At 40.2% G+C, this 144,179-nt stretch overlaps 2 long non-coding RNA genes across 2 annotated transcripts; both read right to left on the bottom strand.

Moving 5' to 3' along the window:
- Window positions 1-72,387: 72,387 nt before the first annotated feature.
- LOC113923007 lies at window positions 72,388-83,435 on the bottom strand. Its single transcript, XR_003520137.1, has 3 exons — window positions 83,319-83,435; window positions 74,817-74,860; window positions 72,388-72,474 (listed from the first exon to the last, which is right to left on the bottom strand). It is a non-coding gene; the product is annotated as an uncharacterized LOC113923007 (long non-coding RNA).
- A 6,691-nt stretch (window positions 83,436-90,126) lies between these two features.
- Window positions 90,127-110,112, bottom strand: LOC113923006. The gene is made up of 3 exons (XR_003520136.2): window positions 109,975-110,112; window positions 92,247-92,322; window positions 90,127-90,195 (listed from the first exon to the last, which is right to left on the bottom strand). It is a non-coding gene; the product is annotated as an uncharacterized LOC113923006 (long non-coding RNA).
- Between the last annotated feature and the right edge of the window lie 34,067 nt (window positions 110,113-144,179).

Here is a 144,179-nt window from a genome sequence, read left to right as displayed (position 1 = left end):
GTAACTGCGCTGTCCCCTTGGATAACCATGAGCCACATGTAGCAACTGGCACTTGAATTGTAACTAGTGCAACTGAGGAACTGACTTGTTTATTTCATTTAATGTTAACAAAGTTAAATTTGAATAACACACTTCCGGACCTACCCATGTCCCCTTTTGTAATCCTGGGTCTCCTCTTCACATGCGTGCTCTGGTGGGTGGTTGTATTTGTTTCCTGAGACAGCTCTCACAAATTACTACAAACTAGGCAGCATAAAACAACAAAGATTTATTCTCCTACCGTTATAGAGGCCAGAAGTCCAAAATCAAGTTGTCAGGATTGGTTCCTTCTGGGGACTCAGAGAGAAAATCTGTTCCAGGCCTGTTTCCTAGCTTCTGGTGGCTGGCAGGAGTCCTTAATGTTCCTTGGCTTGTAGCTGCAACCCTCCAATCTCTGCTTCTGCTTCACATCACCACCTTCTCTGTGTTTCAAATCCCCCTCTCCTTTCTCTCCTAAGGGCTGGTGTTGGATTTCAGGCCCATCCTAAATCCACAACGATTTCAGCTCAAGATCTTTAATTATGTATGCAAAGACTATTTTCAAATAAGGTCATATTCACAGAAACCAAGGGTTAGAACTTAGACATGACTTTTGGGGGGTCACAATCCAAACCACAACAGCAGTATTCCAGCACTTTCTTCTGCAGGCAGGTCCTTGCGCAGCATGCTTTCACTGGGACACAAATCACCTTCCCAAACAGCAATTTGCATGCTTATTTTCATGACACCCAAAGCCACCTACATGCCTCTTTCCCCCAACCCAATCCCTCTTCTTGTCACAGCTTTTGTACCCTGAGCCATTTGACTCCTTTACATTCAGTCAGTTACTAACATTTTTAGGTGCTTTCCAATAATACAGATGATTCCTTTCTTGGAGCCAGACCAACCTTTGTTCTTTAAAAAGCAACAGAACAGAAATCTCAGGACATGATGAGAGCCTTCAAAGGATTTCTCTACTGCCCTTTTTGGATTTTTTTACAAAAAAAATTAATACACAGCTTTGTTTCAGCCATCTGCAGATGAGATTTCCTCTTTTCTCAGGTGTCTGAGGACATATGGATACTTCCTGCCACTTTTTGAGGGGAAGAACAGCTACAGAAACTGAGAAACTATCTGGCTCCAGGGAAGATGGTGCCCTGACCTCATTCCCACGTCCTTGGGGTAGGAGTGATTGGTGGGGGAAGATCCAGCATAACCCCATCATCTCATTTGAGGTGGGTTTAACAGGCCAATTGGCTCTGATCTCCATAACAACTCTGTATTTAGCAAGCTGGCACAATTTTTAGACAGCGATTTCTCACAAGAACTTGGCAAACATTCCATGTTTCCTTTGCTGCAATATGTAGAATTGATATTTCTGACAAAATTGCTCACATATCTTAGTGTAACCTGTTTAGCAGTTGTACGTTGTTAATTTTATTTTATTTTTTCCCTAAGGAAAAGAAAAAACTGATTTATGATATGGTATTGGAGGCTGGGGAAATTTGACCACAGAACTCCTGGAAAACCAACACCTGTCAGGTCTTCCTCCATGAGGCATCTCATGCCCACACCTTCCCCTCCAGCCTCCTATCCAGGTTTGAATCACAACCACATTACCTACCAGTAATACCGGCACTGAGATATCCTGATTAGCCTCCTGCCCAGAGGTTCCACCTTTTGATTCATTCTGCACCACCCTACCAACTTCATCTTCTCAAACACAAAAGCATTTAAATATTAGCTCTAGGTGAGAGGGAGGTCCTCAGTGAAAACTGTTATTTTTTCTGTACTTTGTGTTATACCTGAAATACTTAAGTATTTTTAAATTAAACTGATAAATATTACAATGAGTCTCAAATATAAATTTTAGAAACTAAAGCCACTCCCTCACACATAATTAAAAGATCAAATTGATTTTTTCAAACCTATTTATTGAAAATAATTTTTAAAAAACCATAGTTCCCCCAAATTCCAAACTTTTTACCCTGCATCACTTTCCTAGTCTGTGAAATATTGAATTGTGGATTTTTTCTAATGTCTCATATCAGATTAAGATGACTAACATGAAACTAAATTTAATACTTTAAACATGTAAATATAATTTAATAACTAAGAAAGAAGAGCTAAGAAAGAAAAAAATATATACCAACATAAAGGGGTCCCCTGGTAAAAAATAATAAACTATGTTGTAGTTTAAGAAAAAAAGATCCTGTAGTCTCATTTTCTGCTTCTGTTATGACTTCATCTTTCATTTCTGCCCTATACAAATCATATTATTCTGTGTTATTATCAAAACCAGCTACCATTTGTTGAGTGTCAATGGCTTTATATATATTATTTACTCTACAAAACCATTCTATGAGGTGAGTGGTATTTTTCCCATTTTACAGATAAGAAAACTGAGGCTCAGAAATGTAGAGAGGCTTTTTTCCCCCCAAATCACACAATTGCCAAGTAGCAGGGTAGGGTTGGTAATCCATATTTTTTTACCTCAAAATCCACATTCTTAACCAAAGCACAATGCCTGGCACAATCATAACAAAATCCAGTAGATATTATTAGGTGCAATCAGGTATAATCACTGTCTTCTCCTGTTTCCCTGCTTTGGAAGGTCCTCTCTTGAGAATTTTATGAACGTTGAATAAACTGTACTCCCTTGAAAGCCAATGGCCAGGGTTCCATTTGCTGTTACTCCAAAACAAATTACAGGCATCCCTCGCTTTCCCAAAATTTACATTATGCCACTTTGCTTTTACAAAAGACCTACATTAGTTTGGTAAAGTCTTTCTTTTTTTTTTGTAAAAGTGAAAATCCCCTTCAGATTTCTTTCAGTTAGCAAAAGCCAAGTACTAACGTAGGTCTTTCATGAAAGTGAAATGGCATAATGCAAACTTGACTTTGTGCCATTTTGGTTTACCAAAGTTTTCAGACGAATTCTCTACTTTGAGATAGCAGGGAAAACCTGTACTCCCAAAACCTACCAGCTTGAAACCACCATATTAATATGCTCAGAAATTCTATGTCAGAAATTCAGACAGGACACAAAAGGCATGGCTTATCTCTGCTCCATGGCTTGTCTCTACTCCAGGATATTTAGGTCTCAGCTGGAAAGACTCAAAAGCTGTGGGAATGACTCTATGGCTGGGGGATAGAATCATCTGAAAGTACAACTAGATTTTCAGAATGGCTTACTAACAAGGCTGCCCATGCTCTGTCAGTTGGGGATTTAGCTGGGACTATTGGCTGGAGTCCCTACTCATGGCTGTCTCTGAGTAGTGGAACTTCTTACGTGAAGACTGGCCTCCCCTAGAATGAACATCTCAAGAGAATCAGGCAGAACCTGCATGGTCTTCTCTAACCTAGCCTCTGATGTCACAGAGTGTCGCCTTCCACTGCATTCTGTTGGTTAATAGGTAGTCACCCAGGCCAGCTCAATTCAAGGAGAGAAAACATAGACACCCCCTCTTGATTGAAGGGGTGTCACAGAATTTCCTGGCATGTTTTGAAATCACTGCCTCAGTGTTATGCATAATGAAAGGACTATTTCAATGAGAGCTGAACACCTATTCCTGGAACTCAAGTATTGGAAAGGACATCTATATAGATGTTGAAGTCACCATGATGATGATAGTATTCGGAGAAAAAGGAAGCCTGTGAACCAGTTGCCAGAGGCTTCAGAAGAGGAACATGAATAAGTTCCTGGGTTGGGGGGTGGGGTAGGGGGAGTGTACATGGCAATGACATGCAGGGGTAGAGGATGTCTTAGCCAGATGGTAGTTATTATCAGGCATAATCAGGTAAAATCACAATCTGTTTCCTCCTGCCTCCTCAAAAGAGGAGGGTTTTTTCTCATTATAGCAGAGAATTAATGGCCTCCCAAGAAATGGGCACCTAAGATAATGGCATCCATACCACTGATCCCTGTGATATTTGGAGAATGGAGAATGACAGTTCTCTCAAAGAGCGGCAACAGACTCAGTGCCCTCTGGGGAGAGCCAGGGTTCCAATTAGGCAGACAGACAATGGAATCCAGGTTCCAGAGGTTCTAATAACATGAGTGAGGAGGAAAGACAGCAGCAGAAAAGTTACTGAAGATAAAATTTCACAATGTTTATGGTTGCAAATAAAAGCAAAACACACATAGAATTAAAACAAAGGGACATTTATTGCTATCTAACAAGAAGGTTAGACAGAGGTTGGTTCTGACTTTGATTCTACCAATCTGCCATCTACCATGTGTAGCAATGTCTCCCTCATGGTACAAATATGTCTGTCCCAACAGAGGTTGGTTCTGACTTTGATTCTACCAATCTGCCATCTACCATGTGTAGCAATGTCTCCCTCATGGTACAAATATGTCTGTCCCAACTCCAAGTGTCACATCCTTAGATATTAGCATTTACACTTGAAGCAAAGTAGAAAGGAGCAAAAAGAATCTTCTTCTCACCTGGCTATTTTTTTAATGAAAAAGAGAAGCTTTTTCAGAAGCCTTCAGCTGATTTCCCTTAAATCCCATTGTCACACTTTCATCCCTATATCAATCATTGGCATAGAGGAAGGAGAGTCATGACTGAAACCAATCATGATTCGTCCCTTAGACTGGGCACACTACTACCTAAACAACACAATCATGTCTGCAAGGAGAAGACAATGGCTGCTGAGAAGGCAAGCTATAAAAGTCATCATGTTAAGGGATAGAGCTTCAAGTAATGTGGACATAGGAGTGTCAGAACAGCAGGAAACTTGGGAAGACTTCAGTTTACCCAACTGTAAAAAGAAGAGTATGAATTCCCTAATCTCCAAGGTCCTCCCCAAAGCTGTGAGACTAATATTCTACCCACAACATTTATCACACTCATACCTTTTCTCTTATTAGGGCTATTTTCTCATATTTTATCCTCCCAATTAAATTACTGGCACATTGATATCAGGGATCCTATTTGCTTTGTCTTTATGTTCCACATGGTCAGTAAATATTTGAGAATGGAAGCAACGCCCAGCACTCCTCAAAGCTATGTGGCTTTCTTTGTGAGACCAATCTGGTTTCTCTCAGTAGTGCTCCAAAGTGAGAGATGAAAAGAAAAGGCAATCATCATTTCCCTATTTACTGAGCACCCACCATGTGTTTCCTGCTATTGTGGAATCTGAGAAAATTGTAAGAGCCATTGGCATAAATAACTCTTGAGGAGAACAGGCAAGCACATGGAAGCCCATGCTGCATCTTTAAACAGGAGCAGCTGTGCTTCCTTCACTGTATTCCAGAGAGATGTATCCAGACAATGGTCTGGACACTTTGGAACAGAGATTGTTCTCTCTGTGGATTGAGCTGTAAAGAGCTAGTGGAAAACTGAGAGAAGGTGATTGACAGAGGGAGCAACAATGGAAGAGGGTGGGAGACAGGGGAAGCTGGAATGCTTTTTTTTTTTCTTTTGAGGCAAAAAACAAATAACAAATTTAATTATCATTTGGACTTAGCTAAACTGTCATTATTCAAGAGATTTTTCAGTTATGGATTCATGATTTTAAAAATTGTTGGAGTTTTTTTCCACTTGGCTGGTTTCCTATGAGATTCAAGTAGTCAGAAGTGATCAGATAGAGTAGATGCTTGTTACAGGAAAGAATACATGTACTTTTAAATTTGACTCAGAGTATTTGAGGCTTAATATTACAGTTTCCACATAGTATGAGCACAGTAGGACAGAGAGATTATAGAACGCTATAGTCTCAAATTGAGAAAGGGCCTTAAAGATCATTGATTCCCACCACCCAGTGTCGTGCTCCTTCTTCAAGCAATCTTGCCACACTACCATCCAATGGAACTTGTGCATCTCCAACGACGCAAAGCTCCTATCTCTTAAGGCAACCCATCTATCTGTGGGAACCCATAGTACAAAAAAAGTCTTCTTCATCTTAAATATATGACTCTACAAACCTGCCACCCAGTTGATTTGGTAAGCCCCTGATCAAGTTTAACCTTTCTTCCTCATGATAGTCCTTCAGTACGGGAAAATAGGAACATGATCCTTCTGAATCCTTCTACTATCATGGTCACTTGATGTAAAGGGTTCCTTTCTGTGTCCCCTTAATGTACAGTGCCTGTAAAGGCTCAAAATTCTTCTGTGAGTAAATAAAACCAGATTTTATTCTCTTGCATCTGAAATACTCCGTGCTTGTAGTTGGTATATTGACAAGACACAATTTGTAGCATTATCAAATGAAACATTATTTTGTTTCCTACCTTCCCTTTAAAATGTAATCAGATATGGTAAAGAAAAGCATGATATTTTTCTTACTCTTAAGTAACAGACTCCTAAGACCACTTTAAGTAATAAACATAGACTCCATTCAGTAATTAAAATGCCCGCTTAACCAAAATCATCAGTTTGATCTAACCATTATATTTTTTCTACTTTTTTAGCTTGGGTCAGCTTCAGGCTGGAAGCCTGCATGCAGTGGGAAAAGGGAGGGGATTTCATATGCTTGTGATGGGTGGTGGGTGGTGGGTGGTGGGTGGTGGGTGGCTTCTTATCTGTTTCTGCACCCGCTAGCTAATGTCTGCCCTTTCCAGAGTTAGAGTGAGTAAGATGAAAGAAAAGGTCTTGAATCATAAACCTGGCTTTGCTCTCTCTAGGTCTGGCAGATGTTGAAAGCTTTCTCTTTTCTTTTGTGGGTGTTTTTTGGGTACTTTGGATGAGAATTCCATCCCCAGAAACCTCTGGACCTTCCTACAAATATTTCTACTTCAGCTTATTGTCTCAATGATGGTTGTTCGAGCCACCTCCTAGAAACCAGCATTCTCCTCCATGTTCTTCCTGCTGAGGTCCTTCCTCTCTTCCAGGCAGACAGATTAAACAGGATTCAAGAGAGCCTCACATCAGTTCTCTTTTCTGTATGGCCCACCTATGGTCCACTCCTCATCTCAACAAACTTTAGATGCATCAGCAAGTCTCAGGAGCCACCTCTAGCCTCAGGTATGAGTCGGTACCAACCTCCCCCCAACCCCCCACTAACAGTTGCAATGAGTGTACATTGAAGCTCTTCAAACAGCTTCGTGGAAGCTCCCCTCAGCAGGCTGCAGGTAAAGGTTACAGCTTTCGCCAAAAAATTTCCTGCCCACATTTACCCCCACTCCACATTCTGATCCAGTCTGTAGCTATTTCTTTTGCAATTGCCTGCATACATTGACTTGTCTAGCCCTCACTTCAGTCTCAAATATCTATTATTTTGAAATACAAAATGGAACTGAGGCAAGAAGAGTCTCGTTCTAACCTCCTATTTCAAATTCATAAACATGTAGCATGAGCTCTTCCTAGCCAGCTTACTCTTTCAAGGCACATTGAATATATTCTTCACTATCATCCCTGTGACAGACTGCCAGTGTTTTCTAAAAGCTGTTCTTCTTTCCTTCTTGGTAAAAGAGTTTCAGCTTGCCCATTACCTTAAGCTGGAGGATGCTTCTTCCTGCCACTCTTGACACCAGGTGGGTGTTGCCCTGGTATTAAGTTCTTACCAATAGAGTGTGAGTTGGAGTGAAGTGTGTCATGTCATTCCATGCATTTTAAGAGGAAATCAGAAGATTCAGTTCTGGTTAGGATGGAGTAAGCATACCCCACACCATCTCTCCACTTACTAAGTCTAAAAAGCTTGGGCAAAATACATAAAGCAACTGTTAGAGGACTCTAAAAAGTGAGTAAGAACAGGAGGACTGAATAGGAAGTTCAGGGCTCCAAAGCAACCCAGCAGTGTTGTTGTTGTTTTTGCTTTGTTTGTTTGTGACTCTAATATACGATGGCTTGACCTCTGGAGCATACCAAAAATGGAATCACGAAGAGGAAACACCAAGAGAAGCCCATGATCTCTACTCAGAGAACCAAAAGGGGTGGTTACAAAAATCTATCATCTATCTATCTATCTATCTATCTATCTATCTATCTATCTATCTATCTATCTATCTATCTATCTTAAAACTCATAGGATGACACACCCCCAAAAAGGAATTTTACTACATATAAATTAAAAATAACTTAAAAAAAGGGAATCACTTTCCCAAGATATCCTTCTTCCCACAATTTAGGACATTGACATAAAATGGAGCCATTTTGCTCATACAGGTAAGGACAACATCCTCTAAGGATGGCAGAGCCATGGCACATGGAGCAAGCTGCCCCAGTGGTCTGGACTACCCTCTGTGGTACCTACTTTTTTGTAGCAACTTCACTTCCACCCTTACCTCATCAAACCTCTAATGCTTTTCACATGGGCTACCACTAAGCTATGTCTGCTCCATACATCACAGGTGCAGGCAACTTGTTTAAGCTTGGCAGGACTCTCCATACTCAGTCTTGTTAGGGGCAGGTCAGTCTAGGCTGGATTGGATCCATGTTCTGTCATCCAATGTATTTGCCATTCCTTCCAAGTGAGTCAAATCTGAAAATTTAATATTGATAAAGGCACTGGTAAGTATGTTGATTAGGACGAGAGAGAGAGCCACAGGACACTGCTGATCTCTACTTCAAGGAGAAAAGGAGAGCTGGAGTATGCTTACCAAAATATGGAGAACTGATTAAAATTTTGGGGTGGAATTTCTATCCAGGCCGATAGCAATCACTTTAATTGTCAAACAAATTATTAATCTATCTACTTATGTCAGGTCTAGCTTATTTTTCCCCATTTTATCCACAAAAGAAAAAATGGGAGAATTTTCATTAGTGACTTGCTAAAATGCAAATATACTCTATCTCTTATACTTCTCTGGCCTTCTAGTTTTCAACAAGGCAAATAAGAAATTAATTTAGCCAACATGACTTGGTCTCAGTATACTCTCATTTGGTCTTGGTGGCAAACTTCCTCTGGTGGCTAGGCAAAGACTATAATGATCAATTCCAAAATCACGTTCAGGAGTAAGTGTACCAGTCTGAGGCCCGTTAAATCTATGCTTTACCCTCTTTGAAAATAAGAATACTTTTCTCTTATTGTCCATAGTTCTCTGGCACATTCTTTTTCTTCTTTATTCCTCAACAATAATCAAGAACAGTTCAGTGACCTGACTTGCAAATTCCCTACAGCCACGAGAAATAATTAATCTGAATTCATGTGCAAAAAAATATATATATTATTTGCAGTACCTGAGTTATCTGTCTTTCAAACTCTTTGTCCAACTGAGGTTTCAGTTCCTTCATATCAGAGTTCATTTATTCATACCTCATTCATCTATTCAACACATATCTACTGAGAGCCTCCTCTGTGCCTAGCATTAATGGAAATGCTGAAGATTCAGCAGAGAACCAAACAGACAAAATCCCTCAAGGAGTTTACATTTAATCAAATAAAGGTATAAAATTATAGAGTGTCAAATAGGGACCAGTTGTATGGAAATAAATATTTTAGGGAAGAGGTGGCTGTCATGAGTGTGAAATTAAAATTTTTAAAAGGATGGTCGAGAAAAAAGTTGCCGAGAAAGATTCATTTACGCAAAGGATTGGAGTAGGTAAAGGAGTAAGTCATGCAGATCTTCAGGGTGGAGAGTTCCACACAAAGGAAGCAACAAGTACTAAATCTCCAAGACAGGAACATACCCAACACATTTGAGAAACAGTATGAAGGACAGGGTTGCTGGAGAGGAATGAATGGGTGGGAGAGAAGTAGGAAACAGGACAGAAAGGTGATGGGCAAAAAGATCACAAAGGGGAGAATCAGTTGCCAAGAAATTCTACATGTACTTTACCCTTATGGGGAGTTTCTGAGCAAATTTAAGTTATTATTGCCATATAGTACTACTCTGCCTCCCTTTCTGAGGAGGTTATTTTTTAATTTATTGAATTATTAAATATTAATTAAGTACCTACTATGTGCCAGGTGCCACTGTATGAAGGCAATGTATGAAGCTTCAAGGACCCTTACAGTCTATTGGGAAGTTAGCTTTTACTCTGAGCAAGAAGGCAAACACTGCTCTGAGTAGAGTACTGACTTTGGATGACTTAGGTTTTAAAAGGATCTTTCAGACTGCCATGCTAAAAATAGATTCTAATAGGACAGAAAGGAAACAAGAAAAACAATTAGGAGGATATTGAAATAATTCAGGCAAAACATGATGCTTCAACCAGGATAGTAATGGAGAGATACTGTCAGATTCTGGGTTCATTTTAAAAGTAGCATCTCCAGGATGGAGGAAGGAGTTGTTCAGTATGGATCCAAGGCTGCAAGTCTTTCTGTTCCCCTCTGGGGACTCATAAAGAGTTACCATTTACTGAGCTGGAAACAACAGAGGAGGCGGAGATTTGAGTGAAAAAAGAATCAGGGGTTTTGTTTCGGGCATTTTAATATTGTAGGGTTTATTCTATTTGTAAGTGGAGATGATGAATAGGGAAGACTTGAGAAATGCTGGGTTGGAGATAGAAATCTGGGAGTCATAAGCATATAAATAGAAGTTGAAAATGTGAAGCTCTATGAAGTCACCAAGGAAGTGAGTAAAGATAAAAAAAAAGAAGCTGCCCAAGCTCAGAGTCCTGGGGCACTTGAATACTTAGAGTTGAGGGAGATGAGGAGGCACCAGCAAAGGAGACCGAGAGGAAGCTGTCAGGGAAGAAAAAAAGCAGCCAAGAGAATGAAGTGTATGGAAGTCAAGTGAAAGATCAAGGACGGAGTGAAAGTTACTGATAGGAAAATTCAGGCATGGACTAGAGCCTACTTATGTGGAGGTCATCTGTGGCCACACACATCCTGGTAGTATGCTGGCTGTGGAAGTCTGATTGGAGGGAGTTCCAAAAAGAATCAGAAGAGAAGGATTGGAGCAGGAAGAATAGGCATCCTTTTCTGTAAACTCTGTGCTAACAGGGAGCAGAGAAATAGGCAGAGGAAGATAAGGAGTCAGGTTGGGTTTTTGGTTTGTTTCTTTGCTTTTTATTTTTTTTTTTTTTAGGAAAGGAAAAATCACATCTTTGCATGATGATGGAAATGATCCAATAGAACACACACACACACACACACACAAAGAAAAAGACTGTGATTTTATATAGAAAAAGAGAAATGTCTGGAATGTTGTCCTTGCATAAGTAAGGAGAGGGATCTAGTGGGTACATGGAAAGCTTGACTTTAGACGGAGCTTCCAGCTCTCATTCTAAGTAAATCACGGGGTCCCTCCTCTTGTAGTTTTATTATTCTCACATATCAGACATGCTGCTGCTCTCCCTAAATAAGCTTCAGGTTTTAACTCCTCCCACTGATCAGAGGCCTGGATAATTTTGTATTTATTCATACTCTTTGAGCCTCTTCATTGTTCCAGGACCATCCTAAGCACCTGAGATGCAGCAAACAGTACAGAAAAGGCCCCTGCACTCCCAGAGCCTGTACTAACAGTAGGTGGAGGTGGCCAGTGTCCAGTAGGATACGCACATGAAGAAGATGAGTCCAGATAAGTGGTGAGTGCAGAGACAGAACCATCCTGGAGTAAAGGGGCTGAAAGCTTGTTTAGAATGATCTGAGCAGTCAGGGAAATCCTCCAACACAACATGTTAGCTGCATCCTGAATTCTGAGAAAAAAAAAACTATTGTTGGTGGGGGTTAGGGGTGGAAGTTGGGGGGAAAAATGCAGGGGAAACAAATGGAAAGAACAAAAGAAGGCTAGTGTAATTAGAGTATAGTGAGCAAGAGATAAGATGTGCAGAGGAGGTGGAGTGGGGAAAGCCTTGGGATTTGTACTTCATGGGAAGGTGACTTAGCCTGAATGTTTGTGTCTCCCCCCAAAAATGTATATGTTGAAATTTCAATTCCTGGTGTGATGGTATTAGGAAGTGGAGCTTTTGGGGGTGATTAGATCATGAATCCTCATGAATGGGATTAGTGCCCTGATAAAGAGACCTAGAGATCTTCCACACCCCTTCAGCCATATGAAGATACATTAAGAAGACAGCTACCTATGAACCAGGAAGTGGGCTCTCACCAGACACCGAATCTGCCAGTACCTTGATCTTGGACTTCCAAGCTCCAGAACTGTTTGTTCCTCATGCCACCTCGTCTACAGTAGTTTTGCTACAACAGCCCAAATGGACTAGAACAGAGGGAGACTGCATTTTGTGCTAAGTCATTGGTGAGTCATAAGCCTGACCCCTATACACGTTTTAAAGAGATCCTTCTGGATACTGTGTAGAGGATGGATCCTAATGGAAGACTGGAAGCAAAAAGACTAGGTAAAAGGTTTCTGCAGTCCTCTTGCCTCCAGGCAAGAGACAGGGGGAAGCTTGTCCAGGAAGAGTGGCAGTGAGATGGAAGGGGTGGACGGATTTGTTTTCTATTTCAGAGGTTTAACCGGAATGACTTGCTGATGAATTGGATGTGAAGAGTAAGAGAAAAAGTGGAATCCACAACGGTTCCTAAGGATTTGGCCTGAGTCACTGAGTCAAGCTGCTATTACAGAGTTGGAAAAACAACCCAGGGGAGATTGGTTTGGGGGAGCAGTAAAACCTGCAATTCCATTTTGGACTTAATTTAGAAATACCTATCAAACATCCAAGTGGAAATAGTTAGTAGGCAATTAGCTATAATAAATAAAGATAGCTGACACTTCTACAGGTGTTTACTATGAACTAGGCATGGCTCCTATCACTTTACAAACATTAAATCAGCATAACTTGCATTTACATAGCCGAGATTGGGTGAGTTCATCTAGGGAGCAAAGACAGATGAAGAAGGAAGCTCAGGAATAAGCCCTGAATACACCAGCATTTAGAGGTCAGTTAGATGCCTGTCTTCCCCAGATCCTCAGGTAAAAGTCGCTGGTTATAGACTTTTGCATAATAGATCAAAATTCCAAATCCAATTTGTTGACAACATCTGCCCAGACAGCTGCTTCCCTCCTATTTCTTGGTCTGTCTTCCAAAGTCCCAGGCATCAGTGGGAGGAATTCATGTAAACACCAGCTGTATACATAAGCCTTTCTGTTTTCTGTCTAAAAAATGATTGTCTCTAAGGATGCTTCCCTGGTCTTAGATTGCTGTTTATCTCTATTTGAACTTCCCCCCACCTCCCAAATGTACTTCAGTGGGGAAACGTATTAAGTTTCAGTAGGCTCTCCACCACATGTTGGCTACACACTTCAGGTTGTGCATCTAAATTGGCCTTTCAGGGGAAAAATTCAGCTGCCTTCATCACCAAATGTATAGCTAATTTCTTCTTCCCAGGATAAGTTTTCACCTCCATCAAAACTCTACTGTCTAGTAAGTAACCTGCTTAGCTGAGTACTAGCACTAATATATGTAATTCATTTTTCCTCCACTTGAAGAGTAAGGTTGTCAATTTCCCTTTAGAGGAAAAACCATAGCCAACAGGATCAGTCTCAAGGGAAACTGGGTTAGGGAGGGTTAGTGGTCAGCTCAGGGGATGCCAGCACCATTCTTGGGAAAGCAACCATAAAGAGTTTCCCTATTACTACTCCCTAATCAGCAGTTGCTTCCTTACAGAAAAACAGCTCCTACTACACAAATTCCAATGCATTGCATTCTTGGGACTAATTTAATGGCACTTACTTGAACCACACTTAATGATGTGGTCCAAATGCTTAAATGGTAGGGTGCATTATCTTTTTTTCCACTTTTATTATTTGAGAAGATCAGACTTGGCTTCTATTTATGATCAGCTCCAAGAGACTTAAAAGGGGCTTTGATTCCAAAGTATATACATAAATTGTGTAGGTTTTGTTTTTCTCTTGGAGATGATGAAAGGCCAACATTTTTCTTTTATGTTTCAACACTAAACAGAAGTCCTTCTGAAATTTTTTAAATAGCAGTTCTTATTAATTACAAGTGAAGGCCTTAAAGAGGGTTTAAAAAAGAGGAACCAAAATGATCATGTTAGTGGCAGTACTCCATGTATTATTTCTTACAATGTTCTTCCTTGCATGCAAATTCTCTCTCCATATAGAAATAGATATAGATGATATAGATATATAGCCCTCTCTCTTTTTCTCTCTCTCTCACTCCCTTCCTCCCTTTGTCATTGTTTCCAATTTTTAGTCCTTGTCCCATGACATTTCTCGTTCTGATAGCATCTTTCTGACCTCTTCCCTGGAGTTTTCCTGCTGGCTTCTCACCATGGCATCCAGGACGTATCCAACAGGGAAATCATACTGAAAATGAATCTGAAAGCAAGGCTTTGGTTCATCAAGGAGATAATACAAGTCAGAAAATGTCTCATCTAATTCTCTGGATTCTGCCTACAATCTGGTATAAAATATCGAACCCCTGATTTTAAATCAGAACCTGAAATGGATCCAGGATGTACATATTTAAATGGAAATCTCTAGGGTTTTCTTCTCCCATATAAATTAATATCTTGATTTTCTGCCAGTTTGGTATATGGATTTCAGATGTGCTGATGAATTGATTTTTTTTTTAAAAAAAAGGACTACAGAAATAATCTACTATGGTATGTCTTTATTTGGGGAAACAATGTCTAATTAGAAAACTGCTTCATTATTCAATAAAAAAATTTTAAAAAAGGGGGGGTAAATCGGAGGGGGAGATGAACCATGAGAGATGATGGACTCTGAAAAACAAACTGAGGGTTCTAGAGGGGAGGAGGGTGGGGGATGGGTTAGCCTGGTGATGGGTATTAAAGAGGGCACATTCTGTGTGGAGCACTGGGTGTTATGCACAAACAATGAATCATGGAACACTACATCAAAAACTAATGATGTCATGTATGGTGATTAACATAACAATAAAAAAGAAAAAAAAAGAAAACTGCTTCATTATTATTTACAGCATGTGATAAATTAGGTTTGTGCTATGTCTCTTAGCCTAAATATTTTACAAATCTTCTGTGTATTTTTAGGTGGAAATTTAATATGCAGAGCTACAACATTTTATGGGGAAACAACTGATCCTCTTGGGTTAAGTATTTTAACATCTTAAGTAAATATAAATTTTTTAAAACAGATCTAGGACGATAAACTGGCATAGTCGTATGTTGGAAGAAAGCCCTCAAGGGTATATAGCCTGTGTTTTGAAGGAACAATCTAGGATTTGGGAACAACTAGGGGCAAAAGGTCTCTAATGGATGTATACAAAGTATCTCTTCACCAATCCTCAAACTTATGAGGATAGGGCAGCTAGAGTAGACTGGATGAAATTTCACATGAACGGAGGGAGGATGGGTATTTCCAAAGCAGAAGGAAACTTCTGTGGAGAAAACTACTAAGAACCTTTATCATATGGGCCCCTGGGTGACTCAGTCAGTTAAGCTTCTGACTCTTGATTTCAGCTAAGGTCATGATCTCAGGGTCGTGAGATTGAGCCCTGTGTGCTGGGCATGGAACCTGCTTAAGATTCTCTTTTCTCCCTCTCCCTGTCTCTCTCCAAAAGAAAAAAAAAAAGAAAGAAAGAGACTTTATCGTATGTTCATACTTAACCTAGTTCATTAACTCAATTTTCCTAATGGTCTCTCATATGATTTTTAAAACCCATAAATTGTTTTGTTCTTTTTGTTTTTAATATAAAAGTTAGCATAAAAATAACTCTGATAGTCTGTTCTGGATCTTCTCAAAAAAATACTAACATCCCTCCCCTACAGGCTTCCAGGAAAGAGGCAGAGAATTCTTCTGACCCAAGAGGCCTTCCTGGCCCCCTACCACTGCCAAGGTTAGAGCTCCTCTGTTATCAACTTTACTAGCTCTCTTGACTTCCTCTTTATCACACTTGCAATTAATTCATCATTTGGCACATTTTGTACAATGTATCTTCCCCACTGAACTATTCCAGAAACTCAGGAACCATGTCTGTCGGGCTTACTTGTCTTAGGTGAGACTCTATATGGCACAGAACATCCTCTTGTATAGACATAGATCCCAAGGAAGTTGGAAAGTTGAGAAGGGAGCCACATAAGAAGGGTAAAACAATAACATCATCATCAAAGATGACAACACAGTCACCTCCTATTAACTGCTCACTCTTATTGGCTAATGATTAAGAACACAGGCTCTCAAGTTTATCTGCTTGGGTTTGAAACCTGTTGCTACTATCTCCTGGCTATGTGACAGCAAGCATGTTATTTAAGCACCCTCTCTCTCTCTCTCTCTCTGACCCACTTTTCCTATCTATAAAATGAGGACTTTAATGTTATTTTACCTCTTAGGGCCATTGTGAGTGTTAACTGGAGTAACCTTAGGAAAGGGTACAGCATCAAGTCCTCAGTAAGGAGTGTGCGTTAAGCACTGGGCTCGAGCTCAGTGAGCTCTTTACAGGAATATTGCAGCACAGGTGTTCCTATCCCCACTTTGCAGAGAACAGAACCCTGTCTCTTGCCCTAGGTCATCCAGTGGTAAATCATGGAACTAGGATTATACCAGAGCATGCCTGATATAAACCATGGTATGATCTTTGCCTTAGTTTCACTGACTCAGAGAAAGTTACTCACCAACTAACTACTAACTACTACCATAGCTCAGAAATGATACCCTGGCTGGTAAGAGTGAGATATGGCCAGCCACACAGCAAGAACTGAGTTTTATGTTGAAAGACAAAAATCTGTCAAGGAGCTCCAGCTTACTGGCCTATAGAGGGCAAGATGGTAGAAACCCTAGTCTGCTGCTGAGGGGGTCAGCAGGAGCATTCCCATCCAGCCACAGAGCACACTTCCAAAAGATTTCACCCATCTCACCCCAGTCTTTAGAACTGGCTAGGGACCAATGAACTATATACTACCAGCAAGGTGCCAATTAATTAATAAGTCACTTAAGGTATCAACCAACTTGGGTTGGATTAAATGAAACAGGAGCAGAAAATCTAAAAGGCAGATATCTCCCACTCAGTTAGGAAAAGGCTGGGGTAAATTAGTGAAGTATATGTGCAGTTGAATCGTTAAGCAAGATGGCTAATGGTTCAAACTAAGCTAGAGTGCCATTCCGTTCTTGTCGTCAGTGTGATATTTTTCTTCCATTTGAGTCACTGTCTCTTCTGATTGTGCTGGGCTGAAGATATAAGTGTTTGTTCTTAATGATTCCTCATTTGTAGGCCTAGCTCTGTGTTAATCAGGAAGAAGGTAATGTTTCTTGTGGAAATACAGATTTATGGACATAGCCAGCCAGGAATGGGTTTGCATTCTAATTCTGCATTCACTAGCTTAGAAAAGGCCCTCAATCTTTCTGAGCTTCAGTTCCCAATAAAATGAGTATGTTACTTCATGGTGATATGGTAGAGATTAAATAGATAGCATATATATTTGTTAGTACAAAGAAGCAAGCATCCCCTGACAATGTTCCCAGCATTTTCAATCACCTTGTCTGCCAGTTATTTTATGTAACCATTACAGTGATCCAGTATGGTCACAAGTAGCTTAGCATCATTCCTGACCTGTACCTGTGATATACCAATAGCATGCCCTTCTCAAGTTCTGATGATCCAAAATGTCTCCAGACAGCAGAAGGCATGAACAGACATTTCTCCAAAGAAGACATACAGAGAGCCGACAGACACATGAAAAGCTGCTCAGCATCACTCATCATCAGGGAAATGCAACTCAAAACTACAATGAGATATCACCTCACACCTGTCAGAATGGCTAAAATTAAAAACCAAAAAACAACAAATGTTGGCAAGGTTGTGGAGAAAGGGGAACTCTCTTGCACTGTTGGTGGGAAGGCAAACTGGTGCAGCCACTGTGAAAAACAGTATGGAGTTCCCTCAAAAAGTTAAGAAGAGAGATACCCTATGATCCAGTAATCACACTACTGGGTATTTACCCAAAGAATATGAAAACACCGATTCAAAAAAACATGTGTACCCCTATGTTTATTGCAGCATTATTTACAATAGCCAAGAAGCAGCCCAAGTGTCCCCTGATAGGTGAATGGATAAAGAAGTTGTGGTCTACATATACAATATTATTATTCAGCCATAAAAAGGAATGAAATCTTGCCATTTGCAACAACATGGACTGAGTCAGTCAGAGAAAGACAAATATCATATGATTTCACTCATATGTCGAATTTAACAAACAAAACATACAAAAAAGAGAAAAAGAGACAAACCAAAAAATAAACTCTTAACTGAAGAGAACAAATTGATGGTTACTAGAGGGGCAGTGGGGGGGTGGAATGGGTGAAATAGGTGAACGGGATTAGGAGTACATTTATCTTGAAGAGCACTGAATAATATATAGAATTGTTGAACAACTACATTGTACACCTGAAACTAATATAATGCTGTATGTTAACTATACTGGAACTAAAATTTAAAAACAAGTCTCCAGACATTGCAAGTATCCACTGAGGGAGTAAAATCAACCTTGGCTAAGAACCACTACTGTAGGGAAATAAGTGTTTAAGTAGATTAAGCAAATGTAGTAAGGACAATGAGTAGCATTAAGGATCTGCTTGATGCTTATGGATTTATATTATGATTGTGCGTTTTCTCCAGTCATATTCAACTATACAGGTGCAGGCATGGAGCAGAGAGTAGGATTTGGCCAGAATTGGGCATTTCCAGTTGAATGTGGTAGAGGAATATATGGGCTAAGAGCTAAACTATAAAAGGGAATGTGCTAAATGTCCTACAATGTTCAGGACAGCCACCCAAAATACATAATTATCTGGTCCAAAATGGCAAGAGTACCAAGATTAAGAAACCTTATCCGAGAGACTTGCTGTTCAAAGCGTGGTCCATGAACCACTGGCATCTGCATCACCTGAGATCTTATTTGAAATGCAGAATTTCAGGCCCCACTCTAGACTTACTGAATCAGAATCTGCATTTTAACCAGATCCCTGGGTGAGCTCCACGCACATTGAAGTTTGAGAAACCCCTTTCAAGCCATCTTGGCTCCTCTCATACACATAATACCTCCTCCCTTCCTTCACTGTCACCTGTGCCTTCTTTGCTACTGAGAACACTGAGGCATTCAGAAGATATCTAATACATGCTTCCACCAACAAAGTGCCCCACGCAACGATATCTGTCTATCTAGGAAAGATTTCAGGGAGGAGTATAGTGATGAACTGTGGTAAAGAGGAATGTTAGAACATGAGAGGGTGAGGGATACTGAGAATATGATGAGGTTAACCTAATATAGATCTTAGGGGGATTAAAGTAGTGTTGGAGTTGAGACACTAAAGGAGAGAGCTAGAGAGATGGTGGACAGCAATCGAAGATGAAAGATAGAAATGAAGATTATGGAGTACATGCAATTATTGATAATGAAAGATCTGTGCATGACCCTGGTGACTGAGATATGTTCAAAGACATAACCACCAGAGAAGAAGTCAAAGAGCTAAGAGGCCAGAATTTAGGAACTATCATCTATGTGAATTTTGAGGTTTCCAAGAATTTTGTCAGGAGGGCCATTAAGGAGCATGAAATGGAGTGATGAGTTAAAACCTTCAAGGAACGAAGTGAGAGTGTTCTGGGGGGTGTCCATTGATACAACAATAAGGGGGAGGAGAAAGTGGTATAGTGGGATGACATGAGTTGGGTCAAAAGTGGGTGTTCCTAGGAAGAAGAGAAGGGTAGCGGTCTGAAGGCTGCAATGTGGAGCAAGAAGGACACCACCCCACCCCACCCCCACCACCAGGCCCAATTGAGAAGCAAAATCCTCAGAAGAGAGTCAGATTTCAGTTAGAACAGGAGGTTGAAAAGAACATACAGGAAAAAAAAAAAAAAAATTAGATGCAGGGAGATCATGAGCTTCAGATAACACAAAGAACAGATTTTGGATGTTGAGAAAGGATGGAAAATGGGGTCAAATACAGAGTATATGAGAAAAAGAATCCATGGGAAAGGCAGTAACCTGGGAGTCTTAAGTTTCTTATAATGCCTGATATGTAAACATGGATAAATGAGGTGGTTATGCAAATTATCACCCAAACTGGGACATTCTGAGAAGTCAGGGAGAGTGGTCATACTAGGCAAACCAGGACATATTTATTCCCTCTTGGTTAAAGGTCATGATAGGATTATGACAATCTCTTTGGCAGATTGTGATGGTAAGAATGTGAGTGTTGACAGTTGAAATGGGGTGTTCCAGAAACACAAAGTTTCTGCAACCCTAAATGTACTTCTTCAAGTACAGAAGGAGGCTAGAAGAGGACTCAGTATTGCTGAGGGCCCCTGAGCTCCAAGCTGCCAGTTTCACCTACAAATTAGAAATGCCAACAGAATGGTTGAAAGACCTAAATGTGAGACAGGAGTCCATCAAAATCCTAAAGGAGAACACAGGTAGCAACCTCTTCGACCTCAGCCACAGCAACTTCTTCCTAGAAACATCGCCAAAGGCAAGGGAAGCCAGGGCAAAAATGAACTATTGGGATTTCATCAAGATAAAAAGCTTTTGCACAGCAAAAGAAACAGTCCACAAAACCAAAAGACAACCGACAGGATGGGAGAAGATATTTGCAAATGACATCTCAGATAAAGGGCTAGTATCCAAAATCTATAAAGACCTTATCCAACTCAACACCCAAAGGACAAATAATCCAATCAAGAAATGGGCAGAAGACATGAACAGACATTTTTCCAAAGAAGACATCCAAATGGCCAACAGACACATGAAAAAGTGCTCCACATCGCTCAGCGTCAGGGAAATCCAAATCAAAACCTCAACGAGATACCACCTCACACCAGTCAGAATGGCTAAAATTAACAAGTCAGGAAATGACAGATGTTGGCGGGGATGTGGAGAAAGGGGAACCCTCCTACACTGTTGGTGGGAATGCAAGCTGGTGCAACCCCTCTGGAAAACAGTATGGAGGTTCCTCAAACAGTTGAAAATAGAGCTACCATACGATCCAGCAATTGCACTACTGGGTATTTACCACAAAGATACAAATGTAGGGATCCGAAGGGGTACATGCACCCCAAGGTTTATAGCAGCAATGTCCACAATAGCCAAACTGTGGAAAGAGCCAAGATGTCCATCGACAGATGAATGGATAAAGAAGATGTGGTATATGTACACAATGGAATATTATGCAGCCATCAAAAGGAATGAGAGCTTGCCATTTGCAACGATGTGGATGGAACTGGAGGGTGTTATGCTGAGTGAAATAAGTCAATCAGAGCAAGACATGTATCATATGACCTCACTGATATGAGGAATTCTTAATCTCAGGAAACAAATTGAGTGTTGCTGGAGTGGTTGGGGGTGGGAGGGATGGGGTGGCTGGGTGATAGACATTGGGGAGGGTATGTGCTATGGTGAGTGCTGTGAATTGTGCAAGACTGTTGAATCACAGATGTGTACTTCTGAAGCAAATAATACAACATATGTTAAGAAAAAAGAAAAAGAAGAAGATAGCAGGAGGGGAAGAAGGAAGGGGAGTAAGTCGGAGGGGGAAACGAACCATAAGAGACGATGGACTCTGAAAAACAAACTGAGGGTTCTAGAGGGGAGAGGGGTGGGGGGATGGGTTAGCCTGGTGATGGGTATTAGAGGGCACATTCTGTGTGGAGCACTGGGTGTTATGCGCAAACAATGAATCATGGAACACGACATCAAAAACTAATGATGTAATGTACGGTGATTAACATGGCAATAAAAAAATTTAAAAAAAAAGAAATGCCAACAGAAGAGACTTTTATTTTTATATTGTTAACTGTTTTCAGTGTAAAACTACCCGATGATAATAAAAATATTTTCAAAACATTTTCAGCAAAGTAGTCAAAATGTTTTCACAGGTCACACACCCCAGAAGCAGCTAGGCCCACTGAATGTTTGTAGTTCTTATCTACTATTTGCATGCCTTTCAAGGGGAAAAAAAACAATGAGGCCCTCTAGTGGCCAGAATATTTCCAGGTAGTCGGTTAAAACATCACAGAAGGAGCTGAAAAAAATATGGGCCGTTATCTGGTCGAAGACACTTGCCTCTAGTTAAGTAAACGTGTGTACAAGGATCAGGACTATACATACCATAGGGGCTCTATGAAGGCTGGAATTAACTCTAAGCCTAGAGGTTGATTCTTACCCAACAGACACTCTCGCTGTGGACACTGCCGCTGGAGACCAGTCCACCACAAACACACACACACACACACTAGCACACATCCTCACCCCCAACCCCGGATACAGAGTTTGGAGAGGACTATCTAGGGGTCCGACCATTTAAAACCTTGTAGGCTAGATTTAAGGTCTCCATCTTTTTCTAAGAGCAATGGAAAGCCATTGAAATATTCCAAGCTGGGAGATGTTGCGGGTAGGGGTAGTGTCATGTTCAAATTTGCATTTCAGAAAGATTCCTCTGGCTTCAGGGTGGAGAACGGTCTGGAGAGTGGGGGTGCAGAGTAGATTCAGTGATCGCAGTAATGTGGTTTTTACAGTAGTAAAGGTGAGGGGTAGGATTGGAATGGGTTAGGCTAGTGAAGGTGAAGCGGTGGAAGGAAGTAAACAGGTTCAAGAGACGTTGAGGAGTAAACACAGCAGGACTTGGAGGTGTATTTCATATCAAGGATGAAAGAGTGGGAAGGGTAAGGATGACACCGGATTTGGAATATGCGGTGTTCACAGAGACGGGTGACGCTGAAAGAAGACACGGTCTGGATGTAGGGCTGGAGCAGAACATGAGTGATTCTGGATAGAATTTGTTGACATTGCTTTGGTTCAGACATAGTGTCAGTACCGAGTAGGCACATAACTATATTGGCTAGCCGCAACGAAGAGAGGTCTGGGCTGGAGACAGCATAGAGTGAGTCATCTGCCTATGACTCTATTCTTTTCATCTTTCCGTGGGGAATATTATGTTTATTTGCTTGCTTAATTGATGAATAATGGGTTGATTGATTGATTTTGATTGATTTTGGGCTGTCTATAATAAAAACCCCTTCCTAATTGCACCCTGATCCCTTTTTGAGACTGTGTGGAGGGTTCCACCATGGAGATCAAAGGGCTTGGCCAAAGTTCCCCTCAGCTCAACACTGCTGTGGGATGGGCTGTGACTTAGTCTCAGCCAGTGGGATACTCTTTGCCAGAGCTCGCCTAAGACCCAAGGCTGTGGGGCCAGGGGGAGGTCGCTCACTAGCCTGACAACAACACAAATGGCTTTGAGTCCAGTCTTTTTCTACTTCACAGCCCTCGCTCTGGCTCCTAATGTCCAGCCCTTGATTCCTGCCCATTATCCAAACCTCCCATTGGCTCTACAAGCCTCTCATATCTTCACATAATTGTTCTGTTTTTGTTTTTGCTTAAATTGAGCAGTTGCCTGAAATTAAGAACTCCAACTGATACCTCTCCTATTTTTGTTTCTTTCTTTCTCTTTCTCCAATTTTCCTAAATTGTTTTCTATACTGTGTCCTTGTTTCTGACTTGCGATCTCCCTACTCCCAACATCCTTTCTACACTCCATCATTCTCTTTACCTTTCCCTCTATGGACCTCTGCTCTTCTGCCCTATCTGGTCACCATATCAAACTAGGGATTCAAGGTTGAGAAGTAGAGTGAATACACTGACTACATAACATCAAGTTTTAAAACTTCTGACAAGTTGGAAAGAGAAGCTGAAATTAATGCGATGAAATTTAATTGAGATAAATGTAAATTCCTGAGCTTAGCTTCTAAAATAAAGTACAGAAGATGAACAAGCATTGGTTCCACAGCCAATTCTATTAAAAAATAAAAAACCAGTAAGTGGGATTATCAGATAAAATATGTGAGGCATACTTATACTAAATAATTACTCATTGTCTGTCTGAAATTTAAATTTAACCGGTGTTGTGTGTTTTACTAGTAAATCTGGAAGCCTTACTTTTGAGGTTTTAATTGATTGAAAGCTCAGTATAGTCCTTTGGACATGGGTGCCTTGGAAAGTAAATCAATTTTGCAGTATGACTGGAAGGATGATAACTAGATGAAAGAATCCCAGGATTCAGGTACCTGGGTGGCTCAGTCGGTTGGTATCTGCCTTTGGCTTGGGTCATGATCTCAGGGTCCTGGGACCAAGTCCCGCATCAGATTCCCTGATCAGCAGGGAGCCTGCTTTTCCCTCTCCCTCTGCTGCTCCCCCTGCTTGTGCTATCTCTCTTGACCAAATAAATAAATAAAATTAAAAAAAAAAAAAAGAATCCCAGGATTCCCTGAGCTCAGGAGAGTACATGCTGAGTGTGCTGGGCCTTTCCAGGCCCCACTGTTGGAGAGAGGCTGGTGAACTAATGGGCAGGGAGAATGGGAATCACATCTTTGGTGGGATAGCTGAAAGAATGTGGGAATGGAAGACCTAAGTGGGTCATGCCACCCACACCTCCAGAAAGACCTGGACTCCTGCCTTTTCTTCTGCGCCTGGTTCTCCAACTTCTCTTCAATTCTGTGAGCAGCCTAATGGCTCACCAAGAAATTTATCTTCTTTTTAGGTTTGCCAGAGTCAATTTCTCTTCTGGAAACTAAAGATCTCAAAGGACATAATAGTTTGGGGTTTTTTTTCCCCAATATCTAAAGGGATCTTTCCAGAAGAGAAGTTGACCATATTTAGAGAGCAAAACTAGAACCTGAGGGTGAAATCAAGTAAGTCAACATGGAAAAGAACTTTCTAGTCATCTGAACAATGCTGAATTGTAAAGGTCTATGGACTGATGAGAGCCCATTATCTGCAGAGATTCAAGAAGAGGCAGGATGACCGACAGGGACAAGATTCCTGAACTAACCAGGAAAACAGACCGGATCACAGATGCCTTCCAATGCATGTTTTGTTTTGTTTTAACTTAGAGGATTTTGCTCAGATAAAATGGCTAACAGAAATTAAAACAAAATATGCAAAAGCTGCGCAACTATAGTGATTGCAGATGGAAACCAAATTTTCCCTGCTTATCCTTCCCTTAAACTTATAGGTGTTCCAGAATGAGACTTGTAGAACCTTGGACTTGACGCATAGTTTGAAAATCACTGGGTTAAAATTGCTAATATTTAGGGAGCATTTTCCATATCTCCAGCACACTGTTAAGTACTTTTAATGTATTATCTCATTTAACCCTCCTCAAAATTATGTGAACTGAGTACTATAATTAGCCCATTTTACAGATGAGGCACTGGAAGCACAGAAAGGGTAACTAACTTCTCCGAGTTCACACGGCTAGAAGACAGGAGACCTAAAATTCAAACACAGGTGGTCTGACTACTGAGGCCGGACTCTGCACGGCTATACTATTTTGCTTTTAAGATCTTAGGATTGAACGAAGTTTGATTTTCAGTGCTTATCATTCCTTTTGAGTTCTGTGTTCCTTTCATTCATTTATCATCAGATTAATTTAAGCCTTTCTAGGCGTCTCCAAAATAGCACCAACCCAGATGAATTTAATTTGTTTTTCATGACCCTCAGTTCACAGTTTTCCCTGTGGCTGGTTTTCCTTAATTAGTAATTTTTTTAACGATTTCACATACCTCTCTAAATTAGGTGCTTTAAGGTAACAGCTCTTAGGGTCAGCTGGGAAAGACCGTGTTGCCTACCGGGGTCAGCCTTCATTCCATCAGTTTGGATGTTCCCCATGCCTCCTTTATCTTTTCACAGCAAAACAAAGTGGGGAGAGAGGCTTGGTTTGTTTGCCAGGCTTCGTTTGACCCAATGAAGATGGAGGTTTCTCTGGTGATCACAGCCCGGAGAGTAAGGCAGGCAGTGAAAAAAGCAACAGCACCCACTAATTGTCCTGGTGTCCGCCACGACCTCTGGTCCCCCTGTCACAGAGCATCAGACAGGTAGGTTTGAGGCATCAGGAGCACCCTGACCTCCTCAAACACTAGGAAAGCCGACAGCTGCAGCTCACAGGGGTCAGCGGCCAGTGTGAGCCGTGTGGCTGTCCCCCGTTCTCGACTCAGCAGAATCCTTGACTCTTTCATGCTCTCAACAGCACCCTCCCATGCTCTGTTCCCATGTGAGAAAGCACATGCCTAAAGGCACAGGCCACTAGGACCAGGCTGTAAGATGAAGGCCCGGGCTCAGGAGAAGGGACCTCCCCTCCCTCCTGCGTCTGTGTCCCCCTTCGCACAGGTGGGCGCCCTGTCACCCTGAAGCCCCCCCCCATCTCATTACTCACCACCACTAACAGGCTGTCAGGGGCTCGGGTTTCTTTTTGTGAGGTGCTCTCCAGTACTGTTTGCCTAACATCACCTGTGGACCCCTGAAGCATGGACCATTACTTCATATTTTATAAAGGATGGTGTAAGTTCAGCACTCCATAAATATAAAATGGTGAACAGCAAATTTCCCCCATACCGAAGCCATTTCATTTTCTCCAGCAAAACGGTTCCTTTTATTTCCATGCAGAAAGCCCAACGAGGGAAATTTCTTCATTGCTCAGACAGCTACAAAATGTGATCACATTTTTTCCCCACAGCTAATGTGCTCTTATGTATAAAATTTAAATTTGAAAGTCTGAGCAGATGGCCTATAAAGTTCTTGTTTTCCCTTTGAATTTAATTTCTTCCTGCTTATAGTGGGATTTTTAAAAATCCTTTGAAAAGGAACAATAAAATGTTTCTATAAGTTATAATAATCATTATCTTGTTGATTGTGCTCTCCCAAAGGTATCCCAGAGGAAAAACTGGATGCTTGACATTGGGTCTGGGATCTTACCTGCCCGGTCATGTGCTCAGACCCTAATCAGCACCCTAAAACTCTGCCAGTTGGGCCCTGCTCATCTTGGAATTTGGTCATCATTCTCACTCACACGAGGCACAAGTTCACCTTATCTTAGAAAACAAAAGGTCAGGGATGAAATGACCTAAGCGAATAAGCTATATACAAAAATACAGATGAAATGTTTAGTCTCTTTTAGAAAATACTGTTTTCAAGTGCTTTAAGAGCCATTTCATTTCATTCAGAGCCATTAATGAGCTAATTATCTTTTTACTAAAGGAGACCATAGGACTTCAACTTCGCAGTATTTAGTTGGTCATCAGTCTGGGTGATTATGTGTAACAAAGTTGTATTGTGTTTCCAGCTACTCTGTCATTCAGGTTCTTCCCTAACTTCCCAATATTGAAAGAAGTGGGATTGACTCGATATGGTTTCAGGTTCATATAAGGAAAGTATTCCTGGTAAAATGTGCATAGAGTGGGGGTCTTTTACCTTTGTTTCTCTGTTATTTGCTACATTCAAAGGTACCTATCTATAGGAAGGTTAAATAAGTTGATAAAATGTAGGGATTGACGTCACCTTTCCACCCGAATACTATTCCGTGAGTTGAATTCATTGACATGAGCCTGCGCTAAAAATTTGCAGGGCTCAGGAGTGAGAATACGAATGGAAGAATGGAAGCCTACAACTCTACGTTCATACATTTAAAAGTTATAAATCGGGCTAACACATGTGAAATAAAGTACATTCTATTTGTCTGCTTTGAAAAATATGCCTTGTCATACAGTCCTATCTTAGTATGAAAAATTGAAGGCCAGCTTCAGATTTAAACTCTTGAATCACCATGAGCTGTACCAGAGCATGGCAGCATGGGGAGCGTCAGCTCCCACCTCCTATTCGCCACCCTCGCCTCCAGGCCCCAACTCCACCTGCACTCGCCTCCTGGGGCACATTTCCAGGCTCCAGCTCTACCTTTTCCCTCCCCTCCCTGCAAACAGCTGCCCCTTTGGCTACCCTCCAGGCCTAAGGATACAAACACTAAGATAGTCTTCCCTTCGGAGAACTGGGAAGAGGGTCACCTTGGAAGAGGCCCATGCCGGTTCTGGAAGTGGGCTCAGAGCGTTGGCATAAGAAATTCAAGAGTCACGCGTATGAAGAATATGGTCTAGCAGGTGTGGAGAAGGGAGGCGTCCAGGTAGAATCTTACCTAACTATCACGTCATGTTCACAGTCATCTATTGAGATAATAAAACCTTGGGCTCTTTACCCCAATAGTAGGGTTATAGGCACAGGAGAGCCAGGGCAGGGGTCCCTCTAACTGCCTCTTGTCATAGCATTATGAACCAGCCAGAAGTACTTGTTTCATAAACATTTACTAGGCACTGAGAAGTACCATTGACAAGAGATCCTATTACATGCCACAAGGAAGACAGACATATATGAGATTTGGTCTCCGTCCTCAAAGAACTGATAGACTAGTTGGGAAGATCTCAAACACAGAAATAATTGTGCTACAGAGATGAAAATCCTAAGGGCCAAACAAGAGGTCCAAGCCAAGTCAATGGTTTGCTCTTCCCCAAAGGTAGTTAGGGTCAAAGAAGCATTCAGTAAATCTGTCTTCTTTAACCACTTAGATAAAATGTTCTACCTTCCTAAATCAGCCATCATGACACTTCTTGAAAGAAGCTCAGTATTATCCTATGGAACACTCTGGAAATGAACAGGTTAAGATTTGGCTTCCATTCCTGAGCAAATCTGATGCAGGCAGGATTAGAAGTAGAAAGATTTAGCTCCCAGTTCAGCACATTGTGTGCCAACCCATCTGCCCACATCAATGTCTATTTAAAAGTGAAGCCAATCAGACTAGCCCCATCTCACCTGTCCTACCGATCGCCCGTAGCAAGGGAGGAACAGAAAGCCCACAAGTTGGTCTGGAAAATTGAGTCTCTGTGCAATTTCCAGTCATGTCCCTGCTTAGAGGCACAGAGCCAACAAAGCCATCAATCTGGCAGTTTTTTAACACTGACCCAGTATATATTTGCTAGGCCATTTGCGCCATCTGCCATGCAAATGTCAGTTAAGGAAATAGCATAGCGTTGTGGGAATACCAGGGTTAAAATGCCATTTAGCAGGAATGTACCAGTTCCAGCAGCAATTGCCCACAGGAGAACAAAGAGCTGGGAGAGCCAAGGACAATAAAAAGAGAACAGAGGTGTAACAGACCAAGGCTCTCAGCCTTGCTTTCTCTCCGCTCCCAGCTCATGTCATTATGACACCTTCAGAAACATGGGCCTTCATTACTGATGAAGACACTCAGTGTGATTCCATTGAATTAAAATGCTCATATAGCAATTGCATGTGTGGGGGGGGCATATATATAATTTATAAAATGTATATATAGACGTGTATTATATATAAATATTTAAATATTTGTGTGTATATATACATATAAATATATATGTAACGGTTTATATTCTCTGCATATATAAAAATTTCTAAGGGGCACAAGAACACTCATGGTTTCAAGTCCCTAACATAGTTCCCCCACTCTCCTGAATATGGTCCACATGTTAGCAATACTTATAACCATCTATTGAGCCCTTACAATAATATGCAGTGTGCTCTATTAGCTGCCAATTATGTTTCTCTAATGTTTACACTATCACTAAAGAGTTGATCTTTCTTCAATTTTATAGATGTAACAAACAAGGCTCAGCAAAGTATTTTTTTTTAAAGTCCAAGGAACACTTCGTAAATGGAAGACCTAGACTTCAAACCAGTTCATCCTTCTCCAACACCCGTGTCCCTCGTCCTGTAGCCACTCCTGTGAGTAGGGTACTTGTTTGTATGTGATTAAAATCGGAGAATGTATACTATTTTGTGTTTAGCTCTTCAGTTAACAGGATGTCATAAATATGTTTCATGTTTTCCTAAAGCCTTCACGATTATCACTTTTAACAGGTGGATAGTAATCCATCTAGTGATTCATATTAATGTATGAAGCTCTGCATTTACACTGGCTGTCTTCTCTGTGGGTGTGTATCTTCTATCTTTCTCTCTTTTCAATAATACTACAACGAACATGTCGGTACACGCAGGTTTTTGCGTCTGTTATGTTATTTCCTTAGGATAAGTTTCCAGGGGTAGATTATTGGGTCAAACAGTATCGCCATTTTTCTGACACTTGGTACATATTGTCATATTGATTTTCAAACATGTTCCATCAAAAACATGTGAGAGTTTCGACTTATAACAACCACCAGCACTATGGATGTTTCATTAAACTTCCTTTCTGCTAATATATTAAATTTCAAATGGCACCTCCAGCTTGCTTTCGTTTTCACTTTTTATTCCAAAATAGTGATGGATATTTCCCCCAACTGCTTGCTTACTGCTCTTCGTTGTCTCGTGTAGCTGTTCTCTCTCCCTACCCCACCTATCTGAAGGTGCTTTGTACAAATCTGTAGGTACTTTTTATGTGGAGGGCCTATTACCCCTTTGCCTTATTTTCTTTATTCTTGAGGAAATGTCTGAAAAGGAAATGCTAACTTGACATATAAAATGCCAGTGACAAATTCTTCTCCAGAATGATGTCTAAAACTGAAATCATCAAGAGGTAGCAGTATGAGCAAGTTATTTGAAAATATGTAGGTAAATATCAAGAGAGACAGCTGAAAAAGACTTTAAAGAGATAGCCCGGTGAGGGGGGTGGAGGGGGCAGGGGTGGGAACAGGGCAGGGAGCTGATCTTTTTCATAAGTCTTCCAGAACTATTTGACTTTTTATGTGGCAATTACAACTGATGAAAAAAAATAAAATGAAATTTATAAATTCTTCTCAACAAATGAACTGGAGGCTCTCACATAATGCTCCATGCCCCTGCTTGAGAAAATCTTCCAATTAAGCTTTCTTCTCTCAAAAAATTAACTTACGTTTTGCATCTCCTTCCCATCGCTCACAGCCATAGGAAGCTAAAAGGAAGGGACAAAATCTGGCCAAATTGTGTGCAAGGTTGCTACCGGAGTCATGTCTTTCTGAATTGCAGATTCTCATTATTTCCCTTTTTTATGTACTTTGCATAGACTTAATTAGAGCTCCTACATGGCAGTGGGACTCTATAACAGGATGGGTCCTCTCTCCAGAGAAAAACTGATGCTCATTAACAAAAGAGAAATGGATCTCCAAATTAATTTTGCTTGGGAACCTAGGATTCCAATACATGTGAACAGTGCTCTGTCATTCTACTGTCTTACAGGAGCAAGTCAAAATTACCTGAGATGAATCATGTCCCCTAATCCAGGCTGATTACTAGACCCTGACCACCTGAGTTGAATCCTCGCTCTGCCACTTAAGCGGCATATGACCTTGGGAACTTAATTAACCTTTTCTTGTCTCAGTTTTCTTGTCTTAAAATGGGAAAGAGATGCAAAACAGAAGTTGATTTTTGAGGGAAGAAAGCTTAATTGGAAGATTTTCTCAAGCGGGAGCACAGAGCATTATGTGAGCCTCCAGTTCATTTGTTGAGAAGAATTCATAAACTTTTTATTTTATTTTTTCATCAGTTGTAATTGCCACATATCTTAAAATACCTACCTCATAGGTTTTGCAAAAAATTATGAGTAAACACATTTAAAGGGCTTAGAACAATTCCTGTTACAGAACAAGAACTCAATAACTGTTTTTAAATAGCATTATCTTTGTTATTATTCTCATTTTGCCAGTTTACCCTAGTGGGTAGGAAACTTTGTCCAGGATCATGCAGCATGGCGTAACTGTGAATAGAGATTTGTGTTGAATTAAAAATCAGACACAGTTAGATACTAAGCTTGACTCTGCTACTTAACAGCTGTGCAACTCTATACAAAACATTAATTTCCTCATTATATATTGGTTCCTGATACCTAGCTCATAGGATTGACTGGAAGATCAAAGACAATGTATCTCAAATCTGCTCTTCCCATTTTTGCCCCGATATGTTGCTCAAAGGGACAAAGGGAGCAGGGGCACAGGAAGAATTACAGCAGCTACCTGAGATGGCTGTTGCTGAACAATCTTCCCTTGCCCTAATGGCACCAATTCCAGGTGATTGGTGGGAGAGCAGTGGGAGCAGAGAGGGCTATTGAATATATGTTCATTACTTAACACACAATTATTGTTGAACCAGGTGCTGTGCTAGAAGATAAATCAGGTCACTGCCCTCAATGAGCTCGGTGCAGAGCAGGAAACAAAGACAAACATAATTAGAATACCGTGTTCTAAGTACAAGAATAGAGCTATACAGATGGCTGCTTAAAGGAGAGGTGCCTAGGGTGCTGGGAAGCTCCTTGGAAGGGAGGTGTTAATTTATTGCTGTGTAACAAATTACTCCAAAACTTAGTGGCTTAAAACAGCACACATATATAATCACATCACTTCAGTGGGTCAGAAATCTGGGCATGGTTTAGCTGGGTTCTCTGTTTCATGGTTTCTTGCAAGTCGCAATCAAGGTGTTAGTCCAGGTATGCAGTCTCATCTGAAAGCTCTACTGGGGGAGAGATCCACTTCTAAGCTCTGTGGTTGTTGGCAGAATTCATTTCTGTGTGCACTATTGGACCGAGGGCATTAATTCTTCACTGTTGGCTGAAAGCTGCCCTCAGTTCCTTGCCATGTGGACCTCTCCAGCATAGCAGCTTGCTTCATCAAAACATGCAAACCAAGAAGACAAAAGAGAGAGCCCACTTGCAAGATGGACATCGTAATTACCATGGAAGTGACACCCCATCATTTTTGCCATACTGATAATTCCATTACTTTTGCCAATGCTGGGCAAGTCACTAGGTTCAGCTCATTCTCAAGGGGAGGGGATTATGGAAGGGCAGGAATACTAGTAGGCATGGACCATGGAGGGCCTTCTTAGAAGTCAGTCTAACCTGAAAGAACTCCTGAACCAATTCTTTTTTTTTTTTAAGATTTTTATTTATTTGACAGAGAGAGAGACAGAGAGAAAGGGAACACAAGCAGGGGGAGTGGGAGAGGGAGAAGCAGGCTTCCTGCTGAGCAGGGAGCCCGATGCAGGGATCGATCCCAGGACCCTGGGATCATGACCTGAGCCGAAGGCAGACGCTTAATGACTGAGCCACCCAGGCGCCCCCTGAACCAATTCTTAAAGCAGAAGTTGATATCTTCCTATGTGGGAAGAGAGTAGAAGGTTGTGGAGGAGACAGAGCAAACAAACAAGAAAAAAGTTGGAAAAAGTTAAGTAAGTTACCTTATTTCTTAAGATGTTATCTCAGAGGAAAAGAATGGGGAAAAAAGATGCTCTTCGAATGATGGAAGGAAATTAGACAATTGATATAGATTAAGGAAAGAATAAGGGTGAATTCTGAAAGAAAAAACAGAGACTGTTAGTCTTACCTGTGGAGTAGTTTGAAAGCCCACACTGCTGATGAGGGTTATTTTCTTAAATTTACTTTGAATTAGTAAGTGGATAAGAGGTCAGAGTGACAGAAGTGGGCATATGCTGAAGCAAGGGTGGCAGTCCAGTCTGCTCCCTTGGCTTTTTATTTTTAATTTATTTATTCAATAAATAGACCTCTTCTTTAGACTGTACTCTGATGGCCATTTAATTAGTTAATTAATCACTTAATGCCAGTCGTGATACTTTCCTGTGTCCTTTTAGTTTTTAGCGTACCCCATGTTCTCATGTCCTTATTGATTCCCTGATGTACTTGTAAAAAGAAAAATTGCAAAGAATCACTACCATTATATTGAGTATTTCAGCTGAGAATTTGACATTCTCACTAGTCCCCATTATCCCAGCCAAGATTTAAGTTATAATGAAGAATTGAACTTTGGGGTTCCGTTTGGTCACTCTCCTCTGGCTTGATGTCCATGGCTATAAAATGCGAATAATAGGATCCACTGCTTCTATCTGCTCTAGTTGATGTCAGTATTGAATGAGATAATGTAGTAAATACATTTTAAAAATTATAAATGGTACATATACAAGAAAGCAATTCACTCCACAGATGATTATTGAGGGCCCTGCACAAGACACAGTGGAAATGTCTAGAATAGAACCCAGCCCATATGTGTGAGCAACTCAACAGTAGTAGAAGAAAAAGATATTTCAACATATCCTTAGAATACAATTTCCTAAGTGTGATAATGGAGACTTATACAAAGGCCATTTAGCCTGTCGACAAATTTATCACATCATATTTTAAATATTTGTTCTATGTTCATGAAGTCACAAAACAACATTTAACAAATACTACTGAGCATCTGTTTTGGATATGACATACTGCAGTGGTTAAGAGCATGGATTCTGGACAGGGCCTGCCTGAGTTCAAGTCCTGGCTATGATACTTACCAACTGTGTGAAATTGGCCAAGTTACTTAACCATGATATACCTCAGTTTCTCCTTTTGTAAAATGTGGATAATAGTAGTATATCTCATAGAGGTGTTATAAGGATTAAACAAGTTAGTATAAGCAAAGATCTCAGAACTTTGTAGTAAGCACCGTGCAAGTGTTTGTTTTCATAACCATAGGCAAAGACCTATGCTGGGCCCAAAGGATGTGACACTGAACAAGAAGAATATAGTCCCTGCCTTCCAGTAACTTTGAGCTTAATAGATGAGTCTCATGTTCCATCACATGCCAAATCATTCAGGCCAAGAACCTGGAAGTTACCTGAGGCACACTCCTCTTCTTCAATTCAGCCACTGCACACCCAGCCCTCACAATTGGTCACTGAGTCAGATCATGTGCATTTTACAAAGATCTCTTATCTGTTCCCTCCTCCCCAACCCTACTCCCCATTCATCCAGGGACTCATCCGGTAACTCATTTTCCCTCACCTGTACCAGCGCCCTCTCTGTGCTGTTGGCAGAGTGTCAGTCTGAACATCCATCCCCTTGATTCAAAACTTTACGGTGTTTCCTCACTGCTTCCTGGAACAAACTCACATTCCTTAACGAAACCCTTCGTAATCTTCTCCCTGCACACCTCAGTACTTGCCCAGAGACCAGGTTGTGTAGTAGGTAAAGACACAGACTCAGGAGCCAGACAATTAGAATCCAGTTCCACCATTTGCAAGCTGTATAATCTTAGATTACCTAACTTCACTGAGCTGAGTTTCTTTATCTCTTAATGGTGATAACATCTACCTCATGGGGTTTTTGTGAGATTAAGCAATTTAACATATACTCCTGGCATGGAGTAAGCATTACCTAAATGTTAGCAATGATTTTTACCTTGCCTTGAGTCTTACCTTGAGTCCCTCTTCCTTCACCCCTCCATCCCATTGTGGCTATACAGAACCATTGTTCATTCCCTACACACTCTCTTATCTAACTGTTTCTCCCACTCTTCTAATCCCTCCATGTGGGGGACACACCCTAAGGTGACCCCCAATGTGCCACTCCTTCTGTTCATGCCTTTGTATGGTCCCCTTTCCTTAGGTGCAGGTGAGACTTGTGATTTGCTTCTAACCAATAGAATATGTCAAAGGTGATGGGATGTCCTTTCATAGTTTTGTTACATTATATAGGACTCTCTTAGCAGACTAGACTAGGGACTGTTCTTGTTGGTTTACCGAAGTAAGAAGTCATGTAGAAGGAGACCACATAGCTAGGAACTTCTGGCAGCCTGTAAAAACTACAGGTAGCTTCTAGGACCTGAGGATAACCTCTGTCTAATAGCTGGCAAAACTATGGGGCCTTAGTCAGACAACCATGAGGAAATGAAAGCTGTCCACAACCTGAATGAGCTTAAAAATAGATTATTCTCCAGTCAAGACTCTAGATGAGAATGTAGCTCCCCCCCCACACACACAACATCCTCAATATAGCTTTGTGTGACCTTGAGCAGAGAAACAAATCCATGCCCTGACTCCTGATCCACAGCAACTATGAGGTAATAAATGTGTTTTGTTTCAAGCCACTACAAAGTGGTAATTTGCTACATAGAGCTAGAAAACTAATATACCCCTAATCCTGTTCACTTGGAGAATACCTACTCAAACCTCTGTTACCTCCTCTATGAAGCCTACCCTGATACTCCCATGCACAGATGGTCTCTCCCTCCTCACACCCCCGTTGTACCTCTTGTACCCTTCCATAATAGAACAGCTGCCCTGCATTGTTACTATGTATTAAGCTCTAAGTCTTTAAGAATGGAGTCTTCATTTTGTTTCTTTAAATTTCCAGTTTGGGAAATATGATACCAACTTTGAAGGAGAGAGGAAAGAAGAGAATGGGTGGAAAAAGGCAAAAAGAAATAAAGGAAGAGGGCTGCGGAAGGGGAGGTGGGTGGGGGGATGGGGTAACTGGGTGATGGGCATTAAGGAAGGCACATGATGTGATGAGCACTGAGTGTTATACACAGCTAATGAATCATTAAACACTACAACAAAAACTAATGATGTACTATATTTTGTTTAATTGAATTTAAATTAAAAAAAAAAGAAATAAAGGAAGGCTAGCAAGGTGACCAGATGCTCAATAAATGTTTGTTGATAAGTGAATAAATAATATTTTGATTATTTTCTTCTCAGGCCTATAGAATTCTACAGAGATGCTTTCCTTTCACTCTGATAGGCAGCCCCAAAACTGAGACTATCATCATAACAGAAGATTAAATTATCACTAACTCAGACTGTAAGCAAAATAGAAAAAGGAAACAGCATTGAGAAAAAGATGACACACCAAGAAAAATATTTTTATTTACTTTGATTGTTAAAAGAAAACCTTGTCAAAATGAGGTCCAAATATTAGATTAAGAAGTGATGGGGGTAATTTTTCCAGTAGGCCAAATACTGGAAATGCATGTTGAAATAGACCAATGGATAGGAAACATGGATACAACTCAACCAACTTGGAAAAGATGTCACTTAACTTCATTCAATAGAGATAAACAATAGAAGAATTGGCAGATTCTCAATTTCTTGAAATTTTTCTGAAAAAGCCAATTTAGAAGTATTTAATTTCCTTGAAGGAAAAGTAAAACAGTTAAATTACTACTTCTTCTCTTTGTAGGATCTTTGTTAGTTTGGAGTGCATGCCTTAGTCCATGAAAGAGCCCAAGTTGTTTACTTACTCTTATTGTATAGACATACTGTGTACTCTGTGTGTTATGTTGTATCCAAGAAGAAACAAAAGCAAAGTAGGCCCGCTGTGAGTTACAAAAATATATTAAATTTGGCCGAAGTATAATTTAGCCACAGGTAAAGTCTGAGTTTTTCCCAGTGTCTGCTTTCTACACGTCACGGCCACCGCAGGCAGGCAAATGATGAACAATCCAGCTGCTGAGATGGAATGATCTATGGGTATACGGACAGACACCTGCTGCTTACATTCAGTGACAGCAGGTACCCTACAGTGTTAGGTTAGTTGCTGAGAAGAATAAGTTACATATTAGCTTCTAACAATAATGGCTATTTCACAGTGCATGCATGCATGTCCAGTAACTGCAAAGTTAACCCACTGTGTTGCTTCGGGAGATATTCCAAATGTCAACATGTAAGTACCTGGCCCATAGTAGGGATATGATATTAGTCAAACATAAATCTAAATTGAGGCTCTAAAAGGGTTCTCAACCTTTGGGATCTGAATGCTTGTAATTAGGGGTGGCATTCCCTGTGCTTATGTTAATTTGAGCGGTATTTTTGCCTGGTAGGTCAAATGTTGTCAGTTTAAGACCTGATACAGAACTGTTTATTTCAACCTTAGGCTTGTGCAATGCCAATAAGGAAAAACAAAGACATTGGATTAGATTATGGTCTTTGTCTTCAAGAGGGTGAAAAAAAAAACGTCATTGAGTTGCAGGGAGAAACAACTAACTGAATTCGTTGGTTCTACCAGAGCAGCTGATTGGCTGTCTTGCTCTAAGCTTTGTGTGGCCTGGGGCCCTCCATCCTGGGCCACCCTGAGTCTGCTACCAGGGCTGGGGATTGCATTAGTGTCCTAATACTGTTGTAACAAGTTGCCACAAACAGTGGTTTAAAACAAAACACATTTATTCCCTTACAATTCTGGAGGAATTGTAAGCACTCCAAAATCAGTCTCGCTGGGCTAAAATCAAGGTGTGTACAGAGCTGGTTCCTTCTGGAAGTTCTGAGGAGAGAACTGGTTTCCCTGCCTTTTTTTTTTTTTTTTTAACATCTGATGGCTATGTGTATTCCTTGGCTTTGGGCCCCTTCTTTCATCTTCAAAACACATCACCCAATCTCTGCTGCCCTCATCACACTGCCTCCTGCTCAGATAAGGACCCTTGTGATTACATCAGACCCACTCAGATAATCCAGGATAATCTTCTACATTTCAAGATGCTTAACTTGATCACAACGGCTAGGTTCTTTTTGTCCTATCAGGTAACATATGACCAGGTTCTGGGGATTAGCACATGGACGTCTTGGAGGACCACTGTCAGCCTACCTCAAGATTTAGCCGCAAGTCTAACTGATAGACTTCCCAGTTAAATAAGATAATGCAAATTTAGGATCAAAATCAAATCTTGGACTAACAAATGCCCTTTTAAGTGTTAATAAGGCATGTTGCTTTGATTCTTTCAGCCAGCAGTTTCTCGACCTATTTTTCTTCCACAGGACAAGGTAGCATGCCTGAATTTCTCATCAATAAAGCTTGCTTACTCCCCATCTCCACAGTATTCTGTGACTGAGAACCACTGTATTTAGCCCTTTAGAGGTCCACAGAGTATGCTGGGATTAGTAACTTCCTAACTTTTGCTGTGAAGATTCTCCCCTGGTCCCCTCTGTGGTCCCCTGGTGACCTGAGTACTCCCTGCATTTATTTCCAATCGTGCTTAACAAACTCAAAGGGAATTTACTTACCTTTATCAGCATAAAAATGTCCCCACATCCTGCTTTCTCCTGACTGGCTTCATTTCCTCTCTCAAGCTCAGCCAACGCAAAATAAAATCAGCTCCTAGGTTTTTACAGCCTGTGAGTTCTGCTCATCAGGTCTATCATTGCCAGTGGGTGGGTGAAAATTGGGAGCGGAGAAAGGGAATAGTGGGCTGGGCTGAGCATGATTCATTCCCCTGGTTTGTTTGGTTCCTGATGTCCTCAAAGACCAGTGTTCTATTTTATTTCCTATATTAGATGGGGACAGAGTTGCCAGCTGGGAGCAGCTTGCCCTCTGCCCCTGTGATGGAGCCAAATAAAGTTTGACTTGCCAGTCTTGTGCCCCATCAGAATATCCACGGGCAGAGACTTTCTCTACTTAATTAGAATCTGTCTTAGTGCGTGTGCCAGGCCTGGGAGCCCAAAGATGTTCCTACACAGCAGTTTTCTTTCTCTCCCTCTTTTTTTAGTTTGGCACCACCTTGTCAACAGGTGTGATCAACAGTAAGGAAACACCCAGTGCCAGTGCTCCCATTCTAGTCCAGGATGAGAACCCACTACTAAAAAGATGGCACTCACAGCATCAGGCAATCTGCCATGAAATCGTCCTTCCTTGGCACCAGTGCCCATGGTGAGTGTCTAGGCAACTTTTGATTGGGCACCACGCCCTCCAAACAGATGGGCATGAATGTAGGCAGGCAAGAGACCATTTATTTATATCAACTGTATTTGCTGAGGGCAGGGTTCCCAGCTGGGAACATCAAAACAGCTCTTTGTCCTGGCCGTCTGCAGCTCTGATGGAGGTGAGGCAGCCTTGCAAATTCAGCTGGATTAATTTTGAAAAATAAGAACAATGTTTCTATGGACACCAGGGGACATTTTTGGCTCTCTTCAATGGTTCAGAGCACAGAGCAGGCTGGGCCCAAGTCATTTTAATAAAATCTCCCATCCCTGTTTGGATTGGATGGGAAAAAGCCAAGAAAGCTTTCCAAATCAGGCCAAATTTAGGGGAACAGAGTTAGCCCCACATGGAAGCCTGCTTTGTGAGTCCTTTCACACACAATGGCAGTGGCTTCCAAAGAAAATGAAGCTGAAGTCACCCAGACTCGGGTGCTAGGAAAGGCATTCTGGTTGAGCTCACCACTGCACTGTTTTCCTAGTTCATTAACCTTCCTGTTGTCCCTCCTGTAAATGATGAATGGGATCAACTGTAAGCTGAAAATGCAAGGATAGACATTAGGGCTGACTTTCATAAGAGCCCCCACTTGGCTTTAAGGGTAAAGAAATAAATCAAAAAGAATTATTATCTCCATTTAAACACCTGAGCAACTGCAGTCTCTGAAGAGTATAACTTTATTAATATTAGTATTAACCACTAAAATATATTGCTTGCTTACAACACACCTGGCATTGTCTTAAGCACTTTACATGAAATCTTTCAATTCATTTTCTCAATAACCCTATAAAGGTGGATACTGTTATGAGTATCGTGACATAGATAAGCGAACTTCACAATGGGTGAAGATATGATGCTGGAGGACACTCCCCATTCCAAGTCACTTCCTGATACTATTTGAAACAATGCTGGGAGGCAGGTGATGGGTAGACCTGTTACTGTAAGACCTGTTACTTACTACCTGTAAGAGAGACTCACGCTAGGTCACACAGCTAATAACTGGGATAAACCAGGGCTCAAACACAGAACTGCCTGACAACAGACCCCACGGTTACACCCCACTTCCTCCATAAACACTGAAATAGGCCAATCTGTTTGGTAGTTGGCTTGCTTAATTTAGGGATGTTTCTTACTATAACAGCAGTTTAGGTCAATTCTTCTCAAACTTCAATGTGCCTACAAATCACCGGGGAGATTTTGCTAATATGCAGATTCTGATTCAGTAGACCTGTTTCAGTGGGTCCAGCTGATTCAGCAGATTTCTGAGTTTCTAACAAGCCCATGAGGCCAGCACCCCACTACACCAAGTGGCAAGCTTTCAGGTGAGAGCATACTGAACCTCAACCTTGGTTACACATCGAAGTGACCTGGAGAGCTTTTAAAAACACCAAATGCCCACATTGCACCCCCAGAGATTCTGATTTAATTGCTTGACAACCGTTGGGTGAGCAATTCTCTGACTCACCAGCATTTCATCATTTATTTGAGAGCGGAATGCTGAATTTTAAAAGGCCCTTGGTTGCATTCCTTAAAGACGGAAAATAAGACAATGGGTGAAGATATGATGCTGGAGGACACTCCCCGTTCCAAGTCACTTCCTAATACTATTTATAACAATGCTGGGAGGCAGGTGATGGGTAGACCTGTTACTCATACCCTGGTCTTTAACGTGAACAGCTGGAGCCAGAGAGCCGCCTCAGTTCAGGAGCCCCATGCAATCATTTAAGAGCAGAGTGTGACAAAATGCACAGTGATGGTGGTGACAGGGAATTCTAATCAGGAACATCATCTTTCTATGGCATAGGTTTTGTTGACTGTCATTTTTTGGTTGAGAGGCTCTGAATAAGGAAACCTGCGGCCACTCAAATCTCAACTATGTCAAACCTCTAATCAATTACACATAACAAGCAATAGTATATGAATCAGGTGTTCAATGACCGCATGTATTAAGGAGGAGCAATTGATTCCACGTCGGTGGATATGTGGCCATGGCTCTTTTTGGGGTTTCCTGAGAAGTGTGATCAAACCAAAACGACTACAGATTATTAAATCCAAATCAATATTTTTGCTGGCAAAAGCAAAGCATTCAGTGAGGGGGGGAAGTATCCTCTTTTCAGAAGATCTCAGCTTCATGTATTATTGATGCAAAGATGATCAGATAAAAACTGGAACTTGGCAAGCTGTCAAATAAAAAATGCAGAGTGAATCAAAAATTTATAAAACAGTATTGAGTTATTACAATTCTATTATAGACACCAGTAATCATCTTTACTGAAACAAATGTCTTCTATGACTATACAGCTGGGATGTTAGGGTTCAAGGATTTAGGACTTGACCTCATTTGGGGTTGGGGGGAAGAATACCACAAAATTAAAAATTAAATATGAAGAGTAAATGATTTAGTCACAGTTCATAGTAGATTGAATAAAAACAATAGAGTTTAAATAAAATAATGGCAGTGTTTCCCTTCTTGGGCTACATTTTGCTGACTTCCTTGAAAAATTACTCGTATTAGATTCAGAGCAGGATGAATTGCTTTACAGAATCTGTAAACTTAATTTGTGCATGTGCCAAGTACACGCACAACACAAGACATTGGGGAGGAAAAATGACTTGGTGAGATATTTTGTCACTTATGGATTTTCTTTTATAGGAAAAAAAATCCCACCACTATAGTTTTATTAGCTATCTCATCTTGTACAGGAGCCTTCTCCCTCCCTTCCTGGGACGGAAGCCTTGACAATGCCAGAAATACATTCAAGAATGGAGAGATGGCTGTCACCATTCCTAAATATTCAGAAGATAATTGCCAACCAAAGTTAGAGCATCTTGACATAAAACATCCCTTTAGCTCCCAAACCAATTTTCCTACCCAAATCAAATAAACAGCTATAATTATAAAATCACACATACCGATACGTCGTCAGCATTAGGAAAATGACACCAAAAACGTTTGACAGTGAGGCTTGCTTTCTGTCCTTGGCTTTTTCTCCGTGCCTGGGCAGAGAACAAAGAGGAGCTCTTGGAACTGAAAATGACTCAGAAGCGAGGTAAGTGTAGAGCAATCAGAAGCATCAGCCCTGGGTTTTCCCGCTTTAGGGCTGAAACTTGACATTGTTATTATGATTTGAATATGAAATAACTTTGTCTTTAAGAAACAGAATTGACTCCATGTAAACGGACTTCAATCAAGAGGCAGAAAGGGGGAAATACTTTGCTTAATCAGACATAGAGCCAAACTACCCCATGACATGACCCACTTCAGTTCCACTGGGGACAGGAGAGTCTGGTCAACTTTCACTGGACTTTGAAAGGCGAAACCTTCCTGTGTAAGTTACGTATCTGCCAATTAGTCTTAATATTACATGCTGAACACCTTACCCAAAGCGTTGATGCCAAGAAAACCTGCGGGATTCATCTAGCCTTATGCATGAAAGAGCACAAAAAACTCAGATTCTCTGCTGTGACCTATGAATTATGTTGAATCATTATTTTTTGACTTGATGTTTCATTCATGTCACCGTGGCTGTTTCCAAGAGCGTAGGAAAAAAATGCAAATGGGAGGGGAATTTTCGTTTACCCACTGAGAACCAACTTTAAAAATGTTCCCGTGACACTTGCATTTGTTTTGGGTAACTGGTTACATGCTCTGTTGTGTTTATCTTCCCAAGATTAGGGGTTAATTATGCAGTGTTGTTCCTCCCCTTCAGGAGGCTAGGGAACTCGACACAAACCAGAGTCGGGCTGGGGAGCCAGTGGGCTATGACATCTCCAGTGAGAACGAACCCACTGTTTGAAATAGGCTGGTGTGTGTGGTATGTGGTGTGTGGTGTGTGGTGTGCCCTGCCTCAAACTCCAGACAGAACCCACACCAAGGATTTCACACAGAAGGGATTTAGTACAAGGAGTTGGGTACACGGGTATAAATAAGGGGCACAGGTTCTTGTGGACAAGGTATAAATAAAAATCTCCAGGGTAAAATGCTTTCAAACCGCACACAGGAGTTTGGTCAGCTTAGCCAAACACCCTGGTTCAAACTGCATTCCAGCCATTTGGAACGCCTGACTTGCTTCTTTTGGGAAGTATAAAATCTCTCCTCATTTCCTATTGTCAATTGCAGCATGGAGTAGCTGAAAAGTGTTCAAGCAATTACTGTGTTTCACCAACTGGGTGCTTCTGGCCATAAGGGGCCTTTGGGTTGGCAATAGCTCCGCTGTCATTTCCCTTCCTTGGCTGATCCTGGTACAAATTGCTGATGGCTCCAAGAGTGTGTCCTCTCACTCACTGGAGGGGAAATCAGGTTCCTGCAAAAATGCTCTTTGCTTTTAGATGCATGTGGTGCTGGTGGGAGTGGAAGTGTGGTGGTGGTAGGGGAGGATGGGGACAGAGGAGATCTCTCATCCCCAATGCTAATCAAACTGCCACTGATGAGTCCTGTTGCTTCTGCCTCCTAATTATCTCCTAAAGTTATCCCCTTCCCTAGTCCCATGAATGTTCCCACTATGTTCCTTCAGGCCATTTCATTGCTCAGCTCAAATTTCACAACAACCTTCTAACTGGTTCCCCTGCCTTCCACCCAGCCTTCTTCCTATCCATAATTCTCCACGGCAATGATTCTCAACCAGGGCTAAACCACTCCACCCCCACCCCTGTCCCCAGCAGCAGCAGGCATCGGGAAATGTGTGAGAGCAATTGGGGTTGTCACATAACTGGGGGAGGGGGGTGCATGCTGGCATGAAAGGAGTAGGAACCAGGGAGACCGTGATACCTAGTGTTCTCCTTTCCTATTGCAGTGGCAGGGAAGCACCACAAACTTAGCGGCTTAAAGCCACAGCCATTTATGATCTCACAGTTATACGGGTCAGAAGTCTGATGGAGGTCTAACTGGGCTAAAATCAAGGTTTCGGCAGGGCTGCACTCCTCGCTGGAAGCAAGCTCCTCTTCCAAGCTCAACAAGGTTGTTGGCAGAATTCCGTTCCATGGGACTGTAGAACTGAAATTCCAGTTCCCTTATCAACAGAGATCACTCCAGCTTCTAGGAATCTCCCACATTTGTTGGCTCATGACCCCCTTCATCTTCAAAGAAAGTGATGATGGATTGAATCCTCATGCCCTATGTCTCCTGCCACACCCTTTCTTCTGCCACATCTTTCCCTGATTCTTCTGTCTTCCTCTTCCTCTCTAACGGCCCACGTGATTCGATTGGGCTCACTCAATCTAGGTAACCCAGGATCGCCTCCCTCTTTTAAAGTCTATAACTTCAATCCTAGCTACAAAACCCCTTTTACCATGTAATGTAACATGTTCACAGGTTCTGGGAATTAGGATATAGGCATCTTTGGGGAGCCAATAATCTGCAACCTCAGCTGGAATGATCTCCACAATAGAGAATTGTTCCACCCAAAATGCCACAGTCTCTTTGAGAAATAGGGAGTGGGTGATCCTTCTAAAATGCAAATCTGATTGGTCTCTTTCTTGCTTTGAAATTCTTTAGGGAATCTTCATTGCCCTCAAGAAAAAAATTCAGGCCAAAGCCTTACCATGCCTACAAGAAAGTTCTTTATGATCGAGCATCTCTTCAATTCTAGCTCACAAATGGCTCCAGCCACAGTGAATGATTTTCTGACCATCCTGTGTTCTCTTACCTCTGATTCTTTAGGTAGGTTCTTTCTTCTATCTGGGCCGCTCTTCCCCCAAACTCTCACCCACCTCCCCTCACCTAACTAATCTCAACTCAACTTTCAGATGTTACTTTAGACTGTACTTCTTCATGAAAGCCTTCCATGACCCTCCAAGTCTGTTTTCAGCACCACTCATATATGCTCCCTTGGTACCCACACTCCCACCCATACCATTTATCACAGTGCTTTCTAACTTCTGGCCTGCTTGTCATTCCCCCATAAGCTCTGAACTCTAAGAAGACAGGCATAGCACTGTCTTATTTGTTGTATCCATAGTGCTCAGCTCACACCTGACATATACTTATCTTCAATACACATTTATTCATTAAATAAATTACTTAGCCATGTTGACTTGGATATAAAAGATACAGTAAATTTGGTTCCAACCCTTCTACAACAGAGACATATTCATAGCAACAGTTACATTCCAAACTTTGACCGTCAGACAGCATTTCATCTGAACTCTGTATCTGCATCAAGTGGGGATTATCATTAAATCAGCATTACATAGGAGGAGATTGAAACTCAGAGGGGATAAATAATTCCTTATAAAAGCATGTGGCCAACAAGTGGCTAAACTGGAACCCAAGTGTGGTTTCTGATTCCCAACCCGATACCAGGGTACCTTTCTGAAGCAACAAATAGCATCTCATTCTTATAAAGCATTATGTCGCAGTCCTCAGAACTTCACTATATGATAAAAATATTGATCCCTTTTTTAAAAATGGAGAAAGAGACTCACTGAGGTTTTGGTTGTTTTGAAAAATTACTTTCTTTTTTTTTTTCAAAAAAGATTTTACTTATTTGACAGAGAGAGAGAGAAAAACAGCCAGAGAGGGAACACAAGCAGGGGGAGCGGGAGAGGGAGAAGAAGGCTTCCTGCTGAGCAGGGAGCCCAACATGGGGCTCGATCCCAGGACGCTGAGATCATGACCTGAGCCGAAGGCAGACACTTAACTGATTGAGCCACCCAAGCACCCCGAATTTACTGTTTGTTTTTTTTTTAAGATTATTTATTTATTTATTTGACAGAGAGAGACACAGTGAGAGAGGGAACACAAGCAGGGCAGTGGAAGAGGAGAAGCAGACTTCCCATGGAGCAGGGAGCCTGATGCGGGGCTTAATCCCAAGACCCCGAGATCATGACCCGAGCCGAAGGCAGACGCTTAACGACTGAGCCACCCAGGTGCCCCAGAGACTCACTGGGTTAAGAGACCAAGGTCACATAGTTAATATGTGGCAAATTCAGAACGAGAAGCCAGATATTTTAATTCAATCCCTCTTATCCTAACTGTACCACCTATGGTACATGGGAACATGGCAGAACCTGGAGCTTGGCCATTTATTCTCAACTTCTTCGTGTCATCATCTCACACCTTCCTGCCCACACACAACCAGTAAGGAACTTACACCAATGAAAAATCTTAGATAAAAGGAATTCCTCTATTCATGAAGCATTTATATATTATATATGTGGTGAAAAGAGAGAGAAATATGTGAATTTAACCTCCAGAAAGATGATAGGTGATAAATAATGGTAATTACCTTAAGAATACATATTATCAGAGTAATCAGAATACCTATATGGTATAAAATCTAACCTTGAGGTAGAATCATCTGTCACCACAATGAACCAACAGGACTCCTTTGGTCCCCAAGACAGCCCCCAATAGTCTTTACCTCTTGCTATTCATGTTCCTATATATTCTGCCCCCATACTGATTCAGGGCTGACCTATATGAACATAGGTTCATATAGGTTCATATAGGTCATATAGAATACTGCAGAAGGGAAAGTGAGTGACTTCCAAAGCTGGGTCATAACAGACATTTTCCTCTTCCACCTTGGCTTCCTGGATTACTTTTCCTAGGGGAAGCCATCTGCCATGTCATAAGGGCATAAGCAGCCCTGGGGAGAGGTCCTTGTGAAGAGGAAGTGAAACTGGCCATCAACAACCGGTTCCAGTGTACCACCATGTGAATGAGCCACCGTGGAAACAGATCCTCCAGCTCTAGTCAACCTTCAGGCAACTGCCGCTCCAACCAACATCTGAATGAACAAATAAATCCCAAGTCAAGACTACCTAGCGAAGCTGCTCCTGGATTCCTGACTCTCAGAAACTGGGTAATAAGATAATAAATGTGCGTCATTGTCTTAAGCCACCAATTTTTGTGGTAATTTATTATTCAGCAATCGATAACAATACAGGTTGCAAGTGACAGAACCTCAATTTCAGCTAGCTTTAAATAGAATGTAACCTTTTAACCTATGTTCCCACAAGAAGGTCTGGGAGCACGTGGCTTCAAGGACAATAGAACCAGGGCCCCAAAAGATGCCAAAACACTTTTTCTTTATCTCTCACCTCTGCTTCTTTCTGCACATATATTTCATTCTCTCAGACAGGCTTCTTCCACAAAACAGAAAACATGGCCACCAACGTAATCAGGCATTACACCTCACCTTCTCCCATCCCAACTTCTAAAAGCTGGAAAGTGCTCCCATTGGCCTAGCACAGATCACATGTCTATCCTAAATCAGAGTGAAGGTCAAGTTGATGGGATCCATAAGAATATGTCCATCTCCATCCAAACCACATGATTAAGATGAGGGGAAAAATATTTCTTAGAAGCAGAATGGGATAAGCCGAGTTTCCTTGGGAAGAGAATAAGAGGCCCACTCACTACTCATTGTATGCTTGCATAGGAGCGTGAGGGGGCATATATAATCAACTAATGCTAATCCCCTGGCAACACTTGATATCATTGTTTTCATGTGTCGTTTTATCACCTGGCTGGTAAGGACAAGTTTCTCTCCCACCAGGAGATCGTATCAGCCAAATTTCTTTTTTTTTTTTTTTTAAGATTTTATTTATTTATGTGAGAGAGAGCATGAGAGGGGAGAGGATCAGAGGGAGAAGCAGACTCTCCACTGAGCAGGGAGCCCCATGTGAGACTTGATCCTGGGGCTCCGGGATCATGACCTGAGCCAAAGGCAGTCGCTCAACCAACTGAGCCACCCAGGGGACCTCAGCCAAAGTTCCAAAGAGAAGTATATCTTATTTTTCAAAGAGGGAAAGAGAGAAAAAAAGAAAAAAACAGCCCAAAGAAGCCTAGTATTACAAAATACTTCAAAAAATGCTTTCCCTAGAGACTAGGCCTGAATGATAAGAGAAAGAAAATTAATGATAATAGATCCCATCTAGCAAGCACATGTTAGGCACATTAGGCTTCTGGATATCACATAATTTGCCTCATCTCACACAGATGATAAATGCCAGAGCCAAGACCAAACCTGGGTCTGTCTGTCACCAAAGTCCAAGCTCTTAATCACTAGGCAAAATACCAGAGAAGGGATCACACAAACCCAAGACTTACCCAGGTTCATGTTTAGCACCTAAGCTAAAGAGATGCAGAGCAAGCTGGGCTCAGCTCAAGATCCATTCTCCTGCAGATTCTGTATCTAGCTAGACCTCACCTCAGCACTCCCCTAGGCTCCACCTGGGAGAAATGAACTCCAGCCCAGTCCTGCTGCTTTTGTCCATGAAGTAAAGCAAGACCCAAGGCAAAGGTTTTCAGAATTTTGTCATGGCAAAATCTCTGCTTTTCATTGTCCTCAGAAATAAACTTTGCTCAACCAGTTCCATCTTTGGGAGGCTCTCAGAGGCAGTTACATAAATAGAAAACTCATGTGACTCATTCTGGTTTGGAGTGGGCCACTTGGAACAAAAAAATTGAAGTGTTCAAAAGGCAGGCATGACATCATCTGTGACAAGTCAGGCCAACCTGCAATTGAAGACTGTGCCTATTGCATGTCATCTGTGTCTTGGGGCAACTGACATCTTCATAAATCACATATCTCACAGAGTGATTGTGAAGACCAAGTGAGGTGCCATTTGTGGAAACACCCAGCATGGTACTTGTAAATACTGGTAGAATTTTTCTTTCATCAACAGGGCTTTGTTTTGTTCTATGTGCCAGTGCATGAGACTTTTCTCCTCAAGATTATAAATTCCTTATGGCAGAGACACTCTCTTCTTGTTTTCCTGTACCCTACACATCACCTATGAGCAGGTAATGTTTGATGTGCTAATGCAGTGGGCTCCACAGGGGACAAATTAAACCAGCAGGTAGCATGCTTTCTGGCATGCTGCAATATGCCTTCATCTCAACCAGATAACAATAATATGGATGAACACTTCAAAGTTTGGACAGATAGATATCCAAGCTAACAGACTCAGTGATGATAAAAGGCAAGCCTATGGATACATGTAAATATTTTAATCCTACATGTCAAAAATAGTATTAATGGTTATAAAAGTTTAGTTAACAAGATCTACCTCTCCACACTTTATCTGGACAGTGATGCCCTCTCTAGAACCCCTTTGACAAGGAGACCCAATGTGGCCACATTGCAAGCCACATGATCCCCTTACCCTTACTTAGATGTATAGTTCACTGGACCAGAGACAGAAAATTATAATGCAACTAGGCACAGAATGAAGAACCGGATCAATTAGGTTCTTTCTCTTAGGAATTTGTCTTAGTCTGTTCAGACTGCTATAATAAAATATCATAGACTGAGTGGCTATTAGAAAACAAACATTTATTTCTCACAGTTCCAGAGACTGGAAAGTCCAAGATCGTGGCACTGTTCAGTGTCTAGGGAGAGCCCACTTCCTCATTGGCAACCATCTTTTCCTTGTAACCTCACATGGTGGAAGGGAAAAACTTTCTTTGGGGTGTCTAATAAGGGTGCTAATTCCATCATGAGGCCTCTACCTTCATGACCTAATCAAAAGGCCCCACCTCCTAAAACCATCACCATGGGAGTTGGGGAGTAAGATTCCAGAATATGAGTTTTGGGGCACATGAACATTCAGTCTATAGCAGAAAATGTATTTAGAAATATTGGGAGAATGGAGCCAAGCCAGATGGGATTTAAAACTGAAAGTATACCATTAGGAGGCAGATTATAGTAGGGAATAAAAACTGTGCAGATAGTCAGCCTGGATCCATGTACCAGTTCTGTCAGTTCTGTGTGATCTTGGGCAATGTACTTTATCTCTGGGCCTCTCAGTGTCTTCATCTGTAAAATGTAGATGATAATAGAACCTGCACCATGGGCTTAGTGTAAAAATTCAAAGATTAATGAATATGGAAAGCACGTGGAATGACGGCTAACATATAGGTAGCACCACTTAAGTGACAGCTAACATTATCAGGTAGACTCCAAGACCAAGGCAAGTCCAAGCCAGGTGAAGTCCATTATGAGAAAGCAGTGCCTATGAGGAAACATAGGAAGCTGGTCAATACCGAGGACCTGTGCAGGGAGAAGCCATGAATCACAAAGACACCCTAGCCCATGAGAGAGATACACAGAGCATAACCTGTCTTCCAGCTGATCCTGCTCCAATTTCCTTAAAATAAACTCCCTGAAGGATGGGTCAACGGCCTGGTTCTCTGAGCTAAGCAACATAAAGAACGTAAAATTTGGTACAAGAAGGATCCTGAGTAAGCAGAAGCATTGTGTCTTTACTGCTAACAAGTTTGCAAAGGCTTGATGGAAATGACATATCCCAATTTTTTTTCAGTAAAAGAGAAAAGAATGAGGCTCTGGAACAACCCCATCAACATACCTCTTCCCTTGCCATGAATTTCTGGTGAAAGCCCTAAGTTGGCACATATGAGCTCCCTACATCTAGCAAAGTGATAACCCTTATCAAGAGGCAGAGTCTGAAGCAAAGAATGTCTTGCAGCCCAGATAAGCTCCAAGGCACTAGGCCAGGGTAATGGACCATAGGAGATGGAGCAGGGGTCTGCCAAGCTCAATAATACAGCATTGTTGCTGCATTGGAAAATGTTTTAATTTACATTTTCAAGTGCAAAATATTTTCCCCTCATGCTTTGGCTAAATCAGGTAGTTAAAGTCTGTGAAGTGGCAGTAATTGGAAACAATGGATTTTATATTTGACATTTATTATTTTAGTGGAATCTGTTTTACATTTACATCAAACATCCAAGGACCCCTGCAGAAGTTTCTTTTGCTATTGCATTACCATTTAGTTCTAATAATGCACTTCGAATCCCCAATTCTTGATTATAATTATATCATTTCAGATAGAGTAAGAGGTGAGGTAAAGATAAACTTTCAATGGAAATTATACCCCCCCATGCTCTCCTCTCCTTTTGTTGAACTTTCATAAGCTGATAATTTTTTCAACATATTTTTACCCTAATTCTTTACAGTTTCATTTTGTTCTGTAATTACTTTATATATTTTGGTCTCACTTCACCAAAAGTCTACTTAAGGGCAAAAATCATGTCTTAAACTCCCATAGTACTTGCTTTGAATCCAAGCACATGAGACTCAAGAAATGTTTGGTTGACAATTCAGAACATATTCATGTTTATAGGAAATGGGGAGTAGATGCCAGGAGAGGCAGTTGGAAGGACAAAATTCCAGTTGGATATAAGGAAAACTTATAATCTGCTCAAGATGGATTAGGTTGATTCAGAAAGTGATGAGTCCTTTGTTCCTAACAGTGTTCAAACAGAAACTCAGCGAACACTTGATAATGAGGACGTAGGCCAGGGATTAAAAAGTTTGGAGTCAGAAAGAACTGGGTTTGACCCCTAGCTCTACACCTTAAAACTATGTAACGATGGGAAACTGACTTAACCTCCCTAAGCCTCAGTGTCCTCATTTTGCAATGGGGTTAATAGTCTATGAAAAGTGAGGAAACACATCCATGTAATAAATCGGATGTCCTGGGGGACCCCAAATATTCAGTGGTCCTTTCTTTCATGATGAGGGGAGGTCAAAAAATATCATTTCATTCTTGACTTTAATATTTAGAGAAATATGTACTGAGCAAAGTTTTAAAATAAAACTCAAAACTAGCCACTAGAAATAAAAATAGAATATGCAACTTCCAAATCACAAGAGAGACTGAAAGTGACAGAGACCAAAGGAAGAAAATCTAAGACGACAGAAACTGTATAACAAAATGGTGTAACAAAAATAACCTATATTTATTAATGCAAGTTAAAGTATTGGTGCCAGGAGCCATAGTAATGACTTTACATACTTTATCTCTTTTAGTTCTTTCAGTGTCCTAGAGGCCAGTGTTATTATTATGCCCATTTTACAGGTGAGAAAACTGAGGCTTGGGAAAGAAGAAGATTGCTAAATTTACCCAAGAATTAGTAAATTGCATTCAGGCAGTCTAACTGCAGAAGGCCTACCCCTAAACATTACACCGCCCTGCAGGAACAAAAAAAGGGTGCCTATGTTTATATGTCTAAATATGCTCACATATATACATTGATAAGAAAGAGTGAATCATAAATAAATGAACATGTTAAACAGTATCTATCTCTAAGTAGCAGGATTAGGAGAAATCTTAATTCCCTTTTTTATAGTTTTTCATATTTTTAAAATTCTCTGCAATTAGCATATATTTTTATAGTTAGGGGAAAGGCTGTAAAATTCCAATAGATTGTCCCTCTTCTTGATATACCAAGAAGCCTAAAGTCATGGTATAAAATTCTTGAGATTTTCATGGGATTTATGCTTCCTGAGGGAAAATGTTTCCAAAGTAGTCTCATTATTTCTTCCAGTGGAGCCAGAACTAAAATTAGTAGATGGAACTGTTTGTTTTGTTGTGTCTAGTATATCCTATATGGATTTAAAAACAAGAGAGAACGGGGTTTAAGTCAGAGAAAAATTTAAACAGTCCTGCCTACTGTGCTTACTTGTGTTTGTTTCAACATGTTTCCCTGACGTTCTGAACTCTCAATAAGTTAACCAGTGACCCAAAATTTTATTCAATCCCACCTGTACATTTAAAATTGATGTGGGTGCTAACAGAGAATAAAAGGAAGACACGTATGTCTTTCTGACCCCTAAGAAACAGAAAAGTTATTTGGGGAAGTAGACTTTGCACAGCTAACACCACTAGAGAAAAAAGGAAAAGCAGTTAACGATAGTAAATCTGGGCTGTGGAATATGGACTCTAAGTGCTAGAGAAATTCAGCCGAAGAAAGATGAGGAGGGGCTGCACGTGAAAGCTAGAAGTTGACCTGAAGCTCAAAGGAACAGAAGCAATTGGACTTGCAGAGAGGAGAGAGAAAAAACAATTGAAGTCATCATCTTCCAAAAAGAAATAATAATGCCTCAGGAAGTATCATCAATACATTTTGTAAAATATCAACTCAAATGGAGAGCAGTGCCAGATATGAGATTTTGAAGAAAATAAAAGCATAAAGTCTTTTCCAGATCCCACAGGGACTGGTGACAGACAAGTTATGAAAGCTTCAAGGACAGTACGAGTCTCAAGCCCTCTCAGAGCCTCCCTACTGCCCAGATGTCAACATGAAGAGGCAACGGTGACGTTAACTCTAAGCGCCTCTCTGGGCCATGCATCATGTAGGTGCTTTGTGTATGTTACCTCATTTAGTCTCCCCTAATCCTCCCCGCATTCCTGTGACAGTAGGTAGTGTTACCATTCTCATCATCCATGGGAGGAAACTGAGACTTTGGCAGAGTAAATAACCTGCCAAACAAGATGATATAGCTGGATTACACAGAGCCAGCCAACCCAAACTCTCTGACTTCGGAGCCTGAGCAAAAATAAAAACAACTCAGAAGTTTCCAACGCTGTTTTAAAAAACCTAAATAACAGCAGAGGGCATGAACTCAGAAGACTGTCCACACTACTTATTATGGATAAGCTTGAGGAATGTTATTGAGTTGTACAGGAATAGAAAGATGCAAAGGGGTCAGTTCTCACAACCTTAAGGTATTAAATTTTCATTAGTTTAGGCCATTACGTCATGACGAAGAGGGGAAAGAGCCTACAATCCATCTGAGTTGGTGACCCCTGAACTTCATGAATTCCTCTCCATTCTTCCCCCACCGCTGAATTTTTCCTCCTGATGTTAATAAAAGCATGTTAGCACATCCATTACAAGTCACATGGAGGACCTAAATTGTGGCATCAAAGGAAAGAAGGAAGAAGCGGAGGGAGGGAAGGACGAAGGAAGGGAGAAGGGAGAGATTCAGAACAATTATTTCCTGTTACTGTCACATGATGCCAGCCACTGCCTGGAAGCTTTCCTCCACGTCCGGTAATGTGTGTTGACAATAGTGACACCTCCTGGCGAAAACAAACTTGACCTCCGCAGGATTTCATTTTGCTCACTCACTGCAAATTACTCTTGACTCTTCTTGTTGCCTCCAGGTGCAATTTTCTTTTCCTTATCTGGAAAAGCATAAACTGACACAGCCCATCCTCAACCTTAGAAACTCAATAACCCAGCGCTGACCTGACCACAGAACTCTGCTATGCAAAGCCCCTGAGTTTCATCCCTGAACACGTCAGCACGATTAGCCCAGAGACCCAATTCACAGTCTTCCTACTTACAGCTACATTAAATATAAATAAAGCAAACTAAATACCAGCCATTGAAAAATAGTTCAATTAAATTCCACAATGAGAGTGCCTCTTGATTTTAATGTGTTTAATCCCCTAGGAAACATAGTCGGTGTATGCCCTTTTCTTGTAGTTTTTTTTTTTTTTTTTTTTTTGGTCTCAGACTTGTATAAATCATACAGCCACCAAAATGACAAAAACTGTTGATATTATTGTTCACCAAAAACAGTAAAAGATCTGTTTAATGAGTGTGGGAGGTTTTGTTTTATCTCTCTTACACAACTAGAGTGCAATCCTATGGCTACTCCCCTTGAGAATAGTATACTGGAAAATATAGTAAGGTGTTTTGTCCATAGTTTGAAAGCAGTCCAGCATTTTGTTTGCTAAACTAGATCACTGAACAAGCGCAATTAAGGGAGAAAGGAGTTGGCCAATCACAGCAGAGAATGGAGCCAATCTCAGACCTCATGGTATTTTCTCAAGTTTTTATAAAATAGCTGAGGGCTTCTGTTGTTCTCTAGAAGAAAGGCATTCAGTGATTCAGAGCATGAAGACTTTACCTTGAAACTGGTTCGCTTCTATTCCATTCACAGTCTGCACAATGAAACCCCTTCATTTGGCTAACTAAACTTTGTAAGTTCACAGGTTGGAAAATATCTATGAACTTTCCCTTAGTTATACTTTTATTTTGAAAAGGTTCCTATGAGAGATCTGCACATTAATTCTCAGGTGAGCTTGCATTCCAAATTAATAAAAATTCAAAACTTTGCTCCTTTCCACATCTAGTGATTCTTTTGGCAAATAAACCTTGGAGATTAGATTATGTCTTTGCTATGCATGAACAGAAAACACTTGTATCAGAAAGAACAAAAGCCCTTCAAACTGATCAAAAAGGAAAAGGCCAGTAGAGTTTTGAAAGTTACATTTTTGCTTCTTTCTATTGAAAACTGTGGTTGAAATTTCAACTTCATTCTGACACAGTGAAAATTCTACACATGAGCATTTCAAATTACTTAATGTAAAGGCAAATTGTGGTAAGGGTGTTCAATTTCTAAGTTCTCTGCTTGCTTTAGAGCACACTTGAAAGATAGACTAGAAGAACATGTCTCATGATTAACATAGCATCAAAACAAAAGATCTGGAACATGTCAGCACAGAACATACAAATAATGAATATATATTTGGACTTCATTAAGGAGTTTACTCATTTAGTCAACAATGAATGAAGTGTGTGCCGTCGGTTAAGCAAAACCCTAGGTTTGGGAAGCAATGATGGTCCCTGCCCTCAAGTGAGAGCAGTCCAGTAGAAGAAAGGCTTGCATGGACATATTTATGCTTAAAAATTATTCACTGTTTATCTGAAATTCAAATTTAACTAGGTGTTCTGTATTGCCATCTGTTAAATCTGGTAACCCTAAGAGAAGGTAAAGGGGCTTTTTCAGCAGTGTGAAGTGGTAAGTATGATCTGAATGCTAGAGAAGTGCTTAAGGAGGTACAAGTAATCCAGACTAGGGAACCAGGATCTGAAAGATGAATAGGAGTTAACCAAGAGAAGAGGAAAACTAAGAGACTTGAAGAATTGCAAGTGTGAAGTTCACATGCAGAGAAAGAGATTGGCATATGCCTATCACTGTTGTACAAAATGACTGGGCATGGGGTGATAAGGCAGGAGAGATTGGCAGATGCCTGACCATGGAGACCCTATAAAGACATTTGGACATCGTTAGGACAATGGAAAGTTGAAATGTTTCTAGGCAGCAGTGTTATACAATCAGGTGTATCATTTAGGAAGACTATTCTGGGTGGATGGTGGAAAAAGGATGAGCAGCTGGCAAGATGGGAGGAAGTGAAGCTTGTTCTACTATAGGGGAAGATCTGGGTTGGTAGTAGAGGAGGGAGGGAAGGGCTGTATGCTATAGTCAAAAGGTGTGGTCATGTGGAGAGAGGGCAATGTTTCTATAAGGGAGATAAATTCAGCCTACCCACAAAAGAGCTTCTAGAAACAACACTAACCTTTTGTTCTCTTATTGTCTCTGAATAAACCATGCACTATAATTCTGCATACTATTAAGAGAGAAAAACACATCTGACTAGAGAGTAAATGAGAAATAAAGCCACCACACAGAAAGGGACAGTGAAGAATGGGTACCTCAATCTTGGCACTAGTTGGGGAGGAAATTAAAAACTATCCCCTAAAAATATGAGCCAAAGCACAGATTTTGACCTGAATTTACACCATCAGTGTGGTCAAGAGAAACTTCAAGCTGAGAATTTATTGTAATGTGATCTCAAGTTGTTAGTAGACCAAGGGACTGGCCAAGGAAACGCAAATACTTTGGGGAAGGCATCAATGTAAATGCAGGCTAACAGTGATTCTAAATGCCATGAACTGTAAAAGATGCTAAAATGTGGGAGGAAGGGGTGGAGGATGTGCCCTAGATTCAGTGGAATAATATAATTTTTTCATACTTCCAGCAGTTGGTCTGGAAGGACATGTGGACTTCCCCTGGTGACCCAAGAGGTTGACTCTGGGTCAGGACTTAGATGGTTACCTTGGGAGCAGAGCTTAGATTATTCTGTCTTACTCTCATTCAACAGCATGGGGACTGCCCAGAAGAGCTACTGAAAGGGGAACAGGGGGTTGATGGCTTGGATCAATGATCAGGGTGACAGAGGCTTCAGGCCATCACCGTTCCAGTCCAGTGAAATTCTCAGGGCAGATGCCAAGATGTTTTATGGGGCTACTGCCAGGACCAGATCACCCTTCTTCCAAGAACTTGGTAAAATAAATACTAAAAGGATCCAATGAGTTTAACAACTATATCACCACTCCTCTCTCCAAGAACAATTTTGATGGAAGAGAGGAGAAGAAAAATTGTATGGGGTTGAAGCTGGAAAGAAGGTTAATAAACAGGCAGCCTGTGGAAACGATGCTTACAATAAATTCAGTTCTGAAAGGGAGGACAGAGATTTTAATTTTCAAACATGGTGTCTATCCACTTTATCTATTAATGAAGGTCAAAATAACACATTTCTGGAAAACCTTTTTGGGATTTCACAGGGGAGGGAACCTAGCGTTGAATCAGTAGCTCTATCTAACCAAAAGCTCTTGAAATGAAGGATTTCTTTATAAATATGCCTCCAGATACGTTCAGTTAGGCCATTGAGGAGGCATAATAAATTTTTGCATATTAAATGACTTTTATCTCTTTGGTCCAGTGCAAAAGAATGTTTAAATTAATTCAATTTGCTTTATTCCACTGATGAACATACATTTATATCTCACTGTATAGTATGCATTCTAGTTGACACCAAAGTGCTCTTCTTTAAAAATTTCCCACAACCAGATTCTCAGCTGTCTCTGATTTCCTCCACCCTCACATCAATATTCTAAATTAATGAAGTCTTGCTATCAATGTAATAATGGTGTTTAGAGATACGTGGAATCATTCTCCAAGTTCTGTTCATTATTTCTAAACTAAAAGAATAAAATGGAAAATAGGCATTGTCTCTGCTATAGGGGCTGTCCAGCAAAAGATCCCACCTTTTCCTCTCCATAGAGAAATAAAAGTCATATGGATATGTTTAGAGTCTGATATTTTGGGGTGTTTTTTTTTTTGTTTAGAAGATATATATTATTCTGGTTTCATAAATCCAGGTCAAGAGATGTTTTGATGTATTCTATTACTGAACTTATCTCCCTAACTGAAATGGAGCTGGTAGGGCAAGAGTAAAATGTCTTAGGAAGAAATAGGCCAGTGAGAATGTGCTTCTGATTTAACTTGGTGGAAAAGACCTTTAAAAATCAGGGCTGCGGGCGCCTGGGTGGCTCAGATGGTTGGGCGTCTGCCTTCGGCTCGGGTCGTGGTCCCAGGGTCCTGGGATTGAGTCCCGCATTGGGCTCCCTGCTCCTTAGGAGCCTGCTTCTCCCTCTGCCTCTCTCCCTCTCTCTCTCTCTCATGAATGAATGGATAAAATCTTTAAAAATAAATAAAAAATAAAAATCAGGGCTGCTTTTATTTGGAGAGGAGGGGAGAACCAAAGATGAGAGTCAAGGGCACAGTCAGGGGTAGGAATGCTATGGTGTGCCTCTTGCTCGACCACCTGATATTCTGAGACCCAAAGTGACAATTTATGGCTTCCCCTATAATAACGTGGCAAACAACTGAAAATGTGGACACAGCAGCAGCCAGATCCTTAGCCAAGGACTTATTTGTGTCAGATCCAATGTCATTTACTTCCTTCCTGAGAAAGAACATCCAGATTATAGGGACTGGTAACTTTAGGCTGAAAGTAAGAGGGAGGGATAAGCCCATGGGTAGCAAATCTATATTTTCCTTTTGGTCTGTAGCCCTTAAATCAGTAGGCTTCTTTTCCTTTTGCTAAACATTTTGTGCTTATGGACGCTGAATTTGAAACAGGCAGCTGTACCATTCCCAACTAGTCTAGAAGATCATTTGCAAACGTGGAAATATTAGACACTGTGGAGGTTCATTTGCCTGGCTGGTGGCCCCAGGGTTTCAATGTTGTGAAAGTGCCTTCCTCTGTTAGTTTCCTCCTGCCGCTGTAATCAATTACCAGGTTCTGGGAGGCTTAAAACAACAGAAATTTATTCCTTGCAGTTCTGGAAGACAGAAGTTCAAAATTCGTATCACTGGGCCAAAATCAGGGTGTCATAAGGGCCACAGTCTCTCCGGGTAAAGTCATACTTTACCTCTTCCAGCTTCTGTTGGCTGCCGACATTCTTTGGCTTGTTGCTCCAATCTTCAAGGCCTGTAGCTCAAAGTCTGACTTCGTTCCATCTCCACATCACCTTTTCCTCTGTGTGTATCAAATCTTCCACTGCCTTCCTCATGTAAAGTATATGTGTGACTGCATTTTGGGCCCAACTAGCTAACCCAGGATGATCTCCACTTTTGTTGCTAATCTCAAGATTGTTAATAACATCTACCAAGACCCTTTTTAACAATCTCAAGATTGTTAATAACATCCACAAAGACCCCTTTTCTTCCACTTAAGGTAACATTCACTGGTTTTTGGTATTAGGATATGGAAATCTTTTGAGGTCCCCTTTTTCAGCATACCACACTCACTGCTTGCCAATCACTTAACACATACAAAATCAAATAGATAGAAGGAGAGAGCAAATCCAAAATCAAGTGACAAACTATTAGTTTACTCTTCCTTAAACTTTGCTAAATTCAGTTATCTGGAAAATTCACCTGAAAGGAATTCTTTATTCATACGCTGCTGGGTGGAATCAGATGCCTTAAAAAGAAAAATGCTTCAGTAGTTTGATTTCAAAGTATTTTAATTTTTGCATCATGCCTTGGAAAGATTTTAATATGGAAATGCTAATGAAAACAGAGGACCGGAATGTCCCTACAACCTCTGTGCTACGTCTGCATCACTTTCTGTCAATTTAGACATCTGTGTGAGGAAAGGAGAAGAATGGAGTTGTCCACCCGGGACGCCAATATATCCTTAAAATCCCTACAGAAACTGTGACAAAATGAAAGCCATTTGCTTCTCTATTGGAAGAGGACATGAGTCCCTGGGGTAATAAAACTCAACACAATCCAATCCACAGCCCAAGGGAGGATACAGAATTGAATTCAGAGTTAAACCATTCAGAATTTAAATACATCAAATTCCCAATATCTTAAAATGTCATGTCGGTGAGTCATCCAGGCAAGATGGTGTGGTGGATGAGATTAGGGGTGGGGGTTAATCAAGAGCAAAAACATAACCCTAGAGCCTGCAACTCCAGAAGAGCCCAAAGTGACCATGAACCTCAAAGACAGTGGAAAAATTCTGAAGTCTTCAAAAGAAAACCTCTGCTTTTATTTCCACTGTTTTCTCTCTTCTATTAAATATTTTCTAGTCCTATAATAAATTTGACGTTCTGAGTGGGTATAAGAGGCATTCTGGGATTTAGACCAGAAATCACCCAACAAAGCAAATGCAGACACACACACACACGCACACACACGCACACACGCACATACACGCACACACGCGCATGCACACACACACACACACACATAGCTGTGAGATGACAGTGTGAGGACAGCCATGTACTGGGGCAAGGGTAAAGTGACTCATGAAGCTAAATCATGCTGATGGTTTCTAATCCCAGCTCACCAGGGATTTAAATTGTACAATGAGGAAATGACTTGTTGGATAACTTCCAGAGTTTGTCTTAAAATTTAATTGCAGCATACCTAACACTTTTATAAAACATATACATTTTACTTATGTTTCTTAGTCAAAATATTCCTCCAAAGTTTTTTTTCAGTAAGTGACAAAAGTGTTCTTGTTATAATTAATGGAGTACAAAAATATTGGGGAAACATGCCTAAAGGCTTAAACTATAATTCTATTACTAATATATTCCCTTGGCTTGCCTTTTGAACTCCGCTGCCTCTTGCCTCGCAGCTGTGTTTAATGAGTGGAGAGATTATTCAAATGAGCCCACAGCAGAGCATTATTTCGGAAGCTCTCGCCATCTTGAGCACAATCTTTTCTTTTCTCACAATCAGGCAGGCAGAGCAGACCATTCCTCTTTAGTTTACCTAGCCACGTATGTGCTACCATAATTCCACAGACACCAGATCACATCCCTAGATTGGGAGAGAAGCTACTAATGACCCTGGGACCAAACCAAAGGATGGCAGAAACAGCCTTCAAGGTGAAAAATGAGAAGGTACCTACACTAGCCTCTACCATGCTTCAGCTTTCAATTTGTCTTTACCTGTCAGTGATGGAGACTGTTAGTATCTAATAATGAAACCATGCAGCTGTACAAAATAGTCTCTTTACGAAGCCCTCTTTGTGGGCATATAGCCTTTGCCCAACTAACATTGAAATGTAGCACATTGTAAATGGGCAAGCCAATGTTTAATGATTTTTAGGATGTTAAAATGGGTTTCTACTCATGTAAGATTGAAAAGTAAGAATAACTCGCAGGGGAGAACCCCCTGAGATGGTTACAAAGTTGCCAAGAAAATTTAATAAGAACTAATTTTGAACTGATAAGCATTCAATCCAATATGGTGGGATTAAGCAATAAGAATTCTTCCTGGGAATTTACAGAGAGATAAGCATCTCATGAATAAGTAAATTCTGAAACAGGAGGCTACAGGGTGTTTATTGATTTTGAAATCATTTGTTTGAGAAACTGCCCTTGAGGAAAAGACTATTATGGCTGATAATATAATAGTTATATTCAGAGACAACCCACTTCTTTGGCTGATGGCAGAATATAAAGATTACCCACCCAATACAAAATTTATAAGCAAAAGTTTGATCTGCAAAAGACAGGCTACTCATAATCCTTCATTTCCTAATTCTTAGATGCTAATTTTCAGATGTAATACAAAAGTCAAAAATAAGTAAAGGCAAATAACCAGGATCTTCAATTCATTAAGTACTTTTGCTACAACTGGAATTGAGTAATTTTTTTTGAAAAAAAAAAAAAAGGCTGCTTTGGCTACATCCTAAATTCCATGCCCGCTAATACTAATCCCTCACACCATCCACCTCTGCAACTCAGGATAATTAAATGAAAATTTGAGATAAAATTTTGAGGCGTTTCAATTTTTTTTAAAAAATGGAATGTTTTTTCAGTTTCATTCTCATTAAAGAAAAAATGCAATCACTTTTAACAATGGTGGAAACATAAAGGGTTTTTTTTTTTTGTGAATTCTGAGTTAGCCAGAAAATTCCATTACAGTACCCGGTGTTTTCTAATAATTGAGTGGTTATGTTTTTCTCTAAACATTCCTCTTGAAGAAAGTCTCCCAGTTGCCACCTTTCTTAACTGCTCTCCCGCATAAAGTGAGGTAATAGGATTTGACTGAGTTGCCAATAATGACTCAGCATCTATGACAGTACCTCTTATGACTTAATGAATCAGTATTGGGTTCCACACAAGTGGTGAGAAGTTTATCTCTAGTCTCTGAAGAAAACTGAGTTTTTCTTTTCTTTTCAGAGGAAACCCTCCCTCTTTCTGTCCTCTCAATTTCATCTCTTCCTGTCTTTTCCAGAACCTTATTGCATCAATTGTGCCCTCTTCCATGTTTATTCTTGCTTCCTCTGTTGGCTATTTCCCCTTAGCCTTCTAATGCTCAAGTGATCTTATTTCTTTAAAAATTAAAACCATCTTCTCTCAAATTACCAACTCATCTCCATCCAGATTCTTAAGTAACTACACACTGGTCTCAATGGTGTCACACCACACATTGCTTCATCCTTGATCCATTTTCCATCAGCACCGACACACTGAAATGTCTCTTACACCTCACCCATGCTAAACCACCTCAGGTTCACTTTAACCCCTCAATCCCTCTTTCCACCTTCACTGGCCCTGCATTCTCCTGGTTCTCCTGCTCCTGTGAGATCCTCCTGATGGGCTCTGAGCCTGAAATACCTTCCAATCTTCTAAAGAAACACTATATATCCTTCAAGGTCAACCTAAAACGCCACATTGGTTATGGAACATTTCCTGACTCTAAAAGTAGTCACCTACACTTTGCACATCCTCTTTAAAAGCTCTTATCACATCAAATGGAACTTCATTCAAACACCAAACATTATTGAGCATCTTCTTGGTGTCGGTAGTTCCAGGCACTTGGGATATCTCGGTGAAAAAAACCAAGTTCCCTGCTTTTAAGCAGTTGCATTCTAATGAGAATAACTGTAACATATAAGAATATTCTATAGAATATTAAAAGGGAATATGCTTCATGTAAAAGAAAAGTACACTAGGAAAGTAGAATGAGGATTACCATAGTGGAACAAGACAGCAGTTGTTAAAATCAAATACGGTGTTTCATGTAGGTCTCCCCTGCTAGATTATGTTTTCTTAAAGGCAGAAATCATGCCTTATTCATCTTTGTATATCCAGGGCTTAGCCTAGTGCCTGGCACATGGTACATTATCATTAATTCATTTGTTCTTTCAGCAAACAACTATCCAGGAGCTGCTGTGCTAGGCACTATGAATAATAAAAACAGCAACATTTATTGAGTGCTTATTCTGTGCCAGAGGTTCATTAAAAATCTTACTAGTCCAAGGTCACAATGCTAACAAATGGTCGAGCTATGATTTGAACCCAGCTAGTCTGATTCCAAAGCCTATGATCCTCACCACCATGCTACCCTGACTCTCGAGTTCCTGTCCTCAAATTTGGAACTAGTAGATAAGACAAATATTAACATACAGTTCTAAAGTGACCAAACATGCTAGTTTTCCCATGACTGTCCCAGTTTTAGGGCTGAAAATCCCATATCCCGGGAAATTCCTCAGTCTCAGGCAAATTGGAATAGGTGGTCAAAGTCTGATCAAATGTTGCTTTTTCAATTAGGCCCACTCTGCCTTTCTACTAGAAATGTAACTACCCTCCTGTACGACTCCCAATCTTCCATATCCTAAACTACATTTTCCTACCACACTTACCATCTTACAACATATCAATTTATTTATGTTCAGTATTCATTGCCTATCTACCAACTAAACAGTAATGCAAGCACACAGCATAGTACCTAACACTCAATAAAGAGCTAGTACCTAGCACTCAGGAATGATCCACTCAACATGCTAAGTGCCCTCAAAGAAATATGCCTCTCGTTCTGTGGAGTCACCAAGGAGGGTCAGAAACACCTTCCTGAAGGAACTGTGGCTAACTCCTGAGTAGGAGTCTGACTCACTGACAGAGAAGAGCCCAAGAGTATGGGAAAGATATTTCAAACAGAAGAAAAGACAACTGGAAAGCCTAAAGGCTAGGACCAGCACGGTGGTAGAGGTATGTGTGTACGGGAGGTGTGGTAGAAAGGAGTAGTTTGGAGTTTCTAGGATACAGGGAGTGAAGCAGGAATTGGCCAGACATAAGGCTAAACAAGTAAACAGAAAATTTGGGTTTTCCTATTATTTAGGATGAAGTCCAAGCTCTCTACATCCATGGTCTTTTATTATCCCAACCTCTGAGTTCCCACACTGCTTCTTGTATTCCTCATTCCAGTCAAGTGGAACAATGTGCTGCTCTCTGTTCATGGCCTAGATTGATGTGTCTTCTATGTTTTTGCAGAGAAATACTATGACTTAAAATGCCCTTCCCCTCTAGTTCTCAGGTATTCTCCCTCAAGCTACAACTCAAAACCACTTTTCCTATGAACACTGAATGCCCATACCAAAGCAATGCCATTTCTCTCCAGATGCTCAGAAACATTCATCTGCATCTCCAAAGCTTGCCTGCTTTCCTCTCTCTGTTAAGGTTAGCTTTTATGCAGAATGTTTGTTCTCTGTCCACCTTGCTGACCTCATCTCTGACCACCTACCTCCTCTAAGGACTTTGGCTTCTTTCTGCTCCTGGCATCTGCTCACTCCCACCTCAAGACCTTGACACACTGGTGTTCTTTCTATCCAAAACTTGCTCCCTCTAGACCTTCACTTGACTGTGTCCTCCACATCATTCAGATCTGCCACTCAGAGAAGCATCCCAAAACTCTTCCCCTGTTTCAGCCACTCTCTGTCATGTTATCTCTGTATTCATTTCTTTATATGATTAATCAGTACCTATTTAAAATTTTTTTTTTGCTAGAATGTAAGCTCAATGACAGCAGAGGCTTTGTCTTTCTTATTCCATACTCACTCCCCAATGCTTATAACATATAATAGGACTCAATAAATATGTGTGGAATGAATGGCCTCTATTAACTTACCAGCTACTTTGAGAACATAGAAATTTCTTTATATGTCATTGAATCCTCTATGGTACATACTCTTTTTCCTAATATATAGTAGTTATTCAAATATTTATTGGATAAACAAGAGTTTCTTTGGATGTATTCTGATCATAATAACCCTATAAAGCAATGGCCTGCTGCCCATTAGAATCATCTAGAGAAGTTTAGAAATGCCACTGCCATGGCTCCACCCTCTGATATTCTGATTTAATTGGTCTGGGAAGGAGCCTAGGCATCAATATTTTTTTAAAGCCTCACATATGATTCTAATGGACAGCTAAGGTTGAGAACCATTGCTCTAATCCCTACAAAAGAATGCAAATCCAAATAAAATGTGGAATTTCAAACAAGATTTAGGACATGGCCATTGACTTAATTCTTGAATTGCTCTCCATGAGGAACTGTGAGCAAATACCCTCTTTTGCAAAGACCTGCTGAAAGAGAACACTTTGGGGGGCGGGGGGGAACTACTTGGTACCATACACTGAAGGAGGTGGCCTTTCAATGCAAACACAATTTAGACCCATCTACTCTTCGCAATTTCTTTGGAAAAACCATTGGCTTTAGCACATGCAGGCCCTCTATAAGTCAGAGCAGGAAAACGTATTACTGTGTCATAAAGGCATTTAGTATCACTCTTGAAACAATTTGGAGCCTATATGCAAAAGCGTGGATTATACCTCCCTATCATAGTATTAATATGAATGTGTAAGCCTGTTGTATTGAGGATGCAATAGATCTGCAATGATTTAGGCAGAGAGGGTGCTTGCAAAGCAGAAGAAATCCTGCCTAATTAGAAAACAAGGAATGGAAAAATAAATAAAGGGGTTGAACAAAGTCAGTTCCAGCACTAATTTGCCCAGAGACATCCTAACACTTGCTGCAAAATAAATCAAATTTTTGCTGTATACATTCAATATTTGTTAAAAAGCCACCAGCTAGCATTTTTCTGTATTTCCTGCACATGCAGGGAATGGTGTGTTTGTCAGACTGGCACATGCAATGAGCCACATTTCTGTCTATGGAGGGACAGCCTGGCTCAGGGGAAGACTGTCCCCAACTACAAACCCGGAGAGGGTGGGGGATGTGGGGGGGGGGGGGAACAGCATGGGTGAATCCATGGGCTTCACATATTATCTCAGGGAGGAAAATAATGATTTTTAGAGGCAGTGTGACAAGGAATTTCTCTCCTGCTAGTCTGGGGTTAGCGTTTCTGAATGTGATAAATAACAGGGCTGTAGGACAGCCCATTTTTTTCTTTATTTTGATACCCTTACAGCAGTAATCATGCCTCTTGTCAAGCATTATAAAGATAGAGACAAATGTTCTCTATTGCTGTTCTGTCAATGCAGCTCAACCCAAGTCAAAGAAAGGCACCCCTGCCGGATGTATGGGATGTACCATATTTCTTGTTTCCATCACAGACTGAGGCACATCCTGTCCCAACAAGATCCTCAGGTCAGAAAAATAGAAATTTGCTGCTGACAGCGTTGAGGCTTGCTTTGCCTCGTCTATAAACTAGCACCCCATGTGTGTTCCCTCTATGTGACACTGAGATTTGTCTTCCTTTTCTGGGACTATTGATTAGACCATGCAACATATCCATAAGGTCAAACAGCCAAACAACCCCTTTGTCAAATGAGATGGGCTTTGGCATCCATGATTTTTTTTAATCAGAAAGATTCCACACAGTCGTCATTTATTGATGGTAGCAATATCTGAAAAACATAAAATTATTTCCAAAGATGTAGTTCAGGAACCCATTTGAAAAAATTGTGTATGCTGAAACAGATGGAGTTTGGCTTAATTGTTGAAATAAATTGCCATATGGAATAAAACACAGCTGATTATTGCATTAACACTGTTAATATGCTTCGTCATTCTGTTGTCATTGTAGCTACAGTTGTCACCGACTTTAATCAATATGTTTATAAGGGACCTCAAATTGTCGAATTTGGGACCCAAACGAGATTCCATAGATTATTAGTCATTTTACAAATGAGAACACTGAGGCTTACAGAGGATAAATGATTTGTATAAAGGCATACCCCTACAACTTGAAAATGAAAGGTATTCTGAAACCATAAGGCACATATGGGCAAGGCATTCATAAAAAGTAAGGCCATTATGATGCAAAATAAAAAATACCACTATTGCAAATGAGCATGATGGGAGATTTGGTGCAATTAGATGAAGTAGACATGACTACCTAATTTGACAAGATTATTTTTCATGCTTAGCATCTCTTAGTTAACACCCAAGATATTATATATGTTCTCTTCTTGAACTTTTGCAATGATTTCCCACTTAACGTCTTCTTCCCAGGGCATTCTCAATATGAAATAAAAGCCATTGTGGATGATAGAAGGAAAACAAAAATAAGCCACAGGATATGGTAGGGGGTGGGAGGTGGGGAATGGGACACAGGACCAAAGAGATCTCTTCCATTTCCAGGTGTGGTTGATGGAGTTTTTTCCTCTTCGTTTTTCTCATAACTGTTGATCCTGCCCTGGTCCTCTTTTCTCTGTAAAGTGGGAAATGAATAGGAATTGATCTGAAAAAGCTATTTCAAAAGTTATTACAGGATTGTCAGTAATCCTCTAAACCTAACCTCCGTCCCTACTGCCACCCCTATACCCAACACACAAAACTCTTTGAAAAGACAGCGTTGGAAGTCTGAAGTGAGAAAACAGTAAGCCAGAGGCCACCCCCTACCCCCATCCCAGCTCAAGGTCAGTGACCCAGAAACAAGTGAGAGGAGGTCTCCAAATTCTGTGAAAATAATTGTACAGGTGCATTGAATGGCTGCTTCGTTTCATGATGTGTGTTTCATCCTACCACGGCAAACTTTTAAAAGATGTCCAAATCCTTTCATTTTCTCTGGATACCACCCCTGACAGAGTCTTCTGTTACAGTACTCTTCACCTTTAATTCCTTTTTTTGTTATTTTCTATGCCTGCTCATTCGTCAGCTCCTGGCCAAAAAAAAAAAAAAAAGCCATAATTTATGCACCTCTGTGCCTAACACACAATAGGATTTCAGTAACTATTATTGAATAAGTGCATGAATCTAACATTAGTTGAGCTCCTGAGTTCTAAATGGTAGGCAGCATGTGTTTATGAGTTTGCGTCTGCTGAGTATTTGTTATGTATGAGTTAGGGTAAAAGTCAAGTTGCTATAACAAAGAGACCCAAAAATATAGTGGCATGCTTAAGACAGTTTCTTTTTCTCTCACATAACAGGCCAGTGGTAGGCAGTGGTCCAGGATGGGTAAGGAGGCATGATCTGCAAAGTCATCCTAGGACCCAAGCTAGTGGGTTACCTCTGCCATTTTTAACCTGTGGCTTCCATCTCTTGGTCTGAGGCTACCCCACTTCCCAGCCCAGAGGGAAAAATGAGAGGGGGGGAAAGAGTCGACAGCAAGCAGATTTCTTAGCACATGTTTCTTCCATTTGTGTCACATTGCCCATAATTTTGCCACATAAAAAGGCAGGGAAATTAGTCTCAAGCTGAAGAGCCATGAACCCAGATAAAACTCAAATGTGGGTAGGTGGGGGAAGGGGAAAGGTCTAGTAATAAAACAAATAAGAGAAAATGGATGTTGGGGGACCAGTTGTCTCTACCACAGTGAGTTCTGGAGGAAAAAGAAACAAAGAGAAAGTACACTTCACAAACATATACACAATTAAGAGGGATATGAGCTGTATTGGTTAGATTTTTCGGCCCCAAACTTAGCACTTAAAACATTTATTTGTTCACAATTCAGTGGGTTAGCAATTTGTGTTTGGCTCAGCCGGGATGGTTTATTTCTGGTCTATGTGTTGTTGGTCAGGCTCAGTCATGTGTCAATGGGCTGACCAGAGCATCACTGGCATGCCTTGTAGTGGGCTGGCTGTTGGCAGAGGCAAAGGAGGCAACTGGCCAGATGTGACTCATCATCTAGCAGGTAAGCCTAAGTTTGTTGACATACCAGTGGCCACAAGGTTCCCAAAAGCAGCAAGGGAGGGTCCTGTGCATGGAACTTTCCAGGCTCTACTTGTATCATGTGTGCTAACGTTTTATTGGCAAAGAAAGTCACCTGGCCAAGTTCGGATTCAAGACATAAAGAAATAGATACCAGCTCTTAATGGGAGTTGCAAAGATACATCAAAGAGACATGCATATAGGAAGAAAAAGAATTTCTGACCATTTTTGCATATATCTAATACAAAAGCTAGACTCAAAGCACGCGCGCGCGCACACACACACACACACACACACACAAAGTATCACACAGAGCATTCTGCAAAGCTTTAAAATTGTTCTAAAATTGTTAGCAAAATTTTGTAAAAGGGATAAATATAAATTATCTGTAGCACCATGAAAAGTACAAATCTAAGTATAATGAACCATTTTCACTCTCTAAGAAGTAAAATAAGCTCTTTAATAAGAGTATTAGAGAAGCATTATGAAAACAAAAATAACTTAACTTTCTGGGTAATGAGAGTCATACTCCCCAGAAAGAGTATCTTTTGAGCTCAGTGAATAAAACAGCCCTAATGAAACTTAGAGATCATTTTACATATCCCCTCATTTAACTTTCTTATTCAGTGCTGCAGCCTTTATTGTGTGCCTACTGCATACTGAGTCCTGTGGCAATTGTGTAAAGACAAGGAATACTGTAATATTATGAGTTTGGACATTTTTTATTTCTTTTTTCTTGTTAAATCTTTAATAACATGAGTTTGATGAAAGTATTCCCATTTTTTTGATAGGAGAACCAAACAAGAAGGGTAACTTACTGAAACTCTCCAAGGATGCAGTGGCAGGCGCCAGGACAGAATCCAGAGCTGCCTCTGCTAAAGCACTATGGATGAGAAGGAAGTCAGCAGGACAGAAGAGGGCAAGATGGAAACATGCCTAAATTTAGAAATTTATAGATGCAAAAATGGGATCATAAAGTACTAGATGGAAGTAATAAAATTAGCCCTATGTGATTAGCATTATGCTTCTAGAAGCTTCCCATCTCACTCAGAATAAAATCCAAAGTCCTTACTATGCTCTATGAGGGCCTGAAAGACCTAGCTACTCCTCTGACCCCATCTACCATTTCCTTCTCCCTCTCTCTGCTCCCACCACTCTGCCTCATTGCTGTTCCTCAACAACACCAAGACATCTCACTCAGAGCTTGTCACTTCCTGTCCCCTTTGGCTGGACTACTTTTCCTTCCCAGATCTCAAAAGCCTTTCCTCAAATCTTCACCTTACTAGGGAGGCCCTTCCCAACATATTATATGAAACAGCCCTCCCTCTACCTCTCATTCTCCACTTAATGTGTTCTCTTTTTTATTCTTAGTATTTATCATCACCTGACTTCACATGTATTTATTGTCTGTCTCCCCTACTAAATAGAAGCTCTTTAGGATGTGATCTGTTTTTGTTGGCTGTTTTATTCATAGTACCTAGGAGACTGTCTGGCATACAATAAGTGTTCAGTAAATGCTTGTTGAATGAATTATCTTTTATTTATATATATTATGTATTATACGATGTATATATACCTATGCATAGATATAGATGATATAGATATATAGATAGATGTATATACATGTACATACTTACATATGTCAGAGTGGGATAATTGCTACACTGTGGTTCTGGGATTCATTAACAGTCTCTTTTTACCAGGGCATCTTTGTCACTCCAAAATTGTTAACTTTGTTTCTAGCTGGCTCTGATCTCCTTTTGTTATTCTGTTGCAGTATTCACTGATTGGTTTCTGATTTGTATTTTGCACAGATTCATGAATTTCACCTTCTTTTGTCGAACCAGGTATAACTAATTAAAGAGAATCCCCATGACCTTCAATTGCTTACAATGCATTCTTTCAAGTAAAGAGAACATCTACCCTCCAATACATAGGTGCTGCCTATGAGAGTTATTTCTTTTGACCTAGATGGTCCCTTTTCTATTTGTTATGGCACAAACCCAGACAATGATGAAAGACAGTACTCTCCACACCACAGATCCTGCATTACAAAATGCCCCCCACAAAATTCCTGCTATGCAGTACCTATTGCAGATATATAATGAAGCGGTTTAAATGCACCTTTCAATAGTTGGGTTTCCTGTAAGTAAAGAAAGCCTTTCAGATTAATTATTGCTTGGAAGCCTCCCCCCAATAAACAAAAGCTATTTGTTGGGCGATTGCTTTCTGCTTCTCAAACATCCTCTCCCTTAAACACGTGGTAATACAAGCTCCTGGCTTCCTAGCTCACTGAGGGCTTGCCATTTAACCCTTCCACAATTAGATACAGGTGGGCCACTGAGCACAGGCAGATCACCATAGAGAGAAGGCCACAGGAGCTGGGAGGGTGGACAGAAAGAACCAGAGCGGGGAGAAAAAAGAAATGATGAGCAGGTAGGAGAGTTTGTAAGACGGCCCCTACCTTCCCAGCTCTCCATTCTAGCCCTTCTCTTTACCCCAGTAACCACTTCTCCAATTGAGACCCTTATAATCTCTTATTAGACTATTCCAATGGCCCTTACATGTTCTCCCTGACTCCAGTTTCTCTTTCCTCTACCTTCTCCTTGACAGAACCACCTGAGACTTTTTCCTAGCTCACAAATGGCATGATATTGTTTCAATGACCTTCAGTGTTTCCTAATACTGGTAGCATCAACCCCGTACTGCTTAGCAAGGCACGAAACCCCTCACTGATCTCATCCCGCTTCACTCTCCCAGCTTCACCTCTCAGTACACACCCTCACTCAGCATCAGCACTGCAGCTAAAAAGAGCTACACATCAGGTACTTTCTGAGTTTTTTTCACCCTGCCTCTTTTTATTTCTTCTATCAAGAAACCCTTCCCTTAACAGCCAGCTCACTCCTCCTGGCCCAAACAATATTGACCGAATTCATGAGACCTTCCTTGGTCCTTTCAGTAGAAATTAATTGCTCCTTCCTCCATGTTCCATCAGGTTCTACAATTTCTTCTCTATTGAATATGTATCATACTCTTCCTTGTTATTTGGTATATGCCTAATCTCCTCCAATAAATTGCAGGCTCTTTAAAAATGTATTTGTCTCCATATCCCTTATGGGGTTTATACCCTGTGCTAGGCATGATTTCAAATGCTGCAAGTGTGTTAGTCATTTTTTAATCCTCCTAATAACCGTACAAAGTAGATCTTTTTATCCCCATTTCTCAAATAGGTAGAACTAGGTACAGGCAAGTTAGGTAATTTGCCTACCTTCCCAGAGCTAGTATGTGTGGGAGCTAGTCAAACTGGCCCCAGAGTCCGTGTACTTAAACACTATATTATGCATATATTTAAATTCATTCAAAGAAAGCATTTAAATAGTTCCAAAGACTGATACAAAACGCTATAAAAGAAGGTGATAGGAATATCAGTGAGAAACTCAGACTCAAAAAGCCCAGAGAAATTAAGCTGCTTACCCAAGTTCACACAGTGAGTTACTAGCAGAGACAAAATGAAATCTGGATCTCCAGAGGCTGGCCTAGTGTTCTTTAAACTAGATCATGGCTGCCATGTGGTTCCTATGGAGTGATTGGACAACAAAAAAAAAAGATGAGAAATAAAACAGACTCATGTAATTGTAAAAAGTAATGAGAAACTCAGACAAAGATGGATCTCAAGATACTACAAGCATGGAGGACATTAGGAGAAGGAAGGGAAAAATGAAGGGAGGGAAATCAGAGGGAGAGATGAACCATGAGAGATTATGGACTCTTGAGAAATAAACAGGGTTTTAAGAGAGGAGCAGGGAGGGGGATTGGTTAGCCCAGTGATGGGTATTAAGGAGAGCACGTACTGCATGGAGCACTGGGTGTTATACGAAAACAATGGATCATGGATCACCACATCAAAAACTAATGATGTATTGTATGGTGACTAACATAACATAATAAAATTTTTAAAAAAAAGCACTGGGTATTATAAAAGACTAATGAATCATTGACCTCTACCTCTGAAACTAATAATACATTATATGTTAATTAATTGAATTTAAATTAAAAAATTGGGACACCTGGGTGGCTCAGTCGTTAAGCGTCTGCCTTCGGCTCAGGTCATGATCCCAGGGTCCTGGGATCGAGCCCCACATCAGGCTCCCTGCTCAGCGGGAAGCCTGCTTCTCCCTCTCCCACTCCCCCTGCTTGTGTTCCCTCTCTCGCTCTCTGTCAGATAAATAAAATCTTTTAATAAATAAATAAATAAATAAATAAATAAATAAATAAACAAATTTAACCTTAATAAAGTTATACTATTTACATACAAAAAAAATAGATCATGGCTGCCATGTGGTTCCTATGGAGTGATTGGACAACAAAAAAAGATGAGAACTATAATTGAGACTCACGTAATTGTAAAAAGTAATGAGAAACTCAGACAAAGATGGATCTCAAGATACTACAAGCAAACTCTAATAAACACATCTCTGCAGATGAATTTTCTTAAGCTCTAAAATGGAAAAACCTAAATCCATGGATCCAAGCCAATGCAAAATGCAAATGGACAGGACCTAAAAAACAATAGTAAACTCTTTTTTAGGTACTTACCATATGCTGGGAGCTGTGTTAGCCCTTGATCTAATTTAATCCTCACAACTAACCTATCACTATTATTATTAGCCTCATTTTATGGAGGAGGGAACAGTCTGAGAAATTGAATGACTTTCCTAACGTCACAGGAGGGTAAGAAGTAGCAGTGGGATGCATATTCCAAATGAGTGTAATTTTTCAGAAAATGGAAGGAAGTTTATTCCTTGAAGTCCTAAAACCATTTTGGGTTTCAACACTCATATGTCGTACACACTTTCTTGCCTTCCAAGAGAAAGAATCTGAATATATTTTAATCTTTTACGTGGTTCCCAAAATCATCATTATGTGTGTCCCTACATCCCAGCAACCTTCACAATGGTTGTAAAGAGGCAATTATCATACGATGCCTTTTTAAGACAGGTGTGTCTAGTGTCTCATGATAAAAACGTTTCCGTGTAATGATAGACTTATCAGGAAGAATAAAAATGCAACCATTTTAAAGAAAATATAATAAGATATTCTAATAGATCAGATTGTAAAAATTCAAATGTTGTTTTTATTCTGTATTAAATATTAGAGAGGTGGTATGGTAAGAACCTGGACTGTAGACCTAGAAATACCTAAGTATATAATCTCTCTCCACTGCTTTCTGACAATTGACTTTGGGCAAGTTGCTTAATTTTCTCTGAGCTTCCATTTTTTATTTTCACATCTTAAACTGTGGATAATGGTAACACCTATCTCATAAAATATGTAAAGTACCTGATATATAACAGTTAGCTTTCAAATCTCATAATAGAGTTGAGATCATATTTTTATTACTTGAACTTAAAATACACTTAGCCTTAAAGTTACATTCATGGTCTAGAATTTATCACTCATAATTATATAACACAAAAGTTAAATAATTCATGTGGGTCATCTTAAAAATTCTACAGCTAGCAGAGTTTAATCTTCAGAGTGTCTGTATGGCTTGAATTTACCAATAATCATTTGAGCCAGATGACTTAAATTCAATAGTTTCTTGCTAAATATCTGTTGGATGAATGGAGGGATGGATGGATGGATGGATGGATGAAAAGAAATACCAACACTTAGACACAAAGTTAATATTTAAAGAGGATGGATTATGGATGAATGCATGTATTTGTGTGTATATATATATTTATCTCCATATCTTCTAAGAAATATATGTATATATATATGTGTGTGTGTATATATATATCCATATATATATCCATTATATATACATATATATATATCCATATCTTTTAAGAAAATTATTCTAACTAGGTTAGAAGCATCATTTAATACGAGAAGATCAATTTAGCAATACCTACCTGGACTTGAGCTCGAAGTATGAAGGGTCTTCAGAAACATGGAACTGGAAGAAAGAGGAGAGAAACCAGGTAAAGTAACAGTGGAGGTGGGGATAGCACAGAACCTGGTCCAGCTATAAAGACTGGCCCGGGGAAAGGCAGCTGGATAGTCTAAGGCTTAGAATCCAGGGGGTAGAGCAAACATGGAACGATTCAGGAAACCATTACTCCTGGGTGATTAGGTCTTACAGATAAAGTACGCAGAAATGGCCAATTCCAAAAGGAGAAGAGCAGAGAGTCTCAGGAAATGTAAGAGGACAGTCATGGCAGTCCTGGGAGATTCTGCCATTCCTTACAGAGTCGGGGCCTGCAGTCTGTTGTACCAGGATGGTGCCCAGCCCTCAGAGAAAGAGACTAGAAGAACCCAAACAGGCTGGTATTTGGGGCCAGAGGGCCAGAGGAAATGGGCAAAGAGATATATGGATGACATTCTTGTGGCTAAGGTAGAAGTTTGAGGGGACAAAGGTGCCGGACCAGGTAAAAGAGAGAATAATATAGTAAATAATATAGAACTCTAACCATGTGACAACAAAACAGTGGTCATCCCAAGTCTAACTGTTAAGGAGAAGATTCAAGGAAGCAATGGAGCTCAGCGCCCATGGCTGGGCTGAGTCCTGGATCCCAGGTCCAGGGGTGAAACTCATTTTTATGTCCTCCTAAATAGTGAAAATGAGGCCATATGTCTGCCTCAGTCGAGGTTAACTTTAGAATAAAGAAATAGCTGGTGCTGGGTGGGGAAAACCAACAGCTCTAGTTATAAAATATAGGGAAGGCAGAAGCAAGAGAAAAAATGCTGATAATGTTTCTATTGAAAATACATTTTGAAAAGTTGCTTGAGGACCAAACCATGTCTTCTTTATCTCTTCATATCTTATACCACAGTCTTGCATAGTTGGTAGGCACTGTCGCTAATCCTCAGCAAAAGCTAAAATACATCTATACTCACGTACAAATTAAGACCTCCAGTCACTATTTAATTGTTACAAGCACCGCTTACCTTTTCTCTCCTGTGTGTCTGTAAACAAGTATGGCCTGCCATATCCCCCTTGCTTCTCAAAAATATTTTCACAACTTCTGAACTCATGTCTATCTGGGCCCTGACTGCTTTTCAGAGGAAAGTGTTAATTACTTCCATAGGATTTATCTGTTAATCTTAAACCCTCTTATCAAAGGTATTTTGACTCATATAGACTAGAGCTCTGACTTCTGCATAATTTTCTCTTCATAATAGTGCCAAATTTAATTAAACAAACATTTGTTTAGCACTACCATGGGGATTTAATGAAAGGATAAAAAGGAATAGTAAGTATTTGGAGCAAATATGATTATGACAAGATCCCTGTCTTCAAGAAGCTTTAAAAGTAGTCAGATAAACAAATACAAATAATGAAGTATGCTAAAGCTGAATGAAAAAAAAATACAATAATGAAGATGCAAAGAATATGGAAGCAGAAGCAATTAATTCCAACTTAAAGTGTATATATTACTAATTACAATATCACCTCCCCTTGCATTTTGTGGACCCTCAAACAAATTGCACTTACTCTCTTCTCCAAAACTCTGCAGTTTTTATTCCAACCCCAGAAGGAACTTTCTTAGACTTCCTACCATCTCAGCTATATGTCCCCCAGGCAGTCTGAAAATTGATGGAAGACTTTTGTGTCTCTGGTACAGGTCCTTGGACATAAGGGACACTTAATCTCCATTTTTTGAGTTAAACAAAAACACGTGTACAGACAAAAAATAGATGCCTGTTGTTTGAGGAGATAATAATTATTCTAAATACTTTGATTCCAAAATATTCCCCCCAAGCATCTATGATTAACATGTTGAATTAGAGATGGTTCATATACCACTAGCTTCAAAACAACTGTTTCAGCTATTTTTAATAAAGAGAATTACAAAATCATTATTCAATTTTCTGATGTAGCAGCACAAATAATTTAGGAAAAATCTAAACAAAACACTGCTTCAAGATATATAATGTAAATATCTCTAAAATGAAATTTCATTTATATCTAAGCATAAAAATATTCAATAAATCTTTGATCAAAAACAAAAACCCACTTTTTACAGAGGACAATAACTGTATTACTAAATTTTTGATTCCTGGTTTAGACCAATATTTAAATTCATTAAAAAGAAAAGGCAACAGTGTAAGGCATGTATATTAATTAAAAATAATTAAAATCTTGAAATTGAGACAAATCCAGAACACTGAAACCAATAAATGCATAATTTCCAGTATTTTCCTCTAAGTCACAGAATACAGATGACTTTTGAGGTAAACATTCCATCATAAACAGATAAACCTTTTCTGACCCTTACCATTGTAAACCTCTTCCCCGGGCCACACTTCCCACTGGGAACTCAGTTCCCACATTCAGAGTTCTTAGATCTCCAGTCTTTGCAAGTTATTTCCCAACCAGGATGGTTGTATAAATTACTTCCCTCTTAATATGACTATGACAGGGCTAGAGGCCCTAATAAATATGTGTTGGAAGAAAAAAGAGAAGAAGGAAGGTAAGGAGAAAGGAAGTAAGTGGGAAAAGAAGGAATTCTGGCAAGAAGGGAGGAAGAGAAGGAAGGAGGGAGGGAGAATGAATTCCATTTTATCCAATGGATTTAAATTTTTCCTAATGGCTTATAGTAAATTGGGAAACATTTATTCTAGAAAAATTTAATTTTCGGTGGCTCAGTTGGTTGTGTCCAGCTCTTGATTTCAGCTCAGGTCATGATCTCGGGATTGTGAGATCGAGGCCCGTTGAGCCCTGTGTTGGGCTCTGCACTCAGTGGGGAGTCTGCTTGGGATTCTCTCTCTCTCCCTCTCACTCTTCTCCTCCCCTGGCGCTCTCTCTCTCTCTCTCAAATAAATAATAAATCTTTAAAATAAAAGAAATAAAGAAAAAATTAATAAATCTTGATAAGAGCAGCAAGAACCCATGGCATTTGAGCCACAACCTGCTCATTTACTCTACACCCAGCTCGGTGCAACAGAAGTTCAACTCTGGGTAACTACAGCCAAGAAGATGGGGCAAGAAGGGAAGAAGGGAGGGAGTGTGATGGTTAATTTCATGTGTCAACTTGAATAGGCCACAAAGTGCCTAGCTATTTGATCAAATATTATGCTGGGTATCTCTGTGGGGGTGTTTTTTGGATGAGATTAACATTTAAATCAGTAGATTGAGTAAAGCATATTGCCCTCCCTAATGTGAGCAGTCCTCATCCAATCAGTTGAAAACTTGGATAGAACAAAAAGGCTGACCCTCCCCCAAGTAAGGAAAGATAAAGTAGTTTATATAGTATAGTGAATTTGAGAGTTACACTTGAATGGTTAAGTAACATTTCAATAATGGGAATACAATTTTCATCTTTGTTATCACTTATTTTATGATACCATACCCATCCTTTCTTTGTTACTGATTTTAAGAATTAGACTTGATTTAATTCTGCACCATTTAGATCTTTTAGATTCTAGTACTAAATTAAAACCAAGTTCTGCTTAAAACTTTGGGACCCCATGAAACACCCAATAATGAAGCCCCACCAAAAGAGAGAACTCATGTAAGGCAGATCCTTGGAAATGGGGCATTCGTATTCTACTAAGTCCTGGAAAGATCCCCATTCCTGCTGCTGTATTAAGTGTATGGTCTCCTGAGACCAACTTGGACACCTTTTGGAATACAGAAGAAAGAGCACCAACCCATGAGATATTAGTCTCCTATTTCAGATAAACATGCAGTAGGGAGGTTCTGTAGACCCCTCCACAAAATTCACATACACATACACACCCACTGAAAAAGCAAGGATTGGATGCTGTTACATGGAGGGCACAAAATGACCATCTGCTTCAGTTGGGGAAATCGAAAGAACTTATTAAAAGATAATATAATAGGGCACCTGGGTGGCTCAGTTGGTTAAGTGACTGCCTTCGGTTCAGGTCATGATCCCAGGGTCCTGGGATCGAGTCCCACATCAGGCTCCCCCTGCTCTGCGGGGATCCTGCTTCTCCCTCTGCCTCTGCCTGCCACTCCCCCTGCTTGTGCTCTCTCTCTCTCTCTCTCTCTCTCTGTCAAATAAATAAATAAAATCTTTAAAAAAAAAGATAGTATAATAACCACCCAGTTACATTAAAAAGATAAATATACATTCATCCACTCCTTTAATCCTTTCTCCCAGATCTAGAAAAAGAAATGGAAGGAGGAATGAAAAAGCAGATTCCATATTTTTCCCTCCTTCAGGTCTTTTAAGTTCCAGTTGAATCTGAAAGGAAAGGTGTGTGATGGGGGTGGTGAGAAGAAGGAGAGGAGATTAAAATCAAGTTTGAGAGAATTCCTACAATAGTAGTGTGAAGATCTCCATGGGCCATCTCCCCAGCAAAACCATAACTGGTGAAGTTTATTTTTTAAATAATTTAAAGTGTCTGTAAATTGTCCTAATGGCATATAACAAATGGAAAAACATTCATTCAAGAAAATCTAATCAATCTTGAGGCACCTGGGTGGCTCAGTCTTTAAGCATCTGCCTTTGGCTCAGGTCACAATCCCAGGGTCCTGGGATCGAGCCCCGCATCAGGCTCCCTGCTGGGCAGGAAGCCTGCTTCTCCCTCTCCCACTCCCGCTGCTTGTGTTCCCTCTTTCACTGTGTCTCTCTCTCTGTCAAATAAATAAATAAAAATCTTAAAAAAAATAAAAAGAATAATCAATCTTGATAAGAACAGCAAGAATCGGTGGCATTTGAGCCATGACCCACTCCATCACCTCACACTCCAGCTCATTTCAATGGAAGTTGTATCATGAAAAGAGCAACCATAAGAGAGCTAGAATGAGTATACTAATACCAGACAAAATAGACTTTAAAACAAAAAAGTGTTACTAGAGATAAGGAGAATCACTTTATAATAATAAATGGATCTATCCATCAGTAAGATAAAGCACTTAAACACATATGCACCTAACAAGAGAGTGTCCAAAAGACACAAGCAAAAAGTGACTGAAGGAAGAAATAGACAATTCGACTATACTGATTATAAACTTCACTATTGTACTTTCAATAGTGGATACAACAACCAGGCAGAAGATCAACAAATATATAGAAAAATTCATGACACTATAAATCAACTAGATCTAACAACAATAGAACATTCTACCCAGCAAAAGCCCAATACACATTCTTCTCAAGCACACACAGATCATTCACAAGTACAGACCATATGCTAGATCATTAAAGAAAAAAACCTCAATAAAAATAAAAAGATTGAAAGTGTACAAAGACTATTCTCAAACCACAATAGGATGAAGTTAGAACTCCATAACAGAAAAAAAATTGAGAAATTCACAACTATGTGGAAATGAAATAAGACAATTCTAAGTTACCAATAGGTCAAAGAAGAAATTGCAAGCAAAATTAGAAAATACTTTGAGATGATGAAAACAAAACAAAAAAAAAGATAGCAAAATTTATAGAATACAATTAAAGCAGTACTTGGGGAAAAATGTATACTAAAGCAGTATTTGGAAGGAAATTATAATAAATGTTTATACTTTAAAAAAGAAAGATCTCAAATCAATAATCTAACCTTCTACGTAAGGACACTGAGAAAAGAAAAGCAAACTAAATCTGAAGCAAGTAAAAGAAATTAAATAATAAAGATTGGAACAGAAATAAAAGAGAGAATAGAAAAACAGTAGTGAAAACAGACAAAAGCAAAAGTTGATTATTTGAAAAGATCAACAAAATTGACAATCATTTAACCAGACTGATCAAGAAAAAGAGAGAAGACTCAAATTACTTGACTCAGAAATGAAACAAGGAGCATTACTACCAACCTTATATAAATTTAAAGGACTAGAAGGGAATACTATGAACAACTGTATTCAATAAATTAGGTAACTTAGATGAAATAAACAAAATCCTAGAGAGACACAAACTAAAAAACCCTGAAAACAGATTTCCTCAGTACAATCAATCTTCCATGATATACTATCTATATGACCTTGGGCAAGTGATTAACCTCTCCAAGCCTACCTCTCCATCTGTAAGGTGTGAATAATGCACCTCCCACATTTCTTATCCAGAGTCCCTGAGATGATATATATCCTATCTCCCACACCTTCCCAGCCTAAAACAAGTATTCAATAGCTGCTACTTCTGATCCTCCTTTCTCCCTTCCTCATTCCCTCTTTACCTCTCCTGGTTCAATTTGGATCAAATATAAATAGATTCAAAAATATTTCCTTTCTTTTGTTGTTGTTGTTTTCACAAGTGGAATGAGGGAAGTTGGTCAAGTTTTGTTGTTGTTGTTGCTGTTGTTGTTTTTTAATTACCAAGCTTGAAGGACTACAGACTAACAGACGTGACCAACAGATCACCATTTTTTCTAAGATTTTATTTATTTATTTGTCAGAGACAGAGAGCACAAGCAGGGGGGAGAGGCAGGCAGAGGGAGAAGCAGGCTTCCTGCTGAGCAAGGAGCCTGATACGGGACTTGATCCCAGGACCCTGGGATCGTGACCTGAGCCAAAGGCAGACACTTAACTGACTGAGTTACCCAGGCATCCCAATAGATCACCATTTTATACCAGTTGTGAGTAGTGAGTTTTGTCTTCCTGGAACACTGAGAAGTCCATCAAGAAAAAAATACTATATGCCTTGATCTCCCCATCCGCAAAATGGAAATGGTTATATTACCTACCTGCCAAACAATATTTTCATAAGAATCAGATGAGTTAGAAAATGTAAAATATTTAGAAAAAAGTGTAAAGATACTATACTAACAATCTTCTTTGACCTATCTATATTCTCCACTCAATGAGACACTGAATATAAGACAATTAAGAAATTCACACATCCCTCCCAACCTCCACTCACACCTCCTCTAACTCAAGCCAAAAAAATTATCATTCATTCTTAAATTGAATGAGGATTTTGTTTACTCTTCAGGAGAGTATCACTGTGTTAGAGCAAGAATAATAATTCATACACATTCCACTATTAGCATTTCTAAAATCTTCAAAGTTAGAACTAGGGAATTTATTGCAGCTTTAGGCAATTCTGAAAGAGCCCCACAGCAATAATTGATGCTCTGAAAGCACACATGGAGAAAAAAATCATCTGAATTCTTTCAAGTTGTTTCTCTTCAAATTTATGAAATATTGATAGAAAAATATAAGTAGGTATTAATGCTTTTTTAGTAAAGATTCAGTCTGGTGGAGACAGAGCATAATTTATTTCCAGCCTGCAGGATTAACCCTGGAGTTGCCACTGATTCTGCATTAATAGCTAGAAATGTGTTTTATTGGTCTCTGTGCTCCAGATTTCTCAGGCAGGAAATGAGCCCTGAGCTTCCAAGGCATGTCTATGGAGGACACTGTTTAAAGACCTCAACTTCTATAGACTTGTCTTGCTCACAAAATCATAAGCCAGAGACTCCATCCTGTCCTCTTTCCACTATTTTCTCAATGCCTACCTATATGGGTCAGGGATTGCATTTGGTTGTGAGTCTTAGAAAACCCCACTGTCTGGGCTTATACAGGAAATCTGAGAGGCAATTGCCTGTGTAGATTCATTAGGTGAAGGACATTAGGGCCATAGTCATGGATTCTCTTGGTCTTACTTCATGATCATGCTGTAGCTGCTAGAGCTCCAGACATCACATGTTTATTCCAGGCAAGATAAAGGAAGATAGGGTGTAGGAGGCAGATGGTACTATGTATTGTATCAAGAAAGCAAAGACCTTTTCTGAAATCTCAAGCAATATTTCCTACTTATGTTTCATTGGCCAGAACAGTGTTACATGGCCACCCATAACTTCAGGGCTATCTAAAAATGTTAAGTGTTTAGCTTTGCAACTTCTATGGAAGGAGGCAAGGGAAACGAGTTTGAATGGGTAGGAAGAAAGCTAACATAGCATCAACCTTACAAGCTCTAAATTAAAATTTGATAGATGAATGAGATCATCAGAACTGATTCTTGCCTCACTGGTAACCAGTAGAGAGTCAGAATTTTGTGACTTCTAGAATTATTTTTGTCAGATCCAAATTAGGGTTCCCCAAAAGAAACACTAATTGGGGGAGGGTCAGTAATATAGATAATATCCTGACACAAAAATTAGATAAATGGATGAATAGTTGAGAAAGAGAGACAGAGAGAGAGAGAGATGGATGATGTGTGTGTACATATATATAATAAAGAACAGATATATTCTTCACTAAACAAAATAAAACCTTTTTTGTTATCCAGCACAAGCTCCCTAAACCACCCATCCTCTCCCACCCACCCTACCCCACCAAACATACACATACACACCAAATATACATCACACTGAAGGTATAAAGGAAGCAAAAGTGTGGGAACGTTAAAGAGAGCCAGCATACCCTAAACCTTGTACACATGTGTATATTTGGGGCAGGGATACAAAATGGACATGAGGAAGATGATTAAGAATTGTATCTATTTATTTACCTCTCTGCTCCAGAATGTGGAAGATAATTTGCATCCAAAGAAGAGATAAGCATTGGAATTCACGCTGGCCTGAGTAAAGCAGATGGCTCTCCTCAGCATGAATGGGCATCATCCAATCTGTTAAAGGCCCAAATAGAACAAGAAGGAAGAAGAAGGTTAGATAGGCCCTCTCTCTCTCTCTCTCTCTCTCTCTCTCTGCTGGACTCTATGAGCTGGTCCACAGATCTCTTGCCCTCAACACTCTTGATTCTCAGGCCTTCAGACTTGGCCTGGATTTACTCCATCAGCTCTCTAGCTCCCAGGCTCCAAACTGCACCCCCAGCTTTCCTGGGCCTCCAGCTTGTAGATGGCAGACTACGGGCCACCATTACTACATAATCCAATCCTTATGATAGAGATACAGATACAGGTAGATATAGATATATAGAGATATAGATCTCTTATTGGTTCTACTTCCTGACTCATACGCTGTACATGTATGATGCTTCAGATGAATAACAGCCCTGGAAGAGTAATAAGGAATTAGGCCAGAATTTGGGTATTAGACCTGGGAGACATGCAAATTATACAAAAGCATCTCAGGGCTTCCAATAATTAGTGGTCTCCATTCTCAACAGGAGACAGTCATCACCAACACATCATTAAATCTCTCACAAGGGAATTGGAGAACTCTAGAAGCTCTGCTCACCCAATAGCCTCCAAGCTGGAAGCCATCACATGCACTGTGTTGAAAACTCTGCCTGTGCACATAGCTCAAAAAGATGTAACTGGTAGAAGATTATGTGTCAGAGTGTGGGCCAGTTTCAGGACAGGGGCGGTGCCTGTCTTTTTGACTGAAGCAGATCTAGCTCTGAGCCTGGGCCTGCTGGATCTGGGAAGGAGAGAACACTGCTTCTGTGAGGTGTCATAAATGTTTCCTGCTTCTGTCTCTTTTAAAGAGGACCTTGCTCATTCCCCCAGGAAGCTGTATTCCACTTCCGGGAGGCCAGACAAAAATCTGGGACTACACAGAGTTCTCTTTCTTTCTCTTTCTCTTTCTCTCTTTTTCTCTTTTTCTCTCTTTCCCTTCTTTCCTTCCTTCCTTTGTTTCTCCTTTCAAATTTAGGTTTGAGAATCCATACCAGGTTTCTGTGAACTTACCCTGATCTGAAGCCTAATATGGGAAATTCTGATCCAAGCAAATAAGAAAATCTTTGACCCATCAAAATAAACAAAGCTGGACCTAGCCTTTATAAAGTAATCAAAATATATACTACTTTTGCCAGCAAAATAAATCTCAGTGGGTTAGAATTTTGAAAGAGCTATTCAACAATCTCCTCAGCTAAGGCTCTTCTTTGTGACATGGAACTCACTGCTATAGAAGGGTAAATAATGTTAGTTATATCATAAGGGCAGCAGTGACTGGGGATAGATCTTCAAGCATCGATCCGTATGACTGCATTTGAAAGATTATGTGTGTATATGATCTGTTTATCTCTCTTTTTATTCTCCAAAATTTCACCATTAGAAATTCAGTCATTTTCATATATGTTGCCCAGTCTCTGCATTTAACATATAACTATTTCTGAAAGAATTAACATATTGTCTAAGGAAGCATGAGTAAGCTAAAAGTGAGCTAGAAACTGGAGATGGAAGGCAACAAAGACCCATCCCCAAGGGTTTACCCTAGGGTGTTTTTTAATTAGGTTTCAATTTTTGCAAATGAAAAGTAATTAAAATAGAAATCTAGTAAAGGCTTCCATCAAATATTAGAAAAATGAAAAAAAAACGAGCATTCACAATGATATTTGATTAGCATTTTCATTACCAAGTTTCTTTATCCTCATCTACAAATGTCAGCATATAAACTGGGCCTCTTTGGTTTTGCTTTCTTTCATAGCTTCATGTTTTAAGCCCAGAAAATCTGGCCATTAGAAATTTATTTTTAAATGGATTAAGTGCTCTCCCAGGAGCGATCTTTAAACTTTTCCATCTATATTTTGATAAAACTTCACATGAAGTCAATAACAAATTAGAACATAAATATTTAAGCAGCTCAAAGATAAAATGAGAGCTTCTTGCTTTCTCTCTTTTTTATGTTGCTGGTAATGTGCCAAGCAGAGGGGAATTAAGGGTATTGGGGAATATGTCGAAAGTCTTTGCTTGTGCAAACAAGAAAAACCAAGCAAAAGGTCTCTAATCTGAGAGAGGTCGGTGTCACCTTGGAGTTGATTTCTTTCACTTCAGGAATCCCTAATATTCTCAAACAACTTCTCTCCAGCATCTTCCTAGAAGTTTTTAGTACAGGAGGAAGGACACTAATAATTTTTCTGTGGAGCTTATGCCCTTAATGAAGTGTGTGTGTGTGTGTGTGTGTGTGTGTGTGTGTGTGTGTGTTTTAATGCAAGAAGAAGTGCACTAGTAATTTTTCCATGGGGCTTTTGGCCTTAATGAAGGCTTGCTATTAAAACACTGTTATTTTTTTTTAATTTACAGGAAATTCTATTTATTTTCAAAGGACACCTAAAGAAGAAAAGGGTTCTTCACTTCAAAAGCAAATCAGGTGAAATAAGGAGCAGAAGTAGTGTCCCCCATCAAAAGAAACAAAGAATCAGTGAAATGAATGTATGCTAATATATGCAAAGACGATTTCAGAAAGTGATGAACTTAAACAGATAAACACGCCCCCCACCCCCCCCACCCCCGCGCCAATACACTACTTATTTGCTAAAAATCACTCTGCAAAGACTGTTTACTGGGATCACCTGTGCATGGAGATTGTCTATCAAGGAATGAATCCTATCTGTTCTGTGTGCAGAGATAAGATCTCCTGCCAGGGAGGATTTTTCTCAAGCTTTCACGGTAACTGTAGATATTTGATTGCAAATCAGAATGTTTGTTCTACTTAATGAACAAAAGCACTGGATTAGTCATAGCTGGTATTAAAAGTTGTTTTTGTTTACAGCATGGTTTAGACTTTAATATTCTCTGAGCACTCAAAGAACATTCTCAAATGTCGTATTTGTAGCACATGCAAATAGTTCCCACTTTGAGCTGGAAACTAACAAATTAAGTCTCCACCTGCCTTTGACTAACAAGAGAGCATCTCCACCCTGTTCTCTGACACATAGGCAAGAGTAGGAACAGTCCTGGCGGCAGTGGTTTGTTCTGATTCACTTCCATTTCATTAAGACCACGAGAAGGCTTTTGGTGTCAGATCATGTCATTAAAGGTGTACTTTCAGAGGTAACCAGGATGTTTTCATCAAGCCAAAGGATATTATCACAAGGGATACTGAATGGGGATGTCTGAGCAATCTCTCCAGTCCATCTTCATGGGAAAGCAGAATGACTAGAATGCATGAGTTCATTCATTCATTCATTCATTCATTCAACAAATACTGACTGAGCAAGTGCCAGGCCCTGAACTTGTTGCAGATATAACAATCAGCAAGAAAAATACATTCCCTGACCGCTCCCCCGCCACATGAGCTTACATTGTCCAGCTCTATGAAACTTGAGCAAAAATGAACATAAAGGCCACAGTTTTTATACCCAACTGTTCATGATTAGCAAAGCAGGGAGTCAGTGTCTGCCTCACAGAAACCAGAATGGTAGCGCCTAGAGAAAAAAACTAGGGCAACATCTTTGTTATCAAAAGTGATGAAATAGGATCAAAAAGGTTAAAGTCTCACATGGCTATTTTAGTGATGAACTCAAGACTAGAAATTAGACTTTCCACTCTTCCTCTGTGGTTTCTACACCATCCATGGGGCTTCCTTCTCCTGCACCCTACCCCCCCAATATCCATATTTACTTCAGAGAAAGAGAAAGTCTAATTTTTGAATGATGGCTACATAGATTATATCACAATTTAGTTAATGATAAAAGCAAGACTTCAATATGTGCATGCCTAAATAACGAATTAGGCTTATCACTGATGATATCTTTAATTATGCCAAGGCAAAACTGGAGATGGTCTAATGGGAAATACAGATGACTTGTTAAAATTATTAACAGAGTTAATGTGCTTACATTTGTTTATGTGTACCAGAATCAGCTCAGATATTTGCCTGCAATGACAATATGTGTAAAGATCAATTAAAAGTCATAGAGATGAGATATTGGATTTCCAGCCCTTAATAGGATTTCATCTGCACTTGCTATATTATGTTACACAATTATAATTGAGCTTCCATCAAACCACAGATCTGTCACCTCACCAATTTGTTTCCCAAGCCCTAATGAAACTTATTTCCTGTTGAGAATGCTTTTAAAAGCATAACCCTGAGGAAGAAAGGTGGCACGGGGGTGATAGTCGTCTATTTACTTAGCAAACTCAGGTAAAAAAAAACATGGACACAAGTAAAGTGAATTTGACAGCATTAGGAAGGTCCTTAGCAGCCATTTGTCCATGTTATGGAGCATGCAAATTCTCTCGAAAGGAACTGTAAACAACACAGAGAACTCATGCTCACTTTGAGCCCTAACATCAGATTGACTCTCTACATGTTTATTGTAAGGGAGTCAAGCTAGATGCAGAGTTAATACAACATTTTCCTCCGAATCTTTCTTAATTTTTCTCCCCCAATTGAAATCATGTGTTGAATTATAAAACAAACTTCTCTGTAAAAGAACTTGGTGAGGTAGCTTTCACTTGATAAAATGTGAATTCTCTTTCCAATTTTGTTTAGAGAAGCAAAGACAATATCTAGAGGCCATGATGTAATAAAGCTGTAAGATGGCAAATGTCTGGTGTGACAGAACAATGATACTCTTTGGAGAGATTCTCAGCTCCTAGAGTAATAATCTTGTGCTTCTCACCTCGGCTTGTGATGGTACAGCTGCGAATGAGAGATGGACGGCTTCCTGTCAGTGGAGGGGAGAGTAATTCCTTAGAATTATTTATTTACAGACTATACTAAGGCACACTAGACATCACGTGATGTGGCCCTCAACAGGAAGCCCCTGCCTGACAGAAGTATAACAGATCCGCTTAAGCGTATCCGGGAGTGAGGAATTCACATTTCTAAAACAACTGGCAGACAACTACCGGGAAGCTCTTCCTTGAGCTTGGCTGCTATCTGCCTCCTTGGAGCTGTAATCTCACCCCCGGAAGGGCCACAGCTCCACTCAGGAAGGACCTACTCTGCACCCACGGGTGCCTGACAGATGCATCAGACAGCTGGAGCTTCGGCATCCCCAACTCCTCTTCCTCACCCCTGGGTTCGAAGTGGGGAATCTTTGAGCTGAGAAATACTCACAGTTCACAGTTCTATGAGGCAATGGGTCAGTTCACAGGACAGCTTTACGGGGCTTGTCTTGTCATGCCAACATAACATTTTAATAGATGCCCCCTTAGCTGATCGCTTTTTTAGGAGACAATAAATTTAATCAAAACATTCTTAAAGCGATTCAATACTAAATATCTGAAAATACCTCACATGTCTCCTCTTCAGTCTACCTCTCCCAACTGAACACACTCAATTCCTCAAATGAATTTATTCTCAGTTCTCTAGGAGAGAGTTTCCTAGGGGTATCTAGTCACCCCTCATATACAACCAGTGGTCAAGTCCTGCTGATTGTACCTCCTAGATATCTCCTTACCCCTTAGTCCCTCCCCAGGCTACCTCCTCCCCCAGCAGCCTCCTCATGTCTCTCCTTTGGCCCCCTTCTTGCTCCCTTCCAGTTCGGGCTTTAGACCACTGCCAGTGACGCTTCCGAAATATTACTCTCACCATGCACAGCCTGCTGGAAACCCTCAATAGCTCCCAATGGCTCTGAGCATGAGATTCAAACTCTTTGCCTTCGCTAACACAAACTCTTCACAATCTGATTTCTTCTTGACTTCTCTCTTCTCGTCTCTCTCCAATCTCCCCCCAACCGCCCGCCCCTGGAAATATTAGCCCCAGGCATAGAAAACATCTTTCAGTGTCTATAACAAGCTACACTCTATCTCACCTGCAGGCTTGGCCCAAGCTGTTTTCTGTGCCTGAAACACTCTCTGCTAGGTCTTCAGCAACAACCCCATCACCCGGCCAATGCATGCTTACAGTCTTGGCTTTGCTGGCACTTCCTCAAGGACATCTTCTCTGATGCGTAGGACGCCCAGCCATCCACTCCCACAGCTCCTTGCAATTCTCCAGGCCTCGTGTTCATTGCACAACTTATTATGTTGCTTTTCTTCCTCACTAAAACATTAGTTCTCTCTGAGGGTGAAGCCCACATCATCTTGTTTACTCTTGAACTCTCAGAGCTTACCATGGTGCTGGAACATAGCACATGCCTCATAAATGTTTTTGAAGGAAGAAGAGAGAAAAGGAAGGGAGGAGGGGAGGGGGAAATGTCACATGCCATTTAAAATACATCATCCAGAGTTAAGCTCAGGATTCTAGAGGGAATCTGCTGAGAAAAGTGAGAAAGGGAGGCCAGGCAGTTCTCTCTGTGGGTCTGGTGGTGCCATTTGTGTCTAGAAGACACAAAGTCCTAAGGAAGATTTGGTTATTCATTTGACAAATATTTATTAGGCATTATATTATAAAAAAAATATTTCGTATCATAAATACAGTTTACAATTGTGATTTGGAGCCCATTTCAGAGCTAGAATATCCAGTTCTAATCAGAGTTCCAGTACTTACTATGTGACATTGGGCATGTTACTTAACCTTCCTGGGCCTCACTTTTCTCATCTGTAAAATGGCAGTAATAACAAGGCTTCCCAGTATTTGTGATGATTAAACTGATGCACATATGTCAAGCACTTGGACTGATACCTGGCTCATAATAAGTGCACTACAGGAACTTGTTCTGAATGCTAGAGATCACCTTACCCATTGCTGAGCCTGTAAGAGTCTTCGACAAACAACAGGTACTTTCTTTTGAGAATCAGTATCACCAACCTAAAATATCAAATACAGCACCTGGTATATGGTCTGTTCTCAATAAAGTTTATCTACCATTATTATTATTTTATTTATGTGTTATATATTCCTTTCTATATGCATACACTTATAATTTATATCATAAATTTATTTTAACATTATATCATTATATTTATATATTTACTTATTTAATATAAAATATAAGTTGAACCATGATGACTGTCTCACTTACGCCTCAGAACAATTGTCTATGACAGAATCAGCAGGAATTAATCTTTCTCATTTTATGAATGAAGAAACCTAGATTCAAGCTTGAGTGGCCCAAGGCTCTAGCACCAATAATTGGCTCCAGATTTCTTGCTCTGCTCCTTCCACTTGAAGTCATGACACCCCCAAGTCATGACTCACGTGGGTGCGAAAATCTCTCACTGAATTTCCACAACTACCCGGAGAGATGGCAGGGTGATCACCATTTCACAGGCACGGGAATTAAGGCAGAGCAGCTCATGACCTTGCCCAAGGCTCACCCCCCGGGGCAACTGCGGAGCTGGTGCTCTCAGGCTTGAGGGCACTGGCCACCCCCAGCTCAGGCCCAGCATCCCTTTCATAGGGAGCAGAGATTGCTCCCCATCTCAGAGGCTCCTGTTCAGGTCCAGAGCGCAATTCGAGAGCCCAATTTCACAAAGCCCCTTGGCAGTCCTAAGCCAGTGATAGGAATCATGAAGCACACAGTTATGTGGTGGGCCTGCTCCTGGAGCCTCGAGGGTCCAAAGGACAGAGGATTGGGGAGGGGGGGCATGTAAGTGTAACTCTGAAGACAAACTCTGCCTTCCTCACCATTCTGCCCATGCCTGGCTGATTTGGCCACTTCCTATACATTTATTGAACTACAATTCTTTAAAGTTGGCTGGTCAGCAAGAATTCAAGTGTGATCTATTGAATTCCAGTAGAGCTCAACTCCCCTAATGTGCACTGTTTATTTAGGTTTACTTTATCCTTCTCTCTCTTTTAATTTTTAGCCGAAGCATTGTCAGAAAAGAAACATCACTGATAAAACTGAGGGTTCTATTTGTGTTAAAATTTTCCCTTCAAGGCCTGGATATAAGTATGCGCTCAATGGCTGCTGAAAATATGATACTATGCCCAATTTGTGGAGTGTGGGGGTAAATCCTGGTCACTATATGTCTAAGGTGAACTTAAAATGCTGGAGTGGTGTGGGATACATTGTCGTGGAAATTGCTCTCTGGCTTCCGATGACTTGGATGGAATCGGGACAAGGACTGTAAGATTTAATAACAGCATGGTTACAACTGTCGTTTAAACCCATAAACCACAAATGCATGTCTGACCGGAAATAAAAAGGATCTGAGCGTTCCATTCTCCTAAGCGGATTCTTCCATAGAGTAATGTTGGAGAAGAGTCTAGCCCCAAGTGCTTAACTTTGCAATTCAAAAGAGTTGTGACTTAGCTTCCCTTATATAACATGGGCAGCTTTTCATTATGTTTATTTGATGCAGTGTTATTGAGGCAATATTTCATATGAATAATTCATTTCTACTCCAACTTTATCTAACAAAGTCAAAAGCAGAATCCTAAATTTCAAAACAGATCAAAGAGTTCCTTAAATAAATTGGAAATGCCTTGAGTTGCCTGCCTTCTCAATCTCCCTGTCTTGTCCATGCATTAAGCAAGCACTTACTATGGGTGGTTGGATACTGAAGTTATTAAATGTTCATAGCTCTCCCTGCATTTTCCCCAGTGAAGATGAATTTTAGTGCCCCAGTTTTGCACTGTTTCCTCTTGTTCTTATCCATAAATTGAGTTCTATGAGAGCGAATCACATTCAAGTAATTTTTTACATATTTTTAACTTCGGTTGTGTGCGCCTGACTTTCCGAGGCCGCCTCGGCCCTGATTGCCTTCTGTTCCACTGGGCAGGCTGATGAGCACAGCGGGCGGGCTGTGGTGAATAAAATAGAGCAATTACATTTGGATGCTCAAGACTGCCAGCTGCCTGGGGACGACTCACCACAGCCTCCCCATTGTGGTTATCCTCCTTTCAGATCTTACCAAGTCATGCAAGAAAGTCGCCTTTCAAAATGATTGACGTCCAAAGAATTGCCCTGGCTTTATCCAGCCACGGGAGCTGCAAACAAGAGTGGAGCAGTCAGAAAGAAAAATTAAACTTGGAAGAAAAAAAAAGTACTCAAAATCACTGAATCATACTTAAGCACACTTAAAAAAAAAGGTGTTAGGTCAATAGGAGAAAAATAAAAATAACTGCAAGATCTCTTACCATCAAAAAAGACTCGCTTCATAGATGACTATGTTAGAAAGGGCGTCAGAGGCAGTAATAGTAATTTAGCCATCTTATTACCTCAGAAAGACTGGAACAGGTGGGTATTTGGGGAAAAGTGTGATAGAGACAAAGGAGTACAATGAACACAGGAGTCAGAAGAACCTCCAAATCCTAGCTCAGCCACTTCCTAGTTCATGGGCCTTAGGCAACTTGCTATACATTTCCGGATCTCTGTGATAGAGAAATAATGCTACCTACTTTATGAGATGTTGCTGGAAAACTTTAAAGACGTTTATGCTTGTAAAGTGTCTGGTACATAGTAGGAAGGGGTAACTTTCATTAAGAATTTACTCTTCAGATTTACAAAAGTATTCTCCCCGGACTGTCTGTTAGCTGATCAGTACTACATGTTGAAGATGAAGGGAAATATCTGCTGCAGACATACTCTTTTCGTCAGGTGATCTCTGGAGTAGACCTTGCTTAGGCACCCACCCCCACCTCCTATGGGCGGAGCCTGCATCCATCACGGAGGCTTCAAACGCCTTCTCCTTGCTTCCCATCACCCTTTAGGGCCAAGCATCCCTGAAAGTGGTGGAGCCCTTCTTGGAAGGAGTTTCCACTCTGATAAAAGACAAAAGAACATGAGAAAACCCCTTTTTCACTCGTTCTAACCCTTCTGCATGTAAGAATATCCTTCAAGTTGCGGCAGCCATCTTAAATCTTGAGGAAACAGCTAAAACAAGACTCTGGCCTTGCTCACTAGTGTTACAGAGCTACTGAAACTAAGTCAGAAATGACCTAGCACCACGTTCCTTATCATGTGAGATAATGAAGTACTTTTAGCATTTAAGCTTCTTTCATTATTTATAACTGAACAATACAGCTCTTGTTTTCTTGTCTTCCCCCAGGGCACTGAGAGACTCTTTCCATTTTGTGCTTGAGCAGTTGAGCAGGAATATGGAGATGTTATTCAACATAGGTTCATCTTTATGAATAACACTAATCAATTTTCAGAGAAGGTGAATAACTCACCCAATGTCACACAGCCAAGAACAACAGCAAAAAATTGAACCCAGGGGTGCCTGCTTCAAAGGTTAGTCTTTTCGGAACACTACTGTGGCCACACATTTATTTGTTAGCCAGTCCATAAGAAATATTTTAAGTAGGTAAAGTTCCTTTTTCCTTTCTCTCTCTCCTTTCACTTTATATCCTGAGCTGCATAATCTCACAACTCCCAAACTTTGATGTCCCTCAGCAAATGCAAACTCATGTTCTGAAACTTCCCTTTTTCCTCCTTCCTATCAAAATTTGCCTGTTCTGGGTTCCATTTCTTCAGGAAGCCAATATGCTTTATAAGGATAAAGCCAGGTAATCAGTTAAGCAATCTTCTTTCAATGGGAACCTGGGTTGGCAAATACCTTCAATGGATGTTTTCAATGCCCTGGTATACTCAAAGGTGAGGTTATCCTTTCATATCGCAGGGTCACATAGCTTCCTCATGTACAATAAAAGTTAACCAAAGGGGGGTGCATGCCTGCGTGGCTCAGTCGGTTAAGTGTCCAACTCTTGATATTGATAATGGCTCAGGTCATGATCTCAGGGTCATGAGATCAAGCCCCGAATCGGGCACTTCATGCTGGATGTGGAGCCTGCTTAAGGTTCTCTCTCTCCCTCTCTCTCTCCCCCCCTGCCCCTCCTTCCCCTGCTCTCTCTCTCTCAAAAAACAAAACAAAACAAAACAACAATAACAACAAAATTAAGTGGGGTATGGAGCATGATTAGAATTCATTTATTCCTCACACAAATATTTACTAAGCACCTCACTTACCATGCCAACAGTATTCCAGGTGCTAGGGATACAGCACTAAACAAAACAAATTCCCTCCTTTTATGAAATTTAAATTCTAGTTGGGGAGAGATCGTTAATAAATAAGTATGTACTATTTTAAGTGGTGAAAAATGCTATAAAGAAAAATAAAGCAGACTAAGAAGGTTAGATTTGTGGGGGTGGACTATCTCATTAAGAGTGATCAGGACAGGGGCGCCTGGGTGGCTCAGTCGTTAAGCGTCTGCCTTCGGCTCAGATCATGATCCTGGGTTCCTGGGATTGAGCCCCTCATCAGGCTCTCTGCTCAGCGGGAAGCCTGCTTCTCCCTCTCCCACTCCCCCTGCTTGTGTTCCCTCTCTCGCTGTCTCTCTCTCTGTCAAATAAATAAAATCTTAAAAAAAAAAAAGGAGTGATCAGGACACATTACATAAAGGAAAGGATGTGAATGTTAATAATATGACAATATAGTAGTCATGGGAAAGTACAATGGGAAAGGAAAGATGGAGGAAACCATAAGAAAGTTATTATCCTCTTCTTACAAAGTGGAAAATCAAGAAATGCTGCTAAAACTTGATTGGACAAAAAGGAGGAAATTAACTATGTTATTGAAAGTTACAAAGATGATCAGTAGAAATACTAAAAATCCTGGAGGAGAAAAGGTAGGAGAAGGAATAGTATAAGTGAGCTAATTCCTCATTTTTTATTTCTAGGAATCAATAGAAACCGCTTAATTGGGAAAATAGGTTTTATCTCACATGCTAACTTTCACTGATCAGTGGTGCTGCCTGGGGCTCTCCTGAGTAGAACTCCACACACAAGACCCAGCTCTTTGAGAAAGTGTGCTGTGATCGATTAATTAGTGCCTCCTGCCATGAGCGCAGAAAGGATCAATGACAGTGCATAGGCCACTTGGAGCTGCACTGGGTCACCTGGCAATGAGATGGCTGAGGGGAAGGAGAAAGCGACAGCAGCTGTGAGAACAGGCTATATCAGAGTAGAGAGAGAGAAACTCGATGGGGGGGGCTAGTGATATGATGGATTCCTATGTCATACTTCTGGTATTCAGATCAACATTCTGAAACATACAAAGGAGATAATCTATAGAGAAGACTGACAAAAAAGAATTAACTTTACAGCTCTAATGTAAGAGTTGGTAGGTTAGGTTTCAAATCCTGCCTTTCCCAAGCCATGGAAAAGAATTTAAGCCACAGAGTTTCTAAGACTTGTGCCTTCCTTGGCTGGATTGTATCCAGTGACTCATTTAAAGTCAGTGAAATGTATTTTGGGTATTGAAAATCTTCGTGGAGAAAACTTACCGTTGGTCCAATAAAGCCCTCTCTGCTGTACCAATTACCTAAACAGAGGAAACTGAGATACAAAGGTCCCAGCTGTACCATCAGGCCAAATCCTGGGAACACAAACAAAGCTTGAAATCTTGTCTCTAATTAAATTTTGTGGAGTCTGGTGACTTTGCTAGCCTCCTGCTCAGCAGAAAACCATGTGAAACTCTGAGCAGGCTCCCCTGGTGGCTAATGTCTCCAATAAAGACACAACCCCCAGCCTGTGTCTGTGTTCCCCAGGACTAGCACCAAATGAAGAGGATGGGAACACTTGTGGTTATCAGAAGGGCACAGTTAGAGAGCTGCCCACTCACCAAGCAAAGGCGCAGTGAAGCTCCTTGTTCCTCCTCCACCTTTGTGAAAAGCAGCACCCAGTGAGGTGACTATTGCAAAGACCCCTACACTAGAGTTCTCATTCACACCCCAGCTCTGATACCTTTATTAACTCATTTAACCAATATCCTGTCCAACTCTGTGCAGAATGATAGATGACCCAGTCGCTCCCACTCCAGTACCCCAGGTTCTGCCAGGATGGATAGCAGGGCATCTCACTCTACACAGTTAATTTCAGCAAGCATGAATTGCTTCATGTGTGAGCAGACAGGCTGCCCTGGGCTGAGGGTTCCATTTCTCAAGTGGGATGATTAAAGGAGCCCTATCCCCAAGTACTTCTCCCCAAGTACTTGGTCCAGAAACCCTAAAATGAGACACTCATTTCTTTAGATTCCTTATCAAATGTCCCTATAGAAATGGCTTGACACAGTTATCAACCATTAACACCCTAGCATGACATGTTTCCAGATGACAGCCTACTGTGTGCCATGGGTTGTGTTAGGTGCCTTAAATAGAGTCTATCTATAATCCTTAAAACATTCTAGCAGGGTCTAACCATCCAATACACACACACACACACACACACACACACGCACTTTTTTTTGAGATTGAGAAAGACAGAGAGTGGGGAGTGGGGCAGAGGGAGAGGGAGAGAGAGAGAATCCTAAGCAGGCTCTGGGTTGAACACAGAACTTGACATAGGGCTCAATCTCATGACCCTGAGATCATGACCTGAGCTAAAATCAAGAGTTGGACACTTAACCAACTGAGCCCCCAGGTGCCCCAACACACACACTTTTTTTTTTAAGATTTTATTTATTTGACAGAGAAAGGAGAGGGAACACAAGCAGGGGGAGTGGGAGAGGGAGAAACAGGCTTCCTGCTGAGCAAGGAGTCTGATACAGAGCTCGATCCCAGGACCCTGGGATCATGACCTGAGCCGAAGGCAGACGTTTAAATGACTGAGCCACCCAGGCGCCCCTGTCCTGATCACTCTTAATGAGACAGTCTACGCCCACAAATCTATCCTTCTTAGTCTGCTTTATTTTTCTTTATAGCATTTTTCACCACTTAAAATAGTACATATTTATTTATTAACGATCTCTCCCCAACTAGAATTTAAATTTCATAAAAGGAGGGAATTTGTTTGTTTGTACACCCCCACACACACTTGTTAAGAACCTATTATGCACAGGGCATTGTACTCAGGTGGCTGATGGCTTTGCATGTGGTAGATAAAGGTAAATCATACCTGGCCCTGAAAACCATCTAGTAGGAGTGATAAATATGTATATAAACAAATATAATACAGTGTACAGTGAATTTATTGCCATGACAAAGGTACAAAGTATTATGTTTGGGATTTAGATGTGCTAAAGACCAGGCTAGCACCTAGTCATTAATTCAACACAACTTATTAAGCACAAATAGACCCATTCATATGAGATACCATGCAAAATCAAAGACTTTAATGTAAGAACAAAAAGAGTATGTATAGGATATGTATGCAAGGTAAGGTTAAAGGAAAAGGATATGAAGAGAATCGTAAGAAATTCCATTTATGATGGGATGCATGAAAGTGGGAAATGAAATATAAAATTAGAAAGATCAAGAAGGGTCAGTCAGATCATGGAAGATTTTGTATATCATGGTAGAGAGTTTAGACCTTATTCTACAGTCAGCAGGGAACTGGAAATTAATATAATCAAGAATCTGCTTTGTAAAGATTAACCTGGCAACAATGTGTGGAAGCATTTAAACTAAAGACAAAGAAGGCAGAGGCAGTGAGGAAATTACCAAGTGCTCTAAGTAAAAAGGCATAAGGGCATGAGCTGGAACATTTGATAGTAGAAACAGAGAGGAGGACAAATGCTGGCATCACTGATTCTGAAATAGGTACCATGAGCTCCTTAAGCCTAAGCCCTAAGTCATATTCCTACCAAGTAAACTGCACAGCTACTAGCACAGAATAGGCACAGGATAAATGCCAGAGGTGGATAAGGGGTTGGATGGGGAAGAGGGAGGAATTAAAGATGGCTGATGTTTGGGGATACATGTCTGGCAACTTCTTTGGAACAGGTTTGAGAAAATGAACTATGACAAATCCATGTGTGACTAAGGGAGATGGGGGATTAGAAACTATCTGGATCATGGGACCTGGGGACAGCAAGAGAGGCCTGGGAGTTTGGCAGGAGAAGGGCAGATGGTAGGAAAGAACAACAAGGAGCTGATTCTAGGCTTCCTCTGGCCATGAAGATTCTAGGCTGATTCTAGGCTGCATAGGCCATGCAGATGTGACACCCGATGGTTTTGGGGGTGGCTGACCCCTTCAAAGATTATTAAGTGAAAAGGAGGTTGATAAGCATTGCATCAGGACAAGTCCTACAATGATACACTGGTTACAAAGACAATCATAGATAATTCCAACAGAGCTGTACAGGAACTCTCATTTTGCCACTTATTAACCGGGTCACATTTATTAGAGATTTATAGGTCTTGATTTTTTTTTCATTGATAAGTAGAGATAATCTTACCAAATATGGTTATCCAGAGGGTGGAAGAGATGGCAGCTGTCCACCAAAAACTCTCACTTTCCCAAAACTTGCACAGTATGAGTTGTTACCAACAGCTAGGCGCTGCATTTCCTAGACCCCTTGTGGCCAAGTATTCTATGTTTTGGACCATAGAATGTGAGCAGGGATGACACATACCTCTTATGGCCAGGATATTTTAAGGGGCAAGTAAACCTTCTCTATCTACTTGCTTTTCCCCAACCACCTACTGGATGTAGAGGATCTTGGGGTCCTAGAGAATGTGGTTCAGCACCACGGACAAGGCCTTGGTAGCAAACCATCCTGTGGCAGAAAGCTGCCCTGGGATCAGAGCTCTGGCATTGGAGGGCTGTGCGGCCAGTCCCAATGCTGATGTGCAGAGCCTCTTCACAGCACAGCTGTCCAGCTCTGTGATCCAGCCATTATCCATCATGGGCCAAACCAACCTTGACGGCACTCTAGATAACACCAGCTCTATTAACTGGGAAATAATTTCTCAGCAACCTAAAGGATTTCAGTCATCATATTACTAATCCATTACTGGGAAGACTTGACATTTTTTCTTGAGTTCACTGGGTAGCCAATTAAGCAGAGGACATCTTAAGATAATAATGTTTTTACTAAAACTTCTACATCCTCTAGATTTGTTTTATGTGTTAAACAATATAATGAATGAATTTCCAAATTCACTTCACGTGTTAACAGATGATAATGAGCACATAATGGCATCTAGACCCACATAACACCTCTTGAAGTGGAATAAGGCCCTCCCCATCCCACTTCCACTGCTGACACAGGGGTGGAAAGGTAGGGGGTTGTCATAAGCTGAATTCCATCACCCCCAACATTCATATGCTGAAGTCCTATCTAGTACCTGAGAATGTGATGGTATTTGGAGATAGGGTCTTTAAAGAGATAATTAAGTTAAAATTAGGTCATTAGGGTAGATCTTAATCCAATATGACTGGTGTCCTTTTAAGAAGAGGAAATTCGGGGGGGGGGGGGCGGAGCAAGATGGCGGAGGAGTAGGAGACCTGGATTTCGTCTGGTCTTAGGAATTCAGCTGAATAGGGATCAAACCATTCTGAACACCTACGAACTCAACAGGAGATCGAAGATAAGAAGAGTAACAACACTCTGAAGAGAAAAGCGACCACTTCCTGGAAGGTAGGACGTGCGGAGAAGTGAATCCGAGGTGATATTCGGGAGGATAGACGGCGGGGGAGGGGGCCTCCGTCGGCGGCTTCTGGCAAGTGATAGAGCCGCGGAGCACAAAATCGGACCTTTTAAAAGTTGGCTCGGCGGAGGGACGTCGCTGCAGTGGCTAAGCGGGGGGTGGAACCCTCGCGGGACAGTGTGGTCTCAGGACCCTTGGAGTCACAGAAAGACCGGGGGTGCCTGAGTGCGGCAGAGCTCCCAGGTATCAGAGCGGGGAAGCCGGCTGCAGAGACGGAGCAAAGGCGCGGGCTCTCAGCTCGGGGTGGCCATAAACTGTGATCCGCGGGCCAGTCGGGCTACTGCTCCTCCAGCAGGGACCCAACAAGCGGCAGAGCGGGAGAGACTCCCCTTCCTCCCCTGGGAGGAGCGGCGCGGAAGGGCACCACAGGGATCTGCTGGGTTTGGAGACTCCACATGGGGTCAGGTGCCAGACATAGAAATGCTCGATCACAGGCCGGGTGAGCATGGAGTGCGGCCGGAGACTGGGGAAACGGGAATGACTGCTTTTCTCTGGGGGCACACTGAGGAGCGGGGCCCTGAGTTCTCAGCTCCTCCGGGCGGAGATTGGGAGGCCACCATTTTCACCCTGGTCCTCCAAAGCTGTACCGAGAGCTTGCAGGGAACAAAAGCTCCTGAGAGCAAACCCGAGCAGCTTGCTTAACCCGGACTCACAAGGGCGGGGCAATTCCGCCTCTGGCAAAGACATTTGGGAGCCACGGCAACAGGCCCCGCCCCCAGAAGATCAGCAAGAACAGCGAGCAAGCCAAGACCAAGTTTACCGATCAAGGAGAACGGCAGAACTCCAGCGCTAGGGGAATACTGCACATAGAATTCATGGCTTTTTTACCATAATTCATTAGTTTTTCAAAGTTAATTTTTTAACTGTTTTTTTTTTAATATTTCTTTTTCGCTTTGTCAAACAACATCTTATCAATCCCTTTTTTAAAAAAACATTTTTTATTTTTCATTTTTAGAGTCATATTTTTATCCCTTCATAGTAGTTACCCTTATTTTTGGCATATATATATAAGTTGTTCTCTCTTTAAAATTTTGAGATACAATTTCTCCTAACAGATCAAAATATACCCTAAATCACTAGTGTATGGCTTTGTTCTATTCTCCTGCCTGATCACATTCTCTCCCTTTTTTTTTCTTTTTATTCTTTTTTCTTTTTCTTTTTAAATCTTCTTCTTTCTTTTTAAAAACAACTTCTTATCTTATCAATTCCTTTTATAAAATCTTTTAAAATTTTCATCTTTATAGTCATCTGCCATCCCTTCATTGTATCAACCCTTATTTTGTACATATATAAGTCTTTCTTCCTTTAAAATTTTAGCAGGCACTTTCTTCTAACAGACCAAAATATACACAAAAGCTAGTGTGTGGCACTGACCTATGCACTAGCCTGATCATATTTGATCATATTCTGTTTTTTTTGTGTTTTGTTCTGTTTTTGTTTGTTTTTATCTTTTTCTTTTTCCTCTTTTTTTTCCTCTTCTTCCTTTCCCTTTCTTGTCCCCTGGTTTCAGGTCTTTTCTGATTTGTATAGAGTATATTTGCTGGAGACGTTGTTAACCTGTTAGCATTCTGCTCTCTCATTCATCTGTTCTCCTCTGGACAAAATGACAAGACAAAAAAAATCACCTCAGCAAAAAGAACAAGAGGTAGTACCGTCTGCCAGGGACCTACTCAATACGGACATTAGTACGATGTCAGACCTAGAGTTCAGAATCATGACTTTAAAGATACTAGCTGGGCTTGAAAAAAGCATGGAAGTTATTAGAGAAACCCTTTCTGGAGAAATAAAAGAACTAAAATCTAACCAAGTCGAAATCAAAAAGGCTATTAATGAGGTGCAATCAAAAATGGGGGCACTAAATGCTAGGTTAAATGAGGCAGAAGAAAGAATCAGCGATATAGAAGACCAAATGATAGAAAATAAAGAGGCGGAGAAAAAGAGAGAGAAACAACTACAGGATCACGAGGGCAGAATTCGAGAGATAAGCGATACGATAAGACGAAACAACATTAGAATAATTGGGATCCCAGAAGAAGAAGAAAGAGAGAGAGGGGCAGAAGGTATATTGGAGCAATTTATAGCAGAGAACTTCCCTAATGTGGGGAAGGAAATGGGCATCAAAATCCAGGAGGCACAGAGAACCCCTCTCAAAATCAATAAAAATAGGTCAACACCCCGACATCGAATAGTAAAACTTACGAGTCTCAGAGACAAAAAGAAAATCCTGAAAGCAGCTTGGGAGAAGAGATATGTAACCTACAATGGTAGAAACATTAGACTGGCAACAGACCTATCCACAGAGACCTGGTAGGCCAGAAAGGACTGGCATGATATCTTCAGAGCACTAAACGAGAAAAATATGCAGCCAAGAATATTATATCCAGTTAGGCTATCATTGAAAATAGAAGCAGAGGTAAAAAGCTTCCAGGAAACAAAAACTAAAGGAATTTGCAAACACAAAAACAGCCCTACAAGAAATATTGAAAGAGGTCCTCTAAGCAAAAAGAGAGCCTAAAAGCAGCATAGATCAGAAAGGAACACAGACAATATACAGTAACAGTCACCTTACAGGCAATACAATGGCACTAAATTCATACCTTTCAATAGTTACCCTGAATGTAAATAGGCTCAATGCCCCAATCAAAAGACACAGGCTATCAGATTGGATTAAAAAACAAGACCCATCCATATGCTGTCTGCAAGAGACTCATTTTAGACCCAAAGACACCCCCACATTGAAAGTGAGGGGGTGGAAAACCATTTACCATGCTAATGGACACCAAAAGAATGCTGGGGTGGCAATCCTTTTATCAGACAAATTAGATTTTAAAACAGACTGTAATAAGAGATGAAGAAGGACACTATATCCTACTTAAAGGGTCTATCCAATAAGATCTAACAATTGTAAATATCTATGCCCCTAACGTGGGAGCAGCCAATTATATAAGGCAATTAATAACAAAAACAAAGAAACACATTGACAATAATACAATAATATTGGGGGACTTTAACACCCCCCTAACTGAAATGGACAGATCATCTAAGCAAAAGATCAACAAGGAAATAAAGACTTTAAATGAAACACTGGACCAAATGGACTTTACAGACATATTCAGAACATTCCATCCCAAAGCAATGGAATACACATTCTTCTCTAGTGCCCATGGAACATTCTCCAGAATTGATCACATCCTAGGTCACAAATCAGGTCTCAACTGATACCAAAAGATTGGGATTATTCCCTGCATGTTTTCAGACCACAATGCTTTGAAACTAGAACTCAATCACAAGAGGAAAGTCGGAAAGAACTCAAATACATGGAGGCTAAAGAGCATCCTACTAAGGAATGAATGGGTCAACCAGGAAATTAAAGAAGAATTTTAAAAATTCATGGAAACCAATGAAAATGAAAACACAACTGTTCAAAATCTTTGGGATGCAGCAAAGGCAGTCCTGAGAGGAAAGTATATAACAATACAAGCCTTTCTCAAGAAACAAGAAAGGTCTCAAATACACAACCTAACCCTACACCTAAAGGAGCTGGAGAAAGAACAGCAAATAAAGCCTAAACCCAGCAGGAGAAGAGAAATCATAAAGATCAGAGCAGAAATCAATGAAATAGAAACCAAAAGAACAGTAGAACAGATCAACGAAACTAGGAGCTGGTTCTCTGAAAGAATTGACAAGATTGATAAACCCCTGGCCAGACTGATCAAAAAGAAAAGAGAAATGACCCAAATCAACAAAATAATGAATGAAAGAGGAGAGATCACAAGCAACACCAAAGAAATACAAACAATTATAAGAACATATTATGAGCAACTCTATGCCAGCAAATTAGATAACCTGGAAGAAATGGGTGCATTCCTAGAGATGTATCAACTACCAAAATTGAACCAGAAAGAAATAGAAAACCTGAACAGACCTATAGCCACTAAGGAAATTGAAGCAGTCATCAAAAATCTCCCAACAAACAAAAGCCCAGGGCCAGATGGCTTCCCAGGAGAATTCTATCAGCCATTTCAAGAAGAATTAATACCTATTCTCCTAAAACTGTTCCAAAAAATAGAAATGGAAGGAAAACTTCCAAACTCATTTTACGAGGCCACCATTACCTTGATCCCAAAACTAGACAAAGACCCCATCAAAAAGGAGAATTACAGACCAATATCCTTGATGAACATGGATGCAAAAATTCTCACCAAAATACAAGCCAATAGGATCCAACAGTACATTAAAAGGATTATTCACCATGACCAAGTGGGATTTATCCCTGGGCTGCAAGGTTGGTTCAACATCCACAAATCAATCAATGTGATACAATACATTAACAAAAAAAAGAACAAGAATCATATGATCTTCTCAACAGATGCAGAAAAAGCATTTGACGAAGTACAGCATCCTTTCTTGATCAAAACTCTTCAGAGTATAGGGATAGAGGGTACATACCTCAATATCATAAAAGCCATCTATGAAAAACCTACAGCGAATATCATTCTCAATGGGGAAAAGCTGAGAGCTTTCCCCTAAGGTCAGGAACGCGGCAGGGATGTCCACTCTCACCACTGCTATTCAACATAGTATTAGAAGTCCTAGCCACAGCAATCAGACAACAAAAAGAAATCAAAGGCATCCAAATCGGCAAAGAGGAAGTCAAACTCGCACTCTTTGCAGATGATATGATACTGTATGTGGAAAACCCAAAAGACTCCACCCCAAAACTGCTAGAACTCATACAGGAATTCAGTCAAGTAGCAGGATATAAAATCAATGCACAGAAATCAGTGGCATTCCTATACACCAACAACAAGACAGAAGAGAGACAAATCAAGGAGTTGATCCCATTTACAACTGCACCCAAAACCATAAGATACCTAGGAATAAATTTAACCAAAGAGGCAAAGGATCTGTACTCAGAAAACTATAAAATACTCATGAAAGAAATTGAAGAAGATACAGAAATGGAAAAACATTCCATGCTCATGGATTGGAAGAACAAACATTGTGAAGATGTCAGTGCTACCTATAGCAATCTACACATTCAATGCAATCCCCATCAAAATACCATCCACCTTTTTCAAAGAAATGGAACAAAGAATCCTAAAATTTGTATGGAACCAGAAGAGACCCCGAATAGCCAGAGGAATCTTGAAAAAGAAAAGCAAAGCTGGTGGAATCACAATTCCGGACTTCCAGCTCTATTACAAAGCTGTCATCATCAAGACAGTATGGTACTGGCACAAAAACAGACACATAGATCAGTGGAACAGAATCGAGAGCCCAGAAATGGACCCTCAACTCTATGGTCAACTCATCTTTGACAAAGCAGGAATGTCCAATAGAAAAAGGACAGTCTCTTCAACAAATGGTGTTGGGAAAATTGGGACAGCCACATGCAGAAGAATGAAACTGGACCATTTCCTTACACCACACACAAAAATAGATGCCAAATGGTTGAAGGACCTAAACGTGAGACAGGAGTCCATCAAAATCCTAAAGGAGAACACAGGTAGCAACCTCTTCAACCTCAGCCACAGCAACTTCTTCTTAGAAACATCGCCAAAGGCAAGGGAAGCCAGGGCAAAAATGAACTATTGGGATTTCATCAAGATAAAAAGCTTTTGCGCAGCAAAAGTAACAATCCACAAAACCAAAAGACAACCGACAGAATGGGAGAAAATATTTGTAAATGACATCTCAGATAAAGGGCTAGTATCCAAAATCTATAAAGAACTTATCAAACTCAACACCCAGAGAACAAATAATCCAATCAAGAAATGGGTAGAAGACATGAACAGACATTTTTCCAAAGAAGACATCCAAATGGCCAACAGACACATGAAAAAGTGCTCAACATCGCTCGGCATCAGGGAAATCCAAATCAAAACCTCCATGAGATACCACCTCACACCAGTCAGAATGGCTAAAATTAACAAGTCAGGAAACGACAGATGTTGGCGGGGATGCGGAGAAAGGGGAACCCTCCTACACTGTTGGTGGGAATGCAAGCTGGTGCAACCACTCTGGAAAACAGTATGGAGGTTCCTCAAACAGTTGAAAATAGAGCTAACATACGATCCAGCAATTGCACTACTGGGTATTTACCACAAAGATACAAATGTAGGGATCCGAAGGGATACGTGCACCCCAATGTTTATAGCAGCAATGTCCACAATAGCCAAACTGTGGAAAGAGCTAAGATGTCCATCGACAGATGAATGGATAAAGAAGAGGTGGTATATATACACAATGGAATATTATGCAGCCATCAAAAGGAATGAGATCTTGCCATTTGCAACGACGTGGATGGAACTGGAGGGTGTTATGCTGAGTGAAATAAGTCAATCAGAGAAAGACATGTATCATAACCTCACTGATATGAGGAATTCTTAATCTCAGGAAACAAACTGAGGGTTGCTGGAGTGGTGGGGGGTAGGAGGGATGGGGTGGCTGGGTGATAGACATTGGAGAGGGTATGTGCTATGGTGAGCACTGTGAATTGTACAAGACTGATGAATCACGGATCTGTACTTCTGAAACAAATAATGCAATATATGTTAAGAAAAAAAGAAAGAAGAAGAAGATAGCAGGAGGGGAAGAATGAAGGGGGAGTAAGTCGGAGGGGGAGACGAATTATTAGAGACGATGGACTCTGAAAAACAAACTGAGGGTTCTAGAGGGGAGGGGGTGGGGAATGGGTTCGCCTGGTGATGGGTATTAAAGAGGGCACATTCTGCGTGGAGCACTGGGTGTTATGCACAAACAATGAATCATGGAACACTACATCAAAAACTAATGATGTAATGTATGGTGATTAACATAACAATAAAAAAATTATTAAAAAAAAAAGAAGAGGAAATTCGGACACAGACATGCACAGAGGGAGGACCAGCTGAAGCCATAAGCAGAAGATGACCATCCATAAGCCAAGGAGAGAGAGACCTCAGAAGAAACCAAACCTGCCAATTCCTTGATGTCGGACTTCCAGCCTCCAGAACTGTGAGAAAGTAAATTTCTGTTGTTTAAGCCATCCAGCCTGTGGTAGTTTGTCATGGCAGCAAACTAATACAGGGGGTTATCTCTATCAGCACCCTAGAAATTGCACTAAAGATTTCTTTACTAGGCAAATTGTCAGAAATAATGCACTATGATCTTGTTTTCAATATATTCAACTCTTTTATAAAAGCAGCAAATCAGTGTCTTATATGCTGTTCATTGCCCCAACTAATTAGGTGAAAAGGACTAACATTCTTCAAGTCCCTGCCATATACCAGGCACTGGAACAGCCCCTTTACATCTGTTATTTCATTTAATCCTCACAAGAGGCGTTGCTGTTCCTTAATAAGCAAACAAACAAAAACACAAATGAGGAAACCAAGCCTCAAAGCTGTTAATTAACCTGCCCGAGGCCACGTGGATGCTTTGTGAAATTAACATCTAGATCTACGTGGCTCTGGAGCGCCTACATTTTCCCAAAATCCTGCACACCGTTTTCCACACAGCTGCATATTATCTTCAGTCTCCCAAGGAGGTATGAAGATTAATAGAGGCCCTATTCCATCTTCTCTGAGCTCAAGAGCTATTTCTGGGGAGCCAGTACAGAATAGTGAGAGGATGAGAAAAGAAAGCATCCTTTTTTATGTGTACATAGGAAACAAAAATCCGGCTGCCTATGGAGAGGGTATGCGCATCATTTCCCCTCCCTTGGTAACACTGCTGATGCTCCAGGAGTGTGATAAACAAGTTGTAATATATTAGCGCGAACAGTTGCAGCACGCTCCTATAGCTGGCAGAATTCCTGAGAAATGGTTTTTATGGCACCGATCTCCTTGGAGACCTTAAATAACAGCCTAAAATGTATGGTACAGAGATCACAGGGTTTATTGCTTTAGTTTCAGCCTGGTGTTCTGCAATTTATAGTTTTCCTGATAAATTGGGATCCATTCAGCTGGTACATATTACGTGGGATGGTGGAATTGTCTCTTCTGCATTGAAGGATTAGAAATGGCCAGATGCCTTGATAGGGAAATAACGGTGCCAGCCCAAGCTGTGCATGTCAGACAGGACCGGGGCTGTGCATCTGGGCTCATTTTAAAGAAGAATGGGCTCCCACAGTAGGACAGCACCTTTCCTCCATGTCCCAATACTTTCTAATCCCAGAGGAGTCAGGCACTGCGTTAGCAATCTCATGCTTTCACTAGGAACTGGCTTAAGGCAAACAAACTCAGCATCTCATACCCCCTTTTTTTGGAGGGGTGAAGGGTTCTCTGCTAAAAGGTGCGAATTAAAAATGCACTTCACAATCTAGCAATAGAGGGATGGCTTTCTTGTACAGGACTTAGGAATGCACTGTTCCCTATTTTTCATGGACTAAAGGTAAAATAAAATCTGCTGTCTACACATAATTAATTTGATGTTGTTAGAAATCAGATTTTACAGCCATGAGCGAAGAACACTTGAGAGGGAGCTATAAGTTAGTGTTCCTGATGTTCAGCCAGTTGATCAATCTGTTGGCTTAAAAAAAAATTTTTTTAAAGGGAAGGGACATCAATTGAATTTTGTTGTTGTTGTTGTTGTTGTTCCAGTTGTTGTTGTTGTTTCAATCAAGCTATATGCAGGAACAGTAACTTTCTTTCTGCTGAAAGTCTGGTATAGATTTTAGCATTTGGACATTGGAGCCCTTTCAGGTCCCATCTGGCTGTTAATCTGCAAAGGATGAAAGATTTACACAAAGGGCCTCAACTCTGAAGTGTCATTAAGTTCTATTGGGTCAATAATTCCTGAAAATGAATTTGAACAAAACTCAATAATTCTATAGTCATCGTTAGCCTGTTTCTATGGAGGGTAAAAAAGGTAGGGGTGGGGGGAAGAAAAGAAATGTGCTTGGGTATGAGAGATTGGAAAAAATGGTTAGAAGAGAATAGCCCCTGCCATGAATTCTAGATTTTCCTTTCAGCTCAGTATCTAGTTTTCTGCAGTTAAGAAACGTTTTCCACTGTCTGAATGCACTTTGCAGATTGGTCTGGGTACCTAGGTTTCTTCCTCATGGGGCTGGTCCTGAGATAAGTTAACACCCTTTTATGATGTCATTGGGATTTCTGGAAAAGAGATGGGGCAGAGGCTTAAATGGACAACCCGTGTTGAGAGTTACAGCATCCCATGCCTCAGAGAGCATCACCTGCTGCTGCATAACTGTTCAGAGGTGGTTCTGTTGAAGGCCCATGCCTGGTCAGATACAAGGTCATGATCATCCTTCATGGCAACCTTATCAAGGACAAAGTTAACTATTTCTGATAAATTGAAAGACAACCTGGGCGTTTACTGCTTTATAACCCATAGCAAGATTCTCGATGGTCTTGTCTCCTGAAAGAGATTCATTCTAGAAATGATTCCTCTGAAGGCAAAAGTCCCATGTGCAGTGGCCATTCAAATAGAGAGTTGACAAGATAGGGGCAGAAGGATGCAGTGATTGGCCCAAAGGGGCTGTCCTAAGTGTCAGGCAGGAAGCACTTCTCTTGGATCCTCTCATTCCCATAACAATGACATGAGGCAAAAATTGCTATGGTTATTCCCATTTTACCCATGAGGAAGCTGACTCTTAGACAAAATGATTCATTCCAAGAGCCACAAGCACTAAGTGATGGAAGCAAGGTTTAAAATCGGGAAATCTGCCTCCACTGTGCACATTTTAGGTAGTAGGGTATGCCCTTTGGTGGAGAAAACTGAGCTTATGAAGTTAACCAAGTAACCTAAGACCCAACTTTGGGAGCATAATTCAGTCATCAGTACGGACTGCCTAGAGCACAATAAAGACACATCCAGACATCAACAACTACCAATGTATTTACACACAAAAAAAGACCCATTCATGCTCAAGCATCTTACAGCTGACAGCTAGATGATTTATAATGGCCATTTAACTTTGCTGTGGAATCATCAAAAGTGGAGCCAATTCTATAAAACATCCTCCTCTGTGATATTTTTAATAACTTTTGAACCCATTTTCTGCCCCCATTCCTAGGTATCCCTCAATAGCTAATATCTTCCTCTAGTCACTGGTTCCTCTCACCCTAAATACTTCCAATTACTGAATTGTTAACTGGAATAAAACAACCTCACAGACCCTATAGAGTAAGCCCAGAGAAGTGGCAATCATTCCTGCAAGCAAGAGATGACCTCATATTAAAAGAAAATAAATCAAATACACACAGGCCTGATTACTTCTCAGAGGTGAGCCAGTCATCTGTTGGAGCAAGTTTCTTTCTTTCTTTTTCTTTCTTTCTCTTTCTTTCTTTCTTTCTTTCTTTCTTTCTTTCTTTCTTTCTTTCTTTCTTTTTCTTTTTCTTTCTTTCTTTCTTTCTTTTTCTTTCTTTCTTTTCTTCCTTCCTTCCTTTCTCTTTCTTTCTTTCTTTCTTTCTCTCTTTCTTTCTTTCTTTCTTTCTTTCTTTCTTTCTTTCTTTCTTTCTTTCTTTTTCTTTCTTTCTTTCTTTCTTTCTTTCTTTCTTTCTTTCTTTCTTTCTTTCTTTTTCTTTCTTTCTTTTCTTCCTTCCTTCCTTCCTTTCTCTTTCTTTCTTTCTTTCTCTCTTTCTTTCTTTCTTTCTTTCTTTCTTTCTTTCTTTCTTTCTTTCTTTCTTTCTTTCTTTCTTTCTTTCTTCTTTCTTTCTCTCTCTCCCTCTCTCTCTTTCTTTCTTAGTAAAACTTCCAGCCACGCCCATAGATATAGAACACAGCTAGGAAAACCATTGAAATTACAATCAACTATTTGAAGGACCAGGGGTCTTTTGAGGTCTCACAATGATGTAAAGTAGCCACTTCCTGAAGAAGAAACAGTTAGGGACCTTCTGTAACTAGAGGAGAGAAGATGTGACCCATGTTCATTAGCAGCCATATCTGGCCTTCCAATCCAAAGCCACACTTCCCCATCAGTGAGGAAATGGGGGAGAAAGGTTACATACACATCAAGGCCTTTGTTGATATTAGTTGTTGTCTTGCTCAGAGCCAAGGCCCTCCCATACCCATCTTCCTGGTGAGGAATTAGTTTCTTGGTCCAGGGGTAGGAGAGTAGTTTAAAAGGCTGGTTATCTCCTCCTCGTGTTGGAAGAGAAGGCCAGAGACCCATCAGCAAGAAATCCCCTTCATTCTGACATTCTTCCATCAGCTTCTCCCACACTCTCTTGGGCTTTCTGTGGAGGGACAGTATGAGATGGTCCTCCCACAGCCTCTGGAGATGGCTCTAATACAGATTCAGATAATATATTCACTCCTTTAGCAAAGATCTATAGGGAGCAATTATGATGTAAGAGAAAATGTTAGTAAAGATCAAAACCAACAAAGGCCTAGTCCTCCCTATGGCAAAGAGCTCACAGACTGGTTGGGGGAAGGGATATAAACAGAGTATTATACGAAAATACATGGAGTACATGGGTTTCATGGGCACAGACAGGGTGGGGCAGCAAATCAGATCAGGGCCAAGAAGCACCTGGAGGTGAGGATTAAGTTGAGTCTTAAAAGACAAATATTAGCTTGGGAAAGAGAAAAGGAGACCATGGACAGATGGCCCAATAATTATTCTTAACTTAGAAATAACATAATCCTGTTATGGGTTGAACTGTGTCTCCCTCAAATTCATATATCAAAGTTCTAAACCCAGTACCTCAGAATGTGACTGTATTTGGAGATAGGGCCTTTAAAAAACGTTATTAAGGTAAAATGCAATCATACGGGTGGGCCTTAATCCAAGATGACTGGTGTCCTTAAAAGAAGAGGAGATTAGAACACAGACACACACGGAGGAAAATGTGAGGAGAAGAGACCGTGTATAAGTCAAGGAGAGAGGCCTCAGAAGAAATCGCCCCTGCTGACACCTTGATCCTGGACTTCTAGTCTCCGGATCTGTGAGAAAACAGATTTCTGTTGTTTAAGCCACTGTGTACTTTGTTATGGCAGTCCTAGAAAACTAATATACCCTCTAAGAGAGAGACTTAAAACAACAACAACAACAACAAAAAACCCAGTATACCAAGGTGCTCTTCATAACAGCAGCAATCTTGCCTCCTTTGTTTACTTTTCTATTCTAGCGCTCAAGAATGGTGTATAGGCAGGTGCCCCATAAACGTCTGTTCCCTGAATATCCCAAGCCCACCTGGCCTCGGGACATTCGCACGTGTTAATCACCCTACCTCAGTATTCTCACCCTCCCATCTGCATTGCTCACTCTTGTTCTTCCTTCCAATCACTCCAATGCCTTCTCTTTATTTGAGCTTTCCTCAACACCTACCACCCGACACAGCACATGGTTATTTGTTTACCCCCACCTCCCCCCTTCCCCTCCACCCCCACTGGAATATAAATTCCATAAGAATAGAAATATTTTTTATGTGTGTGCAGTTATCTTCAGAACTTAAACAGTACCTGACACATAGTAAGCACCAATAAATACTTGTTGGACAGAAGAATGCGTGGTTCATATAGTTGTATACTCCCTCAAAGCCATCTCATCCCTTTGCTCCAATTCTGTGTTCATTAAACCACCCAGTAGTACTAATTCAGTGATCTTAATTCCAGGAAGAGATTTCTTTCTTTTTTTTTTTTTTTTTTTTTACTTTAACAATAAGACCCGTAAAACAGACAACAGGTTTTTTAAAAATATATATATATATATTTTATTTATTTATTCCAGAGAGAGAGGTGGAGTAGGGAGGAGCAGAGGGAGAGGAACAAGCAGACAGAGCCTGACACGGGCTCAATCCCAGGATCCCGCAATCATGACCTGAGCCAAAACCAAGAGTAGGACACTTCACCGACTGAGCCACCCAGGCACCCAAAACAGACAAGTTTTATAGATGAGTTCTAATAAATGTGGAAGGACTTCCCATTGTCCATAAGGTCAAGGCCAAATCCTTAGTTCATCATACTATGCTTTTCATCATCAAGCTCCTGCCCTCTCCCCCACCCTCACTCCCACTACACTCTGCCTCCTGCTTTAGATTTTGATGTATTAAGCAACTCATGATAATCCATCACTCACCCAATACCGAGTGGGACCTCCTCTGTGCCGGGCATAGTAGTTTCTTGTAATGACCTTTGTATGTGCTGTTTCTTCCCCTTACCAACCTCCCTCGGATTTTGCCAAGTACTCTCTCAAGGGCAGATTATCAGAGCTGAGATTCAGACAGAGAGGACCAAGGAAGGTCAGAGAGGACCACTGGGGAAGCAAATCTCTGGGTTTCACAGGAGCTTTAAGGTCATGAAACCTGTCCACAAAGAAGACAACAGAGACCAAAGATAGCTACTTTATTTATTGAATGTGGCCACTTCATGTTCATCTTTTGCTTGCATTGTCCTTCATATCTGTCCCCATCAATGTTTGCAGTGGTAGATTTAAAAGGTAAGCGATTGTGGTAATTGAACTCAATCTATACATTTCACCCACAACAGTATATAGATGTGAATTTTATGAAAACTTGATTGACTTTTAATAACAGCAAGATATCATTTTACATACATGAGATGGGGAAAATGCATAAAATCTGGATGATATCAAGCATTAGCGAGGATGTACAAAAGTGAGTCCTCTTGTACACACTGCTGGACGTGCTGGAATCTTTTTGGAGAGCTCTCAGCTCAGCAGTTCCACCTCTTGGCAATTGCCCAAGAGAGACATCACATATATGCTCAAGGAGGCACATTTGAGGGTGCTCACAGTAGTACTGCCATAACCAGACATTGGAAACAATCTAAATGTCGTCAGGACAGGAATGGTTAAATGAACTCCAACATGCCCATACTGTGGAATACTACATAGTCATTGAAAAGCATGAGATATACCTATTTGTACCACATGAATTGATTGCTTTGTGAACTCCATGAACTTAGGTGTTTTGATTTTTTTTCTGTTGGTTGTCCAGTGTATTCCTTATAATTCCGAACAGTGCTTGGCACCTAGCAGCCACCCAATAAATATTTGTTGAATAAATGGAAGTTGAGTCAAAAGCATGTTACAGAATACATTCAGTATAATACTTTTATATGTGATCATTTGTATTGGAAAAAAGAAAAACCATAGTATTTTCTATGGATACATGTATGTATGTGCATTAATGCTTAGGAAAAGATCTGGAAGGATACAAACAAACTGGAAATCCGCTGGGGACAAAGCAGAGAGGGTTAGCAGGGACTTCAGCTTTAATGGTAATGTTTTAATTATTACAAGGAGAATATTCACATATTACTTGGCTAATAAAAAATTAATTTAGAAAAATTTTAAATGCATGATTAAAACTATGATGCTTGCTCCTGAGGGGGAGGAAAACCATTAGTCCAGTGTTCTTTAATTTTCCTTTGTCTACAAATGGGATGAGTCCCAGAATTTGAAGACATAATCTAGTCTGTGGATGCAGAAGAATTGGGGTCTCCCAGGGCAGAAGCCAGGCCATTGAGGGAGGAGTGGTGTCCATGAAGTTCAGGATAAAGAAACAGGTCCCAGAAATTTTGCTTAAGAAGAAAAGTAAGGGATAGAGAAGAGAGATGGGTCATAAAGGGTCCCAAAGTGAAGATGACTAGCATTGTTGAGTTACCAGCAGATGGACTGTTTGGGAGAAAGACCTTGCTTTGAGGGGAGATAATTAGTGGTTTTGGAAATTCTGGGCTTGAAGTGATTGTGACATGTCCAATCGGAAATATCTGGTAGGCAGGATGGAAATGGAGCAGGGGTGATGCCAATTTGGAGGTTATTTACTAGGAAGGGATAACAAAGCAATGGAATTTAAATGAGCTCTCCATTGCGGAGAGTATGAGGATTGATGAGCAGGGGGCCGGTATCTAGTCAACAGCCACCCCAGGTAGGGAAAAACCCAGGTATGGTGCTTGTAACAGTACTCCTTGTCACACCACTCAAAAGTTCGAGCATTCAGATACACTGTCAATGACTGAATTTAAACCAATGTGAGTCAGCAGGAAGCAACTGCTAGCAAATTCATTAGCAAGAGTCCTATTTCTATCGGTTGTCAATTGTAATCAATTGCCTAGACAAAGATATCCTTAATTGATCAGGTCATTCCTGCCTGTAAGAATTACAACTTGTATGAAATGCCCCGATCTATGTTTTCTGGGACAGGCCTCTCCCTTCATGGAGCACAAGACTAGTAGTTGATCAGACACCAGGGCAGATTATCCACAGAGTGACACCAAATCACTATTTCTGTGCTATCATTTCAGGACAAGGATTCCTCAGAAGAAGCATCAGATTGATGCCCAAAACTCTACTGAAAGGCTCAGTCCCTTATGTCAAGTAAAATGCAGGTAACCTCCATAGCAACAACACTTGGGAAAGTACGCTGACTTTGGAGTCAGCGCAACTGGGAGTCAAATCCCATTTTATTCCTTAGCTCTTTGAGCTTGCCTCTTAAAACCTCTATTTCCATATCTGTAAAATGGGGTGATAATGTCTATCTTGCCAAATTGTCATAAGAAATAAAAGGAACAAGGTATGTAGACCCCATGGCACATGATGGCCCTAGCATAAATAGCAACCTGCCATCCCCCTGTCCCTGAGGGACAAAAGGAAATAATCCCTGAAGGCTAAGGGTGAGAGAGATATACCTGACCTACCACATGGATTTGCTTTACCATAGCACTCCAGGCAGTTCTAAATGATGACTTTGCTGATAAATAATCTTTGATTAGGTAGGTCTGGGCTCACCTGGATCTTGCACATCCCCAGAGGAAAAAAATCAACCTGCCTTACACCAAGAAAGGAATACATAACTAAGCAGTGTCCGAAATCTTTTTTTGTGGAAACTTAGGCATGAAAAGAGGAAGAGGAGAGAAAAGTGGAAGAGAAAGTAGTTCCTGGAAGAAAATAGTTCCTGGAAGAAAACAGTTCCAAAGCATCACTATTTCACGGTTGATCACTCATCTCACTGGGCTCCTCCTCCTCCTCTCCAGGATGAGACCATTCAAGCATGTGCTGGAAGCTGAAAGGATTAGGAAGATGAGAGGAGGGGCAAGATTAGCAATTAGTGTGGAGCCAAGAACCCAGGGCCTGCTGTCTTACTGTACCTGCATTGTGCCAGAGCACCTGGCCTCACAGTGGAACAGCGCAGCCATCAGTATGTTCCAACCACATGGCGCCAGAGGCTTGAGTAACTGCCTAAACTTCTCATGCTGTGTTTGAATGCATGACTGTCAAATGACCCAGTCATTCTAGGGGGTTGAAAATAAATAAAAGATTGGGAAAAGAAAAGGATTTCCTCCTCATGTAGCTTGCCAACAACACCTAGACAGAAGGTGAATATATATACATCCCAATTACCCCCATGCACTATTTCAGAGATATTTTAATCAATCCTCCCAGCCTACCTTACATTTCATTACATTATATATAGCCAAATGTATGGTGACATTTTACAAAATGTAAAAATTACAAAAAGTAAATTTTGATGGTAATATAGAAGCTAAGAGAACAGGTTCTGGAGCCTAAATACCATAATCCACCCCACTGTGCCATTTATTAAATTGTGTGACTTTGGACATGTTACGTAAGTTTTCTGTATCTCAATTTTCTCATCTGTAAAATCGTAAGAGGTGGATAATATTAGTACCTTCTTTAATTATTATAGTGTATGTCATAGGTTTATTTTGAGGACTAAATTAATAGACATAAAGCTATTAAAACAGTGGATTCATCTAATGCTATAGCATAAATCAGGCATGTAGTTAGAGCTCAGCAAATATTAGTTATCATTATCATTATTGTTATTAGCAACACTTTACTAGCACAAGATTGTGAAGGATCATAAGAGACCATCCATTCTGTGTACTCTGTGTATTATTTTGGACTCTATTTTTCATCAATCATCGCATGATCTCACAATTCTATGACTAACCCTCATTTTTAGGATATTCTTGAAGAAATGTATACATATTATTTATCTCTGGCTTTCAGCAATGCTGATAAAGCACAGTGCAGTGATCACATGTCCCAGATTTTGTTGGATAACCCAATTTTATTCTTCTTTCATAAAAGGCCATGATTTGCTAAATAGATAGCTAAATGAGATTTAATTTTTGTATCACTGCAGGGTTTCCAAATACATAATTTTACAAATCACGCCAAAATCCTTTGGTCCTGACTTTTCATTCTGAAAAGGGTTGTAATGAGTATATATAATTTTAAAGAATAGGTTCTAATGATTCCCATGTTAGTAACAACATATCTAAAATTACAGAAAAGAAAATGTGTTGAGGGCTTTTGACCTAGAGATTTGCTTTGTTGTTAAGGAAGCTGGTTTGCATCTTGGTCAACAGAGTGCTTTACACAGGGTGTAAGCAATTAGAGTACAATGTTTCTGATTCGCACTAATGACCACAAGACCCAATGAACACATGATCTAGTGACTTCTGCTTATTAGTGAGAATGTGAAAAGATGAGATGAAAAACAAACAGGTGATTTTATACACTAAAAATATGAGAAATACATCTCTCTATTATTTGTGCTCTGTTCTTTTCCAATTTAGGATAATTATGCCAAAGGCATTCAAGAATCCAAAGCTTCTTTAAAACAAAATAAATTCTGTCATCCTTGCTATTAATTAGAGTGTGGAGGGTTCGCAGAAGGAGATTAGATTGGCTATATCTCAACAGGAAAATACTAGAAGAAACTACTGTTTAGGTTTTCAGTGAGAAGACCTTCACTTTCCATTCCTGAATCTGTCATGGAGCAGCTATATGGCTTTAAGCAAATCATACACTCATCTTCATGATTGGATTGCAAGATCACTGAGCTTCTTTAGTACCTAGCAATCCATTAACTATAAGACTGCTCAATTTTGTTAAAAAAAATTCTGATGCTGGGTGCAGGTGTTCCAAAAGGATTTTTCCAGATTCTTCTTTTGAACTTTTACCTTTGTCTTCAAGATTTATGGTGATTGCTTAGCTGCTTTACCTTGTTTAAATTGCACTCCCTCCCAAAAGCTCTTATCTGGAGAGGGCCAAAGAAACCACAGTCCCAGTCAGCCCACAGAGATCCTCACTGTCCACCATGGACATGAAGTCCCCTCCCCTAGAACCATGCCCTTACCGTCCATTTGATTCAGCTAATGCATAAATGGCTCCAACTTGGAAATTTCTGGTGGGGGCTACAGAGGTCGTCTTGCCCTCAGAAACTAAGAGTCTTATGCAGAATAAAGAAAGATACATAGGTTCATACATACTTCTGCCTCAAGACATATTATGGGAAGGTCTATCGGAGAGATATAAGGTACTCTGAGAGTTTGAAAATGACGGTAATTCTAGGAGACTCTATGGAATGCCCATGAAAAAATGGAATTTGGATTAGGTTTCAAAACTGGATTGGAGATAGACAAGTTGAAAGGGCTAGGAGACCACTCCAAGAGGAAAGGTTTTATTGTAGAGGAAGATTTCACAGGAGGGAGGTGTAATGAGTTGAACAGTATTCCCCTAAAAGACACGTCCAAGGTCTAACCTCTGGTACCCGTGAATGGGACCTTCAGAAACAGGGTCCTTACAGATATGATTAAGGATCTCAAGGTAAGATCATCCTGGGTTTACGATGGGCCCTAAATCCAGTGACAAGTATCCTTATAAGAGACAGAGAAGGAAATGTCACACTGAGACAAAGAGGAAAAGGCCATGTAGTGACAGGGGCAGGGATTGGAGTTATGAGGCCACAAACCAAGAAACACCAGGAGCCCCAGAAGCTGGAAGCAAGGAGGGATTCTTCCATAGAGCCTTCAAAGGCAGTGCAGCTCTGCCAACAGCTTGATGTCAGACTTGTGTCTTCCAGAACTTTGAGAGAATACATTTCTGTTGTGTTTTTGCCACCTAATTTGTAATAATTTATTAAGGAAGACCTGGGGGACTAATACAGGAGATGTTTTTGGGAATGGAATATGAGGGGCCCACAGGGCTCTCTCCTGAGTGACGTTTATTGGAGAGGAAGAGGCTCGGGGGGAAAGAGGATAATAATTGGATAAGAACTTCAAAGAAAGATACAAATGATGTGGCAAGCTCTTTGAGTAGGAATGGAGAAACACAAATACATTTGAGACATGGTAGGAGTATTAAGACTGGATAATTCAGGTTGTGTGTGAGACAGACTTGTGGGGGAAGAGACTGGGGACAGGAGACTTGCCAAAGTTCAAGCAAAAGTAGCACGGGATGAAATGAAAGCAATGGCAACAGAGTTGAGATTTAGCAGACATTGGGCTGAGGATTTTGTGATTAGCTGGATGAGTTAGGGAGCAGGAGAGAGAATTCCAAGTGACTCTTGGGGAAGCTCCAGTTTTAAGGGTTTAAACAAAAGAAGAGAAGCCAGTAAATGAAACCTGCATTTCATCAAAGAAGAAGAGAGCCAGTGGAGTACCAAAGAATGCTGGAGATCAGAGTAGGACTATCTAATGTTATGGACAGGTCAACAGGCTTAACAGAGAAAGTTTGTTGATTAGGCAATTGGTGATTCTTGAGAGCCTGTCAGCTATGGAATAGCAGGCAGGAAATACAAATTATAACAGAGTAAGGAAGGAAATAGACATATCAAGTACAATGTATTCCCTTAAGATTATTTTGGTAGAAGAGAGTAATGTGTAAAATGTATCTTGAAGTAAAGCAGTGTGAAGAAAAGGTCCTTTAGACTTTGATCAGGCTTCAGCATGTTAACATGCTATCTCCAGAGAGCCCCTGCCAACCTGCAAATGATATGGGAAACATTAATTCATAGCATAAATACATTTTGCCAGATGAGCTAATTGTCACTCAGAAAGAGCTATCATTCCAGAAGGATGCCTGAGGGACTGGAATATAGCATGAATCTGTATTTACTAGGAAAGAACTCAAGGCAAGACCAGGTTATGTTTTAATGGAGTATACAGCTGGTGGTCCTAGAGAGCCAGGGTGCTGGGGAGGAGGAGCATGAAACCATGAGCAAACTGGAGGTAGGGGGGAAGGGCAGATGGGGTAGGAGAACCAAAGGCACCAAATGACAATTTTGCCTACTTTGCCATTCTGTCTAGGGACAGCCTTTGTCTTGCGGGTCCTCCAGTCACTCAGTGATTTGTTCTGGTAATTATCTAGCAAGTATCCTCCAAAGAGAACTCAAGGAATGGGTAATAATCTGAAAGTACACACTGCCTCTGATTTCTAGGCCTTTTCATATACTCAAGAGTATTTTTTAAGAGTGTTCAAAGAAGTGCAAACGGTTGCTGCCAGTCTGGGAAGGTTTTGTGCAAAGAACCTCACAGAGCATCAAAAACAAAGAATTTTTAAGTGGAAGAGGCCAGAGGTCATCTTGCCCTGCTCTCTGCAACAATGCAGGCTATTATCCAATATGTAAACCATAGATTGAACCCTCAGCTCCTCACTTCCTCTTGTTTGTTTACCACCTTAAATATTAGGGTCCATACTACACAATTTTTCTGATAGCAGAGAATATCCGGAAATATGACACTTGTAAAGAAACATAAACTAGTTAGAAAACTGAGATATCTAAAGGCCATCTGAAAGATCCCTCAGCCTCTCCTCTTTCTATCCGAGGCACTCTGCCTATCAAAGGGACTCTGAGGGACTCTGCCCTCAAAGACTGGTAAGAGTTTATTACAGTTTTAAAATGCTTTCTTCAAAATTCTCCAGCCGTATTTAGTAGTTGAGGATTATACAAAAGATGGACATATGGAAAAAGACTTCCATTGTTCAGACAATTAGATTATTAATAATAATGTTTGACTTGATTATTGCAAGGTTTGAATGGAGAGCATAATCTGAATGACCACCTATCAACTCGGGTTTCATGGGATGCAGGAGCTTCCTCCCTCCACCTTCTGGGAACCTCTGTGGGGAAGACGTTAGGGTTGGCAGTAAAAATCCTGTGACAATGAGGTTGAGAAAAACAAAGAAAGAGACAAATATTTATACCAAATGCAGAAGTCAGAAACCTCCATTCACTCAACAAAAATTTATTGACTTGCTGCCATGACCAAACACTGAGCTAGAAAGACAAGGAATTCATTCTGGGTTAGGAAGGAGCCCAAAGATTTAGCCCTTACTATAGTACAAAGCATTTTAACGTGACATTGCATGGTGTTCCTTAAGTGTGGAAACAATTTTTCTCAAGTTCCAGAAGTAGGAAGCATGAGGGCAATGGCAGAAGCTATAGAATAGATGGTGGCTATGGCTCACATACTGGCTGGAGATGAAGAAGATTCCAGCATCCCTTGGAAGTATGTGCCTCCATTGGAAACACAAGAAGTAGATTGACTATAGTCCTGGTTAGATGAGGACTCTCAGTGTTGCACTGTACAGATCTGCTGATGGGTGGCTCTTGTTTCTCCTTTCTAGTGTCTCTTCTCCCTTCTTCTCCTAAAAGACACTTTATTTCCTCTAGAAGAGCCATTCCATGTGATTCAGGCAAAACTAGCCCTGCCTTAAGTCTGAACCCCCTGGTTCCTGTGACCAGACTAATCAGAGTTCAAGATCAGAGCTCTCTTTCTGCTAGGTTAGAGAAAAAGTCTGACCAGAAAGCAGAAAGAAATGCTGGGCCATGAAGACATTGTTGGAGCATTTAGATCTAGCTTTACCTGAAGCCAGGATCTACCCCTAGACTTTTCATTACTTGAGACTAGGCTGCTTTGAATTAGGGTTTAGTCACTTGCAACTGCACAAATCCTATCTAATATGAAAAAAAAAAAAAAAAAAACATGCTCCAGGTGCATTCCTAAACCACACTTGATGAAAAATAATTAAGAAGTGGGAGGGAATCAGAGAGGGAGACAAACCATGAGAAACTTAACTCCAGGAAATAAACTGAGGGTTGCTGGGGGGTGGGGGGGACAGGTTAATTGGGTGTGGGCATTAAGGAGGGCATGTGATGTGATGAGCACTGGGTGTTATAAGCAACCGATGAATTATTGAACTCTACATCTGAAACTAATAATGTACTATATGTCGGCTAATTGAATTTAAATTAAAATAAAATAAGTGGGAGGGAGCTGAAGTCATAATGTCCCATTTCCAAGGCAGCAATGTGGTAAGCCTTTGAAAATTCTGTTTGATGCACAGCCTAACCTGCTCCATTACCAGCAGCTCTGCCCAATATCAAGCTCTTCTATTTATTTTTATGAATTTAATGACATTTATTACCACTTCTTTCAATTACAAAAGTTATATATTTGGGGGCGCCTGAGTGGCTCAGTTGGTTAAGCGACGACTCTTGATTTCAGCTCAGGTCACGATCTCAGGGTTCTGGGATTGAGCCTTGCATTGGGCTCAGTGCTGGGTGTGGAGCCTGCTTGGGATTCTCTCCCTCCCTCTCTCTCTGCCCCACTCAAGTGTGTGTGCTCTCTCAAAAAAAAAAAAAAGTACATATTTTATCACAGAAATAGTTGAAAAATAGAATACCATATATTCCCACCACCCAGAGGGAAAGAGCACTAAACCCTTTACCAGGTTTCCAGCCTTTTTAATGCATATATATCTTTTTCAACTATTCTCCCCACTTTTAACTTATCTGCAACATGAACATTTTCCCAGATCAATCAAGATTTTTATGCAGCATAACTTTAATGAAGCACAATATTCTACCAAACAGGTGTTCCATAATTTATTTAACCAGAACTGTATTGCCAAAATTATAGGTAGTTTCCAGTATTGCACTGGGATACATAACATTCTAAATGTTAATTTCAAGGTTTCTGATAAATGACAAATTTTTAAAAGTTACCCAAAGAAGTTCTCTCTTGCCCCCTTTTGCACCAATGGGAAAGAAGATTCACTACTAAGCTACATTCCTAACATAGCAGTTTTGGGGTATGTATTAGTGTCCTGTTGCTATGGCAACACATTGCCACAAACTTCACTGTTTATAGCACCCAGACATTTCCTCACTGTTCTCTAGGTCAGAAGTCCAATGTGCTTGGCTGGGTACTCTGTTTAGAGTTTCATGTGGTGAAAAATAAACGTGTCGGTTGGCCTGGGCTCTTCTCTGGAAACTCTGGGGGAGAAGTCCAGGCTTTTCCCAGGCCTATTAGGTTGTTAGCAGAATTCATTTCCATATGACTCGCTCCATCTTCAAGCCAACAGCTACGGATTAAGTCCTTCTTGCACTCAGGATGTCTCTGACTTCTCTTTGTGCTACATCTCTCTGACTCCAGCCAAGGAAGTTCTCTGCTTTTAAGGGCTCATGTGATTATATTGGGTCCACCCAATAATCCAGAATAGTCTTCCTATGGTAAGGTCCATTACCTTAATTACATGTGCAAAGTCCCCTTCAGCATGTAATAGAACATATTCATAGATTCCAGGGATTAGAGCATGGGTACTTTTGAGGGTGTCCATCCAGCCCACCACATAGTGGAACCATGAAACTGCACTACTGTGCTATCTAGTCAGGTGATTAGCCATCTTTCCTCCCATGGCAATGTTTGGGGGAAGTAGTTCAGTCTTTTCAAGCATGGTATGGTTAATTGTCCTCCCTACACCCACTGTACCCACCCTAGCAAGTTTCCAATGGAACAAAAAGATTGTCTTGCAAAACTTCCTAACATCTCTTATGGCTAGGAAGCCATGGCGCCATTCCCTCAGAAGCAGGCTTCCCTTCAGATTACATGCAGTGCTGTCCCCTTGGGTCATGCGCTCAGGCTGTTGCCAGTCAAAAAAGAATGAAAAATGCAACTGTGTTTGCATACAAATATAGGCCTATGGATTATAACTCTGCCCAAACAAAAGTACAGGTGTCTACCTTCATATGTTATTGTGACCTACTAAGTTGGTTTTTTCCTCCTTGAATCTAACTCATTTATTCCTTATTAGTTTTCTGCAAAGGTTTTCTTCTCTGTGGCTAATTTCTAAGGAAATAGTGTGAGTTTTCAGCAAAAGCAGTTTCCATGGTTACACAGAAGTCTCACTAAAAATAGTACATGATGTAATCAGCCAAACTTTAGCTACTAAAGTAACTAGACAAAATGGATCTGCATTTCTGTAGGAAGTTTGTTCTGTCGTTCAAGCTGTGTCTATGACACATGAAGAGAACAGTCTGAATTATTTTTACTGCCCGAGATTCCAGCTCCTCAAACACTTTGTGGGCAGCTCCAAGCTGTTCAGGCTCTGGAATTATTTCTAACACCGTGTGAAGAAGGAGAGAGGCAGAGAGACAGGGGAAAAGGGTGGGGAGGAGAGAAAGGAGTGGAAGGAGAGAAGTATATACCTGTTTCATTTCTCCCAGGAGATAACATCTCCCTTTTCTCAAACAGTCCCTTTAAACTCACTACTATGTTGCATAATATAAGGACAAAGTATTACTCTCATTTGATTAGTCTATACCCTCTAAATCCTACAGCTAGCTACCTACTTGATCTTGCTCCCTTTGTCTTGGGGTCTTTCCCTTTAGTAATTAATTCAAGGTTCAGTACCAGAAGGAACTATAAGAGGGGAGTCCATTCGTTTTATTATTTCTCTTTCATTATTTCTGGTTTCTCTCTTTTACTCATTGCTGCAAGAATGCAGACACCCGATATTAAAACATCTTCCCTCTTATGTTTGGTGTTCTTTGTCCTCATTATGTTTGAACTGTCACTCTGCACAGCTGGGTCCCTGTTTCCAATATCCTTTTCCTGCACACTTCATATAATTAGAAAAGAGGATCAAGAATGGCAGTCCCACCTGCTTCCAAGGCCATTCCCCACCCCCACCCCCAAATCTTTGAAGCTGGAAGTCAAAGAGGTGGCCGCATCTTTCCCCTCTTGAAAGCCACACTCAGTATCATCTTCTGCCTGACCACAAGGCCAGCTCTGGTCATGAGAATGCCTGTTTGTTATTTCTGCCACAGTGTGTTCCTCAGGTGCCATTTCTCCTCTTCATCCTACAGTTGTTCCAGGGGCACTCTGAAAACAAAATTCAGTCTCAAAATCAAGTTCTTTTTCCTTGGTCTTCATCTAGAAAAGCCCTAGAAACATTCCTGGTTTCCTTTTAGAGCCAAAATAACAATGCTTGTTTCTTGTCTGTCTGGGCATTCAGCAGATCCCTCTCAAAAGAATGCCATCATTTTATTGAGCGTCACTGAGGGGAGAAGACTGGAAATGGTTTTTAGAAGGCCATGGCCATTGCATATGTTGGCAATTTTTAAAATGTATTTTTATATCAGGGACATTGTTAACAACTGTAGGGCCAGAGCAATTTAAAAGCTTATAAATTATGCTAGACTGAACTAACTCAACAGTGTTCCTTTAAAAACACTGTCTTCTTAAGTAACTGACTTTAGAAGGGTACTTGGAGCTAGCGTTTTTAAATGGCTTTTTATGGCACACATGTAAGATTCATTGGTTTCTCATTACCATCTATGGAACACTAACTCCTGAATATAATCTCAGAGATGGTACCAGACCCGGCCCAGGAACTCCCAAAGTAATATGCATAGGCAGTATAAGTCAAAGGGAAAGTGCATTAGGTAAGAAGGAGATTTGGTGAAGTTCCTACAGTTTTATTTATTCATTTAGCTACTTGGATGGAACCATCAGTGAATGGTTCTCATATGAAGGCCTAATTAAAGAAATCCATTTTAAAGAAAGATGGAGGTGGAAAGAGAAAAGATAATGCGAACCGAATCCAATATGACACGGTGATAGCAGTCCAGGTGTTGCAGTTGGGGAAATCAGGAGATGAAAAGGGCTCTTCCTGCAGGAGATATTTGTCTTGAAGGCATTGTGCCAGAGACATTTACTGAGTTCCTGAGTCCCTCAGACACACTTTAAGTCCTCCTCTTCCCAGCTCCCTGCCTTGAGAGTGCTATCGCTGGGTGGTACGGACTGGGGGTATCACTGCGGTCCTGGGGTCCTGCACTCCCAGCTTCCAGCTGGGTTGGTCAGTGGGGAGTCCTGACAGGAGATGCAAGGAGTAGGGGTGCAAGAAGGGTGAGGTCAAGTTATTTCTTTCCCTGGTTCCTTGGCTGTAGGGTCTTCATAGGCTGAACCCAATCATTGATTTTTCCTTGTTCTCTTCAAACTTGGGGGTGTTAACAGAGTCACTACACTATTTCTTTTGGGTTACTACACTATTTCTTTTGGTTCCCACATCCTACCCAAATCTTTTTTATAAAAAATTCCTCAAATTGATCTAATTTGCTAATTTGTGTCATCTACTTCCTGTCGGTACTCAGAGTAATTCCAGAATCATTAGCAAATGAACACTTGTCTTAGTCCATAACAGAATGCAATAGACTAAGTGGCTTAAAAACAGCACACATTAATTTCTCACAGTTCTGGTGGCTGGGAAGTCCAAGATCAAGGCACAGGCAGGCTGATGAGGGTCCACTTCCTGTTTCATAGACAGACATACATCTTTTTGCTATGTCCTCACATGGCTAAAAGGGTGAGGAATTTCTCTGGGATCTCTCTTTTTTTTCTAGCTTTATTGAAAAATAAAATTATAATATATTTAAAATGTACAACATGATGACTTTGATATATGTATATATTATGAAGGGAGCCCCACCATTGAGTTAATTAATACATCCATTCCTTACATATTTACCCCCTCATTTCTTTTCTTTCCTTTTTTTTTTTTTTTTTTGGTGAGATCATTTAAGTTCTACACTCTTAGCAAATTTCAATTACACAATACAGTGTTATCAACTATAGTCACCATGTTATACATTAGAACCTCAGATCGCATTAATTTTATAACTGAAAGTATCCTTTTACCAACCTCTCCTTATTTCCCCCACGCCCTGCCCTTGGCAACTACTTTCCTGGTCTCCATTTCTATCAGCTCAGCTTTTTCTTTTTTTAAGATTCCACATATAACCGATGTTAGACAGACAATATTTGTCTTTCTCTGTCTGGCTTATTTCACTTAGCATAAGCCCTCCAGGTTCATCCATGTTGTCACAAATGAAAGAATTTCCTTCTTTTTTAAAGCTGAATAATATACCATTATGTGTGTGTGTGTGTCTGTGTCACATTTTCTTAGTCCATTTATCCATTGACTGACAGGTTGTTTCCATACTTTGACTTTTGTGAATGATGCTGCAGTTAACATGGGAACACACATATCTCTTTGAGATAATAATTTCATTTCCTTTGGATATATATCCAGAAGTGAGATTGCTGGGTCATATGGTAGTTCTATTTTTAATTTCTTGAGAAACCCCCATTCTGTTTTCCACAGTGACTGTACCAGTTTACATTCTTACCAAGGGAGGACAAGGGTTTCCTTTTCTCCACATCTTCACCAGCACTTGCTATCTCTTATCTTTTTTTATAGTAGCTGTGGGATAACTTTTATAAAGGCACTAATTCCTTTCATGAGGATTCTACCTTCATGATCTAATAAACTCCCAAAGGCCCCCCTCCTAATACTATCACATTGAGGGTTAGGCTTTTAACACATGAATTTCGGGAGGTACACAAGCATTCAGTCTCTGGCAACACTTGACCCTTGATCATCTCATTTCTTGAGATTGTCTTCTATGAGAGTTGAATTAAAAAAAAACCCTGCTTCAGAATAAGGAGTTATAGGGGAGATATTAAAGTCATCTAAAGAGAGGAGCACTAAGTGTAACCAATGGCACCTAAAAATAAGCAGAGAAGATGAGGAGGAGGTAGAAATCAGTAGGATTCATTGGAACTAAATATTGAAATACAAAGAATTGGTTAAGGTGCTAGGAAAGAAGAGGGAAGTTATCTAGATGTCTAAAAAATATTATGTCATGTGTGATTTATTACCAATATTAAAGCAAATTACTCACTTCACATTATTGTGTGTCATTTTTAGAGACATATTCCTAACATGTTATTCCTTAAAAATAAGTCCAGTACTCTGGGACACTCTGATGCAGTGTTACTCATCCTGATGATGATAAAAATAAATACTATATCTGTGATCCCAGCTGCCAACCATTGAGCTCTTATCCTCAAGATACTGGACTAAGCCCTTCACACTCCTTCATCCTCCTTAGAAACAGTCCTTAGAAATGGGCATTGCTATTGTCCCCATTGTAAGGAAACTGGAACCAAGAAAAGCTGCAGACTATAGCATGGAAGTGAAAAACTGGAATTCCAATCCAGAGCTCCTAGGTCCTTGCTAACAGTCATCTTCAGCCTCCTCATTCACTACCCTAGTGTGTGTGGCTAGAGCAAAACACAAACTGTACTAACATTATTACCTTGAATGACCACCCAGCAAGCAATTAATTCACTCTCCCACTGTCCAGTACTCATACCCAGCCTCAATGCACAAACCAGCCATAAACTAATTACTTCTAAAATTATATCTCTCGGCCTGACTCTTCCTAAAATTCCAGTCTCAGGTATCCAACTCCCTTCAAAACATCTCCACTTGGATCTTGAATAGACAAATCCAACATGTCCAAAATATCTCTAGATTTCACCACTTCCCAAAATCTGTTCCTTCTTATTATTTCCCATCTCTATGTCAGAATGTAAGAGCATTTATCCCTTTGCTCAAGCTGAAACCTAAAGCACATTCTTGATCCCTCTCTTTCCTTTGTAACCCCCTACAACCCATAGCAAGTCCTGTCTTGAATCTGACATCTCACCAGCTCTGTGACTCACTACCATAGTCCAAGTCATCATAACATTTTGTTTAGATTATTGCAGGAGTCGTCTGACTAGTCTTCCTGCTACCATTTTTACCCTCTCAAAGGCATTGAACCAAACACTGGGAAGAATGATCTTTTCAAAATATAAGTCAGATCAGAGTCATTCTTTGATTGGAACTTCTGTACTTCTCAGAATCAATTCCATGGCTGCTGCTACCTCACTGACCTCATCGCTTACCAAGTTCTGCTTCATTTACTCCATTCTAGACACACTGACCATATTGCTGTTTCTCAAAAATACCACCCATTCTCATATCATAGCCTTTGCATATGCCATTCTTTCTGCCTGGGATGCTCATCTCTGAGATCTCTCATTTCATGTAGGTTTTTTTCCTCAATAGTCAGCTTTCCCTACGACTCTCAAAAATCACCTCATATTCCCTTCCCCTCACTACTCTCTATCCCGTCTCTTTACTTTCCTTCTCTTCAGGATACTATCTACTACCTGACATTTTTCCACAGGTGTATTCATTCATTTATTATTCATTTCCTTCACTAGAAATGTAAGCTCTGTGAGAACAGAAACTTAGTTGGTCAAGTTCTCTGCCGTATCCCCAGAACCTAGAAGCATGGTTCAACCATAGAGGGATGCATAAGTATTTGTATAGTTAATGAAAAAGAAAATAAGGGGGAAGGGAAGGGAAGGGAAGGAAGGAAGGAAGGGAGGGAGGGAGGGAGGGAGGGAGGGAGGGAGGGAGGGAGGGAGGGAAGAAGGAAGGAAGGAAGGAAGGAAGGAAGGAAGGAAGGAAGGAAGGAAGGAAGGAAGGGAGGGAGGGAGGGAGGGAGGGAGGAAGGAAAGAAGGAAGGGAGGGAGGGAGGGAGGGAGGAAGATGGACTCTGGAGCCTACTGTGGTAAGCAGAATTATTGCTTCTCAAAGATATCCACATCCTATTCCCTGGATTCTGTGAACATGTAACAGCTGAAATTACAGTTGCTAATAAAACAACCTTAACATAGGCATCTCATCCTGGATTGTGCAAGTGGGTTCCAAGCAACCACAAAAGTCTTTAAAAGTAGGAGAAAGAAAAGAAGAAGGAGGTCAGAGTGATGTGATGTGAGAAGGACTGATGCAGTATTGCTGGCCTTGAAGATGAAGAAAGGGGGCCTGAGCCAAGGAAGACAGGTAGCCTCTAGAAACTGCAACAAGCAAGGAAACAGATTCTCCCCTCGAGCCTCCAGAAGGGAACACAACCCTGTCAAAATCTTGATTTTAGCCAGCAAAACCCATGTCAGACTTCTAACCAACAGAACTATAAAAATGATAACTTGTGTTTTTTCAAGCCCCTAAGCTTGTAATAATTTGTTATAGCAGCAGTAGAAAACTAATACACCTATACACTTATGTTCGAGGCTATATCACCTCTCCAGATTTTCCATTACTCTCTTAGTGATTTGGGGCTATTCTTTTGTCAATATAATTATATGGTTATATTTTCCTCTTTCCAACACACAAAAGGCACATTCTCCATCTACTGTCTGGCTGTTAGCTATTAAATGTGATAAGCATATATTTAAATAAAAAGGAGAACATAAAATGAAAAATGTAGGTATATTTCCTAGCTATGTGCATTTGGGGAAATTGTTCAACCTTTCTGTGCTTCAGTTTCTCACCTATAAAATGTTCATTATAATAATAGTTCACTGTCTCCCAGACACGTAGAAGTAGATAACAAATGCTTAATTAATATTAATTACTAGTATTACTAATGTGTTGAATAGGAGAGATGTCAATCCTATTCTCAAAAACCCAAGAAGCATAGACTCCATACCATTCAGTCATATTACCATCAAATTCTATACTTTTCAGCATTTTTGTAGTCAATAGCTTTCTCACGCTTTCAAGAATGATTTAAACTATCACCCAAGCAAAAATTTAAGTTTGACACTATTCAGTGTGAGCAAAGGTATGGGGAAAAGTGCACTCTCACACTCTTTTGGCCTGAGTGTTAGTTGTAAGCCAACTGACCTTCTATCTTACTTTTACTCTTCTGTAAATTTTGTAATATAAGTATAAATTATATTTATCATACAAAATTTAAAAGCTTTTTAAATTTTGAACAACACCAAAACAATTTAGCTTCACTAATGCAAGTTTAGTAATGGTCTATCAGCCTTCTCTGGAGTATACTTATGGCTGAGAAGATAGCACAATATTTTTGTCCTCAACCCAGACCAAGGACAAATAGTTAGAAATTCCAAGGAGCACAACAACAACAACAAAAACAAAAAACAAAACAAAACAAAAAAGCCCTGAGAGCTTGAGGCTGTGAATATGTATAGAGGAGTCATAATCTCTATTGTATTTCCCCCCACCCCCCGCACAAAATAAGATTGTTATAAAACTTAGTAATGCGGTTCTTTCTTAAGTGGAACAAAGAGCCTATGGGTTACATTGTAACAATAAAAAAAAATACAGCAGTAAAAGGGAGCTAGACATTTGGTCCAGTTGTTTGAATCAACTCGCCTCTTTTGAATAAACCAAATTCATTAGCATGTGTTCTAAGGATTTGTGAGTTCTGCAGCTGCTTCCCACATTTTGAGTTTAACACTGGATAGTGCTTCTGACAGGTTTCTGATGAGTTTTTCTGACTTTTGGAAATTAAAAAATCACATTCCATGGGTAGTCTAATATCATTAGGGGGAATGGGACTAGGGTGTTGAATTGGTCAGCAGGAAGATTTTATATACTTCACTCTCTATTGTTGAATTGAAAGGTAAAAAGCAGGGGCACCTGGGTGGCTCAGTTGGTTAGCAACTGCCTTCGGCTCAGGCCATGATCCTGGAGTCCTGGGATCGAATCCCGCATCGGGCTCCCTGCTCGGCAGGGAGCCTGCTTCTCCCTCTGACCCTCTTCCCTCTCGTGCTCTCTGTCTCTCATTCTCTCTCCCTCAAATAAATAAATAACATCTTTTAAAAAAAGGTAAAAAGCAACCCTTTTCTATTTGTAGATTTATTATTTTATTTACTCACTCATTCATTCACTTACCCATTCATTCATTCAATATTTATTTGTGGTCCAAATGCTGCTAGGTGCTGGTGATGAAACCATAGGCAAGACAGACATAGTGGCTTCCTTACTTTTCATGTAAAAATGGAAAGGAAGAATCAAAACTAAAATTATCTTGTTGACAAGAACTAGTAAAAATTCCCAGTCTTCATTCTGTGGCTTCATATTCTTTTAATTTCATTTAAAAAACAAAATAATAAAGATCTATACATATCTTCCAAAAAGGACATTATGGATACGTGACAAAGTATAGTAAAAAGAGACATAGGGTAGGCATTTTGTCCATTCATTAATTCATTCACTCTTCCAACAAAATTTTTTGAAGCATATACTATGTTCCAGGCACTTTTCTAGGTGGTAGGGATAGAGCACTGAACATAACAGATAACATTCCTATTCTACTAGAGCTTAACATTCTAAGGAAGAGTGCTAACTACTTACATTTGGGAAGATTAAATATTAATATTTAGAAAGAGAGCAAAAAATTTTAGGAAGACGGACCTCTGAGTACCCTTCCCTCTCCATTCTTACTTGTTGAAATATTGCCTTTTCATAAAGATTCAGCTCAAATACCAAGCTGGCCAGTTTTCCTCTTCTATATCCCGTTCATATCTTGCTGATTCAGAGTTCTTTATGCCTCATGTTGTGCTCATGTTTTATGGATTACAAACCTTGTCCATCTCCTGACACAGCACCCTTACATGGCATAGCCTCAATAAATTCTCCTTCAATTAAGCAGGTGTAAATGACGAGATAAATTAATATCAAAATGGTTAAGCATATTTCTTCCCTTCCTAGAGGAAAGCTAAATTAGATTAATACTCCTCAGTCCTTAAATAAAAGTATTTTTATGATAGAAGTTTCAACCTGCTTACTATATAGTAATACTAATGTCAATTATATTTGACAAGTCTACCCAAACTCAACAGAGTCAAAATTAAACTTTTTATCTTGTTTCTGAACCTCCTTCTACTATTTTCCTTATATCACTTAATGACACTGAATGAAATCCTCCCGGTTTCTCAAATTAGAAACTTCAGTCCCTCTTAATTCACCAAGCTCTTTTTTTTGGTCTTTAGTTTTTGTATTTTATTCTGCATACTCACCAATTCCCTTTTATTATCCCTCATGAATATTAATCCATTACTTGAGTCTTTCTCTTCTCCATGGTCTCCATTGCCACTGACTTAGCAAACCTAATTATTTCTCGCTTGAACTGTTGAAGTTTCTTCCAATAATCTCCTTGTCAACATTCTTTACCATCTTTAATTTCACCTTTCACACATTTAGGTCACTCTCATAAAAATCTTCAGTGACTCCCAAATTACATTGTTAGAAGGTGTTTCATTGAGAAAGTGACCTATGGTTAAATAATTTGGGGTAACATTCGCTTAAACTCATTTAAACAGGTTTGCTGCAGGACTTCTCAGTGACTCTGATGCCCTGCTCTGTATGATGAGTCTCTAAGAGGAGACTCAAGCCTTCCCCAACATATTTGATTTGAGATTTTTTTCATGGGGAACTAAGTCTGATATTGTGGGTTGGCTCACTCATCACCTACACTAACCCCTTTATTCTCTATATTCCTTTATTACAAAAGTAGGAAAAATTAAAATATTCCCTAGCCTTCTTGGTCGCCAGGTATGCCTAAGTGTCATTCTAGTCAATATGATGTAGACAGAAGTCATGGAGAGTACTTCCTTTTGCCTCTTTCCCTATCTTCTCTTCCTGAGAAATGGCAGCCATCTTACACCTCTGCTAAGGATGGAAGAGCAGGAAGATGAGAGGAACCTGTTTCCTGAATGATTATCATTGCCCGTGAACCAACCCTGGATTTCTCATAGGAAAATTAAACTCCTTTATCATTTAAGCTACTGTGTTTTGGATGATCTGTTACTTGTAGCTGAATTAAACTGTAACCAATATAAACATCTCAGAGCACTGTTTGGAAAATAATGAAATACAAAATCAAGTTTAGATTTCTAAGCATGGCATACAACCCACTATTTTCCATACATCTCCTTCATTTGCAACCCTTAAAAGACACTCAAATTTTTAATAGTCTCTCTGACTTTATGTGATACATATAATACATATGTAATATATATAATATGTGTGTCATTTACCAGATCTGTCCACTATGGCACCAGAATCTTGACTGCAATCATTCCTTGTGTTCTTCTGCTTCAGATACTCTGTCTGATAACACCTGTAAGTACTGTTTATTGAACTAACCATAGCCAGGTCTGTTGCTGTTAGTAACTCTACAGATCAGTGCACATATGGGAACTTTAGGGAATACATCTTTCCTCTACTGCTCACTCTGAAAACTATGCCTGCTACAAGTGCAAAGAAATGCCTTCTATTTCCTCCTGAGTTAAAAATTTTGTCACAGATTCTGTGGCAATAGACCCTTCTGGTCTGAGTAGTGTCTCAGAATGTTTTTCTGCCATTACCTCCATACACACAACCTCTGAGCTGTACTATCAAACCACTCTCCTGGCTATGGTGGCCTAGCCTTTGTTTTTCAGTTATTTTATACCCATTAGCTTTCTCCCTCAGTCTGGCCTGCACTTTTCTTCATCCACCTGGTATATGACTCTCTATCCTGAAAAAAAAAAAAACTGAGTTGAAATTTCATCTTCCTTGTGAAGCCCTTCCACCACATCCACAGTTTCTCAAGTCTATCTCCTTTCTTAACATGTTGAACATACTGCTGTTCAAGCAATGACCACAAGTAATGTGATTTGCCATTCACGTGACTATCCATCCTGATAATCTGTAAACTCTTTAAGAAAAGACATCACATCATCTGCAAAGAGAGAGAGTTTGACTTCTTCTTTGCCACTTTGAATGCCTGTTATTTCTTTTTGTTGTCTGATTGCTGAGGCTAGGACTTCTAGTGCTATGTTGAACAATAATGGTGAAAGTTGGTATCCCTGTCGTGTTCCTGACCTTAAGGGAAAGCTCTCAGTTTTTCCCTACTGAAAATTATATTTGCTGTGGGCTTTTCATAGATGGTTTTTATGATATTGAGGCATGTTCCCTCTATCCCTATACTTTGAAGAGTTTTAATCAGGAAAGGATGCTGTATTTTGTCAAATACTTTTTCTGCATTAATTGAGAAGATAATACGGTTCTTGATTTTTCTTTTATTAATGTGTTCTATCACATTGATTGATTTCTGAATGTTGAACCACCCTAGCATCCCAGGAATAAATCCCCACCTGGTTGTGGTGAATAATCCTTTTAATATACTGTTGGATCCTATTGGCTAGGATCTTGTTGAGTATTTTGGCATCCATGTTCATGAGGCATATTGGTCTGTAATTCTCCTTTTTGATGGGGTCTTTGTCTGGTTTTGGGATCAGGGTAATGTTGGCTTCATAGAACGAGTTTGGAAGTTTTCCTTCTATTTCTATTTTTTGAAACAGCTTCAGTAGAATAGGTATTATTTCTTTCTTAAATGTTTGATAGAATTCCCCCTGGGAAGCCATCTGGTCCTGGACTCTTTTTTGGGGGGGGAGGTTTTTGATTATTGCTTCAATTTCCTTGCTGGTTATTGGTCTGTTCAGATTATCTATTTCTTCCTTGTTCAGTCTTGGTAGTTTATAAGTTTCCAGGAATGCATCCATTTCTTCTAGATTGCTTAATTTGTTGGCATATAGTTGCTGGTAATGAGTTCTAATAATTGTTTCTATTTCCTTAGAGTTAGTCATGATGGCTCCCCTTTCATTCATGATTTTATTAATTTGGGTCCTTCCCTTTTTCTGTCGGATAAGTCTGGCCAGAGGTTTATCAATCTTATTAATTCTTTCAAAGAATCAGCTTCTAGTTTCATTGATCTGTTCTACTGTTTTTCTGGTTTCTATTTCATTGATTTCTGCTCTAATCTTTATTATCACTCTTCTCCTGCTTGGTTTAGGCTGTCTTTGCTGTTCTTTCTCCAGGTCCTTTAGGTGTAAGTTTAGCTTTTGCATTTGGGATGTGGAAAACCCAAAAGACTCCACCCTGAAGTTACTAGTACTCATACAGCAATTCAGCAACATGGCAGGATACAAAATCAATGCACAGAAATCCGTTGCATTTCTATACACTAACAATGTGACTGAAGAAAGAGAAATTAAGGAATCAATTCCATTTACAATAGCACCAAAAACCATAAGATACCTAAGAATAAACCTAACCAAAGAGGTAAAGGATCTGTACTCTAGAAACTACAGAACACTTATGAAAGAAATGGAGGAAGACACAAAGAGATGGAAAGACATTCCATGATCATGGATTAGAAGAATAAACATTGTTAAAATGTCTATGCTGCTGAGATCAATCTATACTTTCAATGCAATCCCTATCAAAATACCATGGACAGTTTTCACAGAGCTGGAACAAACAATCCTAAAATTTGTATGGAACCAGAAAAGACCCTGAATCACCAGGGAAATGTTGAAGAAGAAAACCAAAGCCAGGGACATCAGAATGCCTGACTTCAAGCTATATTACAAAGCTGTGATCATCAAGACATCATGGTATTGGCACAAAAACAGACACATTGATCAGTGGAAGAGAATACAGAGCCCAGAAATGGACCCTCAACTCTATGGTCAACTAGTCTTTGACAAAGCAGGAAAGAATATCCAATGGAAAAAAGACAGTCTCTTCAATAAATGGTGCTGGGAAAATTGGACAGCCACATGCAGAAGAATGAAACTGGACCATTCTCTTATACCATACACAAAGATAAACTCAAAATGGATGAAAGACCTAAATGTGAGACAGGAATCCATCAAAATCCTAGAGGAGAAGATAGGCAGTAACCTCTTCAATGTTGGCCACAGTGACCTCTTTCAAGGCATTTTTCTAAAGGCAAGGGAAACAAAAGCAAAAATGAACTTTTGGGACTTCATCAAGATAAAAAGCTTTTGCACAGCAAAGGAAACAGTCAACAAAACTAAGAGGCAACCCACAGAATGGGAAAAGATATTTGCAAATGACATTATGGATAAAGAGCTGGTATCCAAGATCTATAAAGAACTTCTCAAACTCAACACCCAAAAAACAAATGATCCAGTCCAAAAATGGGCAGAAGACATGAACAGACACTTCTCCAAAGAAGAGATACAAATGGTTAACAGACATATGAAAAAATGTTCAACATCACTAGCCATCAGGGAAATACAAATCAAAACCGCAATAAGATACCACCTTACACCAGTTAGAATGGCAAAAATTAACAAGACAGGAAACAACAAATGTTGGCGAGGATGTGGAAAAAGAGGAACCTTCTTACACTGTTGGTGGGAATGCAACCTGGTACAACCACTCTGGAAAGCAGTATCACGGTTCCTCAAGATGTTAAAAATAGAGCTACCTATGACCCAACAATTGCACTACTAGGTATTTACCCCAAAGATACAGACATAGTGAAAAGAAGGGGCACATGCACCCCAATGTTCATAGCAGCAATGTCCACAATAGCCAAACTGTGGAAGGAGCCAAGATGCTCTTCAACAGATGAATGGATAAAGAAGATGTGGTTCATATATACAATGGAATATTACTCAGCCATCAGAAAAGATGAGCACCCACCATTTGCATCAACATGGATGGAACTGGAGGGGATTATGCTAAGTGAAATAAGTCAAGCAGAGAAAGAGAATTATATGGTTGTACTCATATGTGGAACATCAGGAATAGTGCAGAGGAACACAGGGGAAGGGAGGGAAAACTGAATGGGAAGAAATCAGAGAGGGAGACAAACCATGAGAGACTCTGCACTCCAGGAACCAAAGTGAGGGTTAAGAAGTGAGGGGAGTGGGGGGATGGGGTAACCAGGTGATCGGTATTAAGGAGGGCACATATGGTAATGAGCGCTGGGTGTTATATGCAACTAATGAATCATTGAACATTACATCAAAAACTAATGATGTACTATATGTTGATTAACTGAACAAGAGAAAAGAAAAAAAATCAAAACAAAAGAAAAGACATCACATCATCTTTATATTTGAAACTCCAAAATCCTATACAGTGCTTGATATATGTTAGGTCCTCAATAAATGTTTAGTCAATGAATGAATAAATGACTCAATCAATTAATGATTAGGGTTGGTAAGAATATGGTACTTGCAAAGGCCTCATTTGGCCAAGATTGAATTTCTTCTTTGCCAAAATTATGTTAATCACCAAAAAGGCTGGCAAAAGAACAAAACCTAATTCTAAAGTGACTACATAGGGGCACCTGGGTGGCTCTGTCAGTTAAGCATCAGCCTTCAACTCAAGTCATGATCCCAGAGTCCTGGGATCAATTCCCACGTCAGGCTCCCTGCTCAGCCAGGAGCCTCCTTCTTCCTCTCCTGCCGCTCATGCTCTCTCTCTCTCAAATAAATAAAATCTTTTAAAAAAATAAATAAAGTGACAGCATAGTCATAGCTTTATCACTACATATTAGGCAACACATATTATTTCATGAAATATTTATGTATGAATTATAGTATAATTGTTATAAAGATATAAAATTATCTACCTATTTGAAAGAACACGTAAGGTAGCAGTTGCAGTATAATATCTAAATGTTAAATGTCACTGGCAAGAAGTGTTCCAAAAATCAAAAATAAGAAAATACTTAGGAATAAATTTAACTAAGGAGGTGAAAGGTCTCTACTCAGAAAACCACTAGACAATGGTGAAAGAGTTTGAAGAAGATAAAAATAAATGGAAAGGTATCTCATGTTCATGGATTGAAAGAATTAATACTGTTAAAACATTAATACTACCAAAAGTCATCTATAGATTCAGTGCAATCCTTATCAGGATTCCAATAGCATTTTTTTTACAAAAGTAGAAGAAACACTCCCAAAATTTATATGGAACCATAAAATACCCCAAATAGACAAAAAAAAAAAAAAAAAAAAAGCTGAGAAAGAAGAACAAAGTAAGAAGCACCACATTTCACTTCAAGTTATACTATAAAGCTACAGTATCAAAATAGTACAGGTACTAAAACAGAAAAATAGACCAATAGAAGAGAATGAAGAGCCCAGAAATAGACCCAAGCACATATGATCAACTAATATTTGACAAGGGAACCAACGATACTCAATGGAGAAAAGACAGTCTCTTTAAGTTACGGCGCTGGGATAATTGGATATTCACATATAAAAGAATGAAATTGAACCCATATCTTATACCACTCACAAAAATTAACTCAAATGGATTAATGACTTAAATGTAGGATCTGAGCCCATAAAACTCCTAAAAGAAAACATAGGAATAAAGCTCCTTCACATGGTCTTGCTAATGGTGTTTTGGAGATCACACCTAAAAATAAAAAAATAACCAAGTAAGACTACATCAAACTAAAAAGCTTCTGCACAGAAAAATAAATCAATAAAATGAAAAGACAACCTATGGAATAGTAAAAAAATATTTGCAAACCATATATCTGATAAGGAGTTGGTTTCCAAAATATATAAAGAACCCACACAACTCAATAGCAAAAAAACAAATTATCCAATTTTAAAATAGGCAAAGGACCTGAGTAGGCATTTCTCCAAAGAAGATATACAAAAGGTCAACAGGTACAGAGAACATAAAAAGATGTTTAACATCACTAGTCATTAGGGAAATGTAAATTAAAACCATAATAAAATACTACCTGAGGCCTGTTAGAATGGCCATCATCAAAAAGATGAGATAATAAATGTTGGCATGGATGTGGAGAAAAGGGAACCCTTATACACCGTTGGTGGGAATGTAAAATGGTACAGCCACTATGGAAAACATTATGGAGGATACTCAAAAAATTAAAAGTAGAACTATCATATGATCCAAAAAGTACTTTTCTGGGAATATATTCAAAAGAAATGAAAACACTAACTTTTCAGGTACCTGCATGTACATCGACAGATGAATGGATAAAGAAAATGTGATATATATATATATATATATATATATATATATATATATATATATATATATATATAGGAATATTACTCAGCCATCACAAAGAATGAAATCTTGCCATCTGCAATGACATGGATGGAACTAGAGGGGATCATGCTAAGCGAAGTAAGTCAGTCAGAGAAAGACAAATACCATATGATTTCACTCATATGTGGAATTTAAGAAACAAAACAGATGAATGCAGGGGAAGAGAAGGAAAAAATAACATAAGATGAAAATTGAGAGGGAGGCAAACCATAAGAGACACTGAGCTCTAGGAAACAAACTGAGGGTTGGCTGGAGGGGAGGTTGGTGGTAGGATGGGGTAACAGGGTGATGGGCATTAAGGAAGGCACTTGATGTAATGAGCACTGGGTGTTATATGCAACTGATGAATCACTAAATTCTATCTCTGAAACTAATTTTAAAAAGATATCTGTGTCCCTATATTAACAGCAGAATTATTTACAATAGCCAAGACATGGAAACAACCTAAGTATCCATCAATGGATGAATGGATAAAGAAATACACACACACAAAGGGATATTATCCAGTCATTAAAAATAGGAAATTCTACCATTTGCAACAACATGGATGGATCTTGAAGGCATATGCTAGGTGAAATAAGTTAGAGAAAGAAAAATACTGTATGATCTCACTTATATGTAAAATCTTAAAAAAAGAGAGAAGGAGAGACCAAATTCATAGAAAAAGAGATCAGAGGTGGAATTGGGGGGAGAACTGGGGAAGTTGCTCAAAAGTACAAATTTCCAGTTATAAAATAAATAAGTATTAGTAATGTAATGTACAACATGATGATTACGGCTAACACTGCTACAGAATACATAAAGTTGTTAAGAGAGTAAATTCTAGGAGTTCTCATCTGAAAGAGAAATTTTTTCTTTTTTTCTTTCTTGTTATTGTAACTATATGAGGAGATGGATGTTAGCTTAACCTAACATGATAGCCATTTCACAATATATGTAAATCAAACTATCCTGCTATACCCCTTAAATTGATGTATGTCAATTATTTCTCAATAAAACTGGAAAAAAATGCTAGAGGATATAATACTGAGTTGCCCTTTTTTATCTCTCTGTGATAATAAAGAAGACAAATTATAACATGTTAATTTGAATAGAAAAAAAGTTAATTGATTTTAGCATAAGAGAATAAAAATTGATGTCATTGATCACACACACAAAAGGAAATGCCCCCAAAAATAACAGTACAAGTAAAAGCACATCTTTTATTGTTACAAATAATCACTTAAGTCCTCACCTGCCATACAAGCAGGAAGTCCAATATTCTCCTGTCAAGGTGTCCCTGACAATTGTTGAAGAACTCCTGAGAGCTTCCAAAGGTAATTACCTTCTCTTCCCTTTCCAGGTGCACAGAGAACTCTGAAGGTCTCCACCACCACTGCTCCTCACAACACATGGTGTCAGGGTCAATGCTCATCCTTACACAGTACCATAATCCATGGGCTCATGTCCACTCTAGGTGACATGATGCCATGTCTAGGTTCTTTGGTCCCATCCCCTCAGTGCTCCAAGACTGTAACTCCAGTGGACATCCTTCTCAGTTCACATAATTCCCACTTCTTAGGGCACAAGTTGGCATAAGAGGACCTAAATCTATCCCTTTCCCCCAAGGAGATAAGGCCTAAATCATCCCTACACCTAAAACCACCCTACCTCTGTCAGAGGATGAAGCTTCCTCCCTGCTACCCAAAATACAAAACGTCTCTTTACACCTTCTTTCCTGATCATTCAGGTTACCTTATCCACGTTATAGACTGAATTTGTCTCCCCCACTCTCCAAATTCATATGTTGAAATCCTACCCCCCATCGTGATAGTATTAGGAGGTGGGGCCTTTGGGAGGTAATATTAGGTCATGAGGATAGAGCCATCATGGCTGGGATTAGTGACCTTATATAGACACATCAGAGAGCTCTCTTGCCCCTTCTGCCACATGAGGACACAGAGGAAAGACAGACATCTATGAGGAAGCTGGACCTTACTAGACACCAAATCTGCCAGCATCTTGATCTTAGACTTCCTAGCCTCTAGAATTGAGAAATAATTATCTGTGGTTTATAAGCCACCTAGTAAAACGTTTAGTCCTATCTATAGTATTGTGTTACAGCAGCCTGAAAGACTAAGACAGTGCCCAAAGCTACCTTTCTGAGAAAAGCTAAAATTAGTGATTACCGTATGATGGTAGTCCTTGTATAATCTAGGTGCTAACAGGCAACTTCTGTAGGTAAAGAAACGGGGGGCGGGAGGTTTCAGGCATGATAGTCCCCAGGCAGGACATCCAGCTACATAAAGAGGAACATCAGGCCTTTGAGGCAACTGTGTTTTATTTCCATAGAAGACAAGAGAAAGAGAAAGAAGTACACCAAGAGAAGGTATCCAGACTAAGAAGAGTCTTTTCAACAGTGCGGTATAGGTAGGCCCGGACACATGAGGCAAGAGAGTAATTTGGGGCAATGTTCCTGGCTAATTGTCCTTTAAAGACTATACATCTTTAGAGAGATGAGGCCAAACTCGTTGTTTAAAATCACTGACTAATGTTCTTATCAGCATCTAGTTTTCCCTGCTCAAATCTGATTTAAATTATCTAGAAACAGAGATTGTTCAGTGAGATCCTGATATACGTCATTATATGCGATTTGCTTGTCAGACATTTTTGCTTGAAAAATAGAATCTTTTCCGTTGGTAAAGTACAGAATGGACTTGCCCATATTTTACCCCCTGATAAACATTGGTAATTTTACTATCCACAAATAGAGTCATCAAGACAGATGCCTTTGGGTGATTGAAATCCCTCTGTATGAAATGTTATTTACTGGCTGAAGAGTCTTGAAACTGATTCTATTTTTCTCAGTCTCTCACAGGTGAGCCATCTCCCACAAGCTACAGGCTATGAATGTGTGTAAGGGGGTCTTTTTCATTCTTCTGAAAATGCTCTTCACAGTTGACGAGATGTATTGTGCCAGAGAGACCCTTTTCCCTACAAATCTTCACAAAATAGATTCAAAACCAAAAATAAAAATTAAGACACATAACAATGTTCTCTCCCCGCCCCACCCCACTCTCCCTCATTTTCCCTTTCCCTCTTGCTTTTTCTTCTCTTTCTTTCCTTTATTTTCTTCGGTGATTCTGTTAGGATCTTTCTCCTTTCAAGTTTACTTAACCCTGAAATCCTATAGAAATTGCCTGTGAAAGTAGGGAAGTTAAGATCTGTGTTTTAATACTAGTACCTGTAGAAATAATTCTAGCAAGACAAAAGCTCTCAGAATCCACTAGGAAGCTCCAGATGAACTATATTCTCCTTGAGGGTTGTGACTGTACCTATAGTACACTTTTCTTTGCTACCCAGAATCCATTTCTCCACTTCTGGTACTACTTTCACTTGGCAAGTTTCTTGGCTTGCAAGAAACGTAAACCAACTCTGCTAACTTAAGGAAAAGGATTTTATTTGAAAAGTATAATAAATAATAAAATCTTTAAAAAAATAAAAAATTAAAAAATTAAAAAATTAAAAGTATATGGAGGAATTCCCAGATGAAGCACGTGGCTTGAAAAGCCCAGAAACCAAGAAAACCCTGGGAGTGTACATCCAGTATCCTGAGAACTAGCTCTTCAGGCCACCATTACTGAGGATGAATCAGCAATTCAGGTTTTTTGCAATTTGTCTCAGGACTGAAATTCTAAAGAGAGAACATCCAAGTGGTTGTGCTTGAGCCTGTGTGCAGTCTTTATAAGGAAAATCAGTTCACAATCCCTCCATATTTTACCTAATGTGTTCACAAGCCCTTGCAATTCACAATCCCTCCATATTCTACCTAATAGGTTCATTGTAGCTCCCCAACATAAAAGGGGCTGCTGTCACTAGAAAAGAAAGGAACAGATGCTGAGGAGCAAAAGGGGGGAAAAAGGTAAAAGACACAAGCTCCAGGTGATCTAAATGCCTCGTAAGGAGGCTTCATTGTGTCATATTTTTCTGGCATTCCCCAGAGCACCTAGGCACAAAGTAAGTGCAGAACACAGTAAGAACTCAACATATATTTAACTGATTGGTTTCCATCACCCCTCACTAGACTTACCTGCATGAGGTCAGGGACCATGTCTTTTATGTATGACTCTTATGTATCCTCAATGCTTAGCCCAGTATTTTGAATAGAGGGCCCTTAGTAAATATTCGAAAAATGAACGAATGAATAAATGAATTTTTTAAGCTATCCCCAATAGCAAGATTCATTCACTTTCCTTCCTCTTTTCAACTTTTTGCCCCTTTCCCTGCTCATTTTTCTCATTGATTCATCTTCTGCTCTCCTTAGCCTTAGCTGGAGCCAGTTTTTATATCAGAGACATAATACTCCAAATTTTAGGGACAAGAAAATCCACAAGGCCCAAAGAGCTTTACATGAGCACCATGTTGGTGCCAGTCTGGATTATTCCAACATATTTCCTATCATCTGAGCAAGAGAATTTGGAATAATACGTTTTTTAAAAATCAGCTTGTAAGCAAATTGGAGACACTTTACAAAAATTTGCTCTCAGCAATGCACCACAGGCAAATCGCATTCTCCATATGCTTATAACAATCTCAAGATTCAGAAAAGCTGCTTATAATGGGAGATAGCAACTTAGCAAACCCATTTTGTTGGAAAAAACTCCAAGCCAGAACTACCCTATAGATCTAATATCTGAATTTGGCCTTTAATGTAGCCCGACTTTGCTTTAAAAAGAAATGAGAGAGAGAGAGACAGTAGTAATAATAATCGTGTTCTTGACAGTTCATTTAATAGTTCAAATCTTAATTA

The sequence above is a fragment of the Zalophus californianus genome, chromosome 9, assembly GCF_009762305.2.
Source record: "Zalophus californianus isolate mZalCal1 chromosome 9, mZalCal1.pri.v2, whole genome shotgun sequence".
Classification (NCBI taxonomy): Eukaryota; Metazoa; Chordata; class Mammalia; order Carnivora; family Otariidae; genus Zalophus; species Zalophus californianus.
Note: the sequence above shows the minus strand (reverse complement) of the source record. Positions and strands in the feature narration are given on the sequence as shown.